Here is a 144,179-nt window from a genome sequence, read left to right on the forward strand (position 1 = left end):
CCTGCCATCCACCACCCAGTCACACAGAGTAGAGGCTGGCTAAACCCCCAGTGTCCCACAGAGCCTGACATCTATATATCTCTCTGTGATGCAGCCCCACACTCCACCCCCTCTCTCCTCTCTCTCCCTCTCTCCTCTCTTTCCCCCTTTCTCTTCTCTCTCCTCTCTCCCCCTCTCTCCTCTCTTTCCCCATCTCTCCTCTCTTTCCCCATCTCTCCTCTCTCTCCCCCTCTTCCTTCCCAGTGATGACGACAGGCTGGGCCTGGGGGCGCTGCCAAGAGCTTTCATTCACACCTGATTAGATCAGAGTGACCTCGATAACATCACTCTGCTCCACGCACTGCGCCACAAGCTTTTTGTTTTGGTTTGAGAAAATACTGTCTGCACGAATCCACGCCAAATTAGATGAAAGTGATATTAAAGTAGAGATGTCTAAATGAGAATGTGCGCATAAGAGAAGATTGGATAGAATACCTGACAGTAGGGATTGTACAGTATTTCATGTCATTTGAAGTGGAATATGTATACTGTGTAGGTAGCTAAGCTAAAGGATTCATGGGAATGGTAATGGCAGAAAATGGCTTCTAATTTTTCACAGATAGTCAGATCAGAGGAGAGTTTGGGAACCAATGGCTGTGTGTGTGTGTGTGTGTGTGTGTGTGTGTGTGTGTGTGTGTGTGTGTGTGTGTGTGTGTGTGTGTGTGTGTGTGTGTGTGTGTGTGTGTGTGTGTGTGTGTGTGTGTGTGTGTGTGTGTGTGTGTGTGTGTGTGTGTGTGTGTGTGTGAGTGTGTGTGTGTTTGTGGGCACGAGTGTGTGTGTTTGTCTGTAAGGCACCTGCCTTACTTCTGAGACAGCGCTACATCCCAATGGAAATGATAGCTAGTTCAGCACATTGGTGAGCGTCAGTGTTCTTTATGAGCATCAGTGTTCTTTATGTTATCCACATCAACATGTTCTCTACATTGATATGACTAACACCTCTGTTGTTTGCTTCCTACACTGTTCATCTGTTTTTATGTTCCTTTAATGAGATAGTGTATTTGTAACAGTATAACTTTAAACCGTCCCCTCGCCCCTACCCGGGCCAGAACCAGGGCACCCACTACACACAGACAACAGTCACCCTCAAAGCATTGTTATCCATCGCTCCATAAAAGGGGCAGCCCTTGCAGAGTAAGGGGAACCACTACTTCAAGGTCTCAGAGTAAGTGACGTCACCGATTGAAACGCCACTAGCGCGCACCGCTAACTAGCTAGCCATTTCACATCCATTACACTCACCCCCCTTTTGACCTCCTCCTTTTCTGCAGCAACCAGTGATCTGGGTCACGGCACCAATGTAACAGTATAACTTTAAACCGTCCCCTCACCCCTACCCGGGCGCGAACCAGGGACCCTCTGCACACAGACAACAGTCACCCTCGAAGCATCGTTACCCATCACTCCACAAAAGCCGCAGCCCTTGCAGAGCAAGGGGAACCAGTACTTCAAGGTCTCAGAGCAAGTGACGTCACCGATTGAAATGCCACTAGCGCGCACCGCTAACTAGCTAGCCATTTCACAGCCGTTACATATGACCTTCACATGTTCAGATAACCTCTGGTACAGAGCTGAGGTGTGGGGGCCAATGGGGAGGAGGGGGGAGGGGGAGCACGTCCTGCAGCTCTGCCTCTGATGACAGGCCTGTCCTCAACCTGCCCTTTGTCAGACTAAACACAGACCTTAACCTGGAGGGGCTCTCTGTGCTGCTTGGCCCTAGCTGCTTACTGCCCTACGCCATCCTACAGCTCACATGGAACCTATAGTATGCACACACATGCACACATGCACGCAAGCACACACACACGCACACACACACACACACACAGTCTCATGTTTTATGGCGATGCTCAGTTCTCTTTAACTTCTTGGCGCACCCATCCCGTTGCAGGATAATTTTCGTCAACATCCGTTGAATTGCAGAGCGCCAAATTCAAATTATAGTCCTAAAAATATTTAATTTTCATGAAATCACAAGTGCATTATAGCAAAACACAGCTTAGCTTGTTGTTAATCCACCTGGCATGTCAGATTAAAAAAAATCTTTACAGCTAAAGCAAACCAAGCATTTAGGTAAGGACATCTCTCTCAGCAGACAAACCATTACAAATAGCTAGCAGCAAAGTAGATTGCTCACGAAAGTCAGAAAAGCAATAAAATGAATCGCTTACCTTTGATGGTCTTCGGATGTTTGCACTCACGAGATTCCCAGTTACACAATAAATGTACCTTTTGTTCCATAAAGATTATTTTTATATCCAAAATACCTCTATATGGTTGGCGCGTTATGTTAAGTAATCCACAGGCTCGAGTGGTCACGACGGGGCAGACAAAAATTCCAAATAGTATCCGTAAAGTTCGTAGAAACATGTGAAACGTTTTTAATAATCAATCATTAGGTTGTTTTTACAATAAATGATCAACAATATTTCAACCGGACGGTAGCCTTTTCAATAGGAGAGAGAGAGAAAATGTCTGCTCCAAGCTGTTGGCGCATGCAAAACTCTGCTGGCACCCAGCCATCTACTGACGCGATGTGATCGTTATCGCAAATTTTTCAGAATAAAAGGCTGAAACTATGTCTAAAGACTGTTCACCCCATGTGGAAGCCATAGGGAAATGAATATGGTTGATATACCTTTAAATGGAGGGAAGGCATGCAATGGAACAGGGAGCTTTCAAAATAAGAGGCACTTCCTAGTTGGATTTGCCTCAGATTTTCACCTGCAATATCAGTTCTGTTATACTCACAGACAATATTTTGACATTTTGGAAACTTTAGAGTGTTTTCTATCCTAATCTGACAATTACATGCATATTCTAGCTTCTGGGCCTGAGAAATAGGCAGTTTAATTTGGGTACATTTTTCATCCAAACATCAAAATACTGCCCCCTACACTCAACAGGTTAATGCATCAAAGCCTTTGTGAGTGGGTGTGGCTATGAGGATATGGGTTAGTGTTGCGTCACATTGAGTTGTGTGTTTCAGGGAAAGGTGCAGTACATCTCTGTTGATTCAGATAGTGGACTGGTCCTCTGTGTATTCATTGGCCATCTGAATGGATGGTCCCAGAAGGATTTTGTGACCACAGCAGATCTCAGAGTGTCATCCTTGCTCTTTCTGGGACACGGGGAAACTAGGTCACTGGGATGTCAGTAATAGGGCTTTTACATAAGAGTGGGATGGGTTCCACAGATATGCAGCAGGGCTGTTGCAGAGATTCTCTCACAATGCAGTACAACAACCTAATGAGAGAGAGAGAGAGAGAGAGAGAGAGAGAGAGAGAGAGAGAGAGAGAGAGAGAGAGAGAGAGAGAGAGAGAGAGAGAGAGAGAGAGAGAGAGAGAGAGAGAGAGAGAGAGAGAGAGAGAGAGAGAGAGAGAGAGAGATGAAATTCTCATCCTTGGTTGAGATCCCTAAGAATGTCAGAAAGGCAGAATCTTATTATCCTAGGGAATGTGCAGAGTCGCAAGAGAGTGGAGGAGATTAGATGCTTCTGGCCTTTGAAGTACATTTTCCATTCAAATTCCATCAAGTGTTTGAGGGGGCACTGATAAGGGGCATCTCTTATCATTGCAGTGGCATTAAAAACCTTCATGTGAGAAATAATATGAACCTCTCCACCTCTTTTAGATGAAAACTTTCCCTCATTTCCAGGAAGTGTCATTCATTTGTGTGTCATTGTAAATCTGAAGAGACCAACATAACAATGAGCACAGAGTTATAGGAATCCATGTCCAAATATAACATAGAAAAGTCACAGTCCATAATCTGTACTTTTTCATAAATCCCTTTTACACTCTTCTCTCTCACACAGTAATCAGCAATGTACTATTTCGCAGTGGTGAAATAATTGTTGGTGTTTTCAGTGTTGAATTGAATAGTTCCACTATTTTCCGAATATCTAACTACTTTGTCTTATCTCTCACTTGTTTGGTAACTGTTTCAGTCAATTTAGTAATAGTCACTTGCCCTCTCTTGGAATGAGAATTGAAGGAGAAGACTTGTCTCGGGGATGTTGATGTTAGGGCAGTGACGGACCTTCAGAGCGTTGAGTCCCACAATCACGTCAGTATAATTTAGTGCCCTCTTAAACATTGTGTGTTTAAGCTACAGACTCTAGTTTGTCTATTTCTTCTGCATCCACTGATACCAACCATTAGCCTGTGTGATTAACAGGGTCTGAGCTAGAGCAGTGTTTGTGACAAGGACACATCCCAAAAACGTGTATTCTCACAAAAACGTCTGTAATGTCCAAAGCTACTAACTATTATAACCCCACTATGAATTGTGGAGACTCACGTACACTCACATGTAATCTGTTTTGTTATATGACGCTGACAAGCCACACAACAGTCGTTAGAAGGTAAGGGGATCTTCTACATAGAAGATCATAGGAAATCCCTGGACATAGTGTCTATACTACTGTAATAAGCTCACATAGTTGCTGTCACAAACTCCATTCAGTTGTCACTGACTAGTTGGATATTCATTTTCCACTGAGCAAACAATTTATGTACTTGCAGCCTTCTTCTAAATGCATTTTGCTTGGCCGACCCTATTCTTGTATTGACAATTGTCAATAAAACTCATGAATGCCTCTGTTTATGTCAAATTGTTTTGTGTTTTATTTCAGCTTTGGATGTCCTGGAAAGAAAATGGTAAAACATTTAATTGTGATGCAGAAAATGAAAGTAGTGAAAAAACAGATTTTTGATGGGGTCCTTGGGACTGATGAGGTTAAAAACGAGGCCTTGCTCAAATTGTGGGGCTGAATGTCGTGGTGGTGCAACCATTTGATCTGCTGTGTTGGTGTGTGTCCTCTTTGAACTTCACTTTGTGCTCTTGGCTTCTTATGAGTGGCTGGGATTGGGTGTCAGGATAGGGTTGCTCCATGAGTCCTGGCCTGGTGGGTTCACTCAAAGTAGGGTGAACCGGGGCACAGGGAGAGGACCTCCCCCCCACCCTCCAGGACACTTTGAGAGGGGTCAGGGTGACTTGACGTCCCCAGGGCCCGAGGGGAGCACCGTGACAGGATGTCCCCGAGGATCTGGCCGAGGAGTGACAGGCCAGGCCTGGCATTTAGCCCTCAGATCCTGTTGCAGGGTGATACGTATGTGCATCAGAGCAGCACCTGACCAAACACTGCAGACCTCACAGAGGTGTCTGAACACGCTCGGCCTGCCCAAGAACATGTACTCACTCACTCCCTCACCCAGCCCCTGCCTTACTCTGGTACCAATAGCTGCCTTACTCTGGCACCATACCTGCCTTAAAATCTAAAATGTACAACTGCCTTACACTGGCCCCATACCTGCCATAAAATAAAATAAATTAATCTGTCTTAAAATCAAAAATCTAAATACTCTGGCCCTGTACCTGCCTTACTCTGGCCTAGGGCTATGGTGATTCAATTTTGTCAAGCAAATAACTGCTGGTCTCACAATAATTGACTGTTAATTAACATCAACTGTCACACCCTGATCTGTGCTTGTCTCCACCTGATCTTTGCTTGCCTTGTGCTTGTCTCCACCCCCCACCAGGTTTCTCCCATTTGTCCCCATTATCCCCTGTGTATTTATACATTTATACATATATATCGTCTTGTCTCGTCAAGCCTACCAGAGTGTTTTTCCATACTCCTGTTTTTGTAGTTCCTGTTTTCTAGTCCCCCCGGTTCTGACCATTGTCAGCAGCATACCACAACTGCTTGCTTGCTTCTGAGGCTAAGCAGGGTTGGTCCTGGGCAGTTCCTGGATGGGAGACCAGATGCTGCTGGAAGTGGTGTTGGAGGGCCAGTAGGAGGCACTCTTTCCTCTGGTCTAACAAAATGTCCCAGGGCAGTGATTGGGGACACTGCCCTGTGTAGGGTGCCGTCTTTCGGATGGGACATTAAATCAGTCTCCTGACTCTCTGAGGTCATTAAAGATCCCATGACACTTATCGTAAGAGTAGGAGTGTTAAACCCAGTGTCCTGGCTAAATTCCCAATCTGGCCCTCAAACCATCATGGTCACCTAATAATCCCCAGTTTACAATTGGTTCATTCATCCCCCTCCTCTCCTCTGTAACTATTCCCCAGGGTGTTGCTGCAAATGAGAACATGTTCTCAGTCAACTTACCTGGTAAAATAACAGATAAATAAAAAATCAAATTGCTGCCTGCCCTGACCCTGAGCACGTCTGCCATACCATTCTGCCTGCCCTGACCTCTTGCCTGCCTGCCGTGCTGTACCTATCTGACTGACCCTGTTTACGAACTTCTGCCTGTCCTTGACCTGCCTCTTGCCTGCCCCTTGTCTATTAATAAATATCAGAGACTCAAACCATCTGCCTCCTGTGACTGGAAGTACTCCATACTTTGGCAGAACGCCATGACCAGGGTTTCAAATTATTACTAGAGCAATTCCGGGGACTATCTATCAGGCAAAATGTCAGAACGGAAACCTCCAGGGCTCTCAGTAATCCCCCTACCATTGGTGATCTTGTCCAGCCTACACCGGATTCCCGAGAACCCCGCTTACCACCTCCGGAGCTCTATGCTGGGGATCCTGGAACCTGCCGGGTGTTTCACTCCTAGTGCTCCCTCATTTTTGAGCTGCAGTCCTCTTCATTTTGAAGATAGCGTATCTCATAATGCTGATGTCTGGAAGGGTGCTCACCTGGGCTACGGCTGTTTGGGAGCAACAATCTGACTACGGCTCAAGCTCATTACCATAACGCAAAATGCAAAAAAATATTCTTAGAAATATTTAACCTCCACACATTAATAAGTCCAGTAGCTCAAATGAAAGATAAACACCTTGTTCATCTACCCAGCAAGTCAGATTTCTAAAATGTTTTACGGCGAAAACATAGCACATATTTATATTAGACCACCACCGAAACAAAAGACGAGAGGCAGCCATTTTGTCCCAGAAAATATAAAATTATAAAAGCAGGATTAAAAAATAAATCATTCACTAACCTTTTGAAAATCTTCATCAGATGACAGTAATAGTACATGTTACACAATACATTTATTTTTAATAATATGCCATTTATATCCATAAATCTCTGTTTACAATGACGACATTTAAAAAAATGCTACTCAAATGTCCGGAGAAATGATGATAGCTCCGACAGATAACGTCAGATAACAAGCAATAAACATGACTAAATATACATGTTTACATTTACATTTAAGTCATTTAGCAGACGCTCTTATCCAGAGCGACTTACAAATTGGTGCATTCACCTTATGACATCCAGTGGAACAGCCACTTTACAATAGTGCATCTAAATCTTTTAAGGGGGGTGAGAAGGATTACTTTATCCTATCCTAGGTATTCCTTAAAGAGGTGGGGTTTCAGGTGTCTCCGGAAGGTGGTGATTGACTCAGATGTCCTGGCATCGTGAGGGAGTTTGTTCCACCATTGGGGGGCCAGAGCAGCGAACAGTTTTGACTGGGCTGAGCGGGAACTGTACTTCCTCAGTGGTAGGGAGGCGAGCAGGCCAGAGGTGGATGAACGCAGTGCCCTTGTTTGGGTGTAGGGCCTGATCAGAGCCTGGAGGTACTGAGGTGCCGTTCCCCTCACAGCTCCGTAGGCAAGCACCATGGTCTTGTAGCGGATGCGAGCTTCAACTGGAAGCCAGTGGAGAGAGCGGAGGAGCGGGGTGACGTGAGAGAACTTGGGAAGGTTGAACACCAGACGGGCTGCGGCGTTCTGGATGAGTTGTAGGGGTTTAATGGCACAGGCAGGGAGCCCAGCCAACAGCGAGTTGCAGTAATCCAGACGGGAGATGACAAGTGCCTGGATTAGGACCTGCGCCGCTTCCTGTGTGAGGCAGGGTCGTACTCTGCGGATGTTGTAGAGCATGAACCTACAGGAACGGGCCACCGCCTTGATGTTAGTTGAGAACGACAGGGTGTTGTCCAGGATCACGCCAAGGTTCTTAGCGCTCTGGGAGGAGGACACAATGGAGTTGTCAACCGTGATGGCGAGATCATGGAACGGGCAGTCCTTCCCCGGGAGGAAGAGCAGCTCCGTCTTGCTGAGGTTCAGCTTGAGGTGGTGATCCGTCATCCACACTGATATGTCTGCCAGACATGCAGAGATGCGATTCGCCACCTGGTCATCAGAAGGGGGAAAGGAGAAGATTAATTGTGTGTCGTCTGCATAGCAATGATAGGAGAGACCATGTGAGGTTATGACAGAGCCAAGTGACTTGGTGTATAGCGAGAATAGGAGAGGGCCTAGAACAGAGCCCTGGGGGACACCAGTGGTGAGAGCGCGTGGTGAGGAGACAGATTCTCGCCACGCCACCTGGTAGGAGCGACCTGTCAGGTAGGACGCAATCCAAGCGTGGGCCGCGCCGGAGATGCCCAACTCGGAGAGGGTGGAGAGGAGGATCTGATGGTTCACAGTATCGAAGGCAGCCGATAGGTCTAGAAGGATGAGAGCAGAGGAGGGAGAGTTAGCTTTAGCAGTGCGGAGCGCCTCCGTGATACAGAGAAGAGCAGTCTCAGTTGAATGACTAGTCTTGAAACTACATGTTCTATATATAGTTACAAAGATACACTTCTTCTTAATGCAACCGCTGTATTACATTTATTTTTAACGTTACAGAATTCATTCACTGGCTATACAATGAGACGGCGCTCAGATATTAGCAGTATGTCTCCTCTACGTTTGGAGTCCACAGAAACCCAAAATAACCACATAAATATTCCCTTACCTTTGATGTTCTTCGATCAGAAGATGTAGAAGGAGTCATACTTACCCAATACATCGTTTGGTTTCACGTTGTGTGTCTCTGTATTAGCATATGCTAACAGCTTCAGCTGAAATGCACCCAAAATGACTTCTGGTCCCGCACTCTTGCGCATCAAAACTTCAAATGTACAAATTATATGTCGACTAAACTGGTCAAACTATGTGCAGAATCGAGCTTTATGATGTTTTTAACATGTAAAACAATGATCAGCGCGAACAGACAAACCGCCTTCAATTGGTGTTTCTTGGAAAAGAGTGTGCCCCAAATCGGCCGCGCACAATAGAGTGCATGTATTTGAAAGTGACCCGAACATTTTCGCCCGCCAAACGACGAGGGCTCGCGAGATTCTCACAATGTACGCGCCATTTGACAGCGGGCATCGCGCTGAACACACACATACTGTTCCCAGATCGGTAGCTGCCTGGGAAGGGTGGGGGCTATGACGTCAAAGTTGACCCAACTTTTCTCTTGACAAGAGAGAGTTTGGGAGAAAGGCTGCCCTGAGAGTTCTGCTTTACATACAGACATAATTTAAACATTTTTAGAAACTTTAGAGTGTTTTCTATTCAATAATAATTATTATATGCATATATTAGCAATTTTGGGAAAAAATATTTTCAGTTTACTATGGGCACGCACTTCCTCCAAAGGGGGCAGTATTGAGGCCTAGTCTTAAGAGGTTAACCTGCAAGTGTCAGGTAATCAATGAGTCCATACAGTTTCTACTTTTTGTATCTCCCCATGTTCCTGTTGTTTTGGGATTTTCATGGATTCAGAGGCGCAACCCCCTGATCGATTGGGCCACTGGTTCTATCCTTGGTTTGAGCCCGTTATGCCATACACATTGCCTTAATTAATTAAAACCTGTTGGTACTAGAGGGCAGTATTTTCATTTTTGGAGAAAAAAAACGTTCCCGATTCAAACGGGATATTTTGTCAAGACAAGATGCTAGAATATGCATATAATTGACAGCTTTGGATAGAAAACAATCTAACGTTTCCAAAACTGTAAAGATATTGTCTGTGAGTATAACAGAACTGATGTTGCAGGCGAAAGCCTGAGAAAAATCCAATCCGGAAGTGCCCCATATTTTGAAAGCGCTGCGTTCCAATGAGTCCCTATTGAGCTGTGAATGTCCTATCAACGAGCTTACGCTTTCTACGTATTCCCCAAGGTGTCTACAGCATTGTGACGTAGTTTTACGCATTTATGTTGAAGAATAGCCGTAGGCGGCTACATTGCGTATGTGGTCAAATGATGTCTCCCAGGGTGACTCTCGCGTAAAATACAGAGGTAGCCATTACTCCAATCTGTCCTACTGAAAAACGAATTGTCCCAACGGATATATTATCAAATAGATATTATAAAAACACCTTGAGGATTGATTATAAACAACGTTTGCCATGTTTCTGTCGATATTATGGAGCTAATTTGGATTTTTTTTCAATGTTTTTGTGACTGCAATTTCCGGGCGATTTCTCAGTCAAATGTGAAGAACAAACGGAGCTATTTCGCCTACAAAAATAATATTTGGGGAAAAAATGAACTTGGGCTATCTACCTAGGAGTCTCGTGAGTGAAAACATCTGAAGTTCAAAGGTAAGCAAATTAATTTGATTGCTTTTCTGATTTCCGTGACAAGGTTGCCTGCTGCTAGCAAGGCATAATGCTATGCTAGTCTATGATAAACTTACACAAATGCTTGTCTAGCTTTGGCTGTAAAGCATATTTTGAAAATCTGAGATGACAGGGTGATTAACATAAGGCTAAGCTGTGTTCCAATATATTTCACTTGTGATTTTCATGAATAGGAAGATTTTCTAGGAAGATTTATGTCCGTTGCGTTATGCTAATTAGTGTCAGGCGATGATTACACTCCCGGACCCGGGTTTGAGAGTCACAAGAAGTTTTAAGGCGGTGCAGCCTGCCCAAGGATGTCCTCCTGTGGTCTTTAGAAAAGCCTTGGATTTCTCAGCTGTTCCCACGGAGTACCAGGACCTCCTGGAGATTTTCAGCAGGGATTGCGCCACCTCGTCCCTACCACATCGTCCCTACGATTATGCTATTGACCTCCTTCCGGGCACCACACCGCCTCATGGGTAGCTATTTTCCCTGCCTGGCCCTGGGACCAAGGTCATGGAGGAGTACATTGAGGACTTTCTGGCTGCTGGGAGCATTCGCCCTTCTGCCTCCTCTGCCGGTGCAGGTTTCTTCTTTATGGAAAAGGACAAGACCCTGCATTGATGTATTGACTACCGGGGCCTCAATGACATTAGTGAAAAGAACCATTGACCCTCTACCACTCCCCTCTTCGGCTTTCAAGCCTCTCCAGATGGCAACTATCTTTTCTAAGTTGGACCTTCAGAACGCCTACCACCTAGTTTTGATATGGGTAGGAGATGGGTGGACATGGTTAATGGACACTACGAGTACCTAGTTATGCTGTTTGGACACAATATTCCAGGCCCTGGTCAACAATGGACTCCATGACATGTTGAATCGGTTTGTGTTTGTTTACCTCAACAACATCCTTATTTTCTCCCGTTCTGCTCAAGAGCATGTCCTACATGTCCAACAAGTCCTCCAGCGCCTCCTGGAGAATCAGTTGTTTGTGAAAACGGAGAAATGTGAATTCTATTGCTCCACTCTTTCTTCTGGAATACGTCATCGCTGCAGGGAACGTTCAGATGGATCCTGACATGGTGAGATGCCTCCTGAGTGTTCAACCTCGGGGCAGGGGTTTCCAGTACCTGGTTGACTGGGAGGGTTATGACCTGGAGGAGAGGTGCAGGGTCCTCGCTAAGCACATCCTGGACCCGGCCCTCATCGGTGACTTTCACTGTCGGCACCCCGGTCAGCCAGATATGCGCCCCTAGAGGGGGGGGGGGGCAGTCACACCCTGATCTGTTTCACCTGTCTTGTGCTTGTCTCCACCCCCCACCAGGTGTCTCCCATTTGTCCCCATTATCCCCGTAATGTAATGTAACCTACACTATCACGATCATTTATTTATTTATTTTAGGCAGGTCTAAAGAAACATGATACGAAGAAAATGTTGTCTATTTCAGAAGTACAGAATATAATTCTCTGAATTGTCATTATGTCCTTATGTTAGGCTGTGGGCTACACTAGTTTATTTAGCAGACAAAATTTCTTTAGAATTACGTGGCATTGTTTTTAAAATTATTTTATAGTATGAAGAATACAATTGAACATAGCTAAATAAAATAAAATATTTTCTCCAAACGATTTCCGAGGGAGTGGCTGGCACATGCGGCTATTCTGTGTTGAGTGGCTAACAAAGAAACAGATCCTCCTATATGTTTAATTTAGAGTTATTTATGCCACTTTTGTCATGTTTTGTCATTTATTATCTTGTCTTGTCCCTGTGCTTCCCATTCTATTCGTTTCCCTCTGCTGGTCTTATTAGGTTCTTTCCCTCTTTCTATCCTTCTCTCTCCCCCTCCCTCTCTCACTCTCTCGCTCTCTCTTCTCTCTATCGTTCCGTTCCTGCTCCCAGCTGTTCCTATTCCCCTAATCAATCATTTAGTCTTCCCACACCTGTTCCCGATCCTTTCCCCTGATTAGAGTCCCTATTTCTTCCTTTGTGTTCCGTTCCTGTCCTGTCGGTTCCTTGTCTAGAATTCACCGTGCTGTGTTTGTGTATCGCCCTGTCGTGTCGTGTTTTCCTCAGATGCTGCGTGGTGAGCAGGTGTCTGAGTCTGTCTGGTTCAAGTGCCTTCCCGAGGCAACCTGCTGTTCACCTGCTGTTCAAGATCGAGTCTCCAGTTTGTCCTCGTCATTTCGAGTGAAAGTTGTGTTTTTTGTTTGTATTTACTTTACTGGATTAAAGACTCTGTTTTCGCCAAGTCGCTTTTGGGTCCTCTTTCACCTGCATGACAGAAGGAACCGACCAAGGAATGGACCCAGCGACTTCAGACGCTCGTTACACTGCCGTCGAGATCCAAGGAGCCATGCTCGGCAGACACGAGCAGGAATTGTCTGCTGCTCGCCATGCCGTGGAGAACCTGGCCGCTCAGGTTTCCGACCTCTCTGGACAGTTCCAGAGTCTACGTCTCGTGCCATCTGTTACTTCCTGGCCTGCCGAGCCTCCAGAACCTAGGGTTAATAACCCACCTTGCTACTCCGGGCAGCCCACTGAGTGCCGCTCCTTTCTCACGCAGTGTGAGATTGTGTTCTCTCTCCAACCCAACACATACTCTAGAGAGAGAGCTCGGGTTGCTTACGTCATTTCACTCCTTACTGGCCGGGCTCGAGAATGGGGCACAGCTATCTGGGAGGCAAGGGCTGATTGCTCTAACAAGTTCCAGAACTTTAAAGAGGAGATGATTCGGGTTTTTGACCGTTCAGTTTTTGGTAGGGAGGCTTCTAGGGCCCTGGCTTCCTTATGCCAAGGTGAACGGTCCATAACGGATTATTCTATTGAGTTTCGCACTCTTGCTGCCTCTAGTGAGTGGAACGAGCCGGCGCTGCTCGCTCGTTTTCTGGAGGGACTCCACGCAGTGGTTAAGGATGAGATTCTCTCCCGGGAGGTTCCTTCAGATGTGGACTCTTTGATTGCTCTCGCCATCCGCATAGAACGACGGGTAGATCTTCGTCACCGGGCTCGTGGAAGAGAGCTCGCATCAACGGTGTTTCCCTGCTCCGCATCGCAACCATCTCCCTCCTCTGGCTCAGAGTCTGAGCCCATGCAGCTGGGAGGGATTCGCATCTCGACTAAGGAGAGGGAACGGAGGATCACCAACCGCCTGTGCCTCTATTGCGGAGTTGCTGGACATTTTGTTAATTCATGTCCAGTAAAAGCCAGAGCTCATCTGTAAGCGGAGGGCTACAGGTGAGCGCAACTACTCAAGTCTCTCCATCAAAATCCTGTACTACTTTGTCGGTCCATCTACGCTGGACCGGTTCGGGTGCTACATGTAGTGCCTTGATAGACTCTGGGGCTGAGGGTTGTTTCATGGACGAAGCATGGGTTCGAAACATGACATTCCTTTCAGAGAGTTAGAGAAGCCTACGCCCATGTTCGCCTTAGATGGTAGTCATCTTCCCAGTATCAGATTTGAGACACTACCTTTAACCCTCACAGTATCTGGTAACCACAGTGAGACTATTTCTTTTTTGATTTTTCGTTCACCGTTTACACCTGTTGTTTTGGGTCATCCCTGGCTAGTATGTCATAATCCTTCTATTAATTGGTCTAGTAATTCTATCCTATCCTGGAACGTTTCTTGTCATGTGAAGTGTTTAATGTCTGCCATCCCTCCCGTTTCTTCTGTCCCTACTTCTCAGGAGGAACCTGGCGATTTGACAGGAGTGCCGGAGGAATATCATGATCTGCGCACGGTCTTCAGTCGGTCCCGAGCCAACTCCCTTCCTCCTCACCGGTCGTATGATTGTAGTATTGATCTCCTTCCGGGGACCACTCCTCCTCGGGGTAGACTATACTCTCTGTCGGCTCCCGAACGTAAGGCTCTCGAGGATTATTTGTCTGTGTCTCTTGACGCCGGTACCATAGTGCCTTCTTCCTCTCCGGCCGGGGCGGGGTTCTTTTTTGTTAAGAAGAAGGACGGTACTCTGCGCCCCTGCGTGGATTATCGAGGGCTGAATGACATAACGGTTAAGAATCGTTATCCGCTTCCCCTTATGTCATCAGCCTTCGAGATTCTGCAGGGAGCCAGGTGCTTTACTAAGTTGGACCTTCGTAACGCTTACCATCTCGTGCGCATCAGAGAGGGGGACGAGTGGAAAACGGCGTTTAACACTCCGTTAGGGCATTTTGAGTACCGGGTTCTGCCGTTTGGTCTCGCCAATGCGCCAGCTGTTTTTCAGGCATTAGTTAATGATGTTCTGAGAGACATGCTGAACATCTTTGTTTTTGTCTATCTTGACGATATCCTGATTTTTTCTCCGTCACTCGAGATTCATGTTCAGCACGTTCGACGTGTTCTACAGCGCCTTTTAGAGAATTGTCTCTACGTAAAGTCTGAGAAGTGCTCTTTTCATGTCTCCTCCGTTACTTTTCTCGGTTCCGTTATTTCCGCTGAAGGCATTCAGATGGATTCCGCTAAGGTCCAAGCTGTCAGTGATTGGCCCGTTCCAAGGTCACGTGTCGAGTTGCAGCGCTTTTTAGGTTTCGCTAATTTCTATCGGCGTTTCATTCGTAATTTCGGTCAAGTTGCTGCCCCTCTCACAGCTCTTACTTCTGGTCCTCTGTAGCTCAGTTGGTAGAGCATGGCGCTTGTAACGCCAGGGTAGTGGGTTCAATCCCCGGGTCCACCCATACGTAGAATGTATGCACACATGACTGTAAGTCGCTTTGGATAAAAGCGTCTGCTAAATGGCATATATTATTATTATTATTATTATTAAGACGTGTTTTAAGTGGTCCGGTTCCGCCCAGGGAGCTTTTGATCTTCTAAAAGAACGTTTTACGTCCGCTCCTATCCTCGTTACTCCTGACGTCACTAGACAATTCATTGTCGAGGTTGACGCTTCAGAGGTAGGCGTGGGAGCCATTCTATCCCAGCGCTTCCAGTCTGACGATAAGGTTCATCCTTGCGCTTATTTTTCTCATCGCCTGTCGCCATCTGAGCGCAACTATGATGTGGGTAACCGTGAACTGCTCGCCATCCGCTTAGCCCTAGGCGAATGGCGACAGTGGTTGGAGGGGGCGACCGTTCCTTTTGTCGTTTGGACAGACCATAAGAACCTTGAGTACATCCGTTCTGCCAAACGACTTAATGCCCGTCAAGCTCGTTGGGCGTTGTTTTTCGCTCGTTTCGAGTTTGTGATTTCTTACCGTCCGGGTAGCAAGAACACCAAGCCTGATGCCTTATCCCGTCTGTTTAGTTCTTCTGTGGCTTCTACTGATCCCGAGGGATTCTTCCTTATGGGCGTGTTGTCGGGTTAACAGTCTGGGGAATTGAAAGACAGGTTAAGCAAGCACTCACGCACACTGCGTCGCCGCGCGCTTGTCCTAGTAACCTCCTTTTCGTTCCTGTTTCCACTCGTCTGGCTGTTCTTCAGTGGGCTCACTCTGCCAAGTTAGCTGGTCATCCCGGTGTTCGAGGCACTCTTGCGTCTATTCGCCAGCGCTTTTGGTGGCCGACTCAGGAGCGTGACACGCGCCGTTTCGTGGCTGCTTGTTCGGACTGCGCGCAGACTAAGTCGGGTAACTCTCCTCCTGCCGGTCGTCTCAGACCGCTCCCCATTCCTTCTCGACCATGGTCTCACATCGCCCTAGACTTCATTACCGGTCTGCCTTTGTCTGCGGGGAAGACTGTGATTCTTACGGTTGTCGATAGGTTCTCTAAGGCGGCACATTTCATTCCCCTCGCTAAACTTCCTTCCGCTAAGGAGACGGCACAAATCATTATCGAGAATGTATTCAGAATTCATGGCCTCCCGTTAGACGCCGTTTCAGACAGAGGCCCGCAATTCACGTCACAGTTTTGGAGGGAGTTCTGTCGTTTGATTGGTGCGTCCGTCAGTCTCTCTTCCGGGTTTCATCCCCAGTCTAACGGTCAAGCAGAGAGGGCCAATCAGACGATTGGTCGCATACTACGCAGCCTTTCTTTCAGAAACCCTGCGTCTTGGGCAGAACAGCTCCCCTGGGCAGAATACGCTCACAATTCGCTTCCTTCGTCTGCTACCGGGTTATCTCCGTTTCAGAGTAGTCTGGGTTACCAGCCTCCTCTGTTCTCATCCCAGCTTGCCGAGTCCAGCGTTCCCTCCGCTCAAGCGTTTGTCCAATGTTGTGAGCGCACCTGGAGGAGGGTGAGGTCTGCACTTTGCCGTTACAGGGCACAGACTGTGAGAGCCGCCAATAAACGCAGGATTAAGAGTCCAAGGTATTGTTGCGGCCAGAGAGTGTGGCTTTCCACTCGCAACCTTCCTCTTACGACAGCTTCTCGTAAGTTGACTCCGCGGTTCATTGGTCCGTTCCGTGTCTCCCAGGTCGTCAATCCTGTCGCTGTGCGACTGCTTCTTCCGCGACATCTTCGTCGCGTCCATCCTGTCTTCCATGTCTCCTGTGTTAAGCCCTTTCTTCGCACCCCGTTCGTCTTCCCTCCCCCCTCCCGTCCTTGTCGAGAGCGCACCTATTTACAAGGTACATAAGATCATGGACATGCGTTCTCGGGGACGGGGTCACCAATACTTAGTGGATTGGGAGGGTTACGGTCCTGAGGAGAGGAGTTGGGTTCCGTCTCGGGACGTGCTGGACCGTTCACTCATTGATGATTTCCTCCGTTGCCGCCAGGATTCCTCCTCGAGTGCGCCAGGAGGCGCTCGGTGAGTGGGGGGTACTGTCATGTTTTGTCATTTATTATCTTGTCTTGTCCCTGTGCTTCCCATTCTATTCGTTTCCCTCTGCTGGTCTTATTAGGTTCTTTCCCTCTTTCTATCCTTCTCTCTCCCCCTCCCTCTCTCACTCTCTCGCTCTCTCTTCTCTCTATCGTTCCGTTCCTGCTCCCAGCTGTTCCTATTCCCCTAATCAATCATTTAGTCTTCCCACACCTGTTCCCGATCCTTTCCCCTGATTAGAGTCCCTATTTCTTCCTTTGTGTTCCGTTCCTGTCCTGTCGGTTCCTTGTCTAGAATTCACCGTGCTGTGTTTGTGTATCGCCCTGTCGTGTCGTGTTTTCCTCAGATGCTGCGTGGTGAGCAGGTGTCTGAGTCTGTCTGGTTCAAGTGCCTTCCCGAGGCAACCTGCTGTTCACCTGCTGTTCAAGATCGAGTCTCCAGTTTGTCCTCGTCATTTCGAGTGAAAGTTGTGTTTTTTGTTTGTATTTACTTTACTGGATTAAAGACTCTGTTTTCGCCAAGTCGCTTTTGGGTCCTCTTTCACCTGCATGACAACTTTAGTTGTGATACAAACATTGGGCTGTATGTTTCGATTTTTTATAGATTCTAGGGCTGCATGATGCGACTCCAATAAGTTGCTTCAAAGGCATGAGCTCTGCTTTGTTTCTTATGCAAGCTGCGCACACTTCATCAGTCTCTCATTCACAATTTGACAAGCACTTGATAATATTCTCATCAGGTTTAGAATTTCCTGGCGGTATCCCCCTTGTGTGGCCGTAATGACCCCTAAAAAATCCATGCCTTTTGTCGCAAAAGTGGCTGTTGCGACCTTGGCCTGAATATAATAATTATAATTCTCTTCTCCCGGCCCGAAGCACCTCTCACTCACACGGCACTCTCAGATATCTAAATTCTTATTAGCCAATTTCCGTCACATGTTTGGACCCTTCTCACAGACATCACAGCTCCGATGTAGGCTACAAGTGAAGACAGACATATCGGGGACGCGACTGCGCGTGTCCCTCTTATCGAATTTCAAGGTGCATATTGAAGATGTTAGAAGAACTGTCCACATTTACTTTTCGTCAGCCAACAAGATGAGTAGGCCTAACAAACAGCAAAAGCATTAGCCTATGTCAGTCTACTATCCCCCACAGTACAAAAGCGGACCTATTCTATTGGTTAACTTGTCCTTCTGTGCGAAAAATAAATATTCCAAACATATTCTGGGACAGTTGTGGAATGCTATAGATCCCAAATGAATAGAACCACATGCATCAAAAAACTTTTGCTGTCATGCCTTGATCTGTTTCACCTGTCCTTGTGCTTGTCTCCACCCCCCTAGCCTTTTAAAATTGTAAACTTGGATTAGCTAACACAACGTGTCATTGGAACACAGGAGTGATGGTTGCTGATAATGGACCTCTGTACGCCTATGTAGATATTCCATTAAACATCTGCCATTTTCAGTGCTAGCTGTGCCACCAGAGATTCTGGGTTCGAGCCCAGTCTCTGTCGCAGCTGACTGGGAGGCCCATGGGGCGGCGCACAATTGGCCCAGTGTTTCCTCCGACACAGTGGTGTGGCTGGCTTCTGGGTTGGATGTGCATTGTGTTAAGATGCAGTGTGGCTTGGTTGGGTTGTGTTTCGGAGGTAGCATGGCTCTCGACCTTCGCCTCTCCGGTGTCCTTACGAGAGTTGCAGCGATTAGACATGACTATAACTACTACAAATTGGATACCACGAAATTGGGTAAAAAAATGTATAAAATAATAATAAATTTAAAAAGAAATTGTAATTTACAACAACAATGTCTACAATGTATCTCTGATCAATTTGGTGTTATTTTACTGGACAAAAACGTGCTTTTCTTTCAAAAACAAGGACATTTTTAAGTGACCCCAAACTTTTGAACGGTAGTGTACATGTCAGTACATACACACAACAAGTAGGCACATGGGGGAGAGGAGCTGTGTCGAGAGGTGTTGACATCAGAATGGGATGAGATATTCTGGCTGGGTTTGCTTTATGTGGTTGAGCTAAGTCTTCCATAGTGCAAATTCAGAGGCCCAAGAAAGGGAAGTGAACCCAACAAATGAAATACGCATTCCCTTCACTGTTAGTTCAGTAAGTTCAATAGTTAGATGGTTGGTCATTGTGTAAAGTCTTTGTTTGTTCACAGGGTTATTGAACTGTATTGTGTTTCAGAGATCCTCCCCTCATGCAGCCTGTGAATTATTGAGCTGGTTTGGGAAAGCCAGGTGGCTCAACATGAGGAGTATATTTTTAGCCTGTAGTCTCTTAATGGAGGTCTGAGAATGAGGTCTTTCAGGGGGACACTCCCAGTTCTCTCCATTCTCTCTTCCATACTCACCCCCACTCTCTTCTTTTCATTCAATCCCTCCCATTCTCTTCCTATCCCCTACAGAAAAAAAGGTGCTATCTAGAACCTAAAATCGTTCTTCAGCTGTCCCCATAGGAGAACCCTTTGAATAACCCTTTTGGTTGCAGGTAGAACCGTTTTGGGTTCCACAGAGGGTTCTACCTGGAACCAAAAAGGGTTCTACCTGGAACCAAAAAGGGTTCTCCTATGGGGACAGCCGAAGAACCCTTTTGGAACCCTTTTTTCTAAGAGTGCACTCCCATCTCTGCCATTCTTTCTCCCGCTCCTCTTCTCTTTTCACACATTTTCGAACTATTATTTGTTTCAAATGAGAGGGTATAATGGAAGAATGGAAGAAGTAGTGTTCTGATATCAGAATATATGCATCTTGTATGGAATGATTATAGTTCTTCTGTAATACTCCGGGTGTCGTGGGTGTGGAGTCAAATGCAGGAGACAGAGTTCAATGCTGTGCGTCTTTTACTAGCACCAACGCACCACAGGGTGCTCACAAAAGTAATGTTCCCAAACACAGGGGAAAAAGTACAATGGAAAAAATCACGACTAGGCACTAAGCACGTACCTCTACAACAGAGCCGAAGGTTTACAATGAAATAATCCCGCACAACAACCAGGCGGGCCGGCTGTCTAATAAAGACAAACTAATTAAACATGAACAGGTGCTACCACTAAACATACAAGGAGGGGGAGGAAAAACAATCAGTGGCAGCTAATAGGCCGGTGATGACGACCGCCGAGCGCCACCCGCCCGGGAAGGGGAAACACCCTCGGTCGGACTCGTGACATCTTCAAGGTATAAAAAAATGAAATATTTAAAATCTGAAAACCTTGAGTCATAAGGTGTTCCTCTATATTCCTCTATACTTGGGGTGGCAGGTAGCCTAGTGGTTAGAGTGTTGGGCCAGTAACTGAAAGTTGCTAGATTGAATCTCTGAGCTGACAAGGTAAAAATCTGTCTTTCTTCCCCTGAACAAGGTAGTTAACCCACTGTTCCTAGGCTGTCATTGTAAATAAGAATTTGTTCGTAACTGACTTGCCTTGTTAAAAAAAAAAAACTAATTGACACAGAATGTTAGCATTATGGGAGTCTGCTTATTCTGCCTGTGCCTCTTTGTATGGAAGAGGAGCTGCTAAACTTGCAGTGGAAATGCCCACAAGAGGCCCTTGGAATAATTCAGCAATGTTTTGATAAGGGATAATGGAAGTGGTTAGGTACAATTTTTATGCGAAAGTAGTACTTCATGCCCATATTTTTCTCTCTCTCTCTCTCTCTCTCTCTCTCTCTCTCTCTCTCTCTCTCTCTCTCTCTCTCTCTCTCTCTCTCTCTCTCTCTCTCTCTCTCTCTCTCTCTCTCTCTCTCTCTCTCTCTCTCTCTCTCTCTCTCTCTCTCTCTCTCTCTCTCTCTCTCTCTCTCTCTCTCTCTCTCTCTCTCTCTCTCTCTCTCTCTCTCTCTCTCGGCTGACCAGTGCCCATTCATAATTCAGCTCCTTCCATAATGTATCCTTTTCACTCAATACTCAAATTAAATTGTATTTGTCACATGCCCCAAATACAACAGGTGTAGATTTGAACGTGAAACGCTTACTCACGAGCCCCTTTCCAACAATACAGAGTTAAAAAGTACAATACTTGCGTACTATTGTTTGTACAGATGAACGTGGACTTGTGTCATGCACAAAGTAGATGTCCTAACCGACTTGCCAAAACTATAGTTTGTTAACAAGAAATTTGTGGAGTGGTTGAAAGACGAGTTTTAATGACTCCAACCTAAGTGTATGGAAACTTCGGACAGCAACTGTACCACCAAGGTACCACGTGCACCTATACAAACAATATTACGCAAGTATAAACGCCATGGGACCACGCAGCCATCATACCACTCAGGAAGGAGACGTGTTCTGTCTCCTAGAGATGAACGTACTTTGGTTCAAAAAGTGCAAATCAATCACAGAACAACAGCAAAGGACCTTGTGAAGATGCTGGAGGAAACAGGTACGAAAGTATCTATATCCACAGTAAAAACGAGTCCTATATCGACCTAACCTGAATGGCCGCTCAGCAAGGAAGAAGCCACTGCTCCAAAACCACCATAAAAAGGTCAGACTACGGTTTACAACTGCACATGGCTACAAAGATCGTACTTTTTTGAGAAATGTCCTCTGGTCTGATGACACAAAAATAGATATGTTTGGCCATAATGACTCTCATTATATTTGGAGGAAAAAGGGGGAGGCTTGCAAGCTGAGGAACACCATCTCAACCGTGAAGCACAGGAGTGGCAGCATCATGTTGTGGGGGTGTTTTGCTGCATGAGGGACTGGTGCACTTCACAAAATAGATGGCATCATGAGAGAGGAAAATTCTGTGGATATATTGAAGCAACATCTCAAGACATCAGTTAATGCTTGGTTGCAAATGGGTCTTCCAAATGGACAATGACCCCAAGCATACTTCCATAGTTGAGGCAAAATGGCTTAAGGACAATAAAGTCAAGGTATTGGAGTGGCCATCACAAAGTCCTGACCTCAATCCTATACAAATGTTGTGGGCAGAACTGTAGGAAGCTTGTGGAAGGCTACCTGAAATGTTTGACCGAAGTTAAACAATTTAAAGGCAATGCTACAAAATACTAATTGAGTGTATATACATTTCTGAAGACGGGGAATGTTTACTAGGATTAAATGTCAGGAATTGTGAAAAACTGAGTTTAAATGTATTTGGCTAAGTTTGAATGTAAACTTCCGACTTCAACTGTAGTTAGGGGTAAAAGTGACTAGGCAATCAGGATTGTTGATTAACAGAGTAGCAGCAGCATATGTGAAAGAGTGTGAAAGAGTGTCTCTCCATGTGTGAGCCAGTGAGTGTGCATAGAGCCAGTTAGTGTGCATAGAGCCAGTGAGTGTGCATAGAGCCAGTTAGTGTGAATAGAGCCATTTAGTGTGCATAGAGCCAGTGAGTGTGCATAGAGCCAGTTAGTGTGCATAGAGCCAGTTAGTTTGCATAGAGCCAGTGAGTGTGCATATTGTCAGGACCCGGTTATGAACCCGGGTCTCCGGAGTGAGAAACAGTCACTTAACCAACTGAGCCACGAATAGTCGGCAGAACCCAGAAGATGAGGCAGACACAGCAGTACTTGAGTGAAGTTCTTCAGGAAAACATGTAACTCCACAACCTCAAAAGGAATCCTACAAGAACAAAGGTATTCCTCCAAGACAAAAAAGGTAAATCCACAAGGTGGAAGGTGGAAGGTAAAGCACAAAAGCCTCAAAAGATACTCAAAAAACAAACAAACAAGAACAAAAAACAGAATTCCACAAGAGAGTCCACCGGGATCAACAAGAGTTCTCAGAGTACTAGGGCTGGGTGCTAACATACAAACACAGAGCAAAGAACAGAGGAAAACAAAGGGTTTAAATACAATCAGGGGAAACGAGGCACAGGTGCAAATAATAATGGGGATCAAGGGGAAACTAAAGGTCAAAAGGCACAATGGGGGCATCTAGTGACCAAAAACCGGAACAACCCTGGCCAAATCCTGACACATATAGCCAGTGAGTGTGCATAGAGCCAGTTAGTGTGCATAGAGCCAGTGAGTGTGCATATAGCCAGTGAGTGTGCATAGAGCCAGTGAGTGTGCATATAGCCAGTGAGTGTGCATAGAGCCAGTGAGTGTGCATAGAGCCAGTTAGTGTGCATATAGCCAGTGAGTGTGCATAGAGCCAGTGCAGGAGAATCAGTGCAAAAAAGGGGGTCATTGTAAATAGTCTGGGTAGCCATTTGATTAACTGTTCAGCAGTATTATGGCTTGCAGGTAGATGCTGTTCAGGAGCCTTTTGGCCCCAGACTTGGTGCTCCGGTACCGCTTGCCCTGTGGTAGCAGAGAGAAAAGTTTAAGACGGGTGGCTAGAATCTTTGACAATTTTTATGGTCTTCCTCTGACACCGTCTGGTATAGAGGTTCTGGATGACAGGGAGCTTGGCCCCAGTGATGTACTGGGCTGTACGCACTTCCCTCTGTAGTGCCTTACTGTCGGATGCCAAGCTGTTGTCGTACCAAGAGGTGATGCAGCCAGTCAAGATGCTCTCAATGGTGCAGCTGTAGAAATACTTCCATAATCCCTTATTTTTCACGCAAATTAGCAAAAATTCTTTGTCCCTCTGACAAAAACAGAACAAACCAAACAAGCATAAAGAAGAGGAGGGTCAGTGCAGTCCGATGGAGATCAGTCAGCGCTCATTTCCATAGGCCTCTCTGTCTGATTTGATGCTCTGTGACATATTGAGTCTAATTTGTAGCCTAAAGAACTAAACAGCTGTGGCCTATTTTATTGTGCTGTGTTCCGGTGGGTGATGTCACCATTTTTGCCTTGTAAGACTGACCTGTCTTCAGTGGTCAATGTGAAGATGTCAGTAGAATTTCTCTGGACTGCTGATGGAGGAGGAAGGGCAGAGGACAGCAGGCCTGTGTAAAGGGCTCTCCACAGTGATTTCACAGTCTACGCCAACGGAGCTACGGAGCTCTGTTTGCGTCGCGTTCCAAAACTCCAGCCGCACAAAAGTACGTACAACTACCTCCGTCGTATCCGTTGCGTGGTATGTGGAGAGCCTAGGTTTTGTCGTAAAGTATAAAGAGTGAGAACACGTAGTACTCATTTGTGCTTTCGATTCCTGACTGCTCCAGGACATAGCATACCTATGTGTTGTGAATGCGTGCATACAGGCCCCAGCCTGTCTGGCCAAGAGGGTGTACAGCACACCATATGTGACAGCTAGACACAACATGGCCAATCAGCTGGGACTGGGGGGGTCAGGAGATGCAGAGTTTGACTGAATATGAATGAAAATGTATGTGGGTCTTGGTAAGAAAGACTATTGATTTTAATGAAACTATGAAATAGGCTTAGTGATCCTTTAAATTGGTACTAGTTACTGTATATTAATATGTCGTGTTTATCTGTCTGTTTTACAGATGACATGAATGGCAGTAATCTTGGTAAGTACCACAAACACTTTTTAATTGAATCTATTTGCACTTGATGTTTGAACAATCAATCATCCTGAACCTCCATTCTAACCATGTTCAGTCACTGAACACACTTGAAGTATATGAGAATGATAATACCATGTTAGAAACTGCCAGGATTCATCATCGGCACCTCATCACATAAAGCTCCCATCTGGTAAAGTAAACCCCAGCACAGTTTGTCTCAGTGATTCAGAGCAAACAACAGGTAAGCTCAGCCCAGTCCAGATGTTGTTATCTCTCGGGTCATTGTGTAACAGTCAGTTCACTTCAACAGGTAGGTAGGTATGTGATTGTAAAGATGTGGCTGTGTGATTATCACAGTGATACAGACTCTTGGATAGCCTACCACCAACCAGGCATGGAGGCTTTTTACATTCCTCCCTTCCAGGTGCTGAACACAGCAATGTGACTGGGACATCATCCACGTCAGCCACTTAGCGTCCGCCTCCAGGCCCAGTCAGGGATGCACTATCGGGTGTTCCACCACCGAGGAGAGGGGTTTGGAGGGACTGAAACCAGTCAGACCAGCCTGGCTTGAATGAATCCTGAATCCCTGCCCACCTGATTAGAGGTCTCACCCAGCCAGCCAGGATATAATGACAGAATTATGTTCTTGCCACTTCCCGTCTGCCCCGGCTGGGCTTATAGTCACGCTAGCCTGGCACAGTATGTCATTAGCTCCCCAACTGTAGCCCAACGAGAGGCAGCAGCTCTGTCATTTTACATCTAAATCACAGGGCTCTCTGGAGATCACAGCAATGCTAAATCGCTCATGTAACCGCCTACCCCTCGCTCACTTAGTATGCAGAGCTTATATATACTGTATTAACACTGCAGAATTACTGTGACATTGATGGAACAGAGGCGAAGAGATGTCAACTAGGCAAAACTGTTATTCTGGATGATATTGACCTACTGTGATCATTCCATCTAACTGTGATTGTAAAAATATATTGCTAATAATATTAGAATGAGTTTTAGATGATTTATGGTTAACATCACAGGGATGATTAACAAGCCAGCTCAGCATCCATCAGAGCTCCAACTAATCTGCTGTGATTAGTCTAAGCCCTCTACGCCAGGTTTGGGAAGGAAGGACTGAGTGATGATCACTCTGAGTGATTCTCCACTCAGAGTTTTGCTTATTTGTTTGGAATTGCTTGTCAAATGTGTAATTACACTGCCATTGGTTTGGATCCTCCCTATGGTACAAAACTGTCGTCACACGAGTCGCAGACATGCAGGATTCCTTCAATAATGTACATAGGCTCTCATGCAGCTTTTTTTACGAGTCCTCACCTCCTGAGGCCGAGTCAAGACCGAGTACAAATGCATATGACACCGAGACAAGACTGAGACACTCAATATGTTGTCGGAGACCGTGACAGGTCTCGAGTACTACAACACCGACTGCAACATAATCAGAATCCTGCTATACAGATGTAGGAACTTAATTTGAGCCAGTTTGCTACAGCAGGAAAATAATCCTACACCAACAGGACATTTTTATTATTATAATAATTAACTGGTATTGTGTAGGGGTTTGATACATGTTTAAGGGTAAATCAAGTCTAAAATATCAATTCATTTAAGCATCAGCTGTCAGAGCAGCTTACCGATCATTGCACCTGTACATAGCCCATCAGTAAATAGCCCACCCAACTACCTCATTCCCAGATTGTTATTTATTTCTTTGCTCCTTTGCACCTCAGTATCTCTACTTGCACATTCACATTCACTTGCCTTCGGAAAGTATGCAGACTCTGAGTTTTTCCACACTTTGTTAGGTCACAGCCTTATTCTAAACTTGATTCAATAGTTTTTTTCCTCATCGATCCACATTCAATACCCCGTAATGACAGCAAAAAAAAACAAAAAAAAACGGAAATATTACATTTACGTAAGTGTTCAGACCCTTTACTCTATACTTTGTTGAAGCACCTTTGGCAGCGATAACAGCCTTGAGTCTTCTTGGGTATGACGCTACAAGCTTGGCACATCTGTTTTTGGGGAGTATCTCCCATTCTTCTCTGCAGATCCTCTCAAGATCTGTCATGTTGGATTGGGAGCTTTGCTGCAAAGCTAATTTCAGGTCTCTTCAGAAATGTAAGATCAGGTTCATGTCCAGGCTATGGTTGGGCCACTCATGGACATTCAGAGAGTTGTCCCGAAGCCACTCCTTCGCTGTCTTGACGGTGTGCTAAGGGCCATTGTCCTGTTGGAAGATGGAGGTCCTGAGCGCTCTGGAGCAGGTTTTCACCAAGGATCTTTTTGAACTTTGCTCTGTTCATCTTTGCCTCGATCCTGACTAGTACCCCAATCCCTGCCACTGAAAAACATCCCAACAGCATGATGCTGCCACCACCATGCTTTACCGTAGGGATGGTGCCAGGTTTCCTCCAGATGTGACGCTTGGCATTCAGGCCAAAGAGTTCAATCCTGGTTTCATCTGACCAGAGAATCTTGTTTCTCATGGTTTGAGAGTCTTTAGGTGCCTTTTGGCAAACTCCAAGAGGGCTGTCATGTGCCTTTTACTGAGGAGTGGCTTCCATCTGGCCACTCTACCATAAAGGCCTGATTGGTGGAGTACGGCAGAGAGGGTTCTCCTTCTAGAAGATTCTCCCATCCCCACAGAGGGACTCTGGAACTCGTTCAGAGTGACCATCAGGTTCTTGGTCACCTCTCTGACCAAGGCCCTTCTCCCCCGATTGCTCTGTTTGGCCGGGCGGCCAGTTCTAGGAAGAGGCTTGGTGGTTCCAAACTTCTTCCATTTAACAATGATGGAGGCCACTCTGTTCTTGGAGGCCTTCAATGTATTTTTTTTAAATGGACCTTTATTTAACCATGTAGGCAAGTTGAGAACAAGTTCTCATTTACAACTGCAACCTGGCAAAAAATAAAAATAAAGCAAAGCAGTGCAACAGTTGTGTGTGCTATTTACAGATTGGCTGTGTACAGGTACAGTGATCGGTAAGCTGCTCTGACAGCTGATGCTTAAAGTTAGAGAGGGAGATTTTTGCAATTCGTTGCAGTCATTGGCAGCAGAGAACTGGAAGTAAAGGCGGCCAAATGAAGTGTTGCCTTTGGGGATGACCAGTGCAATATACCTGCTAGAGCGCGTGCTATGGGTGCCTGTTGCTATGGTAACCAGTGAGCTGAGATATGGCGGGGCTTTACCTAGCAAAGACTTATGGTGGGTTTGGCGACGAATATGAAGCGAGGGCTAGCCAACGAGAGCATACAGGTCGCAGTGGTGGGCAGTATATGGGGCTTTGGTGACAAAACTAATGGCACTGTGATAGACTACATCCAGTTTGCTGAGTAGAGTGTAGGAGGCAGGATAGTCAGTTTTACGAGGGTATGTTTGGCAGCATGAGTGAAGGAGGCATTGTTGCGACATAGGAAGCCGATTCTAGATTTAATTTTGGATTGGAAATGCTTAATGTGAGTCTGGAAGGAGAGTTTACAGTCTAACCAGACACCTAGGTATTTGTAGTTGTCCACATATTCTAGGTCAGAACCATCCAGAGTAGTGATGCTAGTCGGGTGGGAGGGTGCGGGCAACAATCGGTTAAAGAGCATGCACTTAAAAAGAGCATGCATTTAAAAGCAGTTGGAGGCCACGGAAGGAGTGTTGTATGGCGTTGAAGCTCGTTTGGAGGTTTGTTAGCACAGTGTCCAAAGAAGGGCCAGATGTATACAGAATGGTGTCGTCTGCATAGAGGTGGATCAGAGAATCATCAGCAGCAAGAGGGACATCATTGATATATACAGAGAAAAGCGGCGGCCCGGTAATTGAACCCTGTGGCACCCCCATAGAGACTGCCAGAGGTCCGGACAACAGGCCCTCCGATTTAACACACTGAACTCTGTCTTAGAAGTAGTTGGTGAACCAACCGATGAAGATACGTAGTTGCACAATATTGTCTTTTATCAATGGCGGTTATGATATTGTTTAGGACCTTGAGCGTGGCTGAGGTGCACCCATGACCAGCTTGGAAACCAGATTGCATAGTGGAGAAGGTACGGTGGGATTCTAAATGGTTGGTGATCTGTTTATTAACTTGGCTTTCGAAAGATTTTTGAAAGGCAGGGCTCTGACATGCTCTGACATGCACTGTCAACTGTTGGACATTATATACAGTGCCTTGTGAAAGTATTCGGCCCCCTTGAACTTTGCGACCTTTTGCTACATTTCAGGCTTCAAACATAAAGATATAAAACTGTATTTTTTTGTGAAGAATCAACAACAAGTGGGACACAATCATGAAGTGGACCGACATTTATTGGATATTTCAAACTTTTTTAACAATTCAAAAACTGAAAAATTGGGCGTGCAAAATTATTCAGCCCCCTTAAGTTAATACTTTGTAGCGCCACCTTTTGCTGCGATTACAGCTGTAAGTCACTTGGGATATGTCTCTATCAGTTTTGCACATCGAGAGACTGACATTTTTTCCCATTCCTCCTTGCAAAACAGCTCGAGCTCAGTGAGGTTGGATGGAGAGCATTTGTGAACAGCAGTTTTCAGTTCTTTTCACAGATTCTCGATTGGATTCAGGTCTGGACTTTGACTTGGCCATTCTAACACCTGGATATGTTTATTTTTGAATTCCATTGTAGATTTTGCTTTATGTTTTGGATCATTGTCTTGTTGGAAGACAAATCTCCGTCCCAGTCTCAGGTCTTTTGCAGACTCCATCAGGTTTTCTTCCAGAATGGTCCTGTATTTGGCTCCATCCATCTTCCCATCAATTTTAACCATCTTCCCTGTCCCTGCTGAAGAAAAGCAGGCCCACACCCAAACCATGTTTGACAGTGGGGATGGTGTGTTCAGGGTGATGAGCTGTGTTGCTTTTACGCCAAACATAACGTTTTGCATTGTTGCCAAAAAGTTCAATTTTGGTTTCATCTGACCAGAGCACCTTCTTCCACATGTTTGGTGTGTCTCCCAGGTGGCTTGTGGCAAACTTTAAACGACACTTTTTATGAATATCTTTAAGAAATGGCTTTCTTCTTGCCACTCTTCCATAAAGGCCAGATTTGTGCAATATACGACTGATTGTTGTCCTATGGACAGAGTCTCCCACCTCAGCTGTAGATCTCTGCAGTTCATCCAGAGTGATCATGGGCCTCTTGGCTGCATCTCTGATCAGTCTTCTCCTTGTATGAGCTGAAAGTTTAGAGGGACGGCCAGGTCTTGGTAGATTTGCAGTGGTCTGATAGTCCTTCCATTTCAATATTATCGCTTGCACAGTGCTCCTTGGGATGTTTAAAGCTTGGGAAATATTTTTGTATCCAAATCCGGCTTTAAACTTCTTCACAACAGTATCTCGGACCTGCCTGGTGTGTTCCTTGTTCTTCATGATGCTCTCTGCGCTTTTAATGGACCTCTGAGACTATCACAGTGCAGGTGCATTTATACGGAGACGTGATTACACACAGGTGGATTGTATTTATCATCATTAGTCATTTAGGTCAACATTGGATCATTCAGAGATCCTCACTGAACTTCTGGAGAGAGTTTGCTGCACTGAAAGTAAAGGGGCTGAATAATTTTGCACACACAATTTTTCAGCTTTTGATTTGTTAAAAAAGTTTGAAATATCCAATAAATGTCTTTCCACTTCATGATTGTGTCCCACTTGTTGTTGATTCTTCACAAATAAATACAGTTTTATATCATTATGTTTGAAGCCTGAAATGTGGCAAAAGGTCGCAAAGTTCAAGGGGGCCAAATACTTTCGCAAGGCACTGTACTGTAGACAGGTGAATGTCTTTCCAAATCATGTCCAATCAATTGAATTTACCACAGGTATACTCCAATCAAGTTGTAGAAATATATCAAGGATGATCAATGGAAACAGGCTGCACCTGAGCTCAATTTTGATTCTCATAACAAATGGTCTGAATACTTATTTAAATAAGGTATTTCTGTTTTTTATATGTAATACATTTGGAATAATTTCTAATAACCTGTTTTTGCTTCGTCATTATGGGCTTTTGTGTGTAGATTGCTGAGTTTTTTTGCATTTAAAAAAATCAATTTTCGAACAAGGCTGTAACGTAAAATGATTGGGAAAAGGTCAAGGTGTCTGAATACTTTCCGAATGCACTGTATAGCGTATCTTTTATAGCCTTTGATTATGTTCACTCTGTTGGCTTCATATGACGAACATACATACAATACTATGCTTGGAGCTTTCAAGAGCTACTTCAACATTTTGCTTCATATCTCTGTCATAATAGTAAATATACAGGTATATGTTGTTAATTTGATCACTGTTGTCGCTGAGAATTTTCCTGCGCTGCAGGAAATTTGACTGAACCTCCAGATTTGGTCTCCACTATGACGTAGAAATACATCTTAACTATAGACTACTGTAGCCTATCAAAATGTATTTATTGTTAGAAAGTATGAACTATTAAAAAAATATATATATATTTATCTAATCTTCCTGCTGCAGAATTGTTTTACAAAACAACTGTCAAATTAAGATTTTACATCTGTATGGCTCCTTTTTTCTTACATTATTTGCTTTACTTTAGTTGAAGGTCCATGCTACAGTTGGTGACATAAGCTAATAATGAAGGTGCAGGGCCTGATTATACAATATACATTTATTTCATTTTTTTAACATCAAGAACATGATCTCTTCCACTAAGATTCGTGTCAGCTTAACTTTGCCCTTTAGTGAGACATGTTGTGTAAGTAAAGGCCACAACATGAATAATGTTGGTGTTTGCGAGGCAGGCAGGCTGGTCTGAGTGTAAAGCTAACTGGAGCAGGAGAATGGCGCTGTTCGGCGAGGTTCACGGCTGTTATTCTTACAGGCGATGAGCGTGAAAGGAATTAATGCCATCTGACAGTTCTGGAGCAAGAAGAGGAGGGCTGGACGGAAAAGGAGGAGAGCGAGAGAGAGGAGAGGGGGTGTGAGAAGAAAGAGAGGAGGTATGGATGGATGGAGAAGAGTAAGGGAGGAAAGTACATTGGGGAAGTGTTGGATGAGGGAGACAAGGAAAGAGGGAATGAGCTAGATATGGAGAAAGCAAGGATGAGCAAGATGGGGGAAGAGAGAGCATAAGCTAGAGGGGGGGGGGAGCAGGAATGAACGAGATACTGTAGGAACCACCACTGTTCACCACCACAAAGAATGTCATATGGGCTCTATAGATGTTATCATGAAGACATGAAAAGTAGACTGGAATGTAACTCCAATGCATGCTGTCTTAACAGGCACGTTTGAAATGCTCTGAGACACTTAAACTCTGACATTTTATCACAGTCAAGAAAATCCAGTGTGGCTAGTATGTGTGATTTAGCTGAGGCCAAATTGAAAATTAGTAGCCAGTCATTCTGGAATTGAGCCTCTAAGAGGATTCTTATGATAAGTCCCCAGGTGGGTTCAGTCTAGGAGATTTCTAACTGAGGTGAACATGGTCATTCATAGAATGCTGGGAATACACGTAGGGCTGAACACTGAAGATGGAGAAACAGTTTAAAGAACTATGGGTGAGGGATAGGCAGACTGAGAATAGCGGGGCAAAACAGCTTACTAATGCTAATGAGGATTATAGAGACAGAGAAAATAGACATGGCACATGAGGGAGAGACCGAGTGAGAGAAAAGAAACATGATGGAAGGTGAGTGAAGGATTGACAGAGAGAGAAGAGGGACAGGAAAGCGAGGGAGGATCACACTGTAATTTGGCAGGCTCCAGGACCACAGTCCACAGCAGACTCCTTTTGTAGGAGGAGTAGCAGACAGAGATCTGCACCCTTCTGTCTGTGAAACCTGTCATTATCATGTTGGCTGAGAGAAGAAAACAACGTCTTGATGTCTCATCCTTAAAAACACACAAACCCCTCTGCTCATGAACTCCAGATATCCCAAATGCTTGATGTCGAGACTATCTCTGTTTTTTAGTGGTTTGAGTGAGGGGCCTTGCTTTATTTATAGAACACAGTGTTGTAGGCCTAACCCTACTGAATGTGGTGTAGGTAAGGATCAAGACTAGTCCAGCCTGGTTTAACATATAGAAATTGAACCATCAGAAAATGGTTTATCACATCATGGGGAAGACAATAGCTTTCCATGTATTTTTACCAATCATAAACTTCCAAAGCCACACATTTAGTGAGGTGATATTATTTTATACTAGTGATACTATTCCCTATAATAGAGACCGCAATGCTCCTCTCTGAAATAAGCAGTGTGTGTTGTTTGATCCAAGGCTTATGGTAAAAGCCAGACTAAAACCCTCAAACACTGTGTCTGTGAGCTGGGCTCATTCCCTGTCATCATCTGTCTCTCTAGCACGGTATACCTGTCTGCTGTAGGTTATCATAGGTTCTGTCTCTAGCACGGTATACCTGTCTGCTGTAGGTTATCATAGGTTCTGTCTCTAGCAAGGTATACCTGTCTGCTGTAGGTTATCATAGGTTCTGTCTCTAGCATGGTATACCTGTCTGCTGTAGGTTATCATAGGTTCTGTCTCTAGCAAGGTATACCTGTCTGCTGTAGGTTATCATAGGTTCTGTCTCTAGCAAGGTATACCTGTCTGCTGTAGGTTATCATAGGTTCTGTCTCTAGCACGGTATACCTGTCTGCTGTAGGTTATCATAGATTCTGTCTCTAGCAGGGTATACCTGTCTGCTGTAGGTTATCATAGGTTCTGTCTCTAGCATGATATACCTTTCTGATGTAGGTTATCATAGGTTCTGTCTCTAGCACGGTATACCTGTCTGCTGTAGGTTATCATAGGTTCTGTCTCTAGCAAGGTATACCTGTCTGCTGTAGGGGATCATAGGTGGAAGAGATTGTATAATGGTGGTGCCTATTCATGTCTTTGTTTGTATAAGAGCGAGTTGGTTCACGTTGGAGTTATCTGTCTCTTGGTCCACTGAGTGAGTGAGTGAGTGGACCTGAGATGGCTCACTAGTTTTTGTTGTCTCCCTCTGCTGGTGAATCCTCTGAAGTCTGGTCATGTTGAGGCTGTAAAGACCAACCCCCGTGTTGGTTTCCCCGCAGTGCTAAAGGGCCCTAACCTCTCTTCCCCTGCTCACGTAATATGACATCATGTGTTGGGTTCCCTGAAGCGCTAAATGGCCCTTCCCTCTTCTCCTCTGCTTACGCAATATAACATCATGTGTTGGGTTCCCTGAAGCGCTAAATGGCCCTTCCCTCTTCTCCTCTGCTTACGTAATATAACATCATGTGTTGGGTTCCCTGAAGCGCTAAATGGCCCTTCCCTTTTCTCCTCTGCTTACGTAATATAACATCATGTGTTGGGTTCCCTGAAGCGCTAAATGGCCCTTCCCTCTTCTCCTCTGCTTACGTAATATAACATAATGTGTTGGGTTCCCTGAAGCGCTAAATGGCCCTTCCTTCTTCTCATCTGCTTACGTAATATAGCATCATGTTGTTGTTGTTTTTACTGTGTTTAGGGTTGCCACCCGAAAACGGATTTTGTTTCCCAGGTTATTTAATAGGCACTCGCACTAACCATTTATGTTTTTACAGAACTATCTCCATAGTTCTGTAACAGGATATGAATGTCTATCACTCAATACTGTTTAGTATTGCAGTGTTCCTAAAGCCAGTGTGTTATCACTTAACTTGCGTTAGCTGGAATTACACTGATAAATAATTTGTGCGTTTCACCACCCCTGAATTACTGCCAGCTGGACACTGTGGAATGTGTGTGTGTGTGTGTGTGTGTGTGTGTGTGTGTGTGTGTGTGTGTGTGTGTGTGTGTGTGTGTGTGTGTGTGTGTGTGTGTGTGTGTGTGTGTGTGTGTGTGTGTGTGTGTGTGTGTGTGTGTGTGTGTGTGTGTGTGTGTGTGTGTGTGTGTGTGTGTGTGTGTGTGTGTGTGTGTGCATGCGTGGGTGCGTGTGTGTGTGCGTGTGTGTGTGATAAGCCTTCTTCGACTGTATGTTCTGTAAGGGCACAACTGGCTAGGAAGTTAGGGGTAGTGTATCTTCATCCATTACTTGTATGACACAAAATGGTTGTCTATGACTTTACTGGTCGAAACAGAGAGTTTTGTTGGCAGTAGTTTTTAAATTCACAAAGTTCTGTTCTGTAAAAGGTAATGTGTTCTATGATTGATTTGATATTTTGCTTGGGATGAAACAGAATATATTGAAGATATTTGTGTAAGTCTTGTTAAATGGATGATGAATGGATTCTAAAGATGCTCTGTTTTAGGTATCAGTGTTTTTAATGTTTATTAGTATTGACACTGACCAGTTCAGTTCAGTTTGAAATACCCTCAGGAAGTGCAGGGCAAAATCAGGCTCATTGATCTATGTCATCAGTGCCCTCAAAGCTCATTATGAAGCTGAGGACACTGGGACTTAACACTTCCCTCTGCAACTGGATCATGAACTTCCTGATGGGCCGCCCCAAGGTGGTAAGGGTAGGTAAACAACACATCCGCCACGCTGATCCTCAACATGGGGGCCCCTCAGGGGTGCGTGCTCATTCCCCTCATGTATTCCCTGTTCACTCATGACTGCATGGCCAGGCACGACTAACACCATCATCAAGTTTGTTGATGACACAACAGTGGTAGGTCTGATCACCGACAACCATGAGACAGCCTATAGGGAGGAGGTCAGAGACCTGACCATGTGGTGCAAGGACAACAACCTCTCCCTCAACGTGATCAAGACAAAGGAGATGATCGTGAATTACAGGAATAGGAAGACCGAGCACGCCCCCGTCAATGTAGTGGAGCAGATTGAGAGCTTCAAGTTCCTTGGCGTCCACATCACCAACAAACTAACATGGTCCAAGCACACCAAAACAGTCGTGAAGAGGGCACGACAAAACCTATTCCCCCTCAGGAGACCGAAAAGTTTTGGCATGGGTCCTTGGATCCTCAAAAGATTTTACAGCTGCACCATCGAGAGCATCCTGACAGGTTGCATCACTGCCTGGTATGGCAACTGCTCGGCCTCCGACCGCAAGGCACCACAGAGGGTAGTGTGTACGGACCAGTACATCACCGGGGCCAAGCTTCCTGCCATCAGGACCTCTATATCTGGCGGTGTCAGAGGAAGGCCCTAAAAATGGTCAAAGACTCCAACCACCCTAGTCATAGACTGTTCTCTCTGCTACGGCACAGCAAGCAGTACCAGAGCACCAAGTCTAGGTCCAAGAGGTTTCTAAAACAGTTTCTACCCCCAAGCCATAAGACTCCTGAACAGCGAATCAAATGGAAACCCGGACTATTTGGATTGCCCCAACCCCCCACCTTCTTCTATGCTGCTGCTACTCTCTATTATTATATGTGCTGTTAGAGCCGATTTGGACATATTTGTATAAAAGACTGAACATACCGAGCTCCATGTACATTTGTGTAAATATATTAAATATGAATGTATATAGGTATTATTATATTAATATTAGGTACGTACCTTTATGATTTATATGATTTATATTTACCTGATTGAGATATATTTATTTGTTGTTAGTGTAACTGTAAGTGTGTTAGGATAAAGGCAGGAAGTTGGAAACCTTGAGTGTGGACTGTATACGTATGAAACAACCCTGCTTTAGGCTTGGGCAGTGGCTATGGTAAAGAGGAAAGGAAGCATATGCATAGTCACGTTACATATTACCTCGAAACCTCGACAATACTGTAATCTGGGAGACGGCGAGACTTATCTCTGGCTACTACAATACTAGAGCAGGTCTGTTGATGGATCATCAATCTGCTATTTTACTACTACTATTACTGATACTAGTACTACTACTACTGTGAACAATGGTCTCTATCCACCCCACCTAAACATGCTCAAATTTGAATGTCTCTGTCCTTGTATTCTGCCTCTCTCTCTATCAGTCTCTCCCTATCCTCTATTGCATTTGAATGTGTTAAGCCTCTTATATGTGACTTACTGTGGTAGTTCATTAGCATCGACATTGGGGGTGGGCTGTGGGTCGTGAGCCTGTGGGGCTGTGGGAGAGTGAACAAGTGGCTGCGGTATTAGCAGGGTGGAGCTCAGGACGGTGGGCTGAGACCTGACTGGACAGGACATGGGTGACCGGTAGTGTGAGGTCCCCAGGAGAGGAGGGTACAGGGTAGAGAATCATTAGGGTAACAGGGTAACAGTAGAGTACGTGGTCCACTGGTTCAGAACCGGACACTTCATAACATGGCTTCCTGGAGAGGACACTGGAGGGATGAAGGAGTAAAATCCATTGGATGATAAAGCAAAAAAAACAAAGACAAAGACAAAAGAATTCACTTAGAACTAGTTATGGCAGTACACTATACCACGCAATTCATTGGTGAACTGTTTGATTGGCTGTATGTTGTAATGTTGCTTTGTGGGTTCATTTTGTGACAATAAATGGTGGATCATTATTGTGATCACCTGCAGGAACACATAATTATCATTAATATCTTACACTTGTTAAGCATTATCTAGTGGCTCTGTTTTTTTCCAGTGCACTGTTCCTGGTTTGCAACCTAGAACTGACACCTTGGTTAACTCTACTTGGCTTCTTTTGACGAAATGACTCGATTAGTTAATGTCAGTGTGTGTTGTCAGCTTGAACCTGTCTGTGTTTATGCTTGGACGTGCACGTTGGTCCTCTGTGGAAAGTGCCAGAGGCAGAGGGAGGGGAGGCTAATTTGGCCACGGGGAGCATTGTTCAACAGCAGAGAAAATAGGACCATCAGTTCCACTCAGATAACCCCTAACCATCATTGGACCTCAAGCCAAGCCGTGACCCCAGGGCTTGAACTCTGTGGTCATGTGACCAGGCAGTAAAGTGACCAGTGGTGTTGGCTTAGGAGTCTATGCTCAGAGAGAGGACAGTCTGTAGACGGAAGAGGTTGTCTGTCAGAGAGAGAGAGAGACAGAGACAGAGAGAGAGAAGGACAAGAGTCATGAGGCTCCCATGCCCTGTGGCCTTTCTTTAGCGGAATCTGTGCATGAATGGCGTCCCGGCAAACTGGGAGAAGCATGAAATGGATACATGGGAAGGTAAGAGAGGATGGGAGAATGAAAGGGGTTGGGTCTATAGCCTTTATGGCCCATACTTTAAGCAACCTTACATCAGCATTTGTAAATGAGAGAACAGACTAGCATTTAGTTGAAGGGCTAATCCATGGTTTTGTCAAATCATTTTCTTAGTTTCGTATTTTCTTCTTCGGAAACCCATTATGTAATGATATTGTGACCAGTTTGTCACTTTTGTTGCTGCTGTACTTTCCAAGATATACATATATGTAATACAATAAATGACTTGATAGTTGTGCGCTTTTATCTGTTATTCCAAATATGTTTGTGTATTTTGTTGAATAATCAATAAATTTTCATGAATTTGTGAATACATATTTGAGGATTTTGCCATATTTCAATGTGTGTTAATTTGAACGTAGTAGAGTAGTAGAGTTGGTATTGGTATGTGTAGTTGAGTGCTGTTGTGTACTGCTGAGTGGGGTTAGATATGTATTGATCTGTGGTCTGTGTCTGTGGCCCATCTGGAAAAGGTTTAGTCCCCAGTCAGCATTGTTTATGTGTTGGAGGAGAGGTTAAGATTACTCTACTGGGCAGTGTTAAACCCCTGGGTTTAAACCCCTATCATGTCCTTGGACTTTGTAGATGACTCAAACCTTAGCAATGTTCTCAGTCAATGGAACTGTCACATTTCTCTTTCCCAGCTGAGTTACAAATCAATGTAGTGCTTTTTTGGGACACAGTGGGGAGTTTTTTTTCAATGTGGAATCAGTTGTTCTTCTTTCAATGGTAAAAGCCTCCATACATTGATTGTGGTCCTCTATTGGTTTCCTTTGAAACCCCAAACCTCTTGAAACATGAGTAGTATACAGATGTAGGATCTTAATTTGACATATATTGTCACAGCAAAATAGTGCAGCAACAGGATTTTAACATTTTGTTGGTTAGGCTATTAGTTGGCCAAAAGTAGGCTACATGGAAAGTGCAAAACTGTTAATATAACCCTGTGTTAGTGTGGGTTTTCATTGAATTTATGTCAAACACCAAGCTCATCTGCGTTTCCAATTCTCAGCAACAAAAGAGTGATTACGATACTACACCTGTATGACCATCACTCACTGCTACCATGGTTACCACCAGCCAGTGTTCTATCTAGCCTTTTGAGGGCCCTGAGCGAGTTTTGTAAGTTTACACATTTTGCCATGGTCGTAGAGAATATTTGGCAGTTTTAATGCAAGTCTTCTGCAGTTGTACAGATTTTACCATATCTGACTGAGTGACTAACAAAATCATTGGGGGCCACCTGGCAGCCAGGGCTCCTGGGCACGTGCCCGGTCGGTATTCGGCCATGATTACTACAATTTTAGATAGCTGGCTAGACTAACTTACCAATCTAAAAATGGTTAGCTGACATGGCTAATTGAGTGACTGTCATTGACTGACAAAGCAAGAGAAAAACTGCTAATGCACAACCAAATTTCGAACTTGCACCTTGTGTAAGTGACTGTTTATGTCGCTTATGCCTGGAGCCTACCCTGCTATTCTAGAGACAACCAGATCAAGAGCTCTTTGCTGAGCCCTATGTGTTTGATCATGTTTATCTTGGTATGTGATAGTCATTGTGATCGATTGTCTAGTGGTTTAACAAAAACATAACATTACCATCAGCTGAGTTGTTCCGTTTACGAATTCTCTGGGGACATTTCTCTCATGTTTCCTATTGTCTCTTATGTGTTGTCTTTTCAGGGAAGGGAGGGGCTACTGTATCCGCTCCCTTTCCGCATGCTAGTCCTATCCTGTCAGCTCTGGAAGTTGTGTTTCTTCTCCAGCTGAAGGAGGGTTAAATCCACTCAGTCTTTCATCATGTAAAGGAGCCCGCTGATGCCTCTCAACACACCAATTCACTCCTGCCATGGCTCATCCAAGCAGGAAGTCCCCTTTCTTACACATTCTGGGTGGAGGGAGTCTGCGTGTGCTTATGTGTGTCTGTGGATGCGGGGGTAGTGGGATAGAGGCTGTGTGTGTGAAGATCAATAACAGTGGGGGAGGTCAGGAACTGTGGCATATGTACAGGCTAAATATAGCCAATGCCAACGCCTGCTTATTATGGCGTTCTAGGGTCTTTCCCCTCATTTCATTTGAACCTTTATGTGAGTTCTGATCCAGCCAAACCAAATCAAGTCCTGCCAGTACACACCCCCGATGCATACACACTTTAAATCTAACACACACAAAACACCATCTGATACTCCCTATGAAAAAAAGCCATACCTTGACCTGATCACTTTATTGATTGACCTTAATCCCTTTCTGATTAATAATTTGTTCCTATGCATAGTATGGATATTATTCTAGGTGCTGTTTTTAGTTAGATCAAGTCTATTTAGATAGTCAAGCCCCCCCCCTCTAGACACAGGCACACACACACAGAAATAATAGCAAGTGCTTGATTGCATTATAGGTTGTATTTCCCGAGACAGGAAGGGTCTGGTGATGGAAAAGATAGGTGGGAGTTAGCCCGTTAGCCTGCTGAGCCTGTTAGCCTGTTAGCCTGCTGAGCCTGTTAGCCTGTTAGACTGCTGAGCCTGTTAGCCTGTTAGCCTGCTGAGCCTGTTAGCCTGTTAGACTGCTGAGCCTGTTAGCCTGTTAGACTGCTGAGCCTGTTAGCCTGTTAGCCTGCTGATCCTGTTAGACTGCTGAGCCTGTTAGCCTACTGAGTCTGTTAGCCTGTTAGACTGCTGAGGCTGTTAGCCTGCTGAGTCTGTTAGCCTACTGAGTCTGTTAGCCTGTTAGACTGCTGAGGCTGTTAGCCTGCTGAGACTGTTAGCCTACTGAGTCTGTTAGCCTTTTAGCCTGCTGAGTCCGTTAGTCTGCTGAGCCCGTTAGTCTGCTGAGCCCGTTAGTCAGCTGAGTCTGATAGCCTGCTGAGCCTGCTGAGTCTGTTAGCCTACTGAGTCTGTTAGCCTTTTAGCCTGCTGAGCCTGTTAGCCTGCTGAGTCCGTTAGTCAGCTGAGTCTGATAGCCTGCTGAACCTGCTGAGTCTGTTAGCCTACTGAGTCTGTTAGCCTTTTAGCCTGCTGAGCCTGTTAGCCTGCTGAGTCCGTTAGTCAGCTGAGTCTGATAGCCTACTGAGTCTGTTAGCCTTTTAGCCTGCTGAGCCTGTTAGCCTGCTGAGTCCGTTAGTCAGCTGAGTCTGATAGCCTGCTGAACCTGCTGAGTCTGTTAGCCTACTGAGTCTGTTAGCCTTTTAGCCTGCTGAGCCTGTTAGCCTGCTGAGTCCGTTAGTCAGCTGAGTCTGATAGCCTACTGAGTCTGTTAGCCTTTTAGCCTGCTGAGCCTGTTAGCCTGCTGCGGCTGTTAGCCTGCTGAGCCTGTTAGCCTCTGTGAAGCCCCCAGTAATACTGAGGAGTGCTGGGGGAAACAGACTTTTATTAAAGGAGGGGTTTAAATGGCCCAATGTTATAAGCACCTGTGTTGTTAAATACCACCATTTGGTTCATATTAGGTTGTGCTGACTGTTAAGGCTCCACATTAACAAGCACAATATCAAACTGCTGAGTCCGTTAGCCTGCTGAGTCCGTTAGTCTGCTGAGTCCGTTAGTCTGCTGAGTCTGTTAGTCTGCTGAGCCTGTTATAAGCACCTGTGTTGTTAAATACCACCATGTGGTTCATATTAGGTTGTGCTGACTGTTAAGGCTCCACATTAACAAGCACAATATCAAACTGCTGCAAAGTAGTGATATTCAAAAATGCTAAATGTCCTATGTTTGCTACCTGTTGGTTGAAACTGAACATTTAGACTCTTATTGAATGCTATAGCAATTATATAATCGCTCAGTCATAGAGTGCCCCAGTCTGTGAAGAGAATCAATTAGATTTGTGTCACAGGTTATGTTGAATTTTGAAATTAGATGAGTGGCTTTTTCTTGGTGGATTTTAGGGATCTGTAACTGTACCCACGTCTAAGAACCCAAGAAGCTATACAGAGAAATAACCAAACACGTCAACGAATATTGATTACATTCCAATATTGAGATCAAAGACCTGTTCAAAAGGGCAGCAGCTAGCCTAGCAGTTACAGCATTGGGCCAGTAACCGAAAGGTTCCTGCTACGAATACCTGAGCTGACAAGGTCAAAGAATCTGTCCTTGTGCCCTTTAGCAAGACACTTAACCCTAATTTGCTCAAAGGGCGCTGTACTACTATGACTGACCCCGTAAAACCATACATTTCACTGCACCTATCTGGTGTATGTCACAATAAAACATGCTATTTATTTTATTATTAAATGTACCTTTAGATGTATTCATCAAGGAACTCAAATGAATGTGATTGTGGTACGGCAGTATGCCTAAGTTGTCAGGTTAAAACATAGAAATGAGAACAGCAGAGCTCAGTATCTATTGTCTCAAGACTTGTCGCTGTTTAGGGCAAAGAGAATGCAAGACAACATTACCATTTATGCTGTTACAGAAACTCAACATTTTTGGTTTATTTGTATACTTCATCAATATTTTGGGAATGAGCTGAATTCACTTTAATAATGTTTAATAATGTTATCTCTAAAAAAAATCTTACAAACTAGTGACTAATATAGTATTAAATAGCATAGAATTAACATGGTATCTGGCTAGAAAGTAATTACCCAATGCTAATGACCCAGGCTGTAATCCCTGGTAAGATCTCAGCCTGCTTCCCAGAGACAGTACTGTGTGAGAGGGGGGGGGGGGGGGGGGGGGGTTAAATGTTATCCAGTATAGTATGCGATGTCAACATGCCACCATTGTCATGACTATGAGCCAAATCTGCAACTGCATAAATTAACATAACACTGTGGAGACAGGAGAGACCAAACAGCATGGTGGCTGACTGTTGGAAAGGTGCTGATTGGTTCTGTCTTCTTACTGTCTCATAGAGATAGAGAGATAGAGTGGGAGAGAGAATGAGTCGGCATGTACTGTACTTAGTTAGGAGAAAGTATGCACCCTTTCCTCTATACTAGGCAGAGGAAAGGCCCTAAAAATAGTCAAAGACTCCAGCCACCCTAGTCAGACTGTTCTCTCTGCTACTGCATGGCAAGCGGTAACCGGATCGCCAAGTCTTGGTCCAAGAGGCTTCTAAATAGCTTCTACCCCCAAGCCATAAGACTCCTCCTGAACCTCTAGTCAAATTGCTACCTTGACTATTTGCATTGCACCCCCCCCCCCACCCCTGTCATCTATGCATAGTCACTTTAATTAACTCTACCTACATGTACATAGTACCTCAACTAATAAGGTGCCCCCGCACATTGACTCTGTACTGGCACCCCCTGTATATATTGTTATTTTTTACTGCTGCTCTTTAATTACTTGTTACTTTTATCTCTTATTCTTATCCATATTTGTTTTGAAACTGCACTGTTGGTTAGTGGCTCGTAAGTAAGCATTTCACTGTAAGGTCTAAGGTCCATACACCTGTTGTATTCGGCACAAATACAATTTTATTTAAAGGAGTGAGTATTGTAGAGAGAGAGATGTAAAAGAGGGAGTGGAAAAGTACAGGAGCTCCATTCAACCCCTGCTCCCTTTCAGCTGGACATGATTGTAATGGAAACACAAGACCAAACTGCTGAGTGTAATACCCTTCAGCAGGCCTTGTCCCAGTGTCACCCATTCAAAGGCTCCTCCATTGACCTTTGTCTGACTGGGAATCTGACAAAGGGAAGATGTTGCCACTATGTCTCTCTTTTCTCAGCATGGCACAGGTAATAGGACATGGGGAGAGGAACCATGGAGCAAAATCAAAAGAGATGCTCAGTTCATTAACACATTTACCAAAAGGGGGTGGTTACATTTTTTGAATTTCAATTTTATTCGCCCAGTATAAACAAACCTGTTGATAAGGAGCATTGTTTTAATTGCTGAAATAAGATTACTGAAAGGGTTAACTCCAAACGTTACCTTGTGCATCTAGTTCACTAATGTAGTTGTAAGTAGGCCAATATCATTATTGGATCAGTGTGAAACAGGAGTGGTGTTTGGGAATGTCTCTTGTCCATTGACTCTGGTTTAAAATGCTTGCGTTGCATTTCCTGGTTTGCGTTAAAGTTTGAAATGAAACCCAGCCTAACCCCTGGGAAACAATGCAGGCTTTAATGGACTCAGTGGGAGGGCTGGGTGAGGGAGGGGTGAGGTGGGGGTCCCAGGAATTAGGCTGCAGAGAGAGAGGGTGGAGTTCAAGATGAAGCAAAGGCCTGACTTTACAACTCTACGACTTGTCCCGTTACTGTGGATTTATCACCCTGGTCACATGATCCAGGAGGAGCCGGGGGAAGGGAGGGTGACCAGAACCAGGATGGAACCAATTTGACAGACTGGACCACTCGCTGCCATAGGGGGATGTGAGGCGGAGCCAGAGTTTGACGTGACACATTGAGATCAAGTGTGTGAAGGTGTGAAGCAGGTTGTTTATATGGTGGCCATGCACTTGAAAGAGAGGGTGACATATTTGGCAAATAAGACTCTGCTGGTGTGAATTAAGGAAACTAACGGTCATTGTGTTTTTTTCATTGAAGGATGTCAGGCATTTCACATGGGATGCTCAATGAAATATATGGTTTTGATGCATTCATGTGCTAAAGTAAGACAGACAAATGGCTTATTGAGGATGAGAGGATCCATAGTGTAAAACTATGTGATCTTAGACTTGCTTTAAGGCAATGAATTATTTTATGTGCTCTCACAGCTTGGGTTGAAGTAAAATAGCTAAACAGAACATGGTGTTGGTGATCTATAACTTATAAGCAAGACAATGCAGAGGAAGATCTGTATACAGTATGCCCCCAAAAAGAGCACCTTTTGGTGGCAGCCAATTTGAGAAACAGAATATAGCTCTCAGTTGAAACAAAGGGCGTATGTGGGTCCTATCTTCTTTTCTGGCAGGCTTAGTAGAGGTGTTGTTCTATTTAGCACACAGCACAGGGGCTTAACGACTGAAGGGCTCTTGATTTAGACCTCAAGCTGAACCTTTTCTGATACCTCCACCCTTCCTTGGGCCACAGGCTTCTGTCCTCATTGTGCTCCAAGAGCTCATTTTAATCAGGCTAAAGTCACTTCGCATGGAATCATTATATAGGACATCAACATTTTCTGGATATAAAGTGCTTACATGCTGCAATATGTAGTAGTGTGAAAGCAAATTGATGCTCATCGTATATGGCTGCAGGTAGCCTAGTGGTTAAGAGTGTTGGGCCAGTAACCTAGGTAAAAAAAACTGTTGATGTGCCTTTGAGCAAGGCACTTAATCCCAATTCCTCTGAATACGAGTGTAAATAGATATGTTGCTAAACTTACTTCTGACAGGCCTTGTTTTTTAATTCAACGGAGTCTCTCTGTACTACATTGTTATCTGTATGGCAGTGTGATAGATAGTCATTACATGAGTGTTCCATATAGAAGACCAAAAATTGGAGTCGTGTCACTGAAAAATCTATTGCACACTTCAACAAGGCTTGTGTTGAGTCAAAGCTCCTCACTGTTTTCAGGGTGGCGTTGTGTTCACGTTATTAACTAATGATTAAATTATAATCTACTGGCGGGAACCGAGTGACCCTATTGTGTGTGTGTGTGTGTGTACAGTATGACAACCTCTGAGGAGCTTCCTAAGGAGAATTTAGACCTCGTACCATTTAAATGGTAATCCCACTGGGATTTAGAGGTCTTCAATTCACCATTCAGTATATCTGGGAGAGGCTTTATCCTCCTATACATTCCTCCTGCTCTGGCTAATTAGCTCTAATACATGAACGGACTCTGGACTCTGAAAGCCCACTCTAGTTCTTATAGTAGGCTTAGAGAAATACTGGACAGATAGCACCTCTTACAAATGTAGGATCTTAATTTGATGCAATGCAGGACATTTAAAATGTGTAGTTTATTTGAAGTTTAAAAGGCATCTGAAGTTTGTAATTTAAAAAATTAGATATATTTTTATTTCACCTTTATTTAACCAGGTAGGCCAGTTGAGAACAAGTTCTCATATACAACTACGACCTGGCCAAGATAGAGCAAAGCAGTGCGATAAAAACAACACAGAGTTACACATGAGATATGCAAACGAACAGTCAATAACACAATAGAAAAGTTTATATACAGTGTGTGCAAATGTAGTAAGATTAGGGATGTAAGGCCATAGTGGGGAAATAATTACAATTTAGCAATTGAACACTGGAGTGATAGATGTGCAGAAGATGAATGTGCAAGTAGAGATACTGAGGTGCAAAGGAGCAAAAAACAAAAAACAATCTGGGAATGAGGTAGTTGGGTGGGCTATTTACAGATGGGCTATGTACAGGTGCAATGATCGGTAAGCTGCTCTGACAGCTGATGCTTAAATGAATTACAAAGTATTTACCACTTTTACATTTTAGACTTGATTTACCCTTACAGGAAATGTATCAAACCCCATACAAAATACCAGTTAATTATTACAATAATAAAAATGTCCTGTTGGTGTAGGATTATTTTCTTGCTGTAGCAAACTGGCTCAAATTAAGTTCCTACATCTGTATAGCAGGATTCTGATTACGTTGCAGTCAGTGTTGTAGTACTCGAGACCTGTCACGGTCTCGGACAATATATTGAGTGTCTCGGTCTTGTCTCGGTGTCAGATACATTTGTACTCGGTCTTGACTCGGTCTCAGAAGGTGAGGACTCGTAATTTATTCCCGAGACCAGTGGAGTTAAAAACAAATAATTAGCAGCTTCCATTCAGTCAGGAAGTATTCAGACCCCTTCCCCTTTTTGTTACGTTACATTCTTATTCTAAAATAGATTTTAATCAATCTACACACAATACCCCATAATAACATAGGGAAAACAGTTTTTGCTATTTTTGCAATACCTTATTGTAACGTCGTTCGTCTGTTGAATGAAGAGAGTCAGACCGAAATGCAGCGTGTAGGTTACTCACGACTTTAATGAAAATAATCGCGGTACATGAAATAACTTGTATATGAAAACAACAAACGAAACGTGAAACCTATTACAGCCTATCTGGTGACTACAACACTAAGACAGGAACAAACACCCACAAATTACAACGCGAAAGTCAGGCTGTCTAAATACGGTTCTCAATCAGAGCCAACGACAAGCACCTGACTCTGATTGAGAATCGCCCCAGGCAGCCAAGCCTAACTAGACACACCCCTAATCATACACAATCCCAATTACTACAAACCCCAATACGAAACACAACATATAAACCCATGTCACACCCTGGCTACCCAAACATATACCAAAAACACAAAATACAATGACCAAGGCGTGACACTTATTAGATAGGTATTCAGACCCTTTGCTATGAGACTGGAAATTGAGCTCAGGTGCATCCTTTATACATTGACCATCCTTGAGATGTGTCTACAACTTGATTGGAGTCCACCTGTGGTATAATCAATTGATTGGACATGATTTGGAAAGGCACACACCTGTCTATATAAGGTCTCACAGTTGTCAGTGCATGTCAGAAATTAAATTGTAGACCAGTCAGCCAAAAAAGCTTTGAAACAAGAGAGAATTGATATTAGTGTTCCACTGGGTAGAGGTGAGGCCAAATGTAAGATGAGAGCCATTTTGATAGATGTGTGGCAGAAGAGATGGGACGCTAAGCCTAAGGGCCAGCGTTTATATGCCCTCCAAAGAAAGGTCAGTGGACCAAGATTCAGGGTTAGGGTTAGGGTTAGGGTTAGGGTTAGGGTTAGGGTTAGGGTTAGGTCAGATTAGGAAGAAATAGGTGGTGCTTGCTTGATTGCGCTTAGGACATTATACATTGAACGTGTTATTACATCTGGTTGGCAAGCAAGGGAATGATTTGTGTCTAGAGTGTATGGTCGATGAAACGGTGGAGCATGTGTTGTTGTGTTGTTATATTGTTGTAAGTATGTTGAAGAGAGGGAAAGATTGAAGTGTAGGGTCATTGAGGTTGGACAGGGTTGGGGGAGTTTGGAAGCGATTTTGGGAGTGGGGGAGGGTCTATTAGAAGTTAGTAGGGCTCTTTTTTTCAGAAGAACTGATTTAGGTAGGAGGTTATAGAAATGTTGTAAACCGTGATTGACCACACACTCCAGCACAGTAGATGGCGGCATGCACCTTTAATGTTGGTTTGTGGACCGCCATAATATCATAGAAGAGGAAGAAGTGCATGTCAGAGCAAAAACCAAGCCATGAGATCGAAGGAATTGTCCGTAGAGCTCCGAGACAGGATTGTGTTGAGGCACAGATCTGGGGAAGGGTGGCAAAACAATTCTGCAGCATTGAAGGTCCCCAAGAACACAGTGGGCACCATCTTTCTTAAATGGAAGAAGTTTGGAACCACCGAGACTTTTCCTAGAACTAGCCGCCAAACTGAGCAATCGGGGGAGAAGGGCCTTAGTCAGGGAGGTGACCAAGAACTCGCTGTGGAAATAGGAAAACCTTCCAGAGGGACAACCATCTTTGCAGCACTCCACCAATCAGGCCTTTATGGTAGAGTGGCCAGACGGAAGCCACTCTTCAGTAAAAGACACATGACAGCCCGCTTGGAGTTTACCAAAAGGCACCTAAGGGACTGTTAGACCATGATAAACAAGATTCTCTGGTCTAATGAAAGCAAGATTGAACTCTTTGGCCTGAAAGCCAAGCGTCATGTCTGGAGGAAACCAGGCACTATCCTTACGTTGAAGCATGGTGGTGGCAGCATCATGCCGTGGGGATGTTTTTCAGCATCAGGGACTGGGAGACTAGTCAGGCTTGACAACCTACTCCAGAGTGCTCAGGACCTCAGACTGTGGCAACGGTTCACCTTCCAACAGGACAACAACCCTAAGCACACAGCCAAGACAACTCAGGAGTGGCTTCGGGGCAAATCACTCAATGTCCATGGGTGGCCCAGCCAGAGCCCGGACTTGAACCCTATAGAACATCTCTGGAGAGACCTGAAAATAGTTGTGCAGCAATGCTCCCCATCCAACCTGACAGTGCTTGAGAGGATCTGCAGAGAAGAATGGGAGAAACTCCTCAAAAACAGGTTTGCCACGCTTGTAGGGTCATACCCAAGAAGACTCGAGGCTTTAATCACTGCCAAAGGTGCTTCAACAAAGTACTGAGTAAAGGGTCTGAATACTTATGTAAATGTGATAGCTCAGTTTTTTAAAATCAATTATGTAATATAATAGAGAAATCACGCAGAAAGTAGCCTACACAATCGCAAAGCAAGTTAATATATTCACATATGGCCTAATTTCAGCAGAATATAATAGGAAAACATGATTTTTTGCACTGTTGCCATTTGGGAACTTTTTGCAAAATTAGAGTATACACACTTCTCCAGGCACCACTACACCAGTGTATAGGGCCGATGGAAGACAGCAGTCACACACAGCATGACGTTAAAGCATAAACAGTCCATAAACTCTGACATAATAAGCCTGTCATGCGGGTGAAAGAGGACCCAAAAGCGACTTGGCGAAAACAGAGTCTTTAATCCAGTAAAGTAAATACAAACAAAAAACACAACTTTCACTCGAAATGACGAGGACAAACTGGAGACTCGATCTTGAACAGCAGGTGAACAGCAGGTTGCCTCGGGAAGGCACTTCAGACTCAGACACCTGCTCACCACGCAGCATCTGAGGAAAACACGACACGACAGGGCGATACACAAACACAGCACGGTGAATTCTAGACAAGGAACCGACAGGACAGGAACGGAACACAAAGGAAGAAATAGGGACTCTAATCAGGGAAAGGATCGGGAACAGGTGTGGGAAGACTAAATGATTGATTAGGGGAATAGGAACAGCTGGGAGCAGGAACGGAACGATAGAGAGAGAGAGCGAGAGAGTGAGAGAGGGGGGGGAGAGAGAGGGATAGAAAAAGGGAAAGAACCTAATAAGACCAGCAGAGGGAAACGAATAGAATGGGAAGCACAGGGACAAGACAAGATAATAAATGACAAAACATGACAGTACCCCCCACTCACCGAGCGCCTCCTGGCGCACTCGAGGAGGAATCCTGGCGGCAACGGAGGAAATCATCAATGAGTGAACGGTCCAGCACGTCCCGAGACGGAACCCAACTCCTCTCCTCAGGACCGTAACCCTCCCAATCCACTAAGTATTGGTGACCCCGTCCCCGAGAACGCATGTCCATGATCTTATGTACCTTGTAAATAGGTGCGCTCTCGACAAGGACGGGAGGGGGGAGGGAAGACGAACGGGGTGCGAAGAAAGGGCTTAACACAGGAGACATGGAAGACAGGATGGACGCGACGAAGATGTCGCGGAAGAAGCAGTCGCACAGCGACAGGATTGACGACCTGGGAGACACGGAACGGACCAATGAACCGCGGAGTCAACTTACGAGAAGCTGTCGTAAGAGGAAGGTTGCGAGTGGAAAGCCACACTCTCTGGCCGCAACAATACCTTGGACTCTTAATCCTGCGTTTATTGGCGGCTCTCACAGTCTGTGCCCTGTAACGGCAAAGTGCAGACCTCACCCTCCTCCAGGTGCGCTCACAACGTTGGACAAACGCTTGAGCGGAGGGAACGCTGGACTCGGCAAGCTGGGATGAGAACAGAGGAGGCTGGTAACCCAGACTACTCTGAAACGGAGATAACCCGGTAGCAGACGAAGGAAGCGAATTGTGAGCGTATTCTGCCCAGGGGAGCTGTTCTGCCCAAGACGCAGGGTTTCTGAAAGAAAGGCTGCGTAGTATGCGACCAATCGTCTGATTGGCCCTCTCTGCTTGACCGTTAGACTGGGGATGAAACCCGGAAGAGAGACTGACGGACGCACCAATCAAACGACAGAACTCCCTCCAAAACTGTGACGTGAATTGCGGGCCTCTGTCTGAAACGGCGTCTAACGGGAGGCCATGAATTCTGAATACATTCTCGATAATGATTTGTGCCGTCTCCTTAGCGGAAGGAAGTTTAGCGAGGGGAATGAAATGTGCCGCCTTAGAGAACCTATCGACAACCGTAAGAATCACAGTCTTCCCCGCAGACAAAGGCAGACCGGTAATGAAGTCTAGGGCGATGTGAGACCATGGTCGAGAAGGAATGGGGAGCGGTCTGAGACGACCGGCAGGAGGAGAGTTACCCGACTTAGTCTGCGCGCAGTCCGAACAAGCAGCCACGAAGACGGCGCGTGTCACGCTCCTGAGTCGGCCACCAAAAGCGCTGGCGAATAGACGCAAGAGTGCCTCGAACACCGGGATGACCAGCTAACTTGGCAGAGTGAGCCCACTGAAGAACAGCCAGACAGTGGAAACAGGAACGAAAAGGAGGTTACTAGGACAAGCGCGCGGCGACGCAGTGTGCGTGAGTGCTTGCTTAACCTGTCTTTCAATTCCCCAGACTGTTAACCCGACAACACGCCCATAAGGAAGAATCCCCTCGGGATCAGTAGAAGCCACAGAAGAACTAAACAGACGGGATAAGGCATCAGGCTTGGTGTTCTTGCTACCCGGACGGTAAGAAATCACAAACTCGAAACGAGCGAAAAACAACGCCCAACGAGCTTGACGGGCATTAAGTCGTTTGGCAGAACGGATGTACTCAAGGTTCTTATGGTCTGTCCAAACGACAAAAGGAACGGTCGCCCCCTCCAACCACTGTCGCCATTCGCCTAGGGCTAAGCGGATGGCGAGCAGTTCACGGTTACCCACATCATAGTTGCGCTCAGATGGCGACAGGCGATGAGAAAAATAAGCGCAAGGATGAACCTTATCGTCAGACTGGAAGCGCTGGGATAGAATGGCTCCCACGCCTACCTCTGAAGCGTCAACCTCGACAATGAATTGTCTAGTGACGTCAGGAGTAACGAGGATAGGAGCGGACGTAAAACGTTCTTTTAGAAGATCAAAAGCTCCCTGGGCGGAACCGGACCACTTAAAACACGTCTTGACAGAAGTAAGAGCTGTGAGAGGGGCAGCAACTTGACCGAAATTACGAATGAAACGCCGATAGAAATTAGCGAAACCTAAAAAGCGCTGCAACTCGACACGTGACCTTGGAACGGGCCAATCACTGACAGCTTGGACCTTAGCGGAATCCATCTGAATGCCTTCAGCGGAAATAACGGAACCGAGAAAAGTAACGGAGGAGACATGAAAAGAGCACTTCTCAGACTTTACGTAGAGACAATTCTCTAAAAGGCGCTGTAGAACACGTCGAACGTGCTGAACATGAATCTCGAGTGACGGAGAAAAAATCAGGATATCGTCAAGATAGACAAAAACAAAGATGTTCAGCATGTCTCTCAGAACATCATTAACTAATGCCTGAAAAACAGCTGGCGCATTGGCGAGACCAAACGGCAGAACCCGGTACTCAAAATGCCCTAACGGAGTGTTAAACGCCGTTTTCCACTCGTCCCCCTCTCTGATGCGCACGAGATGGTAAGCGTTACGAAGGTCCAACTTAGTAAAGCACCTGGCTCCCTGCAGAATCTCGAAGGCTGATGACATAAGGGGAAGCGGATAACGATTCTTAACCGTTATGTCATTCAGCCCTCGATAATCCACGCAGGGCGCAGAGTACCGTCCTTCTTCTTAACAAAAAAGAACCCCGCCCCGGCCGGAGAGGAAGAAGGCACTATGGTACCGGCGTCAAGAGACACAGACAAATAATCCTCGAGAGCCTTACGTTCGGGAGCCGACAGAGAGTATAGTCTACCCCGAGGAGGAGTGGTCCCCGGAAGGAGATCAATACTACAATCATACGACCGGTGAGGAGGAAGGGAGTTGGCTCGGGACCGACTGAAGACCGTGCGCAGATCATGATATTCCTCCGGCACTCCTGTCAAATCGCCAGGTTCCTCCTGAGAAGTAGGGACAGAAGAAACGGGAGGGATGGCAGACATTAAACACTTCACATGACAAGAAACGTTCCAGGATAGGATAGAATTACTAGACCAATTAATAGAAGGATTATGACATACTAGCCAGGGATGACCCAAAACAACAGGTGTAAACGGTGAACGAAAAATCAAAAAAGAAATAGTCTCACTGTGGTTACCAGATACTGTGAGGGTTAAAGGTAGTGTCTCAAATCTGATACTGGGAAGATGACTACCATCTAAGGCGAACATGGGCGTAGGCTTCTCTAACTCTCTGAAAGGAATGTCATGTTTCCGAACCCATGCTTCGTCCATGAAACAACCCTCAGCCCCAGAGTCTATCAAGGCACTACATGTAGCACCCGAACCGGTCCAGCGTAGATGGACCGACAAAGTAGTACAGGATCTTGATGGAGAGACTTGAGTAGTTGCGCTCACCTGTAGCCCTCCGCTTACAGATGAGCTCTGGCTTTACTGGACATGAATTAACAAAATGTCCAGCAACTCCATAATAGAGGCACAGGCGGTTGGTGATCCTCCGTTCCCTCTCCTTAGTCGAGATGCGAATCCCTCCCAGCTGCATGGGCTCAGACTCTGAGCCAGAGGAGGAGATGGTTGCGATGCGGAGCAGGGAAACACCGTTGATGCGAGCTCTCTTCCACGAGCCCGGTGACGAAGATCTACCCGTCGTTCTATGCGGATGGCGAGAGCAATCAAAGAGTCCACATCTGAAGGAACCTCCCGGGAGAGAATCTCATCCTTAACCACTGCGTGGAGTCCCTCCAGAAAACGAGCGAGCAGCGCCGGCTCGTTCCACTCACTAGAGGCAGCAAGAGTGCGAAACTCAATAGAATAATCCGTTATGGACCGTTCACCTTGGCATAAGGAAGCCAGGGCCCTAGAAGCCTCCCTACCAAAAACTGAACGGTCAAAAACCCGAATCATCTCCTCTTTAAAGTTCTGGAACTTGTTAGAGCAATCAGCCCTTGCCTCCCAGATAGCTGTGCCCCATTCTCGAGCCCGGCCAGTAAGGAGTGAAATGACGTAAGCAACCCGAGCTCTCTCTCTAGAGTATGTGTTGGGTTGGAGAGAGAACACAATCTCACACTGCGTGAGAAAGGAGCGGCACTCAGTGGGCTGCCCGGAGTAGCAAGGTGGGTTATTAACCCTAGGTTCTGGAGGCTCGGCAGGCCAGGAAGTAACAGGTGGCACGAGACGTAGACTCTGGAACTGTCCAGAGGGGTCGGAAACCTGAGCGGCCAGGTTCTCCACGGCATGGCGAGCAGCAGACAATTCCTGCTCGTGTCTGCCGAGCATGGCTCCTTGGATCTCGACGGCAGTGTAACGAGCGTCTGAAGTCGCTGGGTCCATTCCTTGGTCGGTTCCTTCTGTCATGCAGGTGAAAGAGGACCCAAAAGCGACTTGGCGAAAACAGAGTCTTTAATCCAGTAAAGTAAATACAAACAAAAAACACAACTTTCACTCGAAATGACGAGGACAAACTGGAGACTCGATCTTGAACAGCAGGTGAACAGCAGGTTGCCTCGGGAAGGCACTTGAACCAGACAGACTCAGACACCTGCTCACCACGCAGCATCTGAGGAAAACACGACACGACAGGGCGATACACAAACACAGCACGGTGAATTCTAGACAAGGAACCGACAGGACAGGAACGGAACACAAAGGAAGAAATAGGGACTCTAATCAGGGGAAAGGATCGGGAACAGGTGTGGGAAGACTAAATGATTGATTAGGGGAATAGGAACAGCTGGGAGCAGGAACGGAACGATAGAGAGAAGAGAGAGCGAGAGAGTGAGAGAGGGAGGGGGAGAGAGAGGGATAGAAAAAGGGAAAGAACCTAATAAGACCAGCAGAGGGAAACGAATAGAATGGGAAGCACAGGGACAAGACAAGATAATAAATGACAAAACATGACAAAGCCAGTAGATCCTAATCATAAGAATACAAAACACAACCATTAAGCATTTCCTAATCGAAATGTACAACTATTACTTCCCATTGCAAAAAGCATTTCACGTTTAGCACACAAAATTTGACCTAAAGTTTAAAGTGGAACTCACAGCATTTTAACTACTTTGCAGGTATGAAACAAACAGACAATCATAATACCAGTAAAAAATATTTTAAAAATCCTAGTGTATGCTACAAAGCCAACTCAATAAGACGTTTTAAAAATAGGTTCCATTTGACTCAGCGTTCCATAACTTACACTAAGGCATTGTAGGCAGAATAGATGGATCCAGTTCAATGCATGATTAATATAATTCACCAATACATTTCTTGGTAACCCCAAAAATATTGCTATCAGGTTGCAAATCACAGCTGGCTTGGTACATTGTTTGCTGCCTCCATTTGGGATGCACTGTTTCAGTTTTAATGACTCAATATTATGGACAACAACGGATGAATGTGACTAGCACTGGGAATGTCAATACAATCAAACTAGCAAGGGAAAGGATCACAAGTCAGTCATAATGTGGCTAATAGGCTAGCTAATCTATTTATGTAGCAAGCTAAAAACACAGAGCCTAACATTAGCTCGATAGCTAACTAGCTGCTAGGAGGATGTCATGCCATTGGACGAGTGGGGGAGTGACTGACTTTTTCTCCTCATATCGTTTTTCGGTGGCTAGAGATGCAGGTGTCATTTGGTTAGCTAGCAAGAACTTCAACGACTACTATCCAGTTAGCATATCATGCGTTCGCAAATTCACTACTCTACTCCGATTTCTGAGCACTCTCGTCTGAGTGTACCAGAGTGCAGAACCAGTGATGAATTTCTGAAGGCGCAACACACGCTGAATATGACCAGTGTCAGTAAACGTAGCGGAAAATAAGTTATAGTTAGTCAAGAACGCTCTAGAAAATATGCTACGGTGAGTAAAATGGTCAGAGTGAGGTGTTCTCTCATTTATGTGTGGAAGTAGCTAGCTAGCAAACTAGCCAACTTTAGCCAGTTAGCTTTGGTGCTTGGTTGGGGCAAGCATGCATTGGCAGGCAAGCTGCAGAAGAACGAGGAGACTATAGTTCGCCATTGTTTATCAGTGCAATTTTGACGTCCAACTAACTGAACAAATTTGAGAGGGTTTATTTAATGTTCCTTCCTTAGATTTTAGCTCATCTTGCTCTGGCTAGCATTAGTTGTCCCACCCATTAAGTCAAAATGTGACTGGTTGATTCCACTGTCACTCCAAAATGTTACCCTAATACAGTTGAATGGCAGATCCCTTCATCTAGCTTCTGATGGCTGACTATCGAAATATTTAATATTTGAGATTCTTCAAAGTAGCCACCCTTTGCCTTGATGACAGCATTGCACACTCTTGGCATTCTCTCAACCAGATTATTGAGGTAATCACACTGTCTGTAATTTATTTGGAATTCAATGCACACTTAACCAGCATGGCTACCACAGCATTCTGCAGTGATACGCCATCCCATCTGGTTTGACCTTAGTGGGACTATTATTTGTTTTTCAACAGGACAATGACCCAACACACCTCTAGGCTGTGTAAGGGCTATTTGACCAAGAAGGAGAGTGATGGAGTGCTGCATTAGATGACCTGGCCTCCACAATCAACCGACCTCAACCCAATTGAGATGGTTTGGGATGAGTTGGACCGCAGAGTGAAGGAAAAGTGCTCAGCATAAGTGGGAACTCCTTCAAGACTGTTGGAAAAGCATTCCAGGTGAAGCTGTTTGAGAGAATGCTAAGAGTGTGCAGAGTTATCATCAAGGCTACTTTGTTAAACACTTTTTTGGTTACTACATGACTCCATATGTGTTATTTCATAGTGTTGATGCCTTCACTATTATTGTACAATGTAGAAAATAGTAAAAAATCAAATCAAATAAAAAAACATGAATGAGTAGGTGTGTCCAAACTTTTGACTGGTACTGTACATGATGAGTTATTCCAGGGACAGAGTCTTGACCACCTTTCACAAAGGCTTCCCATAACTGGATGAGCTTGTATGAGGGGAAAGTTCACGGCTATCTGATGTGCAGGTTGACCAAAGGCCGTCAGTGAAAGACTTAGCTCAGAGCAGCTAGGGTTAATCTATGGGTTCAGGAGGAGGTAGCATTAATCAGGCCCACTATAGCTGAGGTCTCACCAGGCTCCTTCAGGACTGGGTTATGGGACCAACAACCAACCACCCAGCACTCATTACAGTGTGCTAGTCATGCTAGTCATAGTGTAATAGCTGAGAATGGCGTTAAAGACCAGAGTTGTGGTTGTTTCTCTCTGTATCTTTATGAAACGTCATAATGCAGTCTCCCATGTTGATCTCTAAACCTTCACAGTTATAGGTTTACTGTTCAAATTTGTCCAGTAGTGGTCATCTGTTTTTCAGGAGGGAACTAGTTCATGTTCCTTTATTTTTGGAATTATGTTTGAAGCACACTTCCTATTTAGTAATGGATGATGAGAAAGGGGATAACAAACTTTTATTTATATTGATTTATTTCACTATTATTTAACCAGGTAGGACAGTTGAGAACAAGTTCTCATTTATAACTGCGACCTGGCCAAGATAAAGCAAAGCAGTGCAACAAAAACAACAACACAGAGTTACACATGAGATAAATGTGATGATGTGCAAGTAGAGATACTGGGGTGCAAAGGAGCGAAAATAAATAACAATAAGGGGATGAGGTAGTTGGGTGGGCTCTTTACAGATGGGCTGTGTACAGGTGCAGTGATCGGTAAGCTGCTCTGACAGCTGGTGCTTAAAGTTAGTGAGGGAGATATAAGTCTCCAGCTTCAGTGATTTTAGCTTTTTTTAGTCATTGGCAGCAGAGAACTGGAAGGAAAGGTGGCCAAAGAGGAGTTAGCTTTGGGGATGACCAGTGAAATATACCTGCTGGAGCGTGTGTTACAGGTGGGTGTTGCTATGGTGACCAGTGAGCTGAGATAAGGTGGGGCTTTACCTAGCATAGACATATAGATGACCTTGAGCCAGTGGGTTTGGCGACGACTATGAAGCGAGGGCCAGACAACGAGAGCATGCAGGTCGCAGTGCTGGGTAGTATATGGGGCTTTGGTGACAAAATGGATGGCACTGTGATAGACTACAACTAATTTGCTGAGTAGAGTGTTGGAGGCTATTTTGTAAATGACATCGCCGAAGTCAAGGATCGGCAGGATAGTCAGTTTTACGAGGGTATGTTTAGCAGCATGAGTGAATGAGACTTTGTTGCGAAATAGGAAGCGGATTCTAGATTTAATTTTGGATTGGAGATGCTTAATGTGAGTCTGGAAGGAGAGTTTACAATCTAACCATACACCTAGGTAGTTGTAGTTGTCCACATATTCTAGGTCAGAACCGTCCAGAGTAGTGATGCTAGTCGGGCGGGCGGGTGCGGGCAGCGATCGGTTGAAAAGCATGCATTTAGTTTTACTAGCATCACTACTCTGTACGGTTCTGACCAAGAATATGTGGACAACTACAAATTTCTAGGGAGTGGGTTATTGGCTCTGGCAGCCAAAACAACCAAATACTCCATCTAAACTTGAATCGATTCTCAGTTGCGGTAGGGTTCTAGAAAAATAAGATCTCTTAACTTTCATATTACATCAAAATAATTTCACAAATGCAAAATATACACTTACTGTACACTGTTTTAACAGTATTTTTCAGTGACAACACATTTGTGGTGTCAGTCTTCCGTGTACACACATATCTAATAAGCACAGGTAGTTAACTCTGTTTTCCGTAAACAAGCACTGAAACATGTAAATGTGGCCGTGTGGGAACTCTAACCATATAAAGATGTGTAGTAATTTAACATTTTGTTTTTAGAAAATGATTTCTCACTGATGTGAAAGATATGGTCCTTTTGTTTCCAAAACCGTATCACAAGCGATGCGTGTTAACATTTAGAACAAGCATTGGGGCTCTTAACAAATCTCTCCCGGCCAGAAGATACTATCGTCAATAGGCGCTGAAGGTAGTTAGCGTCTATGAATGGGCTGGTGCTACCCTATCCACTATCCACCAACACCCATCCACCAACACACAACACACCCCTCAACCCCCGCACCATCCCCCCTCATAAAAGCTCTGAACAGATGGGTTGATACCATGGTTACAGTGAATAGCCCAGCGGAGCAAAGGCTGCTTCCAGTTGGAATGTGTCCATGTGCTGATCTGTAGCATGGCTGGCTGAGCTCACAAGATAACACACAACAACTCCACCCTCACTGGCTTAGCTTCCTAACTATGATATCAGTTACCAAGACAGCCCATCCCAAGTTCTGTTGGTCAATTATTTATTAAATGGGGGTTTATCGGCAGACTCAACAGCCTTGGTTTGTCAAATGACTTAAAAAAAAAAAAAAAAAAATGTAACCTTTATTTCACTAGGCAAGTCAGTTAAGAACAATTTCTTATTTTCAATGACGGCCTAGGAACAGTGGGTTAACTGGCTGTTCAGGGGCAGAACGACAGATTTGTACCTTGTCAGCTCTGGGATTTGAACTTGCAACCTTCCGGTTACTAGTCCAACGCTCTAACCACCCTGCCTCGCCTGGTTCACCAACTACTTCTCAGATAGAGTTAAGTGTGTCAAACCTGGCAGTCTCTATGGGGCAGCTAAAGGGTTAAATTCTCGGGCCGATTCTATTCTCTGTATATGTCAATGATGTCGCTCTTGCTGCTGGTGATTCTCTGATCCACCTCTACGCAGACGACACCATTCTGTATATTTCTGGCTCTTCTTTGGACACTGTGTTCACAAACCTCCAGACAAGCTTCAATGCCATACAACACTCCTTGCATAGTCCAAGGACCGTATAAGGTCCTTTAGTCCATTATTAGGCTCCTTTAGTCCATTATTGGGCTAGGGTAGCACTAAAACTGTGGACAGCAGAGAGTGGGGAATTTAGGTTCATTTATTCTCTGCCAGCATGGTGAGTTTTATCATCTAGCCTAGAGGTACATGGGGATTTTTCCAGTTAAGATTTTAAACAGCGTTTTTGGTGTCCTCGAAGTGTGCTGGTCTGGAGATTGTGCAGTTTCTATGGTGATTAGCAAAGTAACTAAGAATGTCAGGAGTTCCCAGAGGATTGTAAGTCATACATTTCAAGCTAGAATCCTTAGTTGCGACATCCATTTTTGGACAGGTGTTTGTGGATAGGTTAACACAAATTAATAACATGTACCCATTGATTCTTGAAGAATATAACTTCTAAATGCCTCATGAGCTTATTAGCTCAACTGTCATTCCCCGCCAGAACCCAGAATATAAGCCGTAAACAACGTAAATGTAATCAAACACTGTATATAGTCTCAAAACTATAGTTTTGATATCATCAGCTCGGCCTATGAATTTGAGAGTGGTTATATTTCTCCATCCCGTAGCTATTTAGAGAAACAGGAGTGGGGATGCCTCTGTTTTTATACAAAGCTGAGGGAGGGCCTGGGGAAATGTAACCACTCAAATTCATAGACAGGGCTATGGAGGCAAGGACTGGCCAGACATGATATCAAAGTTATAGTTCTAAACATGTTTTGAGCCTATAACGTGTTTGTTTACATTTACATTGTTTACAAACATTGGAGTATTAAAACAAGCCAATATTCTGGGTTCTGATGGGGTACGGCAGTTAAACTAAGCTCATTAGGCATTTCTAAGTTATATTACACGAGAATCAATGGATATGTATCATAAGTGTATAGGTCCACAAATAGATGTAGCAACTAAGGATTCTAGATTGAAGTATATCTCTCTACGATCCAAACTCCAACACACACACCCACTGGAACATATGCAAACACAGACACGTACAAGCAAGAATGCATGCATGCACATACACACCTATTGTCACTATATAGAGATGAATGTGAAGCTAAAGCTATTTAGCATCAGTGGTATTGGTATTTGGCGCTAAGGGCTACTGTAGTAAGCTACACTATATATACAGAAGTATGTGGACACCCCTTTAAATGAGTGGATTCGACTATTTCAGCCACACCCGTTGCTGACTGACGATTCTGTGCTTCCAACTTTGTGGCAATAGTTTGGCGAAGGCCCTTTCTTGTTTCAGCATAACAACGCCTCCGTGCACAAAGCGAGGTCCATAGAGAAATGGTTTGTCGAGATCGGTGTGGAAGAACTTGGTTGGCCAGCACAGAGCCCTGACCTCATCCCCATTGAACACCTTTGGGATGAATTGGAACGCCGACTGAGAGCCAGGCCGAATCGCCCAACATCAGTGCCTGACCTCACTAATGTTCACGTGGCTGAATGGAAGCAAGGTATCAGCAAAGGGGGGGGACCAACTCCATATTAGTGCCCATGGTTATGGAATGAGATGTTTGACAAGCAGGTGTCCACATACATTTGGTCATGTAGTGTAGGTATATTGTCTTTATTCTGTTTTCACATCTGGGTCTCTCATGGCCACCACATGTTGTTAAGTTGCTAACACTGTGTAATTGAACCTATTATTTTTGAATGTGCTTCATTTGGGACATCCTGTTCCACTACTTCCTTGAAGGCAGCCCCTCCTTCTAGCCTCTACCCAAGCCCCCAAATATCCCCCAACATATGTTCCAAATTACTGCCCTCACTTGGCCCGGTCTTTACAACATTTCCCATTTTGAAACGCTCAGCAAAAAAAGCTGCTCCATGTATCCTTCGAGGAAACAAGTTGAAGGCTGAAATATGAAGTCTCTGTTAATGGTATGCACTGTGTTTGTCTTCTAAGACAGCTGTGATATGAAACTACCAGTTGGAGAATCAATAAGCAGTTGGTCTGATATATTTAATAAACTCAAATGAATTCCATTCTCACAAATTCCAGCATGTTCACTGATATGTAGACTTTATGTGGGCTTGCATTTCAATGTAATCTATATTTATTGAAATCGGAATGAATCTCATCAGGTTTCACTGAGTGGTGTTAGACTATAGACACTCTGAAGAGTTTACGTGATGCTGTCACTGTGTCCATCTCAGAGAAAGGAGAGCCTGTAATCTAATCACCAGACAGGCCAGCGTGTGTCACTTTAGCCTGGTCCTTTCTCTTCTCAGACATACTAAATAAAACATCCAAGATGTCTGCACTCTCTGTGCTCATTCTTCCTCACATTCAACTGGTTACACACTGGTTGGCGACCCTAAGTTACAGTATGATGGTTAGAGCTGTATTACACATCTTACATTTACATTTTAGTCATTTTGCAGACGCCCGACCTCACTAGTGTTCTTGTGCCTGAATGGAAGCAAGTCCCTGCAGCAATGTTCCAACATCAAGTGGAAAGCCTTCCCAGAAGAGTGGAGGCTGTTATAGCAGCAAAAGGGGGACCAACTCCATGTTAATGCCCATGATTTTGGAATGAGATGTTCGATGGTCATGTAGTGAATGTGTCAGATATCTGTTCTGTCTTCTGCTCTAACCAGTCATTGTGTCTCTCCTGTCAGATGATGCAGCTGACCCACGTGTTTGCCTCATCTGTGGAGACCGCGCCACAGGCCTGCACTATGGCATCATCTCCTGCGAGGGCTGCAAGGGCTTCTTCAAGCGCAGCATCTGCAACAAGCGCGTGTACCGATGCAGCCGAGACAAAAACTGTGAAATGTCGCGCAAGCAACGCAACCGCTGCCAATACTGCCGCCTACTCAAGTGTCTACAGATGGGAATGAACCGCAAAGGTAAGAGGAGACCAAAGAGGCAGATTGACAAGCGGATGAGAGACACACATTAGATTTTACTGTACTAGAACCATAGATTGTTCTAGAACCACAGATTAAATTAGAAGAGCTCCAAGAACTTTCATCTCTCAATCAGACCCCCAGCTCTGTAGTTATGTAGCTAGTGCCCTCTTCTGGATTGACTGGGTAAGTGAATGTTCTCGTTTCACTGTACAAGTTCTTTATTTTCTCCTGTGGCACAATCCTAGCAGCCACCACCAGGTAGAGCCATAGTACAAACGTTGCCATCACAACCCCCTAGGAATTGGACTTTGTGTTATGAAACCCAAACATACTTTTTTAATTGTACTTTGTGTTGTGTATGCCCTGCACCTCTTCCCCATATATCTTGTTGGGGTGCTTATGGCTGTTATTTGTGTTTTCCAGCAATCAGGGAAGATGGGATGCCAGGAGGAAGAAACAAAAGTATCGGGCCTGTCCAGGTAAATATTCACTGTGCACTCTACTACAGCTAACTATTAGATTCCAACAGTGTCTTTGATATTTCAGAATTTTTCAGAATTTGAATCCTTTCCATTTCAGTTGAATTATCTTAGAATCCATTGTTGACAGTGATTATTTTAATGTTCATATTCACTCATAATTTCATTAGCTGGCTTTGAACAAGGTAACAAGATAATCAGAATCACTTATTGCTTGCAGCACCAGGCATTATTTAAAATGTTCCATCTATGCCATTAATATTAGATGGAGAATTAGCCATGCTTTTCAATAGTCATTTAGGCATAGCCAAGATAGATAGAGTAATTGCCTTTAAGACTAAATTATATTGCTTTGAAATGCATGCATGTAAAGTAGTGAGTATGTGAAAGAATGCGTATTGGTGTGGATTGATCGTCAAATCTCATATCAGGGAAAATGCTTTGAAGGAGATTTGAAGGAAAGTCTGAGGAGCGGGGTTTTAAAAGAAAATACTCCTTTTCAATTCACATTTCATCCTTGCCTTACAGTTCGTTACGTTTCTGGTAACCCGACATTCTTGTTCCGCAGCTCAAATTCACTGTAAATGTCACAGTAGCCACTATCCAGTAAGCACAAACTATTCAACAGTGACATATGCTTTTCTTCTTAAGCATGTTACACTATTGAATAATGCAACCAAACCATATTACAGTCTTGAATAAGGCAACAATGTGCATACAATTAAAGGGTTTATTTTCTCGTTAGTAGGCTACACTCAATACATTTTAGCTTCAAGACATAAGCACAGAGTTGCTATAACAGCATGTCTTCATCAAGTCACGTTAGCCTATCAGAAATGAACAATTAACCCTCTCATACGAACATAAAAGTATAATAGGCCTACCTTACAACATTCCAACAAACCAGGTTTCATTTTGATCCTGTTTTTATAGCTTAAGCTATGTATTTATAGCCTAAAATAACACCATTTATTTGTCTTCTGAGAAAATGTGATCAAATTAGTTTATTTTCAGACTTTGGATGGCTAGGCTACTTAGGCCTTTTTAATTCCAAATTATTGACTGGAATTAATCAATCCACACAATAGTGATGACATACCTTTTTAATACGCTGAACCTAGGGTCCGGAGTTGGTTAGGCTAGCCTACTACCAGATCAGGAAAAACTCTGGGCCCCGGGAAATCATATTCTCCCTACTACTCTGGAACCTGTGATTCCACCTCTGAAATCACCACATAATGTTACAAATGAAAAAGACAAAAACAGATCCTATTTGTATGATCTACATTTGACATGTTTTTGGTGGTGGGGATGGGCTTCCATAGTTTTATGTGGCTCAGTGCAGACAGAAGCTACTGCAACAATTTCAGCATGTAGCAGGCTGTTACTGCAATTTCAGGTAAAAACTCAAGGAAACAATTCTGAAACATTAGGAAAATGTCTATACATTTCAGCTGTTTCAAAAACATTGCTCTGCTATTACCATTTATGCTGTAGGAGTGTTGGCTCAATGAGACAATTGTGTTTACACTGCCCTGCTTTAAGGAGGGCAACTGTTGGGCAAGTGTTGTGAGCTTCCTCAGAGGTAGCGGTTGAGACGTTGCAAGTACACAAGTTTACATTTGAGTAATAGGAGCCGATGGTATTTTTAAAGAATGTGTAGTAAGTGTGAAGAGGCTCTTAGTCTTGATATGCTAATGCTCTGCAAATGGCTTTGTAGATTATGTTCTCTGTATAGTGTTTATGAAGTGGTAAGGACAGCCATGGACAGCCATATTGTTGGTACCTTATCCTTGTGTGTGTGTGTGTGTGTGTGTGTGTGTGTGTGTGTGTGTGTGTGTGTGTGTGTGTGTGTGTGTGTGTGTGTGTGTGTGTGTGTGTGTGTGTGTGTGTGTGTGTGTGTGTGTGTGTGTGTGTGTGTGTGTGTGTGTGTGTGTGTTTCCTAGGATAATTATACCCTGGATAACAGTGTTATGTTAATCAATTCAGATGTCTCTTACTGTCACCCTCAATCTACCCCTCTCTGCTCTTTCACTCTCATTCTCTCTCTCTCTCTCTCTGTTCTCCCTCTCTCTCTGCTCTCTCTCACTCTCATTCTCTCTCTCTCAGATCACAGATGAAGAGATTGAGCGGATCATGTCGGGACAGGAGTTCAAGGAGGAAGCCAGTCTGCCGGAGCACACCTGGAGCAACAACGGTGACAGTAGTGACCACAGTTCTCCTAGCAACGGCGCCTCCGAGGGCAACCAGCCTTCACCTGCTTCCACTCTATCATCTAAGTGAGTTAGCAACTTGTCTACATGAGGGAGCATCGTAAACATTGTCAGCAGTTAGTCCATGTATGAGATAATTAACTGCCCCTGACATTGTACCACCTCATTACCTAGTTTTTGCCAAGTTTGCTACCGAAAGAATGCCTGAATGCAATCTATTGAGATTTAGCAGCGATATCTGTAGATTGAATTCAGCCCATTATCTGCTGTTTTTGGAGACATGCATAGTGTCTATCTGCAAGCAGCAAGGCCAAACATAGTAGTATTTACATCTCTCTGTGTAACCATCAATTTATCTAAATCAACCATGTACTCTGATTATGTTAGATGTGCATAGAAACAGTTATTCATCAAATCTCAGCAACTGAGGCACACTTATGAGATACCAAAACATAATTGATGGCATTTAGTGTAAGTACAGTATTTATTTGAATGAATATCTGACTATTGTGTTTTCTCTGTACAGTCGTTCTTTAGAGATGGGTGGTGGCTACACAGCTGCTGTCAGGGACCAGTACATCAACGCCCCCATGAACACCCCCTACCAGCTGCTACCTCACCTCTTTAGCTATGCTGCCCAGTCAGGCCTGCTGGCCCCCCAGCCTCGCAGCCTCTACCCCCAGTCACACCCCCTGGTGATGCAGCTTGTGGCTGCAGAGGACCTGGCCCCACTGGCCACCCCCATGCTGATAGAGGAAGGGTGAGTAGGCCTGATTAACCTGACATTTCTGCTGAGCAATGGAAGTGTGGCATGTATTTCACATAACAATTTCAGCAGACATCTATTCGGAAATGTGTTTTAGAAATGTGTGTTCCATTTTACAATATACATTTTCTGACCATGTGACCAGGTCAGCCAAAGCTCCTGGCCCAATACAATAATATGAACAGCATGCTGTTATGAATCCTGTTGATATTCACATCCGCGTCTCTCTGTCTCCCTGTTATGTGTGTCAGGTACAAGGTGACTCAGGTGGAGTTGTTTGCGCTGCTGTGTCGTCTGGCCGACGAGCTGCTGTTCCGTCAGATCTCGTGGATCAAGAAGCTGCCGTTCTTCTGTGAGCTGTCTATTGAGGACTACACCTGTTTACTCAGCTCCACCTGGCAGGAGCTGATCCTGCTGTCCTGCCTCACCATCTACAGTGCACAGATCTTTGGAGACCTGGCTGACGTCACCGCCAAGTACACTCCCTCTGATGAGGAGCTGCAGGGGCAAGTACTGCCAGGCAGTAGGATCACTCTCAGTGTGAAACAATGACACTGGGGGTGACCATACCCGCCGGCCATGCGTTCATAGGTTTATTTTGCTATCAATGTATGGAAAGAGACCATTTATCTGAGAGCCCCTACTCTTATTTGGTGTTGGTGTTCATGCATCAGAGGTTACAATGCAATATTGTTCGCTCACCTAGGCTTATGTTATTGTAGTATTTTTGGAGGTGTGGTGGTTGAACAGGGCTCTAAAGAGAGGGGATCATGTCAAAAGTTGAGTTGTGTTTCGTTCTGCAACAACAACCTCCTATAGTGACCATCATTCCACACTGTCAGTTCACTATCTTTAAAGGCAATGATGTCTCTACCATTACACATATTGGCATTGGACGTGTGCCAAATGAACTGGCCCGTGAAGCAGACAACTCCTCAGGACTGTGGCTAGCACAGTCTGGGCCATTATGAAATACAGGTCCGTCCTAGATTGGCCATAATACTGTGGGGGCTTAGTCGTGTGTAAATCAGGCCAGAGTTATCTGACCTTATGGCACACTTGCTCCTAATTTTCTATTGAATTTACGGCTGGGTTGTGTTGCAATAGCCCATTTTTCTGCAGTTTTCCCATTCAAGGAGAAGGTGTCTGACTAACTATGGAAGTGCTAAAAGCTGTGTAGGCACATGTACTAAAGATATTAGATAAAGAGACCCGGATCTAAGGGGAGCTGTAGTGTAGAGACAGGCATGGAGATTGATGAGATCAGTTATTCAGTTTGACATGTTTTAGTATCTGCTCCTTAAAGCCATGGCCACAATTTTCACTGGGGATGGGGGGACATGCTCCCCCCCCCACATTTCCTGAAATTGCATTTATCAATGGAATGTGATACAAAACGAGGCAACAGTTGGCTTTGGGACCATGCGGATGTCTCTGAGCGGTCAGGTAGGCTGTTTGGAGTGTTTATCTGACTGAAGAAAAAAAAAACATTATGTCCCCCCGCATCTAAAACCAAAGTTGCGCCCCTGCTTGAAGCTAAAGGAAATGTTTAGTTAGTGAGATGAATGTCCTTCATCACTTGTAGGGGATCAGACATAATCCACTTCTCCCCATTTAATTTCCCCTTCTTATTATGAATCAACTTTCACATTATCATGATTCTACTCTCTTTTAACTTTTTCTTCCTTGAAGTCTTGCACATCTGTAGCGTGTGCGAGTGTGTGTGAGAGCTGGAAGTCTTGTTGATTTTGTGTTCTTTGTGTACGTTTTGTTTTTGTGTGTGTCACATTTCACAATATCACCATGTTTTTGTATGCGTCCCCCCCAAGGTTCAGTGAGGATAGCATGGAGTTAATGGAGAGGCTGATCTATCTGTTCCGCAAGTTCCACCAGTTGAAGGTCAGCAATGAGGAGTACGCCTGCATGAAAGCCATCAACTTCTTGAACCAAGGTAACACACAAACATGCACAGCCAGCCAGACACAGCACTGTTCCAACAGGACTTCAACAACTGCTCTGCTGCTCAAATGCTTTATTAAGTCAAAAGAATGAAAACGTCACACACATATAGCTAAGGTCCTCAATGTGTTCCTGTCTGTGCAGATATCCGCGGTCTGACTAACGTCTCCCAGTTGGAGCAACTGAACAAGCGCTACTGGTACGTGTGTCAGGACTACACCGAGTACAAGTACCCTCACCAGCCCAAACGCTTCCCTGAGATCATGATGTGTCTGCCAGAGATCCGCTTCATGGCAGGTAAGTTGGTGCATGGGGATTGGCATGGAGGGCGTTGTATTTTATGACATGCTAATATAAAGGTCCATAGCAAGGTAGGCGATAGGATAATTGTTCTGTACTCACACACTGTAAAAAAACTGTTTCTTTCCAGGGAAGCTGGTGAACGTTCCTCTGGAACAGCTCCCCCTCTTGTTTAAAGCAGTTCTGCACTCCTGCAAATCCAGCTTCATCAGCAACAGGACAGGAAGTTCTCCCTGTATGCCTACTACTGGTACCTCCCCCGGGAACTGAGCCCCGCACCCTGGCCCCAGGACCGCCCTTTGACAAGAATCTTACCTGGGGGGTGGGGCCAGGGACTGGTCCCCCTTCCTGTGAATGTGACAAGCAATTTTTGTTCTCTATATATTTATTACACGACAGAGCTGAATGTATGCTGATTTACGCTGTGCACATGCTTCTGTACAAACTAAATGCACATAGATGCATTGGTCTTTGGAGTTTACAAATATCTATCCGATTGCTCAACGTGTCGGTGTTGCCATTGTTAGAACTAGATTTTTAAGATTGATTTGATTCGGAATGGGGACGGGTATAAATGAGTTGACAAGTGTTTTGAGACTACCTCAGGAAGATGATGTTGCTATTTTCAGGTACCTTTTTTCTCGCTGTTTTGAAATGAAGAGGTTGCCCGGTCTAAATCAAATCCCTGTAAATTCTGTAAACTCCTGAATCATAGAAGATAAGTCGGCCTTTACCATTACATTGACCAAAGGCATTGCTGCATACTCATTTGAACCAAAGATAGAAAAGCATTCAACCCTGCAATCAACAAATGAATGTCCTGAATTTCCCACTAGTTCTGGTGTATTTTCTCACTTCCTGTAGTATTTTTGTACACTCTTTTATACAATCCATAAACAGACTTCCTGTAGGGATGGCCTGGTCAATGTAACATTCCTTGTCTTTCAGTGAGGTGAAATTTTGTTGGATTGTGGGTACAGGTATTTTCTACAATCATAGACTGCAGAGCAAATGTAGTTGCATAGTTGCAGGGGTAGGGGAAATGTGTTATTGGCTTTAATGATAATTTTTTTTGACCAAAGTGATATGCAAAGTTTTTTAAGCAGCACACATAGATTAGTGATTAGTCGATAGCTCGGTGTAATGGTTTCTTATCAATGAAGGACCAGGATAAGAAATGAATCAATCTGTTTAAGAGCCAGAGGGGAGACTCTCAGACAGACAGTGTAGCTCGTTCTTATCTTAACCCCTAGGCTGAGACACCACAAACAATGGCTCCACTCTCTTCTCGCCTAGTCCCTGTTGCACCCATCTATTCCTTCAGACATACAACCCATCTTGGCTTTCAGCCCTCCACTGGTACTTCCTTGCCCAAACCTGAGCCTCTGCACATGCTCAATGGGTTGATGGTCCGATCTGCACAGTTAGGCTACAAGGAAATGCTGGCTTGTTCATTTGTACTACTACATTTGTAGACAGTGTTGGGTTTAGAATGCTCAGGTGACTGTATTTTGACTGCAACAGAGGAGAGATGGAGGAGACATTAGGGGCATGTCTATTAATCTGGTCTGGGTTGACAGACTAGAGGTTACTTCTGGCTTGCACACATTGTTTAAAAAAGCTATATAAAGAAATAGGTTCTTTATTTATGAAGTATGAGATGATCATTTCAACCAGCCGTTAGCCGTTTCATAACAACCATTGTTTAAAATGTGGAGCAATGCAGTCCTTGCAACGACTCTTTTATGCATGCTGTGGTGAGGCAGGAGACATTCCTTGACTATTACCATGGCAAAGTGCCCACCCCGCATTCTCCTCTCTCTCAGGTCCTAGTGGACCGGTATTTAAACAGGGTAAAGTGAGTGTTATGTATTGCATTCATGAGTTACTCAGTGGTCACTATGCTGATGTACTTGTAGGATTCTTAATTGTAGAATTCTGGACATTGTAGGTCCTTTTAGAAAGTGTTTAATTTTTAATTTTTCTTCTGTTTTATGAAAGTGGCTGTTGTTTAAGGGCATGTTTTAAGACTTTAACTGTTGCTCCCAGTTCAGTGTTTAGCTTATTTGTCGGAAGATGGTCGGAGACAGGACTTAACATCAGCAAGGTCAGAGAGGTCCCCTCAGAGGTCCACTCTGAGCATAACCAAGCTAACCTCAATCAACAGGTGGCCTTACGATTGCTGCCTCCATCACTGGGTCTAGACTAGTCTGTCTATATCTTCTTAGCCTTAACACTGTACTACACTGTACCATCTAATGTCCTGAACCACACTTTGAATACTTTCACCAATGCAGTGTTCTTTGTTTCAGTAGTTTCAATTAGCCACCTTTCCATGTTTTGTTGTGATACATTTCATGTATTTTGTTTTTTTGGAGTGGAAAAAGACTCCTATCATTTGTTTTATTTTTAAGGATTTCTGATGGATGTTGAATGTGATTCTATCAACTTGATGCCACAGTTCCAAAGGAAATAATGTTCATGGTATTGATATTACAATTCTAAAGTGTTTACGAATTGATTACTTTTACTATTACCATAAACACTGATTTGATGAATAGAATGATATATGCAGAGAGTGAATGAACCAATGGCAGGCCCCTATGAAACCGCTAAATATACAGTGCATTCAGAAAGTATTCAGACATCTTGACTTTTTCAAAATGTTGTTACTTTACAACCTTATTCTAAAATGGATTCAATTGTTTTTTTTACTCATCAATCTACACACAATACCCCATAATGACAAAGCAAATGTATTAAAAAGAAAAAACAGATATCACATTTAAGTAATTATTCAGACCCTTTACTCAGTCCTTTACTCAGTACTTTGTTGAAGCACCTTCGGCAGTGATTACAGCCTCGAGTCTGTATTTGAGATGTCAGATTGGGTTCAAGTCCGGACATTCAGAGACTTGTCCTGAAGCCACTCCTGCGTTGTCTTGGCTGTGTCCTTAGGTTTGTTGTCCTGTTGGAAGGTGAACCTTCACCCCAGTCTGAGGTCCAGACCGACTAATCTCCCAGTCTCTGCCGCTGAAAAACATCCCCACAGCAAGATGCTGCCACTACCATGCTTCACCGTAGGGATGGTGCCCGGTTTTCTCCAGATGTGAGGCTTGGCATTCAGGCCAAAGTGTTCAATCTTGGTTTCATCAGACCAGAGAATCTTGTTTCTAATGGTCTTAGAGTCCTTTAGGTGCCCTTTGGCAAACTCCAACTGGGCTGTCATGTGCCTTTTACTGTGGAGTTACTTCCGTCTGGCCACTCTACCATAAAGGACTGATAGGTGGAGTGCTGCAGAGATGGATGTACTTCTGGAGGTTTCTCCCATTTCCATAGAGGAACTCTGAAACTCTGTCAGAGTGACCATCAGGTTCTTGGGCACCTCCATGACCAAGACCTTTCACCCCCAATTGCTCAGTTTGCAGACAGCTCTAGGAAGAGTCTTGGTGGTTCCAAACTTGTTCCATTTAATAATGATGGAGGCCACTGTTTTCTTGAGGACCTTCAATGCTGCAGAAATGTTTTGGTACCCTTCCCCAGATCTGTGCCTCAACACAATCCTGTCTTGGAGCTCTACGGACAATTCCTTCAACCTTATTGCTTGGTTTTTGCTCTGACATGCACTGTCAACTGTGGGACCTTATATAGACAGGTATTTCCAAATCAATTGAATTTACTACAGGTGGACACATATCAAGTTGTAGAAACATCTCAAGGATGATCAATGGAAACAGGATGCATCTGAGCTCTATTTCAGGTCTCATAGCAAAGGGTCTGAATTCTTATGTAATTTATTTTTGCTTTGTTATTATGGGGTATTGTGTGTAGAATGATGAGCATTTATTTTTTGAAATCCTAATGAGAATAAGGCCGTAATATAACAAAATGTGAAAATAGTCAAGGTGTCTGAATGCACTGTATATGCATATTTATGCATGATTTCTGAGAGTTTACCATCAGTAAACAAAGCCCGGGAACATTGAAGTGTTCCAGTCATGGTGGGGAGCAGCCAGCCACTGGTCTGGGGGGCTTAGTACACATGGCATGCCTAAACTCAGGGATCAGATCTTCTTAGGGGACATGTGTGTGAGACCCTAGTCCAGTGCTGCTGTCCCCATACAGTTTCACTATGGCCATCATACGGAAATATAGAGACTCTTAGTGGCAGATCATTCCTAGTAGTTGTTTTTTTTAAATCTAACGTCACATTGCTACCTACCTTACAGCCACCTCCACGACTGTTTGCCACTTTCATGTTTTGAAATACATGTATTACATTCTCATTAGTATTCTATTATTTTCTAGAATGTGTTTTCACCGATAATGGATATGTCATTTGTAATTGCTATACTGAAACTACCTCTTTTTTTGTGTCATCACGTATTTTACATTCACACAGGTAATGCTTGATAAAAAATCATATTCATTGGTTTCAATAGCTAGGTTGCCATCCAATTGGTACTGATTTTCTTGCAAATATTCTAAAATCCGCATAATGAAAATATGCCCATTTCCCACCAGTGGTGTTTCCACCAAACGGATTTGCGGTAGTGCACAGAAAATGTACTTATTTTCTTCAATTTTCATTTACCAAAAAAATCTACATTTCAAGGTGTTTCTATCGTATTTTCAGCTCTACGGATAGTTTTGTCACAAAAACTGTTGTGCTAAATGGCACATGTGACTATTCTAGTCATGGAACCTGTGCTCTAGCCAACAGCTCGCACATACAGTGCAGTTAGGCTGTGCGGATTATGAGATTATTATGGATTATTAAGAGCGAGAATATTTTCATTTGTCAAACGACAGTCAAGCATCGATCATCATGTCAGACCCTCAATATTTATTGGAAAGGAGCGTAAAGCTCATCACCTTTAACATTCCATCACACATGATTGAATCTGTAGCCTAATAAACTGCATGATTTCCCGAGTCGTAGCGGGAGGACCACACACCATATCATTGTGTGACTCCAAGTTAACTTTCAGTATGATGGTCATTATATCAATATTTGTGCATAAATGCGTTTCCACCACCATTTCTTGCATAATGAATTTTACTGACACGAAAAGATCCCACCATGTCGAACTAACAAATTATCTGTCGACATTTATACAATTGTACCGAAATGTCCTGTTTCCATCACAGCTGTCAGGATTTTTTTTATACCGTATGACTTTACTCGCCTAAAACATTTGAATGGAAATGTGGTTATTGCACCAATGTTCTGTTATTTTGTGTCTCTTATTTTATCCAGTTACCTCTCACTGTTACTTATTGTGCATGTGAATGTTGCCTCATATGCTATTCCGTGCTACCTCAGGAGAAACTGTCGCCTAGGCCTTAGTGGGTGGGAGTTAGTTTGACCACCTTGCCACTTTACATTTACTCTAACCACTTTAAAAAAATCTGTGATCATCATATATTTTCCAACATCGATTATGTAATTAATGACATCATACCTCACTGATCAATGAAAACTGATCTTATTTACCACCTTGTCATGATTACCATACCAAAGCATTTCCACAGGAATCTAAACTTGAATCAGTTTACTTTGTAGTGTCATATTAATAAGTATTGTATTCCAATCAATGTATTGTGTTCCTTCACTATATTGATATAGTTGTTTTGATGTACCAAACAATCTACTTGTGAAGTGTAAAGAGTAAAATGATCAGTATCATGATTGATATTTATAACGCTGCTTGTGAGTGATTATCAATTACAATGTAACTTTGGCCAAACTGCCATTTACTGTTGTTCACATGTCTTTCCTCACTCCTCTCAATAATAACTGGTGAATGAGTTTTGTGTTTTAAAAGTGTTTTAACAAGCTCATTCAGTGTTATAACAATGAATTCACGGAGGCTCATCAGCGAGCCCACAATGGGGAATGTCTAAGGCAACCAGAAGAGCCGATAAAATCAGAATGTATCTCTGGGAATAACATCTTCATGTTTTTCCATTGAATGTGAAGATACCACTAGATATGCAGGTGAAACACATGACATTTGTATCTGCCATGTTTTTTGTTGTTATTTTTGTATCTTTTGAAAACCCTTTCTCCTCGTCTTGTTACTACCTGTGATGAATGTGATCCATACGTGTTCAATGCATGTTTAGAATGTGTTAGGATTTGAAACCAAATAAATGTGAACGTTATGCAACTGTGAGATTGTTGTCATTTCAAGCATTATTTGAGTGCCATGTAGAACCCTTTACACAGAGTGTTCACCATGGAACCCAAAAGAGTTCTACCTGGAACCAAAAGGGTTCCCTATAGTGACTGCCGAATAACCCTTTTGGAACCCTTTTTATAAGACTGTAGTGTTTTTGGAACGCACAAGCTAGTCAGCAGATTTTGGATGGGCCTAATCTGTGTGTCCCTGATCCATCCCCCAACATCCAGTCTAATTTGTTTTGCGACTATTATTCACACACACAAAAACAAACTGTTCCTCCATGTCAAATCAGATACAGAATGATCTGTACCTAGACAACGTGAATTATGATCATCTACATTTAGGTGTAACTAAAGTGCAGGAACAGCCACAGTATACTGTACCTTTGGTAGAATCTAAATGCTAAAGCTATAGGGATTAATGCAATGCATATTTAAATGTTAAGCAATTCATATCTACTATAATAGGTATTAATTGTCCTTACTATAGTCAGAGAAGAGGAGGAGAGAGGAGAAACACATGATCAGCAGATTCATGGTTCTGTTTAGGAGGTTGATCGATAGTTTGTATTTGTATTTGTAGTTATTATGGATCCCCATTAGCTGCTGCCTGGGGTCCAGAAAAATTAAGTCAGTTCTACAGTTTTAAAACATTACAATACATTCACAATAGACTTCAGGACACATTAAGCGTGTGCCCTCTACTACCACATATCTACAACACAACATCCATGTGTGCGTGTGTGTGTATAGTGCATATGTTATTGTGTGTATACATGTGTCTGTGCCTGTATTTGTGTCTCTTCACAGTCACTGCTCTTCCATAAGGTGTATTTTTATCTGTTTTTTAAAATCTAATTCTACTGCTTGCATTAGTTACTTGATGTGGAATAGAGTTCCATGTAGTCATGGCTCTATGTAGTACTGTGCGCCTCCCATAGTCTGTTCTGAACTTGGGGACTGTGAAGAGACCTCTGGTGGCATGTATTGTGGGGTATGCATGGATGTCCGTGCTGTTTGCAAGTAATTCAAACAGACAGGTCGGTGGATTCAACATGTCAATAAGTAGTGATAGTGATGAAGTCAATCTCTACTCCACGTTGCGCCAAGAGAGATGGACATGCATATTATTGATGTTAGCTCTCTGTCTACAGCCGTTCTGCTCTGTTCTGAACCAATTGCAATTTTCCTAAGTCACTCTTTGTGGCACCTGACCACACGACTGAACAGTAGTCCAGGTGCGACAAAACTAGGGCCTGTAGGACCTGCCTTGTTGATAGTGCTCTTAATTTTAAGAAGGCAGAGCAGTGCTTTATTATGGACAGACTTCTCCCCATCTTAGCTACTGTTGTATCAATATGTCTTTACTATGACAGTTTACTACAATCCACGGTTACTCCAAGCAGTTTAGTCACCTCAACTTGCTCAATTTCCACATTATTCATGACAAGATTTAGTTTAGAGTTTAGTGAATAATTTGTTCTAAACATAATGCTTTTAGTTTTTTAAATATTTAGGACTAACTTATTCATGCCACCCTTTCTGAAACTAACTTCAGCTCTTTGTTAAGTGTTGCAGTCATTTCAGTTGCTGTAGTAGCTGACATGTGTAGTGTTGAGTCATCCGCATACAGACTCAAAGCCAAGTGGCATGTCGTTAGTAAAGCTCATTTTTGTAAGTCGCTCTGGATAAGAGCGTCTGCTAAATGACTTAAATGTAAATGTAATTGAAAAAAGTAAGGGGCCTAGACAGCTGCCCTGGGGAATTCCTGATTCTACCTGGATCATGTTGGAGAAGCTTCCATTAAAGAACACCCTCTGTGTTCTGTTGGACAGGTAACTCTTTATCCACAATATAACAGGAGGTGTACAGTCATAATGCATACATTTGTTCCAGCAGCAAACTATGATCGATAATGTCAAAAGCCACACTGAAGTCTAACAAAACAGTCCCCACAATCTTTTTACATCAATTTCTCTCAGCCAATCATCAGTCATTTGTGTAAGTGATGTGCGTGTTGAATGTCCTTCCCGATAAGCGTGCTGGCTATTTCAATCAATAAAGTTTTTTTTACTATTCTTGGGTAGCCTGAATGACTTTTGCTTCCCTCCAGGCCTGAGGGCACAAACTTTCTAGTAGGCTTAAATTTAATATATGGCAAATAGGAGTGGAAAAATTGTCTGCTATTATGAGTAATGTTCCATCCAAGTTGTCATAACTCGGTGCCTTGTCATTGTTTGGGCAGCAGGGTAGCCTAGTGGTTAGCATGTTGGACTAGTAACCAGAAGGTTGCAAGTTCAATTCCCTGAGCTGACAAGGTACAAATCTGTCGTTCTGCCCCTGAACAGGCTGTTAACCCACTGTTCCTTGGCCGTCATTGAAAATAAGATTTTGTTCTTAACTGACTTGCCTAGTTAAGTAAAGGTAAAATTAAATTGTTGATAGACAACAATCATTTTTTCTCCTCTTTCACACTCATTTTACAGAATAAAAAAATATAATGCATATGTTTCATAATTTGGTCAGATATACTTAGATGTGTAGTGCCGGCGTTTGTTGCTGGCATGTCATGCCAAAGTTTACTAATCTTGCCAAAAAATCAATAAAGTAGTTGGCAATATCAATGAGTTTTGTGATGAATGGGCCGTCTAATTCAATGAATGAATGGAGCTGAGTTTGACTTTTTGCCCCAAATTTCATTTAAGGTGCTCCAAATCTTTTATCATGTATCTTTTGTTTCATAGTATATCCTCTTCTTCTTTTTATTCCATTTAGCCACGAGTTCTCAATTTGCAGTACGTTGCCAATTGGTTGTGCTGACAGACTTATTTGCCAGTGAAGCTGCTGCTTGAATCATGTGTGTGATTGTCAGTGGACCTGCTGCGTGCATCATGTGTGTGATTTGTCCAAGGAGTGGGCTATAGGAGAGGACCCACTTATCTGCTCAAGGCTACGTGAGGTGAGGCAAGTTGAGGTGAGGGGCATTTGACAGGCTTTTCTAACAGCAGCCCCTCTTCTCTCCCCTGACAGGATTCCCCCCCCAGCCTTCACTGACTGACCTCCATTCTCAGGTCCATTCAAGTCTGAGCGTGTGGAGTCCCTTTCAATGGAGACGTATCATGCAGGGATAACAAAGGATTTACATTTGTTAAAATATGTGTAGTAAGATCTCTATTCAACATCAGATTTTCAACTTTTCAATTTACACTATCCTTACTTTAGCCTCAGATGTGGTGTGGCCAAAGCCACATTCCTGCTTTTTGTGTGAGTGCGCCTTTTAGCATACCGTAAATAGTCAAACAAAATAAGGATAGCAATTCAAACAATACAGGAGGTTCTCATCTAAACTATATTTCACTTAAAATTGCACACTTGATTAATGCAATGATTCACAAATGTGTGGATATTTTAAATGCCTTTCAAGGGTAGGTAGCATAGACATACCCACATGTAACATATGGATTTGCAATAGTATACACACCAAAGGTCCCAATGCAAAGTTACACCCTTACGTTTGTAATGTTCAGAAAACATCTACCCACAAAACACAGGTGGGAAAAGGCTACCTAAGTATGGTTCTCAATCAGAGACAACGATCGACAGCTGCCTCTGATTGAGAACCACACCAAACACACAGAAATAGAAAACATAGAACACAAAACATAGAATGCCCACCCCAACTCACGCCCTGACCAATCCAAAATAGAGACATAAAAAGGATCTCTGAGGACAGGGCGTGACAACTTCAAATTAAAGAAAATACTTATGCACTCATGACTACTGGTTTCAATTACATTTTCAGCCAACTTACAAGCAAATACTATATGAATTTACTGCTACAAATCGTCACGCAAGTTTGCTAGCCAACTAACATGCTAATGTTAGCCCCCATCAGCCTACTTAAGTTACATTAGCACTGCATGAGTCAGCCAGTTGCTATGAACACCTAGTTTACAGCTACATTAACCAGTTATCAAATAATGTTACCGGTATATCTTAGCCAGCAAGCCAGTCAGCTAAAAATTTAGCTATTTTAGACTGCTAGCTAGTCTAGCCAGCTAACTAGACTAGCTAGCCAAACACCACGGTCAACATTTTTTTTTTTTTATTACTTTTTTTTTTTTTTTTATTTAACCAGGCAAGTCAGTTAAGAACATATTCTTATTTTCAATGACGGCCTGGGAACAGTGGGTTAACTGCCTGTTCAGGGGCAGAACAACAGATTTGTACCTTGTCAGCTCAGGGGTTTGAACTCACAACCTTCCGGTTACTAGTCCAACGCTCTAACCACTAGGCTACGCTGCCACCCCAGTGAACTAGTAAGCCAGAGATCAACACCAACTAGTCTAACAAAGGCAGGAACCCACAAACACAAAAAATCCAGCAGATATAAAGTAGAGAGAGCGGAGACTTACTGATTGACGGCTGAGTTAGCTCAACAACAAAAAAAGCCACGGAGAGAGGCGCTTCTGAGAGAAGCTCCAGACAGATGGACATGATCACAACAGCATAGTCAGATATTGTAGTGTGCTAGTACTAAGCCAAGATTGATAAACACTGTTAGCCTATTCACGGAGCCCTGATGTGTGGAGAATCTGATTGGTTGTTTACAACACACCTTACTCATGATCGGTTGATTGTAGCACACCACTGCCAACACTCAGTCTGCATGACTAGTGGCTAACATTAGCCAGCTCGAGCTAGTTAACACATAGTAGATTCTCCATATGACTGTGACAAATAGAGCATTGTCGGTAGTTTAGAAGATATCCAGAAATTAGTTCATAAATATGTAAAACCCCCTAAACATAACTATGTTTGTAGTTATAGGTGACCAGATCATGACAACAACGAAGTTACTAAGTCATTCACCACACTGTTGTTACTAGGGTGAGTAAAAACACATGCTTCCTACCCTTTAATTTTAAATTTGGCTAACAGAGAAAAATTATTGTCTACTGGTATTAAGGTAATTAAGTAATTATTGCAGGCACATGTGGTGTGGAAGAGCAAAAATATTGTCTACTGGTATTAAGATAATTTTTGCAGGTTTATGTGGTATGGGAGAGCCATTGTCTTTACACTATACCACGCAGAGGTGGGTATGTGGTGTCAATGTCCCCCACATTAGGGGCCTCTTTCCGCTACACTACTTTGACGACTCATAAGAGTCCCAGGAAATATACTTTTAAAGTGTAAATGGCGGATCAAGATTCTACCTCCGGAGGTAGTGTGGGAGACACTCTGGAGGTAGTGTGTAGATCTGCATCTTTACATTACACAAGTATCTTTCCTCCAACTAGTACGTGTTGTGTAAGTAGTGTAGTGTAACAAGGCCCTTAGAGGGGGAGATTATGTGTATAGCTAACATAATAACAACTCTCATCAATACTTCCATTTGCATCTACCACTCACAATAGAGAAATGGGTCATACCATGACAAATGCAGTAAACACAATTCAATGCATTATGATGACACTATAAAATCCACAAAATCATCAACATTGTCAAGACCAAAATATTCAGAACCAAGTTATAGTAACATTCAGTAGAGAGGAGAGATATGTTAATTGGAGAAATCATCAACATTGTCAAGACCAAAATATTCAGAACCAAGTTATGGTAACATTCAGTAGAGAGGAGAGATATGTTAATTGGAGAGTGGGGGGTTCATTTCAGGCCCTGGCAGCATTAGGTTTTGGTCAGCCCAATGTTGCAGAAGTTGCCCTTTAGAAACGCCACCCTCTGAGCCATGTTTTCTTATCAGAACTAAAAGTCCAATATCCTCTCTCTTTTGATTTAACACCCAGAGGTTTGATAAACACAGAGTTAGAGCTGATATGGAAGAGCACAGTACCACAGATTCAGGGGGAGGGCTACTGCTTTGATTGAGATGTAAAGACCACACACATATTCCCCCTGCAACTGCATTATCATTTGTTAATTTTGTTCGCTCAATGCTTTGACAACGTAATATGAATAATTTTACCATAATAGGAATTGTATGGTATCAACCCCATTACACCTGTCTGTGCTTTAGGTTAGGCTCATTTACGTCACACTTGGAGACATGTCAAGGCTGGGGCCGACCCACAACCAAAACATAGATAGATACAAGTGAAGGGAGGGAAAGGTGGGTGGAGAAAGTGAGGTAGAATTTTTTTTAGGTGTATAAAGACATAGATGAGAGAGAGAGAGAGAGAGAGAGAGAGTGAGAGAGCGAGAGAGAGCAAGAGAGAGAGAGAGAGAGAGAGAGAGAGAGCATTTAAGGACAATGGAGCATGGACTGTAGGAAATGGCAGAGGCATTAGAGAAATGTGAGGGAACAAGGTTACATTTTTCTGGAAGTGTGTCAGTTGGTGGAGGGTGAGGAATGGTGGGACTGTTATCGGCAGGCAGTGGGTCTGGAGTGCTCCAGGGTCAAGGGGACACAAGATGAGAGGGGTGGAGAGGGGGGAGACGAGAGAGAGGGGTGGAGAGGTGGGAGACGAGAGAGAGGGGGAGAGGACCACACCTGGAGAAGGCACGATTCAGGAGCGTGGCAGAAAGGACTGAGGCCAATAAAGCCAAGTGGACACTGACAGGCCTGTACCATCAAGGCCGGAAGATCCTTTAATCTCCATAAGTTCCTTCTGGTTGTTAAAGGGGCATTCTGCAGTTAAAACAATAAAAATCACACCCCCCCCAAAAAAAGCTGAGGGATGGGGCTGGAGAAATGTAACCACTGTCAAATTCATAGACAGAGCTATGAATGCATGGACTGACCATCCATGATATTAAAATGATCATTTTTACCATGTTTTGAGGCTATATCATGTTTGATTACAATGATATTGTTTACAAACAATGGAGTAAAACAATCTTAAATCTTGGGTTCTAATGGGGTATGACAGTTGAACTAATCTCATGAGGCATTTTTATTCTTCAATAATCAATGGGTAAATATACAGTACAGTGCCTTCAGAAAGTATTCACACCCCTTGATTTATTCAAAAATGTTTGTGTTACAGCCTGATTTTTTTTTAAAATCCTCACCTATCTACACACAATACCCAATAATGACAAAGTTAAAGCATATTTGGGGATTTTTTTGGGGCACATCTATTGAAAATGAAATCAGAAATATTTCATTTTCATAAGTACTCACACTCCTGAGTCGAGTCAATACATTTTCAAGCCAATTTAAGTCAAAACTGTGATTAGGCCACTCAGGAACATTCAATGTCGTCTTGGTAAGCAACTCCAGTGTATTTTAGGCCTTGTGTTTCAAGTTATTGTCCAGCTGAATTTGTCTCCCAGTGTCTGTTGGTAAGTAGACTGATCCAGGCTTTACTCTAATTTTTTGTTGTTGTCTGTGCTTAGCTCTATTCCATTTAAAAATAAAAAATAAAAAACTTGCTAGTCGTTATCGGTGACAAGCATACCTATAACATGATGCAGCCATCACCATGCTTGAAAATATGAAGAGTGGTAGTCAGTGATGTGTTGTGTTGGATTTGCCCCAAATATAATCAAATCAAATCAAAGTTTATTTGTCACGTGCGCCGAATACAACAGGTATTTACAGGACCTTACAGTGAAATGCTTACTTACAGGCTCTAACCAATAGTGCGAAAAAGGTGTGTGTGTGTGTGTGTGTGTGTGTGTGTGTGTGTGTGTGTGTGTGTGTGTGTGTGTGTGTGTGTGTGTGTGTGTGTGTGTGTGTGTGTGTGTGTGTGTGTGTGTGTGTGTGTGTGTGTGTGTAGGTAGGTAAGTAAGTAAGTAAAGAAATAAAACAACAGCAAAAAGACATTTGAAAATAAGAGTAGCAAGACTATATACAGACACCGGTTAGTCAGGCTCATTGAGGTAGTATGTACATGTAGGTATGGTTAAAGTGACTATGCGTATATGATGAACAGAGAGTAGCAGTAGTGTAAAAAGAGGGGTTGACGGGTGGTGGGACTCAATGCAGATAGCCTGGTTAGCCAATGTGCGGGAGCACTGGTTGGTCGGGCCAATTGAGGTAGTATGTACATGAATGTATAGTTAAAGTGACTATGCATATAAGATAAACAGAGTAGCAGCAGCGTAAAATGGGGGTTGGGGGGGGGGGGCAAATAGTCCAGGTAACCATTTGGTTACCTGTTCAGGAGTCTTATGGCTTGGGGGTAAAAACTGTTGAGAGGCCTTTTGTCCTACACTTGGCACTCCAGTACCGCTTGCCATGCGGTAGTAGAGAGAACAGTCTTTGACTGGGCTGGCTGGGCTCTTTGACAATCTTTAGGGCCTTCCTCTGACACCGCCTGGTGTAGAGGTCCTGGATGGCAGGCAGCTTAGCCCCAGTGATGTACTGGGCCGTACGCACTACCCTCTGAAGTGCCTTGCGGTCTGAGGACGAGCAATTGCCGTACCAGGCAGTGATGCAACTGGTCAGGATGCTCTCGATGTTGCAGCTGTAGAACCTTTTGAGGATCTCAGGACCCATGCCAAATCTTTTTAGTTTCCTGAGGGGTAATAGGCTTTGTCGTGCCCTCTTCACGACGTCTTGGTGTGTTTGGACCATTCTAGTTTGTTGTTGATGTAGACACCAAGGAATTTGAAGCTCTCAACCTGCTCCACTACAGCCCAATTTCGTGGTATCCAATTGTTGTAGTAGCTACTATCTTGTCTCATCGCTACAACTCCCGAACGGGCTCGGGAGAGACGAAGGTTGAAAGTCATGCGTCCTCCGATACACAACCCAACCAAGCCGCACTGCTTCTTAACACAGTGCGCATCCAACCCGGAAGCCAGCCGCACCAATGCGCCAGAGGAAACACTGTGCACCTGTCCACCTTGGCTAGCACACACTGCGCCCAGCCCGCCACAGGAGTCGCTGGTGTGCGATGAAACAAGGACACCCCTACCGAAAAAGCCCTCCCTAACCCGGGCGACGCTAGGCCAATTGTGCATCGCCCCACGGACCTCCCGGTCGCGGCCGGTTACGACAGAGCCTGGGCGCGAACCCAGGGACTCTGATGGCACAGCTGGAGCTGAGGACATACATTCTTTACAGACTTCCTTCTTTCAACTCTGTCCTTTAGGTTAGTCACATTCTTGTCACAATGTTTTTGATCCATCCTCAGTTTTCTGCTATCACAGCCATTAAACTCTGTAACTATTTAAAGTCACCATTAACTTCAGGTTGAAATCCTTGAGTGGTTTCTTTCCTCTTCGGCAGCTGAGTTAGGAGGGACACCTGTATCTTTGTAGTGACTGGGTGTATTGATACACCATCCAAAGTATAATTAATAATTTCACCATGCTCAAAGGGATATTCAATGTCTGCTTTTTTGTTGTTGTTGAAGGCACTGTTATTAATTTAAAAGCCCCAAAAATGGATGTACCAATGTCAGATTGCCCCTTTAAGAAGTACCTATGTTTATAAGGAAATAATGATTGACAATTAAGTCAGATCATGGTGGAAAAAAAACTGGATTTAAATAATATGTTAATATTGTTAAAGATATGCTTTGCCTGTCACTCTCATGAGAGAAAAAATCTACTTCATTTTTCATGAAAGAATTAACACAATTCTGTGATAAGAGCTAGGTAAATGAGCTATTTGTTTGTGTAAGGGGATTATAAATACAAATAGCAATTGTTTTAGATGATTTTTCCTTTTGATTCCTGGAGATGAATGTGAAACAGTCATGGAAGCAAACTGAAAAGCATATCAACATGACAGGTATTTCTGCCCCTTTCCCACAGTGAAAAAGCCAATAAAATATCGTGACCTTATGCATTGTTTGAATTATATGGCCTTTTAACTTGCGGTACTGAAACTTGGACACGCAAGCCAAATGGGTAGGCTCCTGCAGCCTGGAGCATGTGATGACGATGCACAGCATTGCGCAATGACAATCGTACAAGATGTAGCCTTCTTTTTGTAACAGACATCAGGGATGTGACAGATGGCAAATATTTCTTATGTTTAATCAGACATATTTTGATTGTTTTTTTTCCATTAAAACGATAACACACATTAATCAAATTCCATGTGAATTTTATTCAGTTCAGAAGGAGGGTCTACATCACGCTTCCCTTGGAGAGAGAAAATTGTGTAATTTATGTTGATGGCCCTCTTGCTTTTAACGATAGTGGCTTGTGTAGCTTGTTGTTGTTGTCTTCCAGTCCCAAGTTATCAAACCGGCACTAAACTACAGTCATAGAGCTAGAGCCTCCGTGTAGCAAGTTATTAGGAGATATGTAGGCTATTGAAGATGGAATTAAAATCACAGAACTACAAGAAAAACGACCAGGACAGGCTACAACACTAAAAGTCAACTAGTAGACTGAATGGAATTGTTATTTACTGTAGTATTCAGAAGGGGAGAAAGCGCATAGTTCAAGTTATGAAGCCTCAATTAGCCTGGCTAGCTAGCTACCTCAACTAGCTTCTCTCGGGTTGATGGCGGAAAGGTAACAAGTACTATGTAATGAGATGAGATGATAAATAAACAGCATTAATTGAGTCTAACAGCATGAGTCGACTTGGTTGCTATGGTTCTTCCCCTCCCTGCTCCCGTCATCACTCACATTTGAGCTGCTGCTTTGCTTTGAGTCTCTGTGAAGGAAAACGTTCACACCTCGAACAAACATACCCCTTACCATCTTCACAACAATTTTGTGAATATGACTTGACCATAATAATTGATCCTTCAATGTTATACCTAGGAATTTTGCTTTCTCAACTTGCTCAATGGTCACACAACTCCAGATGAGGTTTAGGTCTTAGAGAATGTTTTGAACCAAATAAAAATGCTTTTAATTTTACATGTGACAAGTTTATTAATAATCACCCATTTTGATACTGACTGTAACTTCTTATTTAGAATTTCAGTGAGCACTTTGGGTGCTGACATGTAGAGTGTGGAATCATCTGCATACATAGTCATTCTAGCTTCACTTAAGACCAGTAGCAAATCAAATCACATTTTATCGGTCACATACATATATTTAGCAGATGGTATTGCGGGTGTAGCGAAATGCTTGTGTTCCTAGATCCAACAGTGCAACTGCAATTCACAACAATACACACAAATCTAAAAGTAAATTAAGGGAATTAATAAATAAATAAATATTAGGATAAGCAGTGTTGGAGTCTGGAGTATATACATACACTACCGTTCAAAAGTTTGGGGCCACTTAGAAATGTCCTTGTTTTTGAAAGAAAATCACTTTTTTTGTCCATTAAAATAACATTAAACTGATCAGAAATACAGTGTAGACATTGTTAATGTTTATCATTTTAAAAGGCTAATTGATCATTAGAAAATCCTTTTGCAATTATGTTAGTACAGATGAAAACTGTTGTACTGATTAAAGAAGCAATACAACTGGCCTTCTTTAGACTAGTTGAGTATCTGGAGCATCAGCATTTGTGGGTTTGATTACCAGCTCAAAATGGCCAGAAACAAAGAACTTTCTTCTGAAACCGTCAGTCTTTTCTTGTTCTGAGAAATGAAGGCTATTCCATGTGAGGAATTTCCAAGAAACTGAAGATCCCTTCACAGAACAGAGCAAACTGTCTCTAACCAGAATAGAAAGTGGAGTGGGAGGCCTCAGTGGAAGGCCCCAGTGCACAACTGCGCAGTCTGCTTACCATTTCTGACATTTGTAGGCTATTTGTTAGTCACTTGTCTATAATTAGATACATGTAGCTTCTCTTATGCCATTATATGTTGCCCTAGGAGAGGGGAGATCAGTGACAATCAATGGACAGATGAGACCAGGGAAGCTGAGGCACAGGAAGGGGAAGGAGTTTCCCTGCTGGAGCATTCCAGGGGGATTTGGATTGGGCACATACGGAACAGGAGTTGCCATAATCAGTGATGTCCTGAGCCAAGGTGGGCCACCAGTACTTTCCAGAGATGGTCTGAATGGTGCAGGTGAATCCTGGATCTCCAGCGATGACAGCTGTGTGCAGCCGATCCCTTATCCCTGTGGGAACATAGATGCACACAGTAGGACAGGTAGCAGGTGCGATTTCCCTCTCCAGGGCCTGGCGAATGTCCATATCTATATCCCAGAGCACCACCTTTTAATCATCCATCATGACTCCATGTGGGCTTATCTGGTAACCCAAAAAGGAGCCATCCTCCTGATGGAATTGGCAATTTCTGCATTTGGCGTGCAATTGGTTGGCCAGGAGGCGTTCCAGGACTACTCGGACGTGAGTGATGTAATCCTCCAAGGTAGCTGAGCAGACCAGGATGTTGTCGAAAGTCAGTAGTTAACTTGTTCTCTTGTTCGCAAAGCTGCAGCTGGTTCGAAACAAAGCAGCATGCCTTGCCCTCAACTGCACACACAGAACTAACATCAACAACATGCATGATAGTCTTTCATGGCTGAGGGTTGAGGAGCTAATTAATTCCTTATCTTCTACTCTGTTAAAGAAACATTTGTGTGTTGAAAATGACTAACCAATTGTAAACTCAGCAAAAAAAGAAACATACTCCCACTGTCAATTGCGTTTATTTTCAGCAAACTTAACATGTGTAAATATTTGTATGAACGCAACAAGATTCAACAACTGAGACATATAAACGGAACAAGTTCCACAGACATGTGACTAACATAAATTGAATAACGTGTCCCTGAACAAGGGGGGGGTGTCAAAATCAAAGTAACAGTCAGTATCTGGTGTGGCCACCAGCTGCATTTAGTACTGCAGTGCATCTCCTCCTCATGAACTGCACCGGACTTTTCAGTTCTTGCTGTAAGATGTTACCCCATTCTTCCAACAAGGCACCTGTAAGTTCCCGGACATTTCTTGGGGTAATGGCCCTCACCCTCCGATCCAACAGGTCCTAGACAATGATGCTGTGGCACACCGCCCCAGACCATTATGGACCCTCCACCTCCAAATCGATCTTCTCCAGAGTACAGGCCTCGATGTAACGCTCATTCCTTCTACGATAAACAACCATCACCCCTGATGAGACAAAAGCACTTTTTGCCAGTCCTGTCTGGTCCAGCGATGGTGGGTTTGTGCCCATAGACGACATTGTTGCCGGTGATGTCTGGTGAGGACTTGCCTTACAACAGGCCTACAAGCCCTCAGTCCAGCCTCTCTCAGCCTATTGCGGACAGTCTGAGCACTGATGGAGAGATTGTGCATTCCTGGTGTAACTCTGGTGTAACTCTTGTTTCCATCCTGTACCTGTCCCAAAGTTGTGATGTTTGGATGTACCGATCCTGTTCGGATGTGCGTGTTGTTACACGTGGTCTGCCACTGTGAGGACGATCAGCTGTCTGTCCTGTCTCCCTGTAGCGCTGTCTTCAATCAATCAACCAATCAAATGCATGTATAAAGTCCTTCTTACATCAGCTGATGTCACAAAGTGATGTACAGAAACACAGCCTAAAACCTCAAACAGCAGGCAGAAGTAGAAGCATGGTGGCTAGGAAAAACTCCCTAGAACGGCCGGAACCTAGGAAGAAACCTAGAGAGGAACCAGGCTATGAGGGGTGGCCAGTCCTCTTCTGGCTGTGCCAGGTAGAGATTATAATAGAACATGGCCAAGATTTTCAAACGTTCATAGATGACCAGCAGGGTCAAATAATAATAATCACAGTGGTTGTAGGTGCAACAAATCAGCATCTCAAGAGTAAATGTCAGTTGGCTTTTCATAGCCGATCACTCAGAGTATCTCTACCGCTCCTGCTGTCTCTAGAGAGTTGAAAACAGCAGGTCTGGGACAGGTAGCATGTCTGGTGAACAGGTCGGTTGTCCATAGACGCAGGCAGAACAGTTGAAACTGGAGCAGCAGCACGACCAGGTGGACTTGTGGAAAGCAAGGAGTCATCAGGCCAGATAGTCCTGATGGTCCTAGGGCTCAGGTCCTGTGTGTGAGAGAGAGAGAGAGAGAGAGAGAGAGAGAGAGAGAGAGAGAGAGAGAGAGAGAGAGAGAGAGAGAGAGAGAGAGAGAGAGAGAGAGAGAGAGAGAATTAAATTCACACAGGACAACGGATAAGACATGAGAAATACTCCAGATATAACATACTGACCCTAAACCCCCATCACATAAACGATTGCAGCATAAATGCTGGAGGCTGAGACAGGAGGGGTCGGGAGACCCCGTGGCTCCGTCCGCCGATACCCCCGTACAGGGCCAAACAGGCGGGATATAACCCCACCCACTTTGCCAAAGCACAGCCCCCACACCACCAACTTACCATCCTGAGACGAGGCCGAGTATAGCCCAAAAGATCTACCCCACGTCACAACCAAAGGGGGGGCGCCAACCCGGACAGGAAGATCACGTCAGTGACTCAACCCACTCAAGTGACTCACCCTTCCTAGGGACGGCATGGAAGAGCACCAGTAAGCCAGTGACTCAGCCCCTGTAATAGGGTTTTAGGCAGAGAATCCCAGTGGGCGGTTCGTTGCTCCAGTGCCTTTCCATTCATCTTCACACTCCTGGATCAGACTACACTCAATCATAGGACCTACTAGAGAGATGAGTCTTCAGTAAAGACCTAAAGGTTGAGACCGAGTCTGCGTCTCTCCCATGGGTAGGCAGACCATTCCATAGAAATGGTGCTCTTTAGGAGTAAGCCCTGCCTCCAGCTGTTTGTTTAGAAATTCTAGGGACAATTAGGAGGCCTGCGTCTTGTGACCGTAGCGTACGTGTAGGTATGTACGGCAGGACCAAATCAGAGAGATAGGTAGAAGCAAGCCCATGTAATGCTTTGTAGGTTAACAGTAAAACCTTGAAATCAGCCCTTGCGTTAACAGAAAGCCAGTGTAAAGAGGCTAGCAATGGGGTAATATGATAACATTTATTGGCTCTAGTCAAGGTTCTAGCAGCCGTGTTTAGCACTAACTGAAATTTATTTAGTGCTTTATCTGGGTAGCCGGAAAGTAGAGCATTGCAGTATTCTAACCTAAAAGTGACAAAAGCATGGATAGATTTTTCTGCATCATTTTTGGAAAGAATAGTTCTGATTTTTGCAATGTTACGTAGATGGTAAAAAGCTGTTAGTCAAAAGAGAGATCAGGGTCCAGAGTAACGCCAAGGTCCTTCACAGTTTTATTTGAGATGACTCTACAACCGTCAATATTAATTGTCAGATTCAACAGATCTCTTTGTTTCTTGGGACCTAGAACAAGCATCTCTGTTTGTTCTAGTTTAAAAGTAGAACATTTGCCGCCATCCACTTCCTTATGTCTGAAACACAGGCTTCCAGGGAGGCAATTTTGGGGCTTCACCATGTTTCATCAAAATGTACAGCTGTGTTGTCATCCGCATTGCAGTGAAAGTTAAAATTATGTTTCCGAATTACATCACCAAGACGTTAAATATATAGGTAATACTAATAGTTGACCTAAAATGGACCCTTAAGGAATGAAATGTACAGTTTACAAACCATCTACGGAGAGAAACTGATATCTTTCCGACAGATAAGATCTAAACCAGGACAGAACTTGTCCGTGTAGACCAATTTGGGTTTCCAATCTCTCCAAAAGAATGTGACGATCGATGGTATCACAAGCAGCACTAAGGTCTAGGAGCACGAGGACAGATGCAGAGCCTCGGTCTGACGCCATTAAAAGGTAATTTAACACCTTTACAAGTGCAGTCTCAGTGCTATGATGGGTTTTAAAAACCACACTGAAGCGTTTCGTATACATTGTTTGTCTTCAGGAAGGCAGTGAGTTGCTGTGCAACAGCTTTTACATTTTTTTTGGAGAGGAATGGGAGATTCAATATAGACTGATAGTTTTTTATATTTTCTGGGTCAAGGTTGGGCATTTTCAAGAGAAGTTTTATTACTGCCACTTTTAGTGGGTTTGTTACACATCCGGTGGACAGAGAGCCGTTTATTATGTTCAACATAGGAGAACCAAGCACAGTAAGCAGCTCTTTCAGTAGTTTAGTTGGAATAGGGTCCAGTATGCAGCTTGAAGGTTTAGAGGCCATAATTATTTTTCATCAATGTGTCGAGAGATATAATATTTAAAAAATTGAATATCTCCCTTGATCCTAGGTCCTGGCAGTGTTCTGCAGACTCAGGACAACTGAATACACAGATTTAAAGAGGAGTCTGTAATTTGCATTCTCATGATCAAAGACGTTCATGAATTTATCACTGCTGAAGTGAAAGTCATCCTCTCTTGGGGAATGCTGCTTTTTAGTTAGCTTTGTGTCAGTATCAAAAATACATTTTGAATTGTTCTTATTTTCCTCAATTAAGTTGTTTAGGGGTGCGATTGCATCTAGGGTATTACGCAAGGTTAAATTGAGTTCCTTGGTTAAGTGGTTAACTGATTGTTGTACTCTGACGTGCTCGGGTAGGTGGAGGGAGTCTGGAAGGACACCAGACTCCCTCCACCTACCCAAGCACGTCAGAGTACAAAAATCAGTTAACCACCTAGGAATCTTTGGGTTGTCCAAGAATTTATAGCACGACATTTGATGATCCTTGGTTGGGGTCTGAGCAGATTATTTGTTGCAATTGCAAACGTAATAAAATGGTGGTCCGATAGTCTTTTTTCCAGTGAGATTGCTAAGGCGAACACCGCCATGTTTAGTTTTGCCCAACCTAGATCGAGGCACAGACACGGTCTCAATGGGTATAGCTGAGCTGACTTCACTGACTGTGCTAGTGGCAGACTCCACAAGCAGGCTGGCTAACAGCCTGCTGCCTGGCCTGCACCCTATCTCATTGTGGAGCTAGGGGAGTTAGAGCCCTGTCTATGTTTGTAGATAAGAAGAGAGCACACCTCCAGCTAGGATGGAGTCCGTCACTCCTCAGCAGGTCAGGCTTGTTCCTGTTTGTGGGTGAGTCCCAGAAAGAGGGCCAATTATCTACAAATTCTATATTTTGGGAGGGACAGAAAACAGTTTTTAACTAGCGATTGAGTTGTGAGACTGCTGTAGAGCTCATCACTCCCCTTAACTGGGAGGGGGCCAGAGACAAGTACTCGATGCCGACACATCTTTCTAGCTGATTTACATGTTGAAGTTATGTTGCGCTTGGTGACCTCTGACTGTTTCATCCTAACATCGTCGGTGCCGATGTGGATAACAATATCCCTATATTCTCTACACTTAGCCAGCACCATCTTCAGATTAGCCTTAACGTCGGTAGTCCTGCCCCCTGGTAAACAGTGTATGATTGCTGGATGATTCATTTTAAGTCTAATACTGCGTGTAATGGAGTCGCCAATGACTAGGGTTTTCAATTTGTCAGAGCTAACGGTGGGAGGCTGTTGATGGAATGTATAGCTTTAAAGGAATGATTAGAATACTCCACTCAGAAACCATATAATTGTAGAAATTGACTAGAATCATAATGTTATAATTAATGATGTGTGTAGTTTTAGTCAGTCAAACAATGTCTATTATAGTGTCTTGAGCACATACTGTATGAGCAAGATTCGGGGCCGACCTTGGCTAGGGGCCACTGAGAGATTGGGGAGAGGACAGGGAGTGATTCTCATGGTGTTTCAGACCCCATAACGGGAGGAGTAGAGACCAGAGAAGGCTCGACCTCTGACTCCGACGCGATGCTTAATGGGGAGAACCAGTTGAAAATCAATGTCGGCTGAATGAACGACACCGTTTGACCATTCCTACAGCATTTCCTTCCAGAAGCCATGAGAAAATTGTCCTGCTGCAGGGACTGTGCGGGGGGATTTACAGTATACTACTATCTGTACTTATTGGTGGCACAGACGCTGTTTCATCCTTTCCTACACTTAATTAACCTTGCCTAATGATTGCGTCTGAAGCTAGGCTTGCAGCACAGCTATCCTCGCCGTAAGGCGATCGTTCACCTGTATATTATGAGTACAGAGACTGCAATTAGAAGGCATAATGTTACTACTTAGCTTCCACTGGTGGAGGTCCTGATGAACCACATCCAGATAAAGCGTCCGGGGTGAAAAAGTTTAATGGAGAAGTTGAGAGAGGGAAGAAAATAAAAATCTAAAACAGTAATTAAAAAGTAAAAAATGTAAAGTTGGCAGGTAGCAAAGTAAGGTTAGCAACAAACCGCACAGCAGCACGTAAACAAGTCTACTAGTTGTGACCGGAAATGACGTCAGACACTTCTTAGGCATCTCACAGTACGGACATTGCAATTTATTGCCCTGGCCACATCTGCAGACCTCAGGCCTACTTGCAGCATGCTTAGGGCACATTCACGCAGATGAGCAGGGATCCTGGGCATCTTTCTTTGGTGTTTTTCAGAGTCAGTAGAAAGGTCTCTTTAGTGTCATAAGTTTTCATAACTGTGACCTTAATAGCCTTCTGTCTGTAAGCGGTTAGTGTCTTAACGACCGTTCCACAGGTGGATGTTCATGAATTGTTTATGGTTCATTGAACAAGCATGGGAAACAATGTTTAACCCTTTACAATGAAGATCTGTGAAGTTATCTGGATTTTTACAAATTATCTTTGAAAGACAGGGTCCAGAAAAAATTACGTTTATTTTTTTGCTTTGCTTATAATCTTCTTGCATCCACTTCAAACAGACATCCATATGAATACGAAACAGTTTATTTTTTCTCTATCTAAAATAGAGTACGACATAAACATAACGGGGACTAAACCCAAAACAAACACCTACATAGAGTTGAAGTGGGAAGTTTACATACACTTAGGTTGGAGTCATTAAAACTCGTTTTTCAATCACTCCTCAAATCTCTTTTTAACAAACTATAGTTTTTTGCAAGTCGGTTAGGACATCTACTTTGTGCATAAATAACAAAAGTCATTTTTCCAACAATTGTTTACAGACAGATTATCTCACTTATTATTCACCGTATCACAATTCCACCATGGCTTTAAAAGCTTCTGACAGGCTAATTGACATAATTTGAGTCAATTGGAGGTGTAACTGTGGATGTACTTCAAGGCCTACCTTCAAACACAATGCTTCTTTGCTTGACATCATGGGAAAATCAAAAGAAATCAGCCAAGACCTCAGAAAATAAACTCTGGTTCATCCTTGGGAGCAATTTCCAAATGCCTGAAGGTACCACATTCATCTGTACAAACAATAGTATGCAAGTATAAACCCCATGGGACCACGCAGCCGTCATACCGCTCAGGAAGGTGACGCGTTCTGTCTCCTAGAGATGAACATACTTTGATGCGAAAAGTGCAAATCAATCCCAGAACGACACCAAAAGACCTTGTGAAGATGCTGGAGGAAACAGGTACAAAAGTATCTATATCCACAGTAAAACGAGTCCAGATTTGACATAACCTGAAAGGCTGCTCAGCAAGGAAGAAGCCACTGCTCCAAAACCGCCATAAAAAAGCCAGACTACGGTTTGCAACTGCACATGGGGACAAAGATCGTACTTTTTGGAGAAATGTCCTCTGGTCCGATGAAACAAAAATAGAACTGTGTTTGGCCATAATGACCATCGTTATGTTTGGATGAAAACAGGGGATTTTTTTAAACCTTTATTTAACCAGGCAAGTCAGTTAAGAACAAATTCTTATTTTCAATGACAGCCTAGGAACAGTGGGTTAACTGCCTGTCCAACGATCTAACCACTAGGCTACCCTGCCGCCACTATGCTTGCAAGCCGAAGAACACATCCCAACCGTGAAGCACGGGGGTGACAGCGCCATGTTGTGGGGGTGCTTTGCTGCCGGAGGGACTGGTGCACTTCAGAAAATAGATTGCATTATGAGAGAGAAAAATTATGTGGATATATTTAAGCAACATCATGAGGAAAGAAAAATTATAGCAATATATTTATGCAACATCTCAAGACATCAGTCAGGAAGTTAAAGCTTGGTTACAAATGGGTCTTCCAAAAGGACAATGACCCCAAGCATACTTTCAAAGTTGTGGCAAAATGCCTTAAAGCCAACAAAGTCAAGGTATTGGACCGGCCATCACAAAGCCCTGACCTCAATCTTATAGAAATCTTGTGGGCAGAACTGAAAAAGCCTGTGCCAGCAAGGAGGCCTACAAACCTGACTCAGTTACACGAGCTCTGTCAGGAGGAATTGGCCAAAATTCACCCAACTTATTGTGGGAAGCTTGTGGAAGGCTACCCAAAATGTTTGACCCAATTTAAAAATTTAAAGGCAATGCTACCAAATACTAATTGAGTGTATGTAAACTTCTGACCCACTGGGAATGTGATGAAAGAAATAAAAGCTGAAATAAATCATCCTCTCTACTATTATTCTGACATTTCACATTCTTAAAATAAAGTGGTGATCCTAACTAACCTATAACAGGGAAATGTAACTTGGATTACATGTCAGGGATGGTGAAAAACTGAGTTTAAATGTATTTGGCTAAGGTGTATGTAAACTTCCGACTTCAACTGTATGTAACACAGGGCTGTAACCCAAACAAAGAGTGAGGTGTAAACCATTAATAAATACACGGGATGAGACCCCTAATAACAAGTGCACACTAACACAGAAACACGAAAGCAGATACAAGACGAAAATGACATGGAACAATAATCATCAAGGACAATGGGGAACAGAGGGCACATGTATACACATACTAATCAGGGGGAATGGGAACCAGGTGTGCGTAATGAGACAAGACAGTCCGGAGTTGGTGGTAATGATCCAGTCCAGTAATGCCTAGAATTCCGGTGATGTAGACCTCCGGAGCTGGTGAACGGAATGAATGAGTAGCGGTACCTGAGGAATCTGTGACAGTCAGGACCACCCACTCCCTCGGCCGGTCCTGACAGTAACATGTCAGGAACCTGCCCACTTCCTGATTGACCCTCTCCACCTGCTCATTTGCTTGAGGACAGTACCCGGAGGACAACCAGGCGTTCCAGGTCCACAGAACGGATGGTGTTTCCCCACAGAACGGTGGTGTTTCCCTGGTACAAGGTCAGTGACAAAGTCTGCCAAGAGGTGGACCAGGGTCGTGTGGAGCCGGTAGGGAAGGAGCTTTCTATAATGGAGGTGTCTGGGTGTCTTAGACTGGGCACAAATGGAGCAGGAAGAGACGTAAACCCGGGTGTTCCTAGCCAAGGTGGGCCACCAGTACTTCTCAGTCAGGCAGGCGATGGCACAACCTATCCCAGGATGACCCGACACAGGCTGTGTGCGTCCAAGTAAGGAGGCAGTCCCGCACACCAGTGGGCACACCGCGCCTAAGTGCCCACGGGTGTGCGGGACTGCCTCCTTACCTGGACGCACACAGCCTGTGTCGGGTCATTCTGGGATAGGTTGTATGTCGGCATCCATGTCCCACACCATTGGCATGATGATACAGAATATAGGGATGATGGGGGTCTCCTCTCCCTGCCTTTCCTCTGCATCATAGAGGCGAGACAGTGCGTCCACCTTCACATTCTTCGAGCCTGGCCTATAGGAAAGTGTGAATTGAAACCTGCCGAAGAATCGAGCCCCCCTGGCCTGTCATGGGTTTAGCCTCTTCGCTGCCCTGATGTACTCCAGGTTGCGGTGGTCCGTCCACACCAGGAAAGGGTGTTTGGACCCATCCAACCAGTGCCTCCACACCTTCAGAGCCTTTTTGACCACCAATAGTTCCCGGTCTCCTACATCATTGTTCCTCTGGGTGGGGCTCAGCTGCTTGTAGTAGAAGGCGCAGGGCTGCAGCTTTGGAGAGGTTCCGGTGCGCTGGGACAGCACTGCCCCGACTCCTACTTGGGAGGCATCCACCATCTAAAAGATTCCCGGCAGCTCCGGAATCAATCTGAGCTAACAGGAGTGAGGGGCTAGGATATTCAGGGAATTTAATGGGAAAACACACTGGTTGAGTTGACTGAAACGGAAAGGGGATCTTGCATCCTACCTTGGTTGGAGCATGGGATTTCCCTGGCTTGTCACCTCATCGCCTATTAGTGGAGCAGAGGCCCAGATTCCTCCTCCTACGCGCTGCCTCAGGCAAACGTGCAGAGCCCACCTCCATCGGCTCTGGCCATGGAGCAGTTGTAGCCATGGACTCTGGATTTCTGCGAGGGCTTCATCGGGACCGGAACTCCAGGGCGAACTCCCACTTGGTCTGAGATCCCTGGCGTAGTCAGAGTAGGCGTTCACCCCCCTCTCGGCCATCCGCAGAATGATCAAACACCAAGTGAAAGAGAAGGGTGAAGCGCTCGTAGGACTCGACCTCAGGTCTGCCCGTTTCCCAGAGTGCGGCACCCCAGTTCAGGGCCTGTCCGGGTCATTGCCGAGATGATGGTAGCAACCCTGTCTCTCCCGGAGACAGCCTCGGCGTAGTCAGCGAGGTACAGGTCGCATTGCAGAAGGAATCCCTTGCATCTCGCTGGTGCGTCAAAGTGCCCCGGTAGGGACAGAGGAATTCCACGGACTGGCTCAGATGGGACGGAGGCAGGTAGTGGTGGTGCGGGGGCTGGTGCCGGAACAGGTGCAGGATACTGGAGGGACTGCACATTCTCCTCCAAACGCAGGATGGTTGCCAATATGCTGTCCATGGTGCTGCCGAGTCTGGAGAAATAGTCCTTGTGATGTTGGACTGTTCCTTCTATGGTTGCCAGCTCGGCCTTTCCCGCTGTCTCCATTAGATTGGTTGATTATTCTGTCACGTTGTATAATAATAGGAGACTGGTGCAGGAATACGAAATAGTTTAAAAGATGTCTCTACCCAAAATAGAGTACATCATGAACATGACGGGTATAAAGCCCAAAACAAACATGTATATATATATATATATATATATATATATATATATATATATATATATATATATATATATATATATATATATAACACAGGGCTGTAACCCAAGCAAAGAGCGAGGTGTAAACCTTTAATAAATACACAGGATGAGACCCGTAATAACAAGTGCACACTAACACGGTAACACGAAAGCCGATACAACAGAGAATAGGTACTCACAAGACAATCAGACATGGAACAATAATCAACAAGGACAATGGGGAACAGAGGGCACATATATACACATACTAATCAGTGGGAATGGGAACCAGGTGTGCATAATGAGACAAGACAATCCGGGTTGGTAGTAATGATCCAGTTCAGTGACGTCTAGAAGGCCGGTGACGTAGACCTCCGGAGCTGGTGAACGGAATGAGCAACAGTACCAGGGGAATCCGTGACTGGTGGTTTATCATTATTAACGTATAACAATAGTTTTTCCATCTCTCCCACACTAACTTAACCAAATTCGAAACAGCAACCCTTGTCTTTCATGATTAGATATTTTATGCAAAAATATGATGTTTCACTGTTCAAAGTTAATTTCACTTCTGAGTTTTTCCACTTTACTAGTAAAATAGTAATTGAAATGATTGGCATTATCGAAAGGTTTTCTTTTAAATGACCCATCAACTTCAATGAACGAGGAATTGGGTTTTCTGCCCATGATATTATTTAAGGTACTCCAAAAAGTATTTTTCCATTGTGTTTTATGTCGTTTATCTTGGTGAGGTAATGCAGTTTCTTCTTCTTTTTGTTATTCACCAAATGTCTCAATTCATAGTATGTCAACCAATCAACTGAGCAGCATGACTTGTTTGCTGTCTCTTTTGCATAATTTCTCTGAACCGTAACATTTTTCAATTCATCATCAATCCAGGGGACTCGAACAGTTCTCACAGTTAATTTGTTAACAGGTGCATTGTTGTCAACAATTGGCATGAATGATTTTACAAATGCTTCCAGTGCTGCATCTGGATTCACTTCTCCGTACACATCATACAAACATACATTTTTACATCTTCCACAGAATAGTGATCTCTTAATAGTAATCAATAATTTTGCTTTATTTAACCATCTTTATTTGTTCAAAAACCTTATTTGTTCATCGAAAATTGTGAATAACTCACCACAGGTTAATGAGAACAGTGTGCTTAAAAGAATGCACATAACTCTGCAATGTTGGGTTGTATTGGACAGAGTATCAGTCTTAAATCATTTTCCACACACAGTTTGTGCCTGTATTTAATTTTCATGCTAGTGAGGGCCGAGAAACCCACGTGGTTGCAAAGGGCGTCAGTGTCTTAACAGCACAATTTGCCAAGGCAGGATCCTCTGAGCGCAGCCCTATCCAGAAATCTGGCAGTGGCTTTTGATAAAATTACATTTTCATAGAACCACTTGTTGCAATTTCGATGCGGCTCTCTTGTTCAGATATCAAGTGGACTGGAGGCAGGGCATCAAAGGGATAACAAATCCAGTTGTTTGTGTCATCAGTTTCGGGAAGTACCTGTGTAATTGCGCACTCAACTCACTCAGGTGCTTCATTATATCACACTTGACATTGTCCATAAGTTTCATACAAAAAAATCATACAATGATGGAAAGACCTGTCTGTTGTCCTTGTTAGTGCAGACAGAGAAGAGCTCCAACTTCTTAATCATAGCCTCAATTTTGTCCCGCACATTGAATATAGTTGCCGAGAGTCCCTGTAATCCTAGATTCAGATCATTCAGGTGAGAAAAAACATCACCCAGATAGGCCAGTCGTGTGAGAAACTCATCATCATACAAGAGGTCAGACATGTGAAAATGATGGTCAGTAAAGAAAACTTTAAACTCGTCTCTCAATTTTAAAAAATGTGTCAATATTTTGCCCCTTGATAACCAGCGCACTTATGTATGTTGTAAAAGCGTTACATGGTCGCTGCGCATATCATTGCATAGTGCAGTAAATACACGAGAGTTCACGGGCCTTGCTTTAACAAAGTTGACCATTTTCACTGTAGTGTTCTAAACATCTTTCAATCTGTCAGGCATTCCCTTGGCAGCAAGAGCCTCTTGGTGGATGCTGCAGTGTACCCAAGTGGTGTCTGGAGCAACTGTTTGCACGCGCATTACCACTCCACTATGTCTCCCTGACATGGCTTTTGCGCCATCAGTACAGATACCAACATGAGCAGCAACTACGTTTGGCTGCGTACAGACCGTTAGTGGAATTCCTGCGAAAGAGTAATGGTTAATGTGATTGGATGTTCAATATTTCACTAGGCTACCTGTATTTCACGTTGTGTTGTTATTTCGCTGAACACTAGATGGTTTAATATTATTTTTGGCAGTAAAACGAGGCTACTTAGGCGAGAAAAAAACCTCACCCAAATGTATAGCCCCTTTGCAAAATATAAATGGACTGTTTGAAAATGTGAAGAAAAAATGTTTTCCAAAATTGTTTAAATGTGAATCACATTTTATTTGGAATACCTCCGACATCATTGTGTGTTCCCCTGCGAGTACGTGTACCCCAGTTTGGGAATACCTGATCTAAGGAATCATCTAAGTGAGTTTCAGAGATGGCCAGCTACTTTCCTGGGTAGCTTATCGGAGATAGACATAAAACATTGTTTGACAAATAGAGTCAGTCAATGAGTGTCAGTTGGTGTATGCATGTGTTAGATATTATATGTTAAATATTAGTAACACACATATCTTACTGCCAATTTATTGTTAGTTCCCTTCAGTATAGCCTACAGTTCATATCATTTCATTTAATTTCATTCCATTGTTTTGTTTACCTTAATTTGCTTCCTTTGTAAACACTGTCACGTTTGTGTGGTTGTTGCTGAGGGAGCCACACCACAAACCTCGTTAAGCACATCCATAGAGTGTCTGAATAACAAATACTGAGAAGTGCTTAAATCAAAAGGTGTAAGAAAGGCACACGTTTCCTAAGTCTGAATCAGCCCCCTAATGAATAGGCTACCTACCAGGCTGTTGTAACCTTGAATGTGAATGTGTTTCTGGCAGATGCCAACATTTTAATATCTGCTTGTCCAGTTAATGGACTTTTTTTTCGATATTACAGTTGATAGTGCAGGCGGCTGCCAACTGACTGATCTACAAATCACCTTGCATCATAAATAACTACTTATTCATATTTGTAGGTCAGTCAGTCATAATTTACCGAAACATGGCCATTCACTTCAACCTGATCACCTTCACTAGAGCATGATCATAAATGGCAACAACATTTTAATAAATTCTCATATCAAACAAAGAGCGATATACAGTGCCTTGCAAAAGTATTTTGTTGCATTACTACCTGTAATTTAAATATAATTTTATTTGGATTTCATGTAATGGACATATACAAAATAGTCCAAATTGGTAAAGTGAAATGAAAAAAATTACTTGTTTAAAAATATAAATATTTTAAAATTTAAACTGAAAAGTGGTGCGTGGATATATATTCACCCCCTTTGCTGTGAATCCCCTAAATAAGATCTGGTGTAACCAATTACCTTCAGAAGTCACATAATTAGTTAAATAAAGTCCACCTGTATGCAATCTAAGTGTCACATGATCTGTCACATCATCTCAGTATATACATAAACACCTGTTCTGAAAGGCCCCAGAGTCTGCAACACCACTAAGCAAGGGGCACCACCAAGCAAGCGGCACCATGAAGAACAATGAGCTCTCCACAGGTCAGGGACAAAGTTGTGATGAAGTACAGATCAGGGTTGGGTTATAAAAAAATATCAGAAACTTTGAACATCCCAACGGGGCATTATATCCAAGATAAAAAAATGTTTCAGTCTTCCAGAGATTTGAGACTAGGGCGGACAATGACCATAAGCATACTGCTAAAGCAACACTCGAGTGGTTTAAGTGGAAACATCGAAATATATTGGAATGGCCTAGTCAAAGCCCAGACCTCAATCAAATTGAGAATCTGTGGTATGACTTAAAGATTGCTGTACACCAGCGGAACCCATCCAACTTTAAGGAGCTGGAGCAGTTTTGCCTTGATGAATGGGAAACATTCCAAGTGGCTAGATGTGCCAAGCTTATAGAGACATACCCCAAGAGACTTGCAGCTGTAATTGCTGCATAAGGTGGCTCTACAAAGTTTTGACTTTGAGGGGTTACGCTTTGTCTTATTTCTTGTTTGCTTCACAATATAAAATATTTTACATCTTCAAAGTGGTAGGCATGTTGTGTAAATCAAATGATACAACCCCCCCCCCCCAAAAAAAAAATACATTTTAATTCCAGGTTGTAAGGCAACAATATAGGAAAAATGTCAAGGGGGGTGAATACTTTCACAAGGCACGGTAACCATGATTCTCAGGGCCAGGAAATGAAATTGAGGGAAAACAAATTATAATTTGTTTAAAGTTGTGTCTATAATACTTTGGAGGCATAAGGGAATGAGGACTTTTAGATCAGTCTCCAAATTGTAAGAGGAGAGATTTGGTCAAGGACAGCTCCACGAGGTTTGTCAGGCAGTAACAGTAATATTTTTACTGTACCTATTATAATAAAATAATAATTAGGTGGGTGCTTATGCTTGTCCTAATACAATTGCATTAATTGGAAATAAATGTTTTGCATATCCCACTCTCCCTGAAACACCCTTGGAACGAGTAGTTATTTATGATGCAAGGTGATTTGTCACGGCCAGTGTCTACCATTATCAACGGTGACACTGGAAAATGTAGGGTTAAGTATTTTGCTCAAGAGCACATGGGCAGATTTTTCCCCTTGTCGGCTCAGGGATTCAAAGTAGCAATGTTTTGGTTACTGACCAACGTCACTAACCACCCGCCGCCCTAAAGTGTCCAGAGAGTGGAGTCCATATCGACAGGCCCACCACAGACCTCCATACACTGTTCTGTGCAACTGAGTAGCTCCTGTCTCTCCAATACTGAATGTTTTGCCAAACAACTGTTATTTTAAACATCAAAAGATTTGCGGCATGTTCAAATGTGAAGGACAAAGACTAAAGTGACAGAAGAATAACATTTTGAATAGAGATGTGACAATGTACTATATATATTTAGGGCCTATTGATGCACACCAAGTTTCTACTGCGTGAAATTACTCTGACTGTTATAATGGATTATCATACAACAACAAAAAATTGGGATATATTTAATTGTGTGCAAGGTTGCAATTGATGGTAACCATTTTTCTATTGTTGTTGAGCACAAAGCTGACTTCTCAAAGGCGCACTAACGGGAATAGATCTGTTAGATTTCAGTTATAAGTCAAGGCCAAGGAATGGTGGTAATCCATCATGGTGCTCCTCCATCTATGCTGTAGGCCTACATCTCCCAGCTTTGAGTATAAATGAGGCTAAGCATTTTACAAATACTGAAAGCGCTGCATTGTTTTATTGGTTTCTCACAATTAGCCTATTTCTACTACCTTATCATTACTACTTACTTACTGCCTTATTATAATAATAAGTAACTATTACAATCCCTTATGCACACTTTAGGCCTGCTGTACGTGCTTCAACCACTACTGAAAGATTGTATGGTTTGTAGTCCTTGGTAGTCTTTATGCATCAAAATACAAAGCATAGAGTAGACCAGCAGAGGGCATAATTCAAAACACATATTAATCCGATCCATCACATTTCAACAAACCCCATGGTCTATTCTAAATGGAATTAATAGTGATATATAATTATTTGTCTTCCAAAGTAATTCTAGCTCTTAGAAAACTGTGTATGGTTTGACCTTGTGACAAGACACTTGGGGAAAAGCCTTGCACGCTTGCTTTCTTTTAAGATGCTATTGTAGTTAAACCATCTATTTTCCTTCTTTAAGTGTTTTGTTAAGTTTGTGTAGTACCCTTACCCCAAGGATAGATGGAATACATTGACATATGTATTAAGCCTGAGGTTCTCCTATACTGTTACAGCTTGCTTTGTCATTTGTTTTAGTCAAGTACAAAATGCAGTCACTCCATATATGTTCCTCTTTGAATGCGGTCTCCACTTTCTTCCGAGAAAGCAGTCTCCTTACACTTTCTTCTGTAATTTTCCAATAGTTTCTCATTGAGGCAAAATTGATCCATCAATAACTTGTAAAGGTTGCTACACCATGGGTTGAGATGGTTATACGTGGGCTGATGTTCTACATGTTTACAGTACCTCCAGAAAGTAGTCAAACCCATTGACTTATCCACATTTGGTTGTGTTACAAGCTGAATTCAAAATGTATTAAATATTTTCTTCTTCTTCACCCATCTACACACAATACCCCAGAATGACAAAATAAAAACATCTTATTTACATATATCTTATTTACATGAGTATTCACATGTCTGAGCCAATAGTTTGTAGAAACACCTTTGGCAGTGATTACAGCTGTGAGTCTTTCTGGTTAAGAGCTTTCCGCACCTGGATTGTGCAACATTTGCCAATTTTTCTTTAAAAACATCTTCAAGCTCTGTCAAATTATTTGTTGATCATTTCTAGACAACCATTTTCACGTCTGGCCATAGATGTTCAAGTAGATGTAAGTAAAAACTGTAACTCGGCCACTCAGGAACATTCACTGTCTTATTGGTAAGCAACTCCCGTGTAGATTTGGCCTTGTGTTTTAGGTTATTATCTTGCTGAAAGGTGAATATGTCTCCCAGTGTCTGGTGGAAAGCAGACTGAAGCAGGATTTCTTCTAGGAATTTGCTTGTGCTTAGCTCCATTCTGTTTCTTTTTTATCTGAAAAACTCCCCGGTCCTTAACGATTACAAGTGGCGACAGCGTAGCCTAGTGGTTAGAGCATTGGACTAGTAACTGTAAAGGTTGCAAGATCAAATCCCTGAGCTGACAAGGTACAAATTTGTCATTCTGCCACTGAACAAGGCAGTTAACCCACTGTATCTAGGCTGTTATTAAGTTATTGAAAGTTTTTAAGTTTTTGTTCTTATTAACTGACTTGTCTAGTTAAATAAAGGTTAAAAAAATATGCATATGATTCAGCCACCACTATGCTTGAAAATATGCAGAGTGGTACTCAGTGATGTATTGTGTTTGCCCAAAACACAACACATTGTATTAAGGGCAAAAAGTGTATTGCTTTGCCACATTTTTTTGCAGTAATACTTTAGTGCCTTGTTGCAAACAGGATGCAAGTTTTGGAATAGTTGTATTCGGTACAAGCTTCCTTCTTTTCACTCTGTCAATTAGCTTAGTATTGAAGTAATTAGTGAAGTAACTACAATGTTTTTGACTCATCCTCAGTTTTCTCCAATCACAGCCATTACACACTGTAACTGTTTAAACCATTGGCCTCATGGTGAAATCCCTGAGCGGTTTCCTTCCTCTCCGGCAACTGAGTAAGGAAGGACCCCTGTATCTTTGTATTGACTGGGTGTATTGATACACCATCCAAAGTGTAATTCATAACTTCACCATGCTCAAAGGGATATGTCTGCTTTTGACATTTTTACCTATCTACCAACTTCTCACTGCAGGCTCACTGCTCGACTGAGGTACTTTACAGATAATTGTATGTGTGGGGTACACAATTGACCCTTGTATATGTGGGGTACAGAAATGAAGTAGTCATTCAAAAATCATGTTAAACACTATTATTGCACACAGAGTGTGCAGTCCATGCAACTTATTATATGACTTGTTAAGCAAATTTTTACTCCAGAACTTATTTAGGCTTGCATAACAAAAGGGGTTGAATACTTATTGACTCAAGACATTTAATCTTTTCATTTTTTATTAATTTGTAAACATTTAGGAAAAGATCATTCCACTTTGATATTATGGGGTATTGTGTGTAGAATCTAAATCTAATACATTTTAAATTCAGGCTGTAACAAACAAAATGTGGAAAAAGGGTGTGAATAGTTTCTAAAGGCACTTTACACCCAGTCAGTCTGTCCTATTGTAATTCCATCCATGTCTGAACCATCAGACAGCACTTCTTTTCTGTAGCATAATAATATCAAAATATATTCAATTAAATGTTCTAAAAATATAATACTTCAACTTTTTTGTGACATATTTACTCTTCATTTTTTTTAAATGACATGTAAATCAGATTAACATGAATGCACTTTCACCTATAAAGCAATTGTTTTCCTATCATTTTTTATTGCAGAGATTCTGCTGTTTTGGCAGAAAATCGCTGCAGAGGGTACAATGAGTAAAATATAAACGATGAAGTCAAAACAATATCCCTGTCCCAATCTTGCTCTTTACTTATTATACTAATATATCTCAGAGACAGAGACAGAGGACTTCTGATGCTGGGGCACCATTGACCTGTAGCCACAGCACACTTGCAAAACAAAAGAGTGCTGGGGAAAAACATTAGATAGGCCATATTTCTGTGATTCATTGACAAGAGGCCTGATGTCTGCAACTGCGGGCCCTCCTCCTCCTCATCACCCCGTCCTGACAGTGGGCTCAATGTTTGTTTTCTGCCTCTTGGATATAATAAATGGATGTGTAGAGAACCTATTCAAGGACCTTTTTGTGCCTAATCAGAGACCTTGAAGGGTCACTGTTCCATACTAAGATCCTTCACTGCAATGGGGACAGTGCACTTTATGATACATACAACATAGAGTGATGGATAGATGTCTCCTTAGCCTTAGTCCCAAAGAGCTCATTTCCCTATTATAGTTACTGAGTTTCTGTTATAATGCTGCTGATATAATAATGACCAATTTTAGTTATTTTCATTACGTCTTTGCAACCGTGAACCGTATGTGAATAATGTAACAGAAATGTAATAGTGGAAACTCCTGCATTGATCCTGTCCTCGAACTGTATGACCATAAACAATGGGTGGCAGGGCCAGACTGGGACAAGAGGTCAGCCTGGCATTTCATCCAGCCCTGTGCCATTATTATCCTCTGCAGCAGAGGTAACTCTGGGTCTTCTTTTCCTGTGGTGGTCCTCATGAGAACCAGTTTTATGATAGTGCTTGATGGTTTTTGTGACTGCACTTGAAGAAACTTTTCTGGATTGATTGACCTTTATGACTTAAAGTAATGATGGACTGTCGTTTCTCTTTGCTTATTTGAGCTGTTCTTGCCATAATATGGACTTGGCCATTTACCAAATAGGGCTATCTTCTGTATGCCACCCCTACCTTGTCACAACACAACCGATTGGCTTAAACACATTAAGGAAAGAAATTCCACAAATGAAAGCGTCTGCTAAATGGCATATATTATTATTATTATATTAACTTTTAACAAGGCACACCTGTTAATTGAAATGCATTCCAGGTGACTACCTCATGAAGCTGGTTGAGAGAATGCCAAGAGTGTGCAAAGCTGTCATCAAGGCAAAGGGTGGCTACATTGAAGAATCTCAAATATAAAATATGTTTTAATTTGTTTAACACTTCTTTGGCTACTACATATTTCCTTATGTGTTATTTCATAGAAAATAGAAAATAGTAAGAATACAGAAAACCCATTGAATGAGTAGGTGTGTCCAAACTTTTCACTGGTACTGCGTATTGAATACACATGTTATACAACTGAAGACCTCTCGTCTCATAGCCACAGTATGCCAGTTTCCATGAATAATGACATGAGTTTATTGAACTGGCATAGACAGTGGTAAAGGACAGATATATCATACGGATAGAGAGTCCTTGTGACAACAGACGTTTTTAACTGACATTTTTCTCATAGAGCTCATTCCTGCAGGGACCATGCAGGTACAACCTCTCAGGTACTGATACTGGAATAATCTCTCAGAAAAATGTCTGAAATGTCATGCATGAAATATATATGACATGTAAATCAAAAGTAAATGTTTTCTGATTGTTTTACATACATTTCTTCCAAATGCATTGTGTCTTACAATATGAGTACTGAAAGCATAACAGGCCTATCAGTGATGAATAATATAAATGTTTGAAATCTGCTATATTTTTTACAAATAAATTTGGCATAACAGACGCATACGATACACTGTGTGTCTGTCTACTCATGTATATGTGCATCTCAGTTATTATCTGCATGCTTGGATGGGAAAAAGGGCGCATCATTTCCGTGGTCGTCACATGACGATGACCAATAAGAACTTTAGTAACTTTTTTGCTATTTGATAAAGAAAGAAAAGCAAAGAGAACGCTGGAAATGACTGCAGTTATTCGTGGAGATCACCATTATCCTGAATTATTTGTTTATTAGGCTACGAATTTGTATTGCAGATTCGGATTGTATATGACATACAAAGTGGTAAAAGTTTTGCAGCATCTTCTTTAATAGGTTTTATTGTCGTCGACGTCTAGCCTGCCTCATAGGTAATATCATGTTGGGAGAAAAGGCACAAGGTAAGTAAACAAATACGAAGCTTCGGATATGCCTACATGAACTTTTAGTTATTTGATATTTGTAAACCCACAGATACTGTAGGCTTATGCAATCTTTAATTTTGTAATATGCCTCTATTTTGTTGTTGCACGTTCATATAGAATAGCCTATTTAAAATAATTTAGTAAGCAGATAGATCAACATTTAAATAAAGATATTCAGTCTGCACTTCATTTGTTTATGTCGAAGCCTTTAACCATATTGCAAGACAAATATTATATGAACCTGGCATATTCAGCAGTCTATTCAAGGAATAGCTATTCAATAGGTTCCAAACTATTTCTCCTTGCAAACTTTTTTTGGGGGAGAATAAAGGAAATAATAAGAAAAAGGGAAATAATAAGAAAAAAAGACCGTTTTATTCTGTATTTGAAATGAAAATGGTACTAAATGAAATGCTTCCCCTTGATGTCTGACCTTGAGGTATAGAGTAGCCTAGGCTAATAGATGGAGATATATTTTTTAAGCCGTTTGCATCTAAAGTAATTGCCAAAACAGCAAATATAGTCCAATGTGAAGTAGTGAATCGAAATGAATTCTACAAAATAGCCTATAGAAAAACAAAACAATTAAGCCTACTTATTGGATATTATCTTCATATTTTGTCAAAAATAATTATAAAAGCTAGTTAGCCTAACACCCCTTGTCGAAATGTAGGCTATTGTTTAAACGGCCTTGGAATACAATTAACTCGTGCATTGGGTCTGCGTTTCCTATTATAGATCGAGTCTATTGATTCATGAAAAATTATTATAAAAAAGAGCAAGGACTAAATGTGAAATAATTACGCCAAAGGACCGTTGATTCATAAGCCATAGGTCTACTAATTTCTTGTTTAAGTTATTGCTTGTTCACATTCATATGGCCTAAAGTCATAACTTAGTCACATAATTAAAACTAACTCTGGATCTTAATTACGATAACAAAACGACTGATGATTAAGATAATATGGATAACAACAAACAACATGAATAATAACAAAAATGTAATAACAATCGTTATAGCCTAACTATGCTATAATAGCAGTAATAATAATAACAACGACAACGAAAATAACAATAATAATAATAATCATAACAGTATCAATAATCATAATAATGGATAGGCTTTTATCACTTTCGATCATCCACCGTTCCTATTTGACACTGTTTTGGTTAAAGACATTCTCCTTAAAATGGGACATATCCGTTTATTATGTTGCAAGAAAGGGTGTACCACCCATAGGTTGTTTTCTCAAGATAGGTGGTCGCATCCACCGCTCTTTGGCCAACCTCCTAGTAGAAGGTGAGAGAGCCCTGAGTAAAGGACATGTGCTCGTGTCGAAGCGCGCGTCGACCGTGTTGTAGGTGTGGATTATAAAACGCGTTATTCTATCCTAGTCTGAGGCATTTCTTGATTAATAGGAATAACCACTTGGAAGAAGGGGGCGATAAAGGTAATCAACCAATACACGTTAAATTTGGTCGAATCCGTTTAAACATTTGCCAATCTTATCATATATTTTTTAAAGGTTTTACATTGGATTTTAATAAATCGTAAATATCTATGTTTTTTTGTTAGCTTCCATGCATTATGGAATCGTCGGTCTTATTTTTGTGAAATAGACTGAAACTATTGTCAATCAGCTCTCACCGTATCATCAATCGAACATATTTATTGTGGAAATACATTTATTTTTCGCAATATATATATTAACCCACATTAAGATTATTATTAGCGAAACTATATATATATATATTATGTTTTAAGCCTTTTGGAAGTTTGATTTAAAGCAGATATTATTTCACAGCTGCACAGAATCCTACAATTTCGTACTGCATTTTCAAATTTGTCAAGGGCCGTAAATGAATTTGATTAAGAAACTGTACATTATTTGAATACATTATTCGTTACATCCCTGCTTCATTCGTTTTTTTTTGACCCGTGCTTTTATTTGCGAACCAGGCGTCCCATTGATGGTAGGCGTAATGGACTACAACTATGATGAAGATCTGGAAGAATTGTGTCCTGTTTGTGGAGATAAGGTCTCAGGATACCACTATGGACTCCTTACATGTGAAAGTTGTAAGGTATTTTCATTTGGAATTACTCCTTTTTTCAATGTCCTTTCCTTTGTGGGTATTGTGGCTCATCAAACTAATGTAGGATAGATGTTTTCTCCAGGGATTCTTCAAGAGGACAGTCCAAAACAAGAAGAGGTATACTTGTGCAGAAAACCAGGAGTGTAAAATAGACAAAACACAGCGGAAGAGATGTCCCTGCTGCCGATTCCAGAAATGCCTCGATGTTGGCATGAGATTAGAAGGTATGGTTCTCTTCATCTCACCCCTTCATTTGACATTATCATTGAGTGGATTTCAAACTTACTGTCCAGAAAAAAATACGCCTTTAATGTTTTGACATACTTTTTTCATTTGAATATGATTGAATCTATATGCATTTGTTATAATTTGTTATATGCCCGAAATATGTCCAGCATATGGCCTGTAGGCCTCAAGGGATGCAATAGCCTAATGTCTTAGTATCAGTTGCTTCTGCATTTTTAAATATTTTCGCAAAAGTTGTAGTGGTAGCTTTGTTTTGAATTAGGGACAGACAATATACAGAGTAGAGAAGTTTAGCGTCCGTGGTTTTATGGGACGCAAAAACATGACGTGGCCAGAGCGCGGAGTACACCAGTGATTCCCACCCAGGCTGTGATGCGAAAATTAAGCACCTGTTTCCGCGGAGAAATGACACATGCTTGATTTGCTAATACGACTCTGGGCTTCTCGCTGTGGTTTTAAAAGGATACATTATATTTACATCAACACGGTACCATTGTGTAATTGCAAAGGCAATAGCACATGTTGTGTACAGTAAAATGTCAAAAAGAGAATTGTGTAATAGAATAAAGTAGTATGATACCCGTGTGGTTGTTTTTACATTGCTTTTCCCAAAACTTGGTTCAGGAAACTGCCAAACACATATTTTTGACTAAATTAGGCTATTTTCCTGTGCACTTTTCCTGTGCTGTATTTGCAATGATATATATTTGAATAATAAAATAATAATAAATAATAATTTTTCACGAGGAGCATTTTACCATGATATCCTTCTCGCTATAGTAGCATAGTAACTATTTCCATATAAAGACCCACTGTTGTTGACATAGTTCTGTTTCCCCACTCCTTGTCTCTTTCTGTGACAGCTGTGCGTGCAGACCGCATGCGTGGGGGCAGGAATAAGTTTGGCCCCATGTACAAGCGGGACAGAGCCATGAAGCAGCAGAAGAAGGCTTTGATCCGTTCCACGGGCTTCAAGCTGGAGTCTGCTCCTCCACAGCTCTCCCCTGTACAGACTAACTATGGCTTCACTGGCACCCTGCACAGCCTCCCATCCGTCCCCAAAGGCCTTATGCCCTCCATCCCAGCCTCCATCACCCCCACAGACTATGAGGCCAGCCTCTACGGACCCTCCTCCCTGGGGGTGGCCATGCAGCCCCATGGACCCTTGCCTACCCAGTACCTGTGCACAGCATTCCCCAGCAGGGCCATCAAGTCTGAGTACTCTGACCACCACACAAGCTCCCCAGAGTCTCTGGTGGGGTACCCCTTTCCGGATGTGTACCCCTCCGGAGGCTCCCCACAGCCTCCCCTCTCTCCCCCCTGGTGCTAGAGCTGCTGCGCTGCGACCCAGATGAGATGCAGGTGCAGAGTAAGATCATGGCCTTCCTGCAGCAGGAGCAGAGTGGCCGGGGCCGGCAGGACAGGCTCAGCACCTTCAGCCTCATGTGTCGCATGGCCGACCAGACTCTGTTCTCCATAGTGGAGTGGGCCAGGAGCTGCATCTTCTTCAAGGAGCTCAAGGTAAGCATCCCAGACCCTGTCCACACAGAAATTATAGGAGAGACATGCACATTTAGAAATTAATTATCACAGTATCATATCTTATCATTGTGATGATCTTATTATTCCACTTCATTCATAAGTGATATCAAGAATATTGAAGATAAACAATTTTAGCTTTGATATCTTAATGTTTCTTGATCCTATTTCTGAAACCCTGCACCCACACACACACACACACACCCACACACACACACACACACACACACACACACCCACACACACACCACACACACACACACACACACACACACACACACACACACACACACACACACACACACACACACACACACACACACACCCACACACACACACACACACACACACACACACACACACACACACACACACACACACACACACACACACACACACACACACACACACACACACACACACACACACACACACACACACATTATGGCAGTAAAGAACAAAGGCCTGTGTAAAAATGTTAGATTTACTATGACAGATAATTATCATTGTTTCTGTCCCTCCTTGTTTCTGTTGGGGGCCCTCAAATAGAGCAGCAGTTAAAGAGGTGACATCATAACCCAGTGTATCTCCCTCTGGGTAATGATTTGGGATGCATCACTGTCCATGTCAGATAGGTCTTATACATTGAGTCTCTTTGTCAACTGCAGGGTGTAATTGAGTTGTGTCATACTTGTACAGCATGAGTTATGGCTCCAGTCAAATGTTACTCCCCGGCCCCAAGAGGAGAGTGAAATCAATACTGTTGTTTGACACTGTGGTGACTGACCAGAGGGGTAAACTACGAAGGAAGCTAGATCTACTCAGGGTTTTCTAAAGCTAGCCAGCTTCAGTTAGCTTCACATTCCATCTAAGGCTTCATCTGTATTCTACGACGGTGGATATTGCTCATCTGCCACGTGGCTAGTCGAATGCCGAACTCTTCATGGAGACAGTGCTGTAACAACAATCCATGGGCGAGTCAGTGCCACATTTTAATTTGTGTAGAAATCAAAATGAAATACAATTTAAGTAGCATATTCAGCAGGCTATGGTGTGAAATAGGCTTTTAGAAGGGCCGTCTTTATTTGATTACTTATCATTAATAGCGGCTTTGGTGTGCACAAGCAACATTTCCCCCACTCCCATCTATAAAATAATTCTATTAAGTCATAACTACAAACGTTTTACGGTGCGTGATGTTTGAAATGCGTTCTGTCATTACTAAATGTGTAATGTGATAGGTATTTTAAAATTAACATTGTAAATAAAGAACAAAAAATATGAAGGGGATGATGACGCAATCTTTGCAAAAGGGAGGGAATCTGATTTCATTGGTCCTCAACTCGCGGTTCAGCCACTTCATTCAGGATACATGGAGTAAGCTCTGAGTTAACCTGCAGGTTAGTTCTGAGGATTCGTTGCCATAGAAATGTACCTGGTTAAAAGGTTAGCCACTTCCGTGGTACCGGTTATCCCGAGATGAACTCAGGGTTGACCAACATTAATTACCTCGGTAACTCCTCAAACCTGATTGGTAGTATGGGCCTCTGGGCATGTTACAGATAGGGGGTCTAAAGGAGACAGTGCATGCTGGTGTTGATGAAGGCTGACCAGTGATATTGCTCACTATGCTATTCATTTTATTGATGCTGCCATCGACCAGAGAATGGCTGGCGATGGGAACCTACTAATAGATTGTTTGCTCTTTGACATGTATTATTCGAAAAATATTTAGCACCCATCTGAATTGACTGTATTTAGAAGCAACTTTTTGTCACATTATTGTTATTTGTCTGTTAGCCTTATCTGTGAGACAGCGAGTCCATTGTGTGGTGAGATAGGAACATAGTATCTTTGTAAGGACTGTGTCATGGGGACACACACAGTGGTCCTATTCTTCACTTTACTCTTTTAACTGGGTTATTTTATAATCGGTGGGCCTATATGCCTCTGAGGACCAATGATCTGATGCAGTGATCAGTGGCCAGTAGTAGTTATGGCAGCATCATCAGTACTATGGAGTTAGACCTGACTGGGGAGGAGGATTCTGCCCCTGGATAAACAACAGTCTGAAATATAGCATAAATGACAGTGATGGGGTTTTGTTTTAAATACAATATGAGAAAATGGCCAGCATATATTATTTGATGTAATCATGTGTAATATAATCTAGCTATGGGATTATGATTATGGAAAATTGGAGAGCCACTTTAGTGTTGCCTCCAGCATGTTGATCGTGCAAAGCCAACAGTAAAATTTGAACTGCATGGATTTCAGTCATGTTACGTACCTCTGATGTATCCTGGCTAAATTGCAACCAATTGTGAGGTGGTAGACGTGAAACAGTGTGAGGCGAGGCGAGCACAAAGCGGTGGATGTTTGCCAGGAGAGAGAGAGCCTCCTGCAGAAAGAGCTATCTCTCTGAGTAATTACATTCCATCCAGACGATAACAGGGGAATGTCAGTTCTCTCTCCACGGCCCAGTATTTTGTCTCTCATTGTTCATATTTGCACAGGAAAAATTGAGCTATCATCTGCTAAATTTACCTTGGGCATTGCCAGTATGTTTGTGTCAGAAGCTGCCCGTTACTTGAGTTTTTACATACAGTATCTGACATTGACATACCTGTAGCATTTGATCAAACACCATTACGTGCATGCAGGGTTGGTGCATTATAGCAGCCCTTTACTAAATGTTGATGAAAAGAAAGATATATATTTATTGTTCGATGGTTTTACACCTGTCTGTCTGATCTCCAAAACATCTGTATTGGTCTCAAAGCCAAATTCTGACAGTTATGTAATGGCACTGAGTGAGGCAGGTTTATGCTTCCCTGTTTCTGCCAGCCAGGGGGGACAAGACTGAATGTTCCTTGACTGAACGTTCACTGTGTGTATGTGAGTGTGTGTGTGTGTGAAATGTTGTGTCTGTGTGCTGAATCCTCCTTGAGAAGAGGTGATGAATCAAGATGTTGTGTGTTGGTCCTGTAGCTCTGACTGGGAGCAAGATTGGACTCCTCCTCTAGACAGATATATAGTTCCATTGAAGGGGTAGTAATTCTGTCATCCCCATGCCAGATGAATGTGTGTCCTGGTGCTATTTGGGTGCTTCAGGAACACTCTGTGTCACCAGCTGCAGAATTACTGACAGTGTCGTCCTTCGGCACCCAGGGTAATATGTGCTAGCATTGAGGAGCATCCAATCACCCCCCCCCCCGTTGGGCGGGGGCAAGGGAGGTGACGGAGGACAGGGAGGACAGGGAGCGGTGAGGAGGTGGGAGAGGTCATCTCTGTGGCTCGTAAATACAAGGTGTTGATGCGCGAGACATTGACACCAGCCCCAGATGCTGGAAATATGGCACAAGGACCCTCATCTTCCTCTCTTGGTTTTATGGTCACCCCATTTATCTGTCCATGTAGCTATGTGTGTTTCAGGTGGGACCACGCTATCCCATGTGGATGATAGCTTTTAAGGGGGTTGATGTTAGATTGATGCCTGCTTGAGATTTTAATATCAGTGTAGGCTGTTTTATTTGACATTGGGTTTGACATTAGATTGGTTCTCCACTATTCCTATGCTTGGCCAGCTGTGTGGAATGAGTTTGAGCTTTGATGTGACCTGTTGTTTTCTGATTCTACTTTAAGGTGGGGGACCAGATGAAGCTTCTTCACAACTGCTGGTCTGAGCTGCTGGTCCTGGACCATGTCTTCAGACAAGTGCAACATGGGAAGGAGAGCAGCCTGCTGCTGGTTACTGGCCAGGAGGTAAGCAGCCTTGCAGTTCCAACTTAAAATTAATACAAACATACATTCATGAATACCAGACATACATACACTCACACACACACGCACATGCACACACGCACGCACGCACACAGACACACAGACACACACACACACACACACACACACACACACACACACACACACACACACACACACACACACACACACACACACACACACACACACACACACACACACACACACACACACACACACACACACACACACACACACACACACACACACACACACACACACACACACACACACACACACACACACACACACATTCATCATGTAGTCATTACAGATACACAACCTCCATGGATAGTAATAGGTTTTTTTCTTTGTTGTTGCAGTAATGTGTATCTACACAGTAATTACTGTTATTACGCTGTACCAGTGGAATTAACACACATTATTTTAGTGACATAATATAAAGTGGGACTACACTGAGTGTACAAAACATTAAGAACACCTGCTCTTTCCATGGCAAAGACTGACCAGGTGAATCCAGGTAAAAGCTACTGTATGATCCCTTATTGATGTCACTTGTTAAATCCAGTTCAACCGGTGTACATGAAGGGGAGGAGACAAGTTAAATAAGGATTTTTATGCCTTGAAACAAATGAGACATGAATTGTATAGGTGTGCTATTCAGAGGGTGAATGTACAAGACAGAAGATTTAAGTGCCTTTGAACGGGATATAGTAGTAAGTGTCAGGTGCACCGGTTTGAGTATGTCAAGAACTGCAACGCTGCTGGATTTTTCACACTCAATAGTTTTCCATTTGTATCATTGATGATCCACCCCCAAAGGACATAATATAATAATAATAATAATATAACAATAATAATATAATAATAATATAATAATATAATAATATAATAATATATGCATTGCAGACGTTTTATCCAAAGGCCAGTCATCATACATTCTACGTTGGGTGGTCCCGGGATCAACACCTTGTAGATGTTCATCTGAAGATGGCCAACTTGACACAACTGTGGGATGGCATGGGCCAGCATCCCTGTTGGTACGCTTTTAACCAATCACGCTATTTTGTTTGTTTTTTCACTTTGTTCGTAACTTGTATTTTACATAATGTTGCTGCTACTGTCTATTATGACTGAAAAGAGCTTCAGGACATCAGAACTGTGATTACTCACCTCAGATTAACAAAGAGTTTTTCTTCAATAAGTCGGATGGGAGGGATATACTTCAGACACCCGACCATGCTCAGATCCCCGTCACCTTCCGGAGAAGGAAACAGAGATTTTGCGGAAAAAGATCAGGGTGCCTTGTGAGGATCAGGCGACGAGTGCCTAATCTGCCTTTGCCTTCCGTCCTGCTAGCTAATGTTCAATCGCTGGAAAATAAATGGGACGAACTGAAAGCACGTATATCCTACCAACAGGACATTAAAAACGGCAATATCTTATGTTTCACCGAGTCTTGGCTGAATGACGACATTAAGAACATACAGCTGGCTGGTTATACACTCTATAGGCAGGATAGAACAGCAGCCTCTGGTAAGACACGGGGTTGGGATTATATATGCCTATGCATATATGTAAACAACAGCTGGTGTATGATATCTAAGGAAGTCTCAAGGTTTTGCTCGCCTGAGGTAGAGTGTCCCATGATAAGCCGTAGACCACACTATCTACCTAGAGACTTTTCATCTGTATTTTTTGTAGCTGTCTACATACCACCACGGACCGATGCTGGCACTAAAACCGCACTCAATGAGCTGTATACTGCCATAAGCAAACAGGAAACGCTCACCCAGAAGCGCCGCTCCTAGTGGCCGGGGACTTTAATGCAGGGAAACTTAAATCAGTTTTACCTAATTTCTATCAGCATGTTAAATGTGCAACCAGACGGAAAGAAATTCTAGACCACCTTTACTCCACTCATAGGGATGTGTACAAAGCTCTCCCTCCCCCTCCATTTGGCAAATCTGGCCATAATTCTATCCTCCTGATTCTTTCTTACAAGCAAAAATTAAAGCAGGAAGCACCAGTGACTCTCTCTATAAAAAAGTGGTCAGATGACGCAGATGCTAAGCTACAGGACTGTTTTGCAAGCACAGACTGGATATGTTCCGGGATTTTTATGATGGCATTGAGGAGTACACCACGTCAGTCACTGGTTTTATCAATAAGTGCATCGAGGACGTCGTCCCTATATTGACTGTACATACATACCCCAACCAGAAGCCATGGATTACAGGCAACATTGGCACTGACCTAAAGGGTAGAGCTGCCACTATCAAGGAGCGGGACTCTAACCTGGAAGCTTATAAGAAATCCCGCTATGCCCTCCGACGAACCATCAAACAGGCAAAGCGTCAATACAGGACAAAGATCGAATCGTGCTACACCGGCTCCAACGCTCGCCTGATGTGGCAGGGCTTGCAAGCTAGTACAGACTACAAAGGGAAGCACAGCCGAGAGCTGCCCAGTGACACAAGCCTACCAGATGAGCTAAATAACTTCTATGCTCACTTCGAGGCAAGTAACACTGAAACATGCACGAGAGAATCAGCTGTTCCAGATGACTGTGTGACCACGCTCTCCGCAGCCGATGTGAGTAAGACCTTTAAACAGGTCAATATGCACAAGGCCACAGGACCAGACGGATTACCAGGACGTGTACTCCGAGCATGCGCTGACTAACTGGCAAGTCTCTTCATTGACGTTTTCAACCTCTCCCTGTCTGAGTCTGCAATACCAACATGTTTCAAGCCGACCACCATAGTCCCTGTGCCCAAGATACCGGCCCAACAGATCCACAGATGATGCAATCTCTATTGCACTCCACACTGCCCTTTCACACCTGGACTGAACACCTATGTGAGAATGCTATTCATTGACTACAGCTCAGTGTTCAAAACCATAGTGCCCTCAAAGCTCATCACTAAGCTAGGGAACCTGGGAATAAACACATCCCTCTGCAACTGGATCCTCCCATCCCATCTTCTACGCTGCTGCTACTCTCTGTTATTATCTATGCATAGTCACTTTAATAACTCTTCCTACATGTACATATTACCTTAATTACCTCGACACTAGTGACCCTGCCCGTTGACTCTGTACCTGTACCCCCTTTATTGTACCCCCACTATTGTTATTTACTGCTGCATTTGAATTATTTGTTATTTTTATCTCTTACTTTTTTTGTTGGTATTTTCTTGAAACTTCATTGATGGATAAGGGCCTGTAAGTAAGCATTTCACTGTAAGGTCGACTCCTGTTGTATTCGGCGCACGTGACAAATACAATTTAATCTGATTTGATGCCCCGACGAATTGAGAGTGTTCTGAGGTCAAAAGGGGGTGCAACTCAATATAAGGAAGGTGTTCCTAATGTTTGTATGGTCAGTGTATTGCCTTCAGAAAGTTTTCACACCCCTTGACTTTTTCCACATTCTGATGTGTTACAGCCTGAATTTATGATGGATTGAGATTTTGTGCCACTGATTTACACACAATAACCTACAATGTCAAGGTGGATTTTTGTTGTTGTTGTTAAAATGTTTATAAATGGATAAAACATTTAAAGCTGAAATGTCTTGAGTCAATAAGTATTCAACACCTGTGTTATGTATGGAAAGCCTACATACGTTGAAGAATAAACATGTGCATAACAAGTCACATAATAAGTTGCATGGACGAAATCTATGCGCAATAATAGTGGTTAACATGATTTTGGAATCATTACCCCATCTCTGTACCCCACACGTACAATTATCTGTAAGGTCCCTGAGTCAAGTAGTGGATTTCAAGTGCAGATTCAACTACAAAGACCAGGGAGGTTTTCCAATGTCTTGCAAAGAATGGCACCTATTGGTAGATTGGTACAAAAATAAAAGCAGACACTGAATATCCCTTTGAGCATGGTGAAGTTATCAATTCTACTTTGGATGATCTATCAATACACCCAGTCATTACAAAGATACAGGCGTCTTTCCTTACTCATTTGCCGGAAAGGAAGGAAACCATGAGGTGACTTTAAAACAGTTACAGACTTTAAAGGCTGTGATAGGAGAAAACTGAGGACGGATCAACAACATTGCAGTTACTAAACAATACTAACCTAAATGACAGAGTTAAAAGAAGGAAGTCTGTAAAGAGTGCAAATATTCAAAAACCTGTTTGCAATTTTGGGGGGAATAATCCAACACAACACATCACTGAGTACCACCATTCATATTTTCAAGTATGGTGGCTGCATCATGGTTTGGATCAGTTTGTCATCAGCAAGGACTAGGGGTTTGTTTTAGGATGAAAATAAATGGAATAAAGCTACAATCACAGGCAAAATCCTAGGAACATAGGAACCTGGTTCAGTCTGCTTTCCTACAGACACCGAGAGACAAATTCACTTTTCAGCAGGACAATAGCCTCAAACTCAAGGCCAAATATGCATCAGATTTGCTTATCAAGATGACATTGAATGTTCCTGAGTGGCATAGTTACAGTTTTGATTTAAATTAGCGTGAAAATGTATGGCAAGGCTTGAAAATGGATGTCTAGCAATGATCAACAACCAACTTGACGGAGCTTGAAGAGTTTAAAAAAGAATAATGGGCAGATATTGTAAAATCCAGGTGTGCAAAGCTCTTTTTTGTAGGTCGTTGAGAAAAAAAGACAATGAAATCCATTTGAATCCCAATTTGTAACATAACAAAAAGTTTTTACAAATTCAAGGAGTGAGAACACTTTCTGCTGCCTGCTCTTGTTCTTGTGTTTGGAAGATGCAGAACAGAAAAGGAAAAAGCAGCCATCAGCTTGTCTCTGCAGCTTGTAACTGACTCCTGGGTTTAGGGAGGAGAGGTGAAAGATGGCCGCTGGTATTTATTTGCCTCGTGTTTAAATCAAGTTATTTTTTTCTCATAAAGACTGCAATGGAAAACGGGCCATTTTTATCTACAAACTGTACTAGGTTTGTGAGAACAGAAGGAAGAGGAGCTTAAAAGTTGCACTGTATCATTCTAGAAGCTACTGTGGAATTTGAGGATTTAACGTCCAATATGTTACATAAAATGCCAATCGCATTCATTTGCAGACTCAATGTATGGCATCTATGAACCTGTACTGAAGCTGTACTGTACTGTAATTCAAGTTGCAACACCACCACTTTTCAACCTCATTTTCATTATCTCCAGCACAATAACAGTGTCTACATATGTGAAAACTGCACATTTCTACGTTTTGTAGGAAAAAATATGAAGTTACAAGGTTCTACCCCATGACATTAAAAACAGTGATTTTTGAACACTATGAGAGTCACGGTGATGTAGGGAGTAAGAAAATACCCTCCCTCTGTTTTGAAAATCACAGTTTTTCTTACTTTTAAGCCTACCCTTTGATGTATATTTACATTTTAGTCATTTAGCAGAGTTTCTTATCCAGACTAATTAGGGTTAAGTACCTTGCTCAAGGGCACATAAACAGATTTTTCATTTTCATTGGCTCAGGGTTTTGAACCAGCAACCTTTTGGTTATTGGCCTGACACTCTTACCGCTAGGCTACCTGTCACAGAGAAGCATTTTTTGGGACCTTTTTTTATCTTTTTAACCATAGATCGTAGAAATGCGGTGACTTACATATGCAGACACTGGTTCGGTGCTGGAGAAAATGTATATGAGGTTTAAAAGTGCTGGAATTGGCCTTTAAAACCTGTATATACAATAATACTTCATGTTGTGCTTTTGTGTTGTGTTGCAGATGGATCTCTCATCCGTGGGGTCACAGGCGGGCTTGAGTCTGTCAGGCCTGGTCCAGAGAGGACAGGAGCTGGCTGGGAGGCTACTAGCCCTGCAGGTGGACAGGAGAGAGGTTGCCTGCCTCAAGTTCCTCCTCCTCTTCAATCCCAGTGAGTAGACCACATGGACATACGCTGTATGCTGTTCCACATTAGACGGTGATTATTAGTCTTATAATATGTATATAATATAACACACTTTTAATCCAAATCGACTTACAGTCATGCGTGCATACATACAGCTCATGTATAGCTCATTACAGCTAGCTCAAGAACTTAATAATCATCTTTGAAAACTACTATGGTCTTTCAAAGATTTGAATTTCATTAGGTTTGAGGTACTTCATACTTGTTTGTATCGTAGCTGTGGTTTGTATAAATCAGTGATGTGTAGTACTTAAGAATGAGCAAATAACTTTTTCAAACTTTTTGTTGGAAATAGGTTTTAGTTGACAAGTCCCATTTATTTTGAAAGGCAGAAATGGCATTTTAAATGGAAAAGTCACAGCCATTGATCTATGTTTTTTTTTATCCAGAAGGTTCCAACTGTTATCTGAACCAGTCCTTTATTTTCAGGTACACTGATAATTCAATATAGGGCCTTGTCAAAAGGCAACATTAACAAAGAAGACAACCTCACCCATTATTCTTTAATAGCATTCAATGGAACCTTAATGGATGGGTCTATCATTCAATAATCTGACTGACATTCATGCTGTGGCTTCTGCATATGGAGTGTGTATTGACGACAGTTGCCCAGATTCCCTTAAGCGACTGCTATTTAGCGCCAGCGAGCTGGGAATAAAAGGCTTTAGAATAATGAGAGCACTCGTCACATGCAGAAAATATTTCCCATCTCCGCTGTCTGTTTCATTCTCTTGCTCTCTCTCCTTCAATCAATGAGTCCGGTTTATCAGGGCAATTTAGTTGCCCTTAAGTGGTTTGAAAAGATTATTCAAAATATTTAATTACTGTGTGAATGGCTCTTCTGGCAGGACTCAGCTGATGCTGAATAGAAGTCCTTTATAGGGTCTAGCTATTGTCACACACACACACACACACACACACACACACACACACACACACACACACACACACACACACACACACACACACACACACACACACACACACACACACACACACACACACACACACACACACACACACACACACACACACACACACACACACACACACACACACACAACCAACCCACGGTGTACAGATCCAATGTACCAGAAATGGAATATTATTAATAAACTGTTGCAATTTCAATTCTAAAGATTAGGCCTACACTTGATCTCAACAAGTAACTGATGCTGAGCCTTAACACAGGGATTTGAGGAACAGTTTCAAATAAATATATCAATATTCTCCCATTTATGTGACATCTGCAGAGTAAATGAATCCCCTCTAAATCTCTTTATTATGTCCCTGTCCAGATGTGAAGCTGTTGGAGAACCAGGTGTTTGTGGAGAGTGTTCAGGAGCAGGTGAATGGGGCTCTGCTGGAGTACACTGTGTGCACCTACCCCCTGTATCTGGACAAGTTCAGCCAGCTGGTGCTGCATCTGCCAGAGCTGCGTGCCCTCAGCACCCAGGCAGAGGACTACCTGCGCTACAAACACCTGAGTGGGGAGGTGCCCTGCAACAACCTGCTCATTGAGATGCTGCATGCCAAGAAGGCCTGTATATGAGCACCACGCTACCATCACTATACACCAGCAGACTGTCTGTGGGACCGATGGTGTGGAAGCAAAGAGGGGATTTATGATTACAGCTCGGAGAAGATGAGTTGTGTGTTTGTGTGTGTGCGTCCGTGCATGCGTGAGTATCCCCTCTGTCCAAGGTGTGTGTAAACAGAATATTGACTCATTGTTTTGGCAGTCCTTTAAATGTACATAGTTATAAAATGTACAAAGAAAGCTATGCTATGATACTGTATGTAGTAAATGTAACATTTTGTTGAATTCAGCAGAGTGAGGTCTTATATCAGCGTTATATCAGACTTAGGGGGCCTCTTTCAGATGAAAGAGGCCCTATAACATGTCTTAATGACATGTCTTAGCCTTTCAAATATAGTGGAAGCACTACATTTATTTGAGCACTTGTTCCTTTGTACATTGTCACCAACTTGACCAAAAAATGTGGTATGTGAAAAATATGTTACGTTCAATATAGTTTTTTTCTATTAGATATTGATATTCTAATATATGAACTACACATATGTTTCAAGAATGAAATCTGCATACTCATATTATGTTTAATGACTGTCTGTTACCCCAATGAGAGATCGACTTAAAGTGATAGAAAGAGAGTGATACAGAGAGAGGGGGAGGGGGAAGAGATGGCGTAAGAGAGAGGGAGGGAGAGAGCCCTGAATGTGGCGCTGATGTGTGGGAGAGAATGAAAGCCATCTTTGGCTGCAGTCGTCTCTTATTAGCAGATTAATGGAGGACGGCCCCAGAAAGAGACACCCACGTGTGTGGACAGAACAATGAACAACAAAGAAAGCAATCTCTTATTAAGTAGATGTGTTAAAAATGAATGTTCTTGGTAAGCTTAACTGTATAAGTCCTCTAGCTTCTTCTGTCCACCCGGACTACAGAGCCAGGTCAAGGATAGGGGGGTCGTGCACTGTGGATGTGCTCCAGACATTTTGTACTCGCAGAATGAAGGAAAACATGCAATTGGCAATCTATGGAATGGTTGCTTTTCAACCTAAATTTGAAAGAGATCTAGGGAAATCCAGTTGGATTCAAGTGTAAAGAGAAAATAGACTTATCGTACTTGAGAAATGGCAGGACTAACATGTAACACCCACATATCCGTTTGCGTAATTTCAGCACATAGCACACATGAAGCAACATGTTAGAATTGTACAGACATGGCAGGGTTGACTCTTTTAACTTCTTGGAGACAATCAGAACACCTGCCTTAAGATAACCCTGGCCTGTCTGTCTGAATATATTGACCTTTTCCTAACTGAAATGACTGTCATCTGTACCTCTTTGTACAGCGCATTTATATTGTGAAGCAGGAAAAGAAATGCCACAGTGAGGAATACATCGAGCTCAGATGTTTCACCACACATACTTTGCTATTTCTTAAGGTTGAAGATGCTCATTGTGTAATTGGTTCTCTATATGTTGCTTTTGCTTCTGTTGAGTTTCACCTTATTCTGTGCAGTCCCAGTCTTGGATGTTTTGGTGAAGTGATGAGGTCTGTTTAAGATCTCATTCTCAAACTGTCTGTGATGGTCCACTTGGTTACCTCTGTCAGCAATATGAATGCTTTTTCAAACAGAAACAATCAAAAACATACTTTTCTTTAAATATATTTTATTGTAATAGCATCAAATCAATAAATGCAATTAAGTAAAGCGCTACCTATGTTCTGTCCATTTCTTTTGAACCATCCCACTGTTGTTCAATGACCATGGGGGTCATATATACATAATACATTATTTTCAAATATCCTGGAGGCTATCCAGGATAGTGGTAGCAATTTATGAGTCATGACAAAGCAATTCATATTAATGTGAAAGTCTATGGTTTTGGGCTGACAAGTCAGTGCTACTTCACAAATACATATGTAAATGTACATTTCAGCCAATGGCTACAATGAGTGCAAATATTGGAGGCCATTAACAGTAATTAAACAATACATTGAAGGAACGAAGTATAAGGGCTTTGGAAAAGCTATCATTTTCATACAAATCTTACAATGTATTGTTACAAAATCGATTGACTAGCCTGCTAATACTGTTGCACTCTCTAAGTCTAGGGGTCTTAGTCCTAGTTACATGGTCTATAACCTGATTTAAGATGTGCACCTATGTGAGAAATCAGAGTATAAGGATTGTGTTGTATGTACATGTACCCAGAAGACAGCAACCTTACCTTTAGTCTAGGGCCAGCTCCTCCATGACCTCTTGGTTAGCCAGTCCAAGCAGATTTTTGATTGTTCAGGTGACAAAAATAAATATATGCAAAAAACTAAAAACATTCCCAAGCAAAAGATTTTAAACAAAACCAAGGGCTTACATGGTTACCAAGAAAAAACATCAGCCTAACGGCTCTAATAGCTGTCTCAATCTCATTTCCTTGCACCTGTGCCCAATCAACACAAGACTTCCTGGCTAAGCATTTGAACCAGGTTGTTGCTGCCCCCTGGGGATGAGGTGTGGAAGTGTGTGGTAGTGTGTTTGTCTATGTCCTAACAATAACCTTCCCCCATCTCATAACAATATATGTATAGAAATACAATTATATCAAACAATAATGTACATTATATTTGCCCAGCATATTCTTCTATTGGGACAATAAAGAGTTTCATGCGATCATTTGAGCTGTACTGAATAATGTGTCTCGGTTCAGAGTGCACCTTCCTGCAGTGGAGATAGGGAGAGGCCAGGATTTCTGTTGCTTGTTGTAAGGCATGATAGGCCAGGGCAGGGGAGGGAGGAAAGGCTTGGGGAGATAGCCAAGCTGCAGCTAGCACAGCCTCCAATACACATAGTGGTTGGTTGGTGATACAGTACTGTACAACAGGTGATAGGCTTCTTAAAGTCTCTTTATGAGCTGCCCAGACAGTGCACAGTGAGTTAGCAGCATATCTCTACTATATAATGCTGTTGATCTATGAGAGGATCTGTCATCCTACTATCCACGTTCTCACACTGACAACACAATCTTGTTGTCTGGTCATATAATATCTTACAGTAGTATAGGCCTTTAATCCTTGATTCAAAGTTTCCAGTGTTTACAGTGATGTCTACTGTTTAGTTATGTCTGTAAAAACAGTAACGTCTACTGTTTAGTTATGTCTGTAATAACAGTAACGTCTACTGTCTAGTTATGTCTGTAAAAACAGTAACGTCTACTGTTTAGTTATGTCTGTAAAAACAGTCATGTCTACTGTCTAGTTATGTCTGTAAAAACAGTAACGTCTCCTGTCTAGTTATGTCTGTAAAAACAGTCATGTCTACTGTCTAGTTATGTCTGTAAAAACAGTAACATCTACTGTCTAGTTATGTCTGTAAAAACAGTCACGTCTACTGTCTAGTTATGTCTGTAAAAACAGTCATGTCTACTGTCTAGTTATGTCTGTAAAAACAATCATGTCTACTGTCTAGTTATGTCTGTAAAAACAGTCATGTCTACTGTTTAGTTATGTCTGTAAAAACAGTCATGTCTACTGTCTAGTTATGTCTGTAAAAACAGTCACGTCTACTGTCTAGTTATGTCTGTAAAAACAGTAACATCTACTGTCTAGTTATGTCTGTAAAAACAGTCATGTCTACTGTTTAGTTATGTCTGTAAAAACAGTCATGTCTACTGTTTAGTTATGTCTGTTAAAACAGTCATGTCTACTGTTTAGTTATGTCTGTAAAAACAGTCATGTCTACTGTCTAGTTATGTCTGTAAAAACAGTCATGTCTACTGTTTAGTTATGTCTGTAAAAACAGTCATGTCTACTGTCTAGTTATGTCTGTAAAAACAGTCATGTCTACTGTCTAGTTATGTCTGTAAAAACAGTAACGTCTCCTGTCTAGTTATGTCTGTAAAAACAGTAACGTCTCCTGTCTAGTTATGTCTGTAAAAACAGTAACGTCTCCTGTCTAGTTATGTCTGTTAAAACAGTCATGTCTACTGTCTAGTTATGTCTGTAAAAACAGTAACGTCTCCTGTCTAGTTATGTCTGTTAAAACAGTCATGTCTACTGTCTAGTTATGTCTGTAAAAACAGTCACGTCTACTGTCTAGTTATGTCTGTTAAAACAGTCATGTCTACTGTCTAGTTATGTCTGTTAAAACAGTCATGTCTACTGTCTAGTTATGTCTGTTAAAAACAGTAACGTCTCCTGTCTAGTTATGTCTGTAAAAACAGTAACGTCTACTGTCTAGTTATGTCTGTTAAAAACAGTAACGTCTCCTGTCTAGTTATGTCTGTAAAAACAGTAACGTCTACTGTCTAGTTATGTCTGTAAAAACAGTAACGTCTACTGTCTAGTTATGTCTGTAAAAACAGTAACGTCTACTGTCTAGTTATGTCTGTAAAAACAGTAACGTCTCCTGTCTAGTTATGTCTGTAAAAACAGTAACGTCTACTGTCTAGTTATGTCTGTAAAAACAGTAACGTCTCCTGTCTAGTTATGTCTGTAAAAACAGTAACGTCTACTGTCTAGTTATGTCTGTAAAAACAGTAACGTCTACTGTCTAGTTATGTCTGTAAAAACAGTAACGTCTACTGTCTAGTTATGTCTGTAAAAACAGTAACGTCTACTGTCTAGTTATGTCTGTAAAAACCAAAATGACACATACACAAAAAGATGACTGTAAAAAAAAGACTGAAGGTGTGATAAGCCACTCAGCAAAAGAGAATGAAACTCAAGTCTGTATGCACACGACAAATGTTGTGTTGCCTCTCTGGAACAGCGATTTCCTAAACAGCAGATGGTTCCTGACCCTGGGAATGGGACACTGTGGTGGAGGAGGAGCTGTCGCCCTAAAAAAACACTTCCTGCTTCACACGCTCTGTGTGTGTGTGTGTGTGTGTGTGTGTGTGTGTGTGTGTGTGTGTGTGTGTGTGTGTGTGTGTGTGTGTGTGTGTGTGTGTGTGTGTGTGTGTGTGTGTGTGTGTGTGTGTGTGTGTGTGTGTGTGTGTGTGTGTGTGTGTGTGTGTGTGTGTGTATTCTATATGTGCAGTTTTTGAGTGTGTGTCTATTTACACCATCTACAATATTTGTATGAGAGAGGATGCATCTATTGTGTGTATCTGTTTGTCGTATCCACTGTGCAATTCCGCTTTCTTCCCACCAGGTTATATGATAAATGTGCCTTTGTGTCCAATTCCAAACATTCCATCAGCAGCCTGTTGTAACAGAAAAGTAACACAAAATGTATCATTCTATCAACACATTATGTCCAATATAATAGATGATTCTTTCTTTGCAAAAAAGAAAACTAAAGACTAGACCTTGTAAAACCTTCATTATTGCCCCAACACAACATATTGGGTGGATTGAGTGTGTGTGGGTGCGTGCCTGCGTGTGTGTGTGTCTGTTTGTCTGTGTGTGTGCGCGTGAATGCGTATGTGTGTGTGCATACATGCGTGTGACACAGTCAAGCTGTGGGAGCAGGTGTTTGAGTGGATGAGCGGCCTGATTGTCTAACTACTGAGGAAAATGATGTTTCCTATTGTTCTGACTGTCAACATCGGACCCCAAGTGCCACTCACACACCACCGATCAGGTGTTTGCCATAAAAGAGAAAACATTCAGCAAATCAAAGGACAAACTTTCACCTCTCTCCTTTCTGATGATTGCAAAAATCAGAAACTTTCTGTCCAAAAATGATGCAGAAAAATGAATCCATGCTTTTCTCACTTCTAGGTTAGACTACTTGCAATGCTCTACTTTCCGGCTAGCCGGATAAAGCTCCTACCTATCTCTCTGATTTGGTCCTGCCGTACATACCTACACGTACGCTACGGTCACAAGACGCAGGCCTCATAATTGTCCCTAGAATTTCTACAGCTGGAGGCAGGGCTTTCACCTATAGAGCTCCATTTTTATGGAACGGTCTGCCTACCCATGTCAGAGACGCAAACTCGGTCTCAACCTTTAAATCTTTACTGAAGACTCATCTCTTCAGCAGGTCCTATGATTGAGTGTAGTCTGGCCCAGGAATGGGAAGGTGAACGGAAAGGCTCTGGAGCAACGTACCGCCCTTGCTGTCTCTGCCTGGCTGGTTCCCCTCTTTCCACTGGGATTCTCTGCCTCTAACCCTATTACAGAGGCTGAATCACTGGCTTGCTGGGGCTCTCTCATGCCGTCACCTGAGTGGGTTGATTCACTGATGTGGTCATCCTGTCTGGGTTGGCGCCCCCCCTTGGGTTGTGCCATGGCGGAGATCTTTGTGGGCTGTACTCAGCCTTGTCTCAGGATGGTAAGTTGGTGGTTGAAGATATCCCTCTAGTGGTGTGGGGGCTGTGCTTTGGCAAAGTGGGTGGGGTTATATCCTTCATGTTTGGCTCTGTCCGGGGGTGTCCTCGGATGGGGCCACAGTGTCTCCTGACCCCTCCTGTTTCAGCCTCCAGTATTTCTGCTGCAGTAGTTTGTGTCGGGGGGCTAGGGTCAGTTTGTTATATCTGGAGTACTTCTTCTGTCCTATTCTGTGTCCTGTGTGAATTTAAGTGTGCTTTCTCTAATTCTCTCTTTCTCTTTCTCTGAGGACCTGAGCCCTAGGACCATGCCCCAGGACTACCTGACATGATGACTCCTTGCTGTCCCCAGTCCACCTGGCCGTGCTGCTGCTCCAGTTTCAACTGTTCTGCCTTATTATTATTCGACCATGCTGGTCATTTATGAACATTTGAACATCTTGATCATGTTCTGTTATAATCTCCACCCGGCACAGCCAGAAGAGGACTGGCCACACCACATAGCCTGGTTCCTCTCTTGGTTTCTTCCTAGGTTTTGGCCTTTCTAGGGAGTTTTTCATAGCCACCGTGCTTCTACACCTGCATTGCTTGCTGTTTGTGGTTTTAGGCTGGGTTTCTGTACAGCACTTTGAGATATCAGCTGATGTACGAAGGGCTATATAAATACATTTGATTTGATTTGATTTGATTGACACTACAAGGTTCCATCTGCATTTTTGTCAAAATGTAGTTATTGATATAGCCTTGTTCTGTTCAGTGTTCTCAACTTATATAGTACTCTAGATACCCAATTCATGTTGCTATGTTCAAAAGAATACACAATAAAAATTGCTGACACCATTCAAACCGATTAGGATTCAGAACTTTAAAGCCAATTATCTCAGAATCCTCTTTTTTGCAGATAGAACCTTATAGTTCCAGGCTCTCGACATGGTGAAATGACCTGGCCCACTTCAAAAACCAAAAAAGAGCTGCCAATATGTTTACAAAACACATACCTGATGTTATTACATGTAGTCAAAATAATTGTCCAATCAAAAATCATTTAAATCTGAAGAAAATATAGATACTAACAGAAGGGGATTAAATGATGACCAAATTGTCAGTAGACAATGTAACCTGGTTCCTTATTGTATATGTGCCAGCCACATTATTTTTAATGAAGCAAGATTAAATGAAAGTCAGATTCAGATGCCTAAGAAATGGTAAAAATACCTGAGGGCTTGAAAGCAGTCAGTTGAACCACCTGGTAAAGTAAAACAGACGTGTTGATGTCTGGGAGATGGATCAGAATTGGTCAAATACACAGTGAATCATTTAGGAGTGATGGCAGGCCAAATAGAGGATAGAATCTTTATAGATGCATAATACCAAACATACCTGGTTTCCTGATGCAGGTTTCAAGGAGAAACTACTTTCTTTTCCAAAACTCTCTGAAAGACAAAAAGGCAAAATCTCACATAGATGCATTTATTCACCTGGTACGAAAGGAGAAGTTTACCCAAAATCATGAATCCAAGTGATTCCAAACTAGTTCCGTGGAGTTTGCCCTCTCCCCCTCTCTCTCCCTGTAGCGCTGTACTTGAAACAGCTGCAAAAGCAGTTCAACTGACTGGTGAAGTTGCTGGGTGCAGGCCCCGTTTTGCGCTGTTGCCAATGAATTCATGATACAGAAATCTGCAAATTGTGGACAAATTCATTGTATTATTGAAAGCGTACTGCAGAATTAGCTATTTTTGTCAATAGTATCATCGGTTTTGAATCAGGAAATGTGTACTTTTCCACCCAAAACATTAGCGATTATTTTACATCATAATTTGATATATCCGTCTGACACAGCAGTGGAGATGGGTGCCGGAATCACAGATACAGGTTTTTGTAAGGACAGTGGAGTGAAGACTATGTTAGACATTAGTTATACAAAGTAAACGACAATTTCCAAAAATGTCTGACGACCAAACAAAAGCTACTGGAGGGGTGCTGATGATGTCGTCGCCTGAGTATTCGGACGGAGAATTGAGGCAAATTGCAGCAGCAGCTGGATCACAGCCCCAACCCATCTCCAGGATCAACACAGACGCTGGTGCAGTTGTGGCAATTTCGCTCCAAAACTGCTGCAAATAAAGAATGTTTGTGCTGCAGAGAGAATTTGAATAAATGACTACAATTCTTACAGAAATGGAGGAACATAATGATGATGAGAAGCAGTTGGTTTGCTTTTGTGACCGGAGGGATTTTGCTTCCCTCATAGACTCTGGTGTCCTGAAAAAAACATGTATTCAAAAAACAAATTGGAGCACACATCTGTTTCAGCTGTGCCAAATGCAGAGTTATCTAACTAGTAGCTAAACTTTACTTTATTGCATCACCGCTCTATGAGCAAGACCGTTAGTGGGTTTTACATTATCCCAAAACACTATATATCATATGTTTATTTATCAAAATATTTTTGGGATATTATACTCTGCAATGTAAGGTGATTTTAGGTGTATTGTTTCTCAACCCGCCCTGTCATAAATACATATTCGAACCTGTAGAGAACCCAGGTCTATATGTCTACATGATATGATGCAATGGCAATAACACAATAAGAACACTTTGGACAGGCTAGTCTACCTACCTCCAAAAGCTTGCGTTGTCGCCTTCTCTTCTCAAATGCGCCTTTATATTTTGTCACTGCGCCATATCCAGTCCATGGAAACATAGTGGCAACAGCTGTATCTTTTAGTATCCTTCAGTTTCTTGTCCCCATCATTTCAGATTGCATATCTTATTCATATACATCCCCACTGAAGTGCTTGCTACACACATGTAGCCATGCAAGGTTGGCTGCAGGAGTATTTATATTGTGTTTACTATTTTGAATTGCTTTTAACCTTCTTCTGCATCACTCCATATCCTTTATCAGAACACCGTGACATTTGGTGGCTTCTTCCCTTGATTTACTATATAGTGCAGTCAGGGACCGGACATCAGCTAGCTCTTGCTGACATGTCTTTTTCCACTTTATGTAACTAACTTTACCTATGATTTTTCTAACTATTAACTTTCGCACCAGGTTATTTCTCACCCCTTAAAGAATTGAATTTGTGACGTCAAGCTCCATATAAGGGTATATTGTGAGGTTTTTACATAGCACGGTCTACCCCATGAGGACGCACGTGTGCAGTTGTTAGACATCTCCGCTGCTGTGGCAGTCGGCTAGATAAGATAATAATATAAAATAATCGCAAATATTTTAGGTTGAAATATACAACTTTCCTGACTCAAAACCGATAGAACTTTTGACAAAAATAGCTCATTCGGCAGTACGCTTTCAATAAAATAACACATTTCTGAATAATGAATTCACTGGCAACGGAGTAGAGTGAGGCCTGCATCCAGCACGAGTCATAAGTCATGTGACCCATTTTTGCAGCTGTTTCAGTACAGCACTACAGGGGGGGGGAGAGGGCAAACTCCAAACTAAACTAGTTTCAATGTATGGAATCATTTGAGAGTTTTGAGTAAACTTTCCTTTAATGCCTTTAATGGCATTCATGTCAGGTATGTTGAACACCTAAGTGTAATATCCAGACTGCATGACTCCTTGCACCACAACCCACCACTACCCAACCCTAACCCAACCCAACCCAGCCTACCCAAAACCAGACAACCTGACCCACCCCAACCCTCCACAGCCCCAATCCTCACTCCAACCCCAGAGCCACCCACCCCACTCTGGCCAGCCTCTCCTACCGCTCTTGATGACCAGTGAGGTGGAGGTGGTGCTGCCGGGGCCTGAGATGTCGCTGGTCTCTGGGCTGGAGGGAGGTGGCAGACTCTGGGTCCACGTCTGGGCTGGACCCCTCTGGGACGGCAGAAAGCTGATTGGCTGGGAACAGTTCTACAACCAATGAGATTGCATTGAGAAGTTTACATGACGCTGTCTGATTGTGTATTCAATACATGTTCACCCTGAATTAGCATAATGTTTTTCTCCAAGTTGAGAATAATCAAACTGTTAGTACGGATGTCGCTGTATGCTTGTTTGGCTCACCGTGAAAGACAAGGCTTTCCTCTTCTCTTTGATCCTCTTTATGGCATTCCTCACCTTTGAGAAAAGCAGACAATACACTCAGTACTCAGTGCTGCCACTAACGTGTTTGGCATTGTCAAATGGTTGGCATGCCACAGATAGACAACTGCATTCTGAGAGAAAGAAGCCCCGCTGAAACAGAGTTCTTAGAAAACATACCTCGCTATTGTAAACCGCATACACCAGGAATATGTACAGGCCCTACAGGAAGGAAAAGACAGAAGACAATGTACAATATAGTGAGTTATTTCTATGGACCCTTCAACAACCTAAGTATAGTTTGAGGATGAGGTTTACCTCCCCTTTCTCCGGATGAAGCCTCACAATAAATCTAAATTAACTAGCAGCTCTCTGAGGGTTACTCCGGGGCCATGGCCAGCTCATTCACATGAATTAACAACCATGCAGGAAGCTTATATGAGAGAGAGAGAGAGAGAGAGAGAGAGAGAGAGAGAGAGAGAGAGAGAGAGAGAGAGAGAGAGAGAGAGAGAGAGAGAGAGAGCGAGAGAGAGAGAGAGAGAGAGAGAGAGAGAGAGAGAGAGAGAGAGAGAGAGAGAGAGAGAGAGAGAGAGAGAGAGCGCACAGAGACAGATAGCGAAAGAGAGGTAGAGGTAGAAAGAGAAAAATAGAGGGGAAGTGCAGAGTACCCCCATTTGATTTATAGGTCTTATCAGGAGTGTGGTGGGAAGAGAGGTGGAGGTGAATCTGGCGAGGGGCCAGCCTTGAGCCCTGCCATGACCTGTCCTTCAAAGGTCCAGACTGAGCCACCCTTTCCCACACACTACACCGCTCCCGCGGCCCACCAATCGGCTTATCTAGCCCATCTCTCTCTCTCGCACGCTCTCTACAAACTTTTACAGACAATGATCCTTGAAAGAATGGCTTTGCTCACCTGGAAAGCATTGAGAGCGATGAAGACATAGGCCACCATCATGGATAGGTGCACCAGGACTCCACACAGCCAGGTAAGGCCCAGCACTGGAAGGAGAATAAGGACTGGTCGCGTCACAGCCCTGCAGACGTCAGACTGTCAGTATAGTACACCCACTCACCGACCCCCACACACACACTCTCCTGGCAGGACTCAGCTGATGCTGAATAGATGTCCATTATGAGGTCTAGCTATTGTCACACACACACACACACACACACACACACACACACACACACACACACACACACACACACACACACACACACACACACACACACACACACACACACACACACACACACACACACACACACACACACACACACACACACACACACACACACACACACACACACACACACACACACACACACACACACACACAATGTAGTTATTTGACAACCACAGCTATACTTGATGCGAGTGTATTCAATTGAAATTAGTAAAAATAATAATAATCACATGACATTATTATCATGTATGCTCTGTGTCTCTGATTTGTTGTCGTCCTGCTGCACCTGGGCCAGGAGATTGAGTTCACGTTGAACTCTGTCTACAAGGACAAAGTGAGCAATTCCTCTTCTTCCTTTGCTTTTTTTCTCAATTGAGTCTTTTTTCCAAACTTGTGACATCTCATCACATTCTGAGGGGAACAGATAGACTGCGGAGGGGGCAGAGATGGCTTGCTTACTCCTTCACTCTCTTTACAAGGAAATGAAGAGGTGATGATTGAAAATAAATATCTCAATGAAATACTGTCTTGGTGTTCATAGATGTGCAGTGTGCACAATATCATTGTTTTATTTGTCTTGTCTCTGCATGTAGGCAGCTAAATATGAGTATGGCATGTTTAGACCCTGTCTATATTGGGACAGGACTGAACCCTATGCCCTGGTCCCTGTTTTAGAGTCCACATTGACCAGACAATGAGCTTAGTGAAAAGCACACAGACCAACACACACCCACACAGTCTGCCTCTCCGTCTCTCTAGGACCAGGTGTTAGGCTGATAAGACCTATAACAACTCCCACTACTTCAGACTCAAACTACCTCATTCTCATGCAGTTACAGTCTCTCTGTTTAGTTCCGTTAAGTTTGACAGTGTGGATTGGTCACTTGTGGATTTGAAAATCACCTATTCCACAGATTGTGCTTCAAAGGAAAATTCCTCTGACAGCTCTCTGTCTCGTTGTATGCATGTATAAAACATACCATGAAAAGCCACCAATGTATGTGTCCTAGGTTTGCATGTGCGTAAGAGAGCAGGAGAGTCAGGGAAAGAGGACGAGAGACTGAATGAGAGATTGATTGAATGAGAGAGAGAGAGAGAGAGAGAGAGAGAGAGAGAGAGAGAGAGAGAGAGAGAGAGAGAGAGAGAGAGAGAGAGAGAGAGAGAGAGAGAGAGAGAGAGAGAGAGAGAGAGAGAGAGAGAGAGAGAGAGAGAGATAGTGTGGTGACTCACCAGGTCAGGTCGAAGGTATGGAGTTTAGATGCAGAACTGGGAGTGAGCATCTTTGCGCGACGACGAGCGCTGGACACTGTCACTATGACTACCCGGCAAAGCACCACTGCATTGACCTAGGAGTACACAAAGTCTTAGAACAACTGATGGACATGCCATATTGTTGCTGCATGACACAAGTATGACACATGAATAATCATCACAGGTGAGCACACACACACACACACAAATGCACACACACACACACACAAATGCACACACACACACACACACACACACACACACACACACACACACACACACACACACACACACACACACACACACACACACACACACACACACACACACACACACACACACACACACACACACACACACACACACACACACACACACACACACACACACACACACACACACACACAAATGCACACACACACACACACACACACACACACACACACACACACACACACACACACACACACACACACACACACACACACACACACACACACACACACACACACACACACACACACACACACACACACACACACAAATGCACACACACACAGTGAAGTGAAGTAACACAAGTAAAGCAAAGCTACATACAACCAAGATAAATAGAACAGGTCCCACAAAAGCCCAAATCATATCAGTCTCCACATTGAGCCAGCAGTGATTGTCTGCTTTGTACTTGTCCAAGGATATCGTCAAGGTTACACCAACAATCACAACAGGTAGACCTGCAAAAAGAAAGCAACAATATGTTTTTTTAAAGGAATATAACACAGGAATGTCTTTAATGAAGAGAGTTGACATTGCTGTGTTACAGGCACTGCAGTAGACATCATTCACTAGCCATTCTATTTATTCAGACAGCTGGCCTATAGATGAGCATCTTATAACACAGCATCATGAGTGTGTTGAGCTATTTGAATAAATACACTCTTCCAATGTGGTCAGTAGGAACACAGCCTTTGGTCTAGATGAGTTGTGTTCCAGACAGCACTGTGCACAAACTGGGCTTGTAGGATATAGGCCAGTGTCTTGTGTGACTGGATGAGTCCTGTGTGGAGTGTATCAGTGTTATTGCTGTAGTGGGTTTTACCCCAGCCGATGGAATAGTACATCTTCATCCTCCGGTCCTCGCTGATGTTGACAGACACCACCTTACTCCACAGCAGCAGCCCCTCCACCAGCATCCAGGAGAAGGAGGCCATGAAGAAAAAGTGCAGCAGGGCTGTCACCACCAGACACGCCCCCTAGTGGACAGGAGGGACAAAGCATTGACACACTTGTCAGCCATTTAAGTAACACACATATAGAACCGTGGTCTAGAGAAGAGAATGGAGTCCTATCATACTTTCAATGACAAAAGCAGATAAAAGCCTACAGGCACATGGATTTCTGACCCTATGCCCTCCTCTAGTTCATAGTACCCATAACCATACAGAGAATGAGATGTTTGAAGACAGACAGAGCTACTGTACGTAAAGAGTCCCACCTCGTTAGCAGAGGCCCAGTCACTGCACATTAGCAGCAGCTCAGCTATTCCCAGAGCCACGATCAGGTTCTTATGGACAGTGGTGCGGTCAGACTTAGGAACTCTGAACCCACACCACACCAGGCCAGAGGGGAGAGGGGAGAGGGGAGAGGGGAGAGGGGCGAGGGGAGAGGGGAGACAGACACAGAGAGATGATCAAGGTCAGACCAACATGCAGCTCATCTGTGAGTTAGTAATCATACAGCTCAGTTGGTAGAGCATGGCGCTTGTAACGCCAGGGTAGTGGGTTCGATCCCCGGGACCACCCATACGTAGAATGTATGCACACATGACTGTAAGTCGCTTTGGATAAAAGCGTCTGCTAAATGGCATATATTATTATTATTATTATATTATTACATAAATACTAAACACAGCAGCAATAGGTCTGCTCAGCATGGTAAAGAAGACATATTGTACAGACAGAGCTAATCATTCAAACAAACACATGTCTTGTACCCTTCACATGCTAGTAGATTATTCCCTGGAGCAGAGCACCACTCACCCTACAGCAATGAAGAGGATGAAGGTGAAGAGTAGGCCACACAGGGACACTCCACAGCCAATGAACGTCATCACCTGGAGGGCTTTTTCATTCTCTGGGCTCCTCTGACACACACACACATATGTATTTATCCGAAAATAAACTGATTATAAGTGTCTGTTGACTATTCTCTATTGAGTGCACTATTTCACAATGCGGAATGTGAGGACTTGTGGAGGATAGAATGGACCTTTACCTGGACTTCATAGACTTGCATCAGCAGGGCAAAGTTGGTGGTGTGGTTGCAGAAGCAGACAGTGGAGTCGTATTGTTTAGAGATGACCTCACATCCTCTAGTAGACCACCACCCCCCTGCCTCTGGCCTAGAGAGGGACAACAGTTTACACTTTCATCGCAATGTACGGTAACATTTACACTAATGATTCAAACACTGATTTCTATTGATGTAATGGCAGAACATTTGCTGTCATTATACTTACATCAGATCAAAGTCCCAGAATGCACAGACTGGGTCATACACGGTCCCTACAGGATTCTAAAGGAATCAATGGAACAGGACATGCTTTCACACTTACAGTAAAGGACAGACGTATGGAGGAGAACAAGGGGCATATATCATATTCTCTGTGAGCGAGGCAGAGGTATATAATGTATAGAGGAATGTGTTCCATGTGAGTGTGAGACTAACCCGAGCTCTGTGTTGGAGCTGGAAGCGTACAGCCATGCTGACAGGCTGTCCGTCACCCAGGATTGTAGTAGAGATGACAGAAGAGCCCAGGATGGTGCCCAGGTACCTGACACACATAGCAAAGCACAGGCCGTATAGGGACAGTCACACATAAGGCTGGATATCAACACTGGCTTATGCTCAGTAGGCACTAATGGGAAAAAAAGTCTTAATGGAAAATGGAAAGTAATGTTCTTAATGGACTGATTCATATCTACAGTAATTCATGAAAAAAAGTCTTGTCCTGTTTCAAACGATTTCTTCTCATTTCGTGCCTAGTCAGTGTCACCATGGCCTAAAACAGTTCAGAGTTCTCGTCTTCCCTACCTCTGGATGCCATCGGTGACGATGGGAAACATGGTGATGTTCTCTTCTGAGTTGAAGAGAGGCCGCAGGGAACTGTACCACGTGTTCACCACAGTCACCATCTGGAAGCCTGCTCATACAACATCCACATCCACATAAACAACAACATCAACATCCACATAAACAACATCAACTTCCACATAAACATCAACATCCACATAAACAACATCAACTGCCACATAAACATCAACATCCACATAAACAACATCAACTTCCACATAAACATCAACATCCACATAAACAACAACAACATCCACATAAACAACACTTCTAAGAACACTAGACAGTTTAACAATGCAGCACAAAGTGGAAACAGAGCAATATTATGTCTCACAATAACCAGCTGATATAGATTGTGAATAGTTGTATGAAGTCAAGTGGTACTACGAATGGATGAAAACATAATGTCTGTACCATGCACCAAGTGTGTACTAGTACATACACTAAGGACACCTGCTCTTTCCATGACATAGACTGACCAGGTGAATCCAGGTGAAAGCTATGATGCCTTATTGATGTCATCTGTTAAATCCACTTCAATCAGTGTAGATGAAGGAGAGGATATAGGTTAAAGAAGGATTTTTAAGCCTTGAGACAACTAAGATATGGATTGTGTACGTGTGCCATTCGTTCATTCAGAGGGTGAATGGGCAAGACAAAAGATTTAAGTGCCATTGAACGGGTTATGGTAGTAGGTGCCGGGCACACTGGTGTGTCAAGAACTGCAACGCTGCTGGGTTTTACACGCACAACAGTTTATTGTGCGAATCAAGAATGGTCCACCAACCCAAAGGACATCCAGCCAACTTGACACAACTGTGGGAAGCATTGGAGTCAACATGGGCCAGCATCCCTGTGGAACGCTTTCAACACGAAAGGCTGTACTGAGGGCAAACACAGGGGGGTGCAACTTGCAACTCAATATGAGGAGTGTGTTCTTCATGCTTTGCACACTCAGTGTTCAAACAGTACTTGATATATTATTGGAATGTATTTTTAAAATCCTGCTTCACTACTGTAGGTGTTTTTACTGTTAGAGGAATGCATGGTTGAGACTGTAAAGTAGTCGGCTGGCTATGATTGAAGGAGTGCATATTCTCATCTAGACACAGTACAGCTACAGACAGCACAGTTACAGACAGTACAGCGCTCTCAGGGATGTCTCTCACCGTTGTCATGGAGATCCTGCATGTTCTGTGTGGGGACTGAGATGCAGTCTATGTTGGTTTTGCTGTCCACCACTGGACCACAGAACTTAGACCCACTGGATTCCTCTCCCAGACGCTTCTGCTGGACCTCCAGCTCTGAATGACATACAGTAAATAACTATTCTCAGTGGAACTATAGGAAGAGGAAGGGTTGTAGTCACAGCAGCACATCCTACAAAACGTGCTAATGAGTAAACAGGAAGGACAGAAAGGCCTGTACACTGTATGCTCCTACATGTGACCTGATGAAGACAGGTCCGCTGTGGATATGAAGGTTGTCATTAAAGGTGGTATAAGGAATAGCAGTATACGCATTACCCACATGAAAAAATACTATATTATAAACTGGGTGGGTCGAACCCTGAATGCTGATTGGCTGACTGCCGTGGTATATCAGACTGTATACCATGGGTATGACAAAACCTTTATTTGGACTATTCTAATTATATTGGTAACCAGTTTATAATAGCAATAAGGCACCTCGGGGGTTTGTGGTATTTGGCCAATATACAACAGCTAAGGGCTGTATCCAGGCACTCCGCGTTGCTTCGTACATAAGAACAGACCTTAGCTGTGATATATTGGCCATATGCCACACCCCCTCGTGCCTTATTGCTTAAGTATACTATGGTATAACTACTACAGTATTCACTGTAGTGCTTTTGTGGACTTTACTGTAGTATTCACTGTAGCATTTCTGCAAGTCAGCAAAAAGTATTTACTGTAGCATACTGTAGTATTTACTCTTTACTATAGTATAAATAATGTAGTAAAGGAAAACTGTAGTATATAATATAGTAATTAATGTGGTGTTTTCGCAGATTGTACTATAGTGTGTTATTTACTGTAGTGTTTCTACTGACATGACTGTAGTATTTTTGTTTTATTATCTTTGACATAGAAGTGGAGGCTTTGTCCTTCAGGAAACCTACTGTAGGTAACACAATATATGGTCTATACTTGGCATGTAGGTTTCTCACTTATGGGTGGAACAAATTGAGATTATGGGGTGGGGAATGGGCAGGGTACAGTATGTACTAATTAGTATGGTATTCTACAGTATACTAAGTTTACTACAGAATTCTATAGTAAGTACTGTAATATTCTATAGTATACTTTAGTCTTTTTTCATGTGGGTACACAAAGCAATATCGAACCAATAAAAATGTTAAGTGGCTAAATCTGAATTAGCCACTGGAAGATGTTATTGTTTTAATATTGCTTTGTGTAGTATGTCTGCCCACTCTCTCAGCCTTTCAGAAGCACACAGAACACACTGTAACAGTCTAGAGAATGTACTGTACTAAGTGACTTACTGATGCTGGAGCTGTGAATGAGCAGATGATCGGTTTCTGCCATCAGCCGAGTGCTCAGACTGGTCACCATGCGGTCAATACTCCTGACCACAGTCATCGGTCCACTCACCACCTGGGGCACGGGGCAGGGATAAGGGTATGGGGTTCATCATAGCAATATACTGGTCGTTGGTAGGGCCCTGACCACGTGAACTGACCAGGATATTAAGCCTATAACTAGGACACAGAGTTTGGTCAGCTGGTCAAGAGACTCCTGGCTGTAGTTATTGGAGAAGAGCAGACACTGTGAGTGAAGCAGTGCTACGTGGTTGAGGAAAGCCACAGTGTTTCAGTCCTCTAGCTGCTCTAATACATTCAGTCTGGCTGTGCTGTGCTGCTGTGACCTTGAAGGGTAGAAAGGCCTGGGAGAGGGGAGGTGGGTGAAGTGGGGGAGACGAGCGCTGCATCAATATGAACACTTATCATATGGCTACCACTAGGATACATAGACATATAATATACATGTCCTATGTAATTGTTTTGGATGGGTCTGTTAAAAGCACACAGTGCTTCCTTTAAAGAACATTCAATATTGTCTTTGTTGGATATTAAATAAAAATTGTTCAGAGATTATAATAGTCTGTGAAAAAGTGCTGCAGCAATATATAAATTAGACCTGTTTATTGTTACACTAGATATTCATGGATTTAGAGGAGATGTAGAGGATATTATATTTAGTGTATGTGCAATTAAGATTGATCAAGATTCAGCCTTATGTGTTCTGTACATGTACACTAACTAATTAAGCCAAGCGTAACCATTCATTTGATAGTTTCTCTGTCATTCACAGTATACATCTTACTGTCCTCTAGTGGAGAAATGCTCAAATCATACTCCAGTACTACATTCTTAACACCTTGTCTCTGCCTCCTCCTGTTCCCAGTCATTGCTGTAGTCTGCCACTCTGGTACCTGATGTAAACAGGGCTTCGTAAATCACTTTAAATAATTGATTGATACCTGTTTGATGGCCTGCCACTTGGGGACGTTGTCCTGGCTGATGATGCTGTCAGCCACAGTGATGAAGGTGTGGCTGAGCTCCCCAGCGCTGTTGGTGGCCCGGCTGTGGTTCCCCTCCGTGGCCATGTCTGTGGGCACGTCTGCAGCCCGCACTAGCAGTTGGACCAGGGACAGCATGTCTCTAGGCTGCAGCCCCTCTTTGGTGTCTTCCAGGGCCTGCCTGGACATGTTGAGCAGACTGGACACCTGACCCCAGCTCATCTGACCCCCTGACTGCTCCCCAATCACACCCTCCACACCCTGATGAACACACACGCACACACACACACACACAAATACACACAAACACACAAAAAGAGCAGAGGATGTAAAGGAAATCAAAAATTGTAGATCAAAGAAAAAAAAAATCCTGACAGGCAACCAGTGATTTATAGTAATCAGTCTTTACCTGTGTTCCATTGGAGAGCTGCATGAGGAGGTTCATGAAGGGACTGGGATGGGAGCTCTGTAACTCACTCAACCCCTTCATCTTAACATAGCGCTCTGTTACAGAGAGCCATGTGTCAGAAACAGTCCATGGTTCCTCTCTGATGTTTTGTTAGGTTATTTAGTCACAAACTATGTTTGCTATGTTTGTTACAGTACGTAAGTAATGGTCTAGGCCTGTGTATTGGCGGTCTAGATAGTAGTTGACTCACCCCTGCTGGTCCTGCAGATGAAGGGGAGTGTGGTGGAGCAGTCTGCAGAGCTGTACAAGGGGAGCTGTTGGCTAGACCAGCCCTCTAGAGCCCTGCAGCCCTGCATCTCCCTCTGCCTGTGGACCCCTGCAACACAACACACAGACATACAGCATGAGACAGCTCCAGTAACTACATAATACATTTATTATTCTACTAAAGTTAATGGAAATATATTTAAATGACTTATTTGCGTCAAGTGAGCTCTTGATTTTGGAACACCTTTGTTTACTCCATGGTCCTCCAAGTATTTGGTTTAATTTAGCATGCTATAGCATAACATGCTTTAAAATACTATCATATTTTCATATTCATATTCAACAACCTTTGAAAAACACAGACAATTACTTGCAATTAATTTAACCGTGTTTGAAATTTTTACTGAAAATGGCTGCCAACAAAAAGCCAACTTGTTACTTACAGAAATGGAATCCCTTTCGTGACGGTTTAACATTTTGTTGCTTTTCACTATTGAGTAGAGCTCCATTCCCTTCGTAAAGCGCATACCTCATACTTGTGTGAATCCCCCTCCTCTGCCCTCCACATGGCCGTTAGCCAGGGAACGATGCTAACCAGTTTCCTCTCCCCCATGACTCTCTCTCAGACAGACATACTGGATGTGTTCAGGCAGACAGCCACTGGTTTAACTGGCCTCTTTTGAGGTAGATCACCCAGAATGATTCAACAACCAGCTGACAGGGGACTGGGAACAATCACCACTGCCTCAGTATTGGATTAGTAATAGCTATGGATTGATCTGGAAGAAGGACAATAGGTTTGCAATAGAAAGCTCTATAAAGGTACCATATCAGAATTAAAAAGCTATGTGAAAGAAACAAAATACCTACATTCTGATTTTAAATCTGCTGGAGGCCACCCGATAATCTATTCTGAATTTTTTGTGTGAACAAATCCTTCTTCAATGGAAAGTAGGCTACCTAACTTGGACCAAGAGACCACAAGGGGCATGTGAAACAAAATGGCTGACAGTAAGTTTAAACAGCCAAGATTCAACTGCTAAGATGACAATCAAACCAAACCAAAAAAATATATCAACCTTGAATCAAAAGCACTGATAAAAAGCACATCCAATAAAGATCAGATTACAGCTATATTTTATGTAGGGATTTCTCATTGTTGTGTGAGTGTTGGTGCAGACTCACCTGGGCAGAACAGATTGGCTGACACCTCTTTTACCACTGGGTGACGGGTCATATTATCAATACTCCAGGTAAAGATAGCTTTCTGGGTCAAAGGTGAGCAGCCGTCCAGGGCACGGAACTGCCTCTGCTCCAAGGATGTGTCCCAGACATTCAGATCTGTGATATTCCCTACGAAGGGTTCAGTGAAGTTCCCTCCAAATGAGTCCTGGTCCTGCCCCAGGATAAGTATGCCCTTTCCATGTATGTCCCTGGGGGTGTTAGTCCTGGAGCCCATGGCCCCTCTCTCCCCGTCCACATAGATGGCCCAGTGGCCGTCAGCCTTGCGCCAAGTAACACAGAGGTGGTGCCAGGCCCCATCGTTGAGGAAGGAGGCCTTGTAGGGGAAGTGCTGCCCGTGGACAATGAGCGCCAGCAGTATGCGTCCTGTTCTGTCCACCTGCCCGCGCAGCTGGAACTCATTGGTGAAGACAGGTGCGGCGTAGGAGTACATGGTGGACACCTGGTCCCACTGGGGGTCCCACTGCACGCGGACACACACGCTCACCGCTGGCAGGGCCGGGAACATCATGTTGACACGACCGTAGCCCTCCTGAGAATCCCTGGGAAATTTCAGGGCTTGGAAGAGCATGTCTAACAGGTAGAGACAGAAGAAGATCATCACTCTCTATGCTGGCCTTGATCACAACACAATGCCAAGGTATCGATCATCATTTATAGACAACTTGATAGAGTGGA

General features: G+C 43.1%; 3 protein-coding genes and 1 long non-coding RNA gene across 4 annotated transcripts in view; 2 read left to right on the plus strand and 2 right to left on the minus strand.

Annotated features, from left to right (window-relative positions):
- Positions 1-10,660: 10,660 nt before the first annotated feature.
- Positions 10,661-70,523, plus strand: LOC124033027 (nuclear receptor subfamily 6 group A member 1-A-like). Its single transcript, XM_046344952.1, has 10 exons — positions 10,661-10,893; positions 11,532-11,647; positions 61,820-62,071; positions 62,498-62,553; positions 64,663-64,832; positions 65,293-65,526; positions 65,784-66,038; positions 67,362-67,483; positions 67,636-67,788; positions 67,922-70,523. Exons 1-10 carry the CDS (start codon positions 10,661-10,663, stop codon positions 68,059-68,061), a joined length of 1,731 nt encoding a protein of 576 aa, XP_046200908.1. The 3' UTR covers positions 68,062-70,523.
- Positions 70,524-106,776: 36,253 nt separating this feature from the next.
- On the plus strand, positions 106,777-123,840 carry LOC124034443 (nuclear receptor subfamily 5 group A member 2-like). Its single transcript, XM_046347667.1, is given in 8 exon segments — positions 106,777-106,985; positions 108,970-109,094; positions 109,189-109,330; positions 110,216-110,634; positions 110,637-110,873; positions 114,537-114,656; positions 120,414-120,561; positions 121,896-123,840. Coding segments are annotated over 8 exon segments (1,467 nt in total). The 5' UTR covers positions 106,777-106,963; the 3' UTR covers positions 122,150-123,840.
- LOC124034444 lies at positions 123,260-132,493 on the minus strand. Its single transcript, XR_006838572.1, has 5 exons — positions 132,438-132,493; positions 132,137-132,284; positions 129,779-129,831; positions 129,614-129,644; positions 123,260-127,327 (listed from the first exon to the last, which is right to left on the minus strand). It is a non-coding gene; the product is annotated as an uncharacterized LOC124034444 (long non-coding RNA).
- Positions 132,494-132,515: 22 nt separating this feature from the next.
- LOC124033028 (adhesion G-protein coupled receptor D2-like) overlaps positions 132,516-144,179 on the minus strand; it is a 13,117-nt gene continuing 1,453 nt past the window's right edge. Inside the window, exons 5-21 of the mRNA XM_046344953.1 lie at positions 143,445-144,074; positions 142,243-142,368; positions 141,993-142,087; positions 141,545-141,844; positions 140,547-140,658; positions 139,192-139,326; positions 137,984-138,092; positions 137,618-137,723; positions 137,409-137,464; positions 137,165-137,291; positions 136,930-137,033; positions 136,386-136,488; positions 135,990-136,143; positions 135,491-135,624; positions 134,873-134,988; positions 133,369-133,489; positions 132,516-132,677 (exon numbers count right to left, since the gene is read on the minus strand). Of these exons, the coding sequence (XP_046200909.1) occupies positions 132,516-132,677; positions 133,369-133,489; positions 134,873-134,988; positions 135,491-135,624; positions 135,990-136,143; positions 136,386-136,488; positions 136,930-137,033; positions 137,165-137,291; positions 137,409-137,464; positions 137,618-137,723; positions 137,984-138,092; positions 139,192-139,326; positions 140,547-140,658; positions 141,545-141,844; positions 141,993-142,087; positions 142,243-142,368; positions 143,445-144,074 (2,690 nt within the window). The remainder of the gene's footprint in view (positions 132,678-133,368; positions 133,490-134,872; positions 134,989-135,490; positions 135,625-135,989; positions 136,144-136,385; positions 136,489-136,929; positions 137,034-137,164; positions 137,292-137,408; positions 137,465-137,617; positions 137,724-137,983; positions 138,093-139,191; positions 139,327-140,546; positions 140,659-141,544; positions 141,845-141,992; positions 142,088-142,242; positions 142,369-143,444; positions 144,075-144,179) is intronic.

This window comes from Oncorhynchus gorbuscha, linkage group LG04 (genome assembly GCF_021184085.1).
Source record: "Oncorhynchus gorbuscha isolate QuinsamMale2020 ecotype Even-year linkage group LG04, OgorEven_v1.0, whole genome shotgun sequence".
NCBI lineage: Eukaryota > Metazoa > Chordata > Actinopteri > Salmoniformes > Salmonidae > Oncorhynchus > Oncorhynchus gorbuscha.

Excerpts from the sequence above, each read along its gene's own strand:
- LOC124033027 (XM_046344952.1), top strand. The coding sequence starts at position 10,661 with ATGATTACACTCCCGGACCCGGGTTTGAGAGTCACAAGAAGTTTTAAG. Across the intron at positions 11,648-61,819 it reads CTTTCACTGTCGGCACCCCG|TCATTGTGTCTCTCCTGTCA; the intron begins GTCAGCCAGATA and ends TGCTCTAACCAG. Across the intron at positions 64,833-65,292 it reads GCTTCCACTCTATCATCTAA|TCGTTCTTTAGAGATGGGTG; the intron begins GTGAGTTAGCAA and ends TTCTCTGTACAG.